This window comes from Homalodisca vitripennis, chromosome 2, assembly GCF_021130785.1.
Source record: "Homalodisca vitripennis isolate AUS2020 chromosome 2, UT_GWSS_2.1, whole genome shotgun sequence".
In the NCBI taxonomy this organism is placed as follows: domain Eukaryota; kingdom Metazoa; phylum Arthropoda; class Insecta; order Hemiptera; family Cicadellidae; genus Homalodisca; species Homalodisca vitripennis.
This window is the reverse complement of record NC_060208.1, coordinates 9,339,360-9,452,988: the sequence shown is the minus strand read 5'-3', so window position 1 is coordinate 9,452,988 and position 113,629 is coordinate 9,339,360. Positions and strand designations below refer to the sequence as shown.

The following is a 113,629-nucleotide window of genomic DNA, read 5'->3' as shown; positions in this document are numbered from 1 at the left end:
AGAAAAAAATCACTCGGTCGGTAAATACCGAAGAAAAGCTCTCTACAGATTTAAGTTTTGACGATTTTGGATTTCAATAACAATACCAAAAATAGAAATAGAAAACAATAATAGACCATTTTTTGTAAGGAATAAGTATATAAATAATTTTCAGGCTTCCGTTTTTGATCAGGGTATAACTAATCATTGCTTATTAGCTGTAAATTTTAAAATTGCGCCTACACAAGCTGTAAACCCATCTGTAAATTCTGTACAAATTTCTGATTTATTGAAAGTAGCTATAGATTTTAATCTTGTTAAGAATAAGTTACAGACAGTCAATTGGAATGATGTATACTTGGATAGTGGTGGAAATAATTCCTTTTGTAAGTTTTATGAAATTATAAATACATTTATAATTTAGAATGCGTCAAACTCTTAATCTTATTGGCCTAGAAATATTCCCTAAATTTTCTACTCACAATGCGTTCGCTCTACTGTACTTACAGATTATGTCAAAAACATCGTAGTGTATTCAATTGTGCACCTGATGAGACATTGAGACTAACACTTCACCTAGATTACACTATACAGGGTGAGGCAGACCACCCGTACAGTACGTATAGCGACCAAACCAAACGAGGTAGATTATTCGTAACAATTTAAACCCCCCTATTTCCACCCCAAAAAATTTGGAGAAATTGTTTTGAAATCTCTAAAACTCCCCAAAAGGGTAGTTTTTGGGGGATAGGGGTGGTTTTTGGAAAATTTTCAAAATATGTAAAGGAATGTTGAGTTATACCTAATTTTAAAGGTATTTCTTCACTGATTATTTTGATGCAAAAGGTTTGAACCTATCTTGCCGCTTATGTACAGGGTACACTAAAACGTTAAAAAATCAGGGGTTTGTGGGTAAATTTATTGCAACTATCTGCACAAATATAGAGAGACGATATTCAAAACTAATGATGAGACGGCTTATCGAAAAATATCATCAAATGCCACCCTACCCAAAAATTTATACATTTAAAAATACATAGAATTTTGAAATACTTAACACCCCCAATCTAAAAAAAATCAAATAGCAACCTAGGTTGTGTTGTACACAATTAGAAAGGTCTTTACAAAATTAACATTTTCTACATTTAAAGTTTGTCTCTATCTCCAATGGTTTCAAAACTGTAGTACAAAAATAGATTTTTTAATCATTTTACTCAATGTATTTATTATAAAAGTCAGTGCAATGTGCAAGTAAAAACAAGTTCCAACATTAAACTCGACTCTTATGTTTATGATTGAAAAACAAAATACTGTACCCAGTGTTTAAAAGAGTCTTTTAAAATTTAAAAATGTATTGGAACACTGTAAACTACAATGTCTTACGATAAGTGCTGAGTTCTCTCATGGAACAGGAAAAATTACCCAGTTATTAAATTAGTACATTTTTAATTATAAAAAGTTTTTACACTTAAATTACACAAAATGTATAGGAGAAAACCTGTTGTTATTTAATCATTGATGTGAATGCCAAGGAAGGAAGGATTATCATGTCATTATTAAAAAAGATAAACACTTCAAACTGGTTTTGAAAATAAATCTACCATGTTACAGCAGCATCGTGGTAAATTATCAATATGACAATTATAATTTATCAAACTAAAACCAACAATAACCTAGTAACTGACCTCATGAAGAGTTAAAACCGGTGCTTAAACTGCAACCCATTGTTTTCCAGACAGAGTTCAATCCTCTGTAATAGCTTATTTCTATTTAGTAACAGAATTACCTTTACTTGTTTTGTTACATCAATGTCAAATCTACGAAAAGGCGTGAATATTTATCAACATCATTTATTAACTTTCATAATCGAAAACGTGTTTGAATTGCTTTTGTGCAAACTATTATAAAATAAAATACGAAATTAATTGAGTTGACAAAATGAAATTATTCCTGTGTTCCTGTTATTTCTGTTTACAATCATTTTGAGTATTTAAGAAAGAATTGGGTATTTTGAGTTTTTTAAATGTCGCGCTTTCAAAATTGTTGTTGATACCTTGCGTTGCTTTATATAGTGTATTTATTACATACGCTACATATATAAAATACCATGCTTCATAATCAGATAACACTGTTATATTACTTTAATCATTTTTAAATGTACTGGATTTGTCAGGTTTTGCATCTGCAAATCCAACAGTCAAGCAAAAACAAACACTGCCAAACTTCTTAATATAGCTGATACCCCCATATTTCTGATTAGCCACACGGACGGCTTAGGAAACTATCTATGAAGCCTTAAGGTACACTGTTTATTGGTTTTTTGTTGTTAATTAATTAGAAAGTGTTACAGTATACTTATAATGCTCTTAAAACAATTCAAACAATTAGACATTTTAATGTCCGATAGTAATTTTGTTTATTTCTTAAATATTTCAATATCAATTTGACTCAGCAAATCAATAAGTCTTTTTAGACTGCTAGGCAATAGAGTGATGCACTAATTCGATTAGCTAAAAACATAACAATAATTACCAAAGAGGTAAACATGTCTCTTCAAGGTTTAACAGAGCAGTACAATAAAAATTAACGCCTTTCTAGTACATTCTGCTGTAGACCATAATAATTCAGCAGTTTTTCATCTGTTCTAACAAAAGAGTCATCTTGGACGTACGAATTTAATGTGTTTTGACACTGCAATATGGCGGATGACTTTAAATTGTCTTGGTTGTAGAACTGTAAGGGAATTGACTAGTTTTGGGAATTTATACACTTTTCAAAGTAAACGTTCACGTATTTTAAAACGTTTAGATAATTTTTTGGTACTCGGAGTGAACTGAAGACTAAAGATTAAAGGCTAAAGTTGTCAAAGCTACTGATTTTTAAAAGTTTGGATTTAACCAGTTTTTTGAAGTAATTGGTCTGTTTAATTACACGATTTTCTTGTCAATACCGATTTCAGTAATATAAATAATTAGAAAGAATAATATCCACACTGCACCTTAATATTGGTATGTCGCCCTACCCCGCCATCTAGCTGGATAGATACGTCCCTGACGGCTGCGCGCGCACACGACACCGAAATCAATCCGCTACCGCTAGATTCGTGACGGTTCTGTGCCGTACCGTGACGGTGCCGCGCCGTGCCGTGACGTCCAACACTCGACGTACCAGACACAGTGTGAGCCCAACTGTTGAATACTAGTGCGCGTACCGTGGGTTGTATGTCTGGAGTCGGTGAAATTTAGGCAACTGGGCATGATTGAAGACGAGTTGTTGATTGAGCTGGTGAAGGCTCACCCCTTCCTGTACGACCCGAACGATCCCGACTACCACGACAATAGGCGGAGGGAGAGAACATGGTATGAGATATCAGAAAACTTGGAGTCCTTCACAGGTAAGACAATACCGAGAAACCTCTACTGTATTCTATTATAAACAGTCTTTAAACATGACTGATGACGGCTGAAAGGCGTATTCTGTGTTTCAAAATGTATGCAAATAAAGATATGTACTTGTAGAAACGTATACGAAGTGCCAGTACAGAGTCCAAAACATTTCCACAACCAGCCATCCTCCCGGTGAACCTGATGGTGCAGTAGTGGTAGGACTGGGAGTGAAGGAAGTTGGAGATGGAGGTAATGTTTGAATTGAACTGTCACGTCGCACAGCTTCGTATTTTGCGCGTGACAACCTGTCAGCTACTTGCATCTCACATTGTTCTCGACTTTCATCCTATCAGCTTGTTTAGGGGCAAAGCTTTAAATCATCATAGGTCTTTCTATATACAAAGTTCGTGAAACTGGTCAGAAGATTTATTTACATTACTGCATTTTGACGTATTTACAACAATTTTGACATTATCTTATTAGAATTATACGATTGAACGTCGTACTTTTCATCTTACTTAATTATGTCACATTAATTACGTGATCTATAAACCCAAAGATAACCTTATAATCAAGATAACCTAGATTATCTTTACAAACAAGATAAGATTTTCAATATCTTTGTAAATCCAGTAATCTTTTGTTTTCACTCTGGCAATTTTGCTAGCCCGCAACCAAAACCATTCCCATTTTTCTGTAGGTTTATATACTTTCTAATATTTGATTGCTCTCCCTCACGCACTTGTGATCAGACTCTCTAGAATGTTACTCTGTTACGTTATACGCACTATTTTGAGGGATGCTTATCAGTGTGAGGCAGCGCCAGATGAGAATGTTATTCTGTTACGGGATACGCACTATTTTGAGAGATGCTTATCAGTGTGAGGCAGCACCAGATGAGAATGTTATTCTGTTACGTGATACGCACTATTTTGAGAGATGCTTGTCAGTTTGAGGCAGCGCCAGATAAGAATGTTATTCTATTACGTGATACGCACTATTTTAAGGGATGCTTATCAGTGTGAGGCAGTACCAGATGAGAATGTTATTCTGTTACGGGATACGCACTATTTTGAGAGATGCTTATCAGTGTGAGGCAGCGCCAGATGAGAATGTTATTCTGTTACGTGATACGCACTATTTTGAGAGATGCTTATCAGTTTGAGGCAGCGCCAGATGAGAATGTTATTCTGTTACGTGATACGCACTATTTTGAGGGATGCTTATCAGTGTGAGGTAGCGCCAGATGAGAATGTTATTCTGTTACGGGATACGCACTATTTTGAGAGATGCTTATCAGTGTGAGGCAGATGGATGCCGGATACCGCCTTGATGGCCGGATGCATTAAGATAAGATAATGTACGGTACAAGATCCCCGTTCTAGTAAAACTAAATTTATACTTCCGCAGAAAATAAAACCTCATCGATTACAGAGTGATGGTTTCGTATACAATACTCTGCAGCATTTTGTATGGGCTAACAAAATAGACCCTAATATTTTAACAATAGTTCCCAATGTTCGTCGTATTTAAACTTTCATGAGTAATTATCCAAATGTGTAATTTATTTTAACAATTTACACATGTAAAACTCTTGTAGTTAAAAAATGTATTAACAAACCCATTTATAAAAATAAACTCAGATGTATTATAATTTTTATATTTATTAAAATTACCCGTAGTTATAAACTTTTCATTTATAATATTAAATTACAGTGTTATAAATGGAGTAAGAATGAAGTATTCTACTGCCATTATTAATACAGAGGTTTCAGAAAACCCATCTCAAATAGATATTTGTTTCAAACGGCTAACTCCTAAAATTTTGTTTGAACAGATTCTCCACCAAATTGACCGTAAAGTATTATTTTTATTTAAATTAATTCCAACTCTGTAAAAATGCAGGATATCCACAAACCAATTTCTTGCCTGCTACATTCTTCAGTAACTGATAGCGATAGAGTCGCGGTTGTTATTCAAGACCACTGCTGACTCACCAGGTACAGCGATTTCTTATCTGCTACATCGTTCAGTACTTGATATTGATGGAGTGGCGGTTGCGATTCACGATCCCTGCTGACTCATCAGGTACAGCGATTTCTTATCTGCTAGATCCTTCAGTAACTGATATTGAAGGAGTGGCGGTTGCGATTCACGATCCCTGATGACTCATCAGGTACAGCGTTTCTTATCTGCTGACTCACCGCTATACTGCGATTTCTTATCTGTTGATATTGATGCGGTTGCGATTCACGATCCCTGCTGACTCATCAGGTACAGCGATTTCTTATCTGTTACATCTTCAGTAACTGATATTGAAGGAGTCGCGGTTGCGATTCACGATCCCTGCTGACTCATCAGGTACAGCGATTTCTTATCTGCTACATCCTTCAGTAACTGATATTGATGGAGTGGCGGTTGCGATTCACGATCCCTGCTGACTCACCAGGTACAGCGATTTCTTATCTGTTACATCCTTCAGTAACTGATATTGAAGGAGTCGCGGTTGCGGATTCACGATCCCTGCTGACTCATCAGGTACAGCGATTTCTTATCTGTTACATCCTTCAGTAACTGATATTGAAGGAGTCGCGGTTGCGATTCACGATCCCTGCTGACTCATCAGGTACAGCGATTTCTTATCTGTTACATCCTTCAGTAACTGATATTGAAGGAGTCGCGGTTGCGATTCACGATCCCTGCTGACTCATCAGGTACAGTGATTTCTTATCTGTTACATCCTTCAGTAACTGATATTGAAGGAGTCGCGGTTGCGATTCACGATCCCTGCTGACTCATCAGGTACAGTGATTTCTTATCTGTTTACATCCTTCAGTAACTGATATTGAAGGAGTCGCGGTTGCGATTCACGATCCCTGCTGACTCATCAGGTACAGCGATTTCTTATCTGTTACATCCTTCAGTAACTGATATTGAAGGAGTTGCGGTTGCGATTCATGATCCCTGATGACTCATCAGGTACAGCGATTTCTTATCTGCTAGATCCTTCAGTAACTGATATTGAAGGAGTCGCGGTTTGCGATTAACGATTACTGCCGACTCACCAGGTACAGCGATTTCTTATCTGCTAGATCCTTCAGTAACTGATATTGATGGAGACGTGGTTGCGGATTACGATTATTGCTGACTCACCAGGTACAGCGGTTTTGTACAAGCTACTTATGTTCAGTTAGCGATTACTGTGTTTTGAAAATCGCGTGAAGAAGTAGCAGGTACGCCTAAAAGTAACATAGGAAAACGCACGCCTACTCGGTGACTATCCTCGCTTTTTTATGTTTTCATAGGGAACATTTCTCCACCGATTATAAGAAAACTCAAATTATGTAATTAATTAGCCTACATGTGACTATTTGGTTCTTGGACTATCTAGGATTGGATTATCTTTTCAACACGCGCATTGACTAATAACACAAAATGTAATGGGCGACAATATTTTTCAGTAACGTTAATGTCAATTATTGTAATGTAATAAGAAATTTCTATTTCTATGTAATATCGTTGCCTGCATATTTGCCGATGTAATTAAATGTTGTAGAAGCGGTTACTTCTTTCGTATTTCTTTTATTGTAATTAAATTAGCGAAAGGCTATATAGACAAATTGGCCGGTTTACTTTACCCATTCCGGTACAAATCTGATCAGGGCATTCCGATGAGATCCCGGAGAATGTTTTATTGTAATTCAATTAGCGCTTAGGCCATATACTAATTGGCCGGTTTACTCTACCTATTCCGGTACTAAACCTGATCGGATCACTTCGACGAGAACCCGGAGAATGTTTTATTGTAATTCAATTAGCGCTAGGCCCATAGACTAATTGGCCGGTTTACTCTATCCATTCCGGTACAAATCTGATCGAGGCACTTCGATGAGAACCCGGAGAATGTTTTATTGTAATTCAATTAGCGCTAGGCCATAGACTAATTGGCCGGTTTACTCTACCCATTCCGGTACAAATCTGATCGAGGCACTTCGATGAGAACCCGGAGAATGTTTTATTGTAATTCAATTAGCGCTAGGCCATAGACTAATTGGCCGGTTTACTCTACCCATTCCGGTACAAACCTGATCGAGGCATTTCGATGAGAACCCGGAGAATGTTTTATTGTAATTCAATTAGCGCTAGGCCATAGACTAATTGGCCGGTTTACTCTACCCATTCCGGTACAAACCTGATCGAGGCACTTCGATGAGAACCCGGAGAATGTTTTATTGTAATTCAATTAGCGCTAGGCCATAGACTAATTGGCCGGTTTACTCTACCCATTCCGGTACAAATCTGATCGAGGCACTTCGATGAGAACCCGGAGAATGTTTTATTGTAATTCAATTAGCGCTAGGCCATAGACTAATTGGCCGGTTTACTCTGCCCATTCCGGTACAAATCTGATCGAGGCACTTCGATGAGAACCCGGAGAATGTTTTATTGTAATTCAATTAGCGCTAGGCCATAGACTAATTGGCCGGTTTACTCTACCCATTCCGGTACAAATCTGATCGAGGCACTTCGATGAGAACCCGGAGAATGTTTTATTGTAATTCAATTAGCGCTAGGCCATAGACTAATTGGCCGGTTTACTCTGCCCATTCCGGTACAAATCTGATCGAGGCACTTCGATGAAAAACCCGGAGAATGTTTTATTGTAATTCAATTAGCGCTAGGCCATAGACTAATTGGCCGGTTTACTCTACTCTACCCATTCCGGTACAAATCTGATCGAGGCACTTCGATGAGAACCCGGAGAATGTTTTATTGTAATTCAATTAGCGCTAGGCCATAGACTAATTGGCCGGTTTACTCTACCCATTCCGGTACAAATCTGATCGAGGCACTTCGATGAGAACCCGGAGAATGTTTTATTGTAATTCAATTAGCGCTAGGCCATAGACTAATTGGCCGGTTTACTCTACCCATTCCGGCACAAACCTGATTGGGGCACTCCGTCAAGAACCCGGAGATTTTCGATTTGTTTTACATGTTTTATTGATTTCACCACTTGTATTACAATTAATTGTATTGGTCACGCCCCGCCGGAACTAACTGGTTTGGCAGGTACCTTAATCAACTGGATAATTCAAGGGCGCATATTTCTAAATATAATTTGTAGTTCTAATGGGTTAAAATGTATCGAAATTGGAGAATAAATACTCAATAACAAATCATGTAAACATATAGATGTTTTAAAATATATTTGAATGAATTACCAAAAGTAAGGCATTTCATTTTCTTTATGGGTATGGAAATGTGGTCAATATTGGTGATTATCAACATCCAACGTTGTAATAAAATATGAGCATTATTTTCAAAGTATTTGAACTTGGGTATAAATGAGGTAACTAATCTTATTTAAGTCTGCATTATATTTGAAAAATTCTAAACCTTTTATCGCCATATATTCAAAACGTCACAAATACGCTTTCAATTTACGAAACATTTTCAATGGTTCCATTAAACGTGAATATATATATAGATACTTTCTATATCTGCTAAATATTTTTCAGTAGACTACGTTAGAAGAAAGCTACATAACGAATTAATCACAATCTATATACATAAAACAAAGTCGGGTTAATTACACCGTTTATAACTTAAGAATAACTATAACGTTTAAAATGGTTTTTGCTAGACTGGCTACGTTTTCGCCTCGACTAGCAGAACAACGATTAAAATATTTTTTTTCTTCTCTAATTGTTAGCTCTAGGCTAGTAGGCTTCGGGAAATCCCATGCCACCTCAATGTACTACTGTATTTGTTTCTTGACGTAGGAGTCCTGTAAGGATCTAGGTTATCTTCTCGCTATGGGTCCATCAGGTTTCCTAGGTTGAAGCACCTTATCCAGGTTACATTAAAGTTACCAATATGCAGATAGTTACTTTGTTTTAAATAAATTTCTTAGTTGAGGTCAAAAATTGAAGTAATTCTTTAAAAATCTCTAAATCGTTTGACTGGAGAATTTTAGTTAAGTTTTGAACATTCATCCCACACTTATTCTTTATTAATTTAAACCTTGGCTTCTAGCATGGTCATATGCAGGGCACGTAAAAAAGATATGTTCCAAAGTTTCACTATGACCTAAAGTACATCTCAGACATAGTGGAGTGAAATACTGACCAATAGTATATAGGTTTTTATTTATATTGGCGTGACCAAATCTTAGTGTTAGAATGTTGATAATTTCCCATCTTTTCATTTCAACATTTTTGAACCATGTATATTTTTGGTATCGTTACAACAACCTCTTTATACCAACGGGCTTTATCTACTCCTATAAACAGATCGTTACTTTTTGAGAAGTATAATTGTTTTTGGTACGCTGTGAAATCGTCTATGGATATATGTAATTAATTGTTCTATTTTAGCGCCATCTTTGATTGCCTCTTTTGCTAATTTGTCAGCTTTTTCATTACCTGAAATACCTATGTGACTTGGAATCCACTGCAGGAAAATATTTTTCTTCGATTCTAATATTTTGAATATTATTGAGAAGATTAGATTTTGTTTCGATAAACCTTCGAAGCTGTTTTCTATAGCGCCTGCGAGTCTGTTAATATAACACTATCATTAAAGTCTAAATTATTTATATATTCAATACATTTTAAAATTGCTATTAGCTCGCCTGTCTAACTATATGAATACGGGTTTAAAGAGTATTGACCTGATATATTGAGCAGCGGAAAATTAAAATCGGACCCCGTACCATCTTTTGTTTTTGAACCATCTGTGAAAACACAGATAGTTTTTTGTATGTTGTGTTAAGTTTTTGTCTTATTGCCTGTAAAAATATAACTTTTTCATTTTGAAGATGCTTATTAATTGTACACTCATTGTAATCTGTTATATTTATACTGGTGCTAGGTTTTTCATTACTGCCAATCACAAAAAGAGGTTCTTTAAAATCCCATTGATTTTTAGGTTCTTCATTAATATAGAAATTAGGGTTCAACTGAGAAATATTTTTAAATGATTGTAAAAATAAAGGTATCTTCTTCTTTTCCCAATACTGCATATCCATATATTTGGAGTGCATCAAACCGAAATAAGCAGGATGTTTACATTGAGTAATAATCTTGTAGATTAATCTTTCAGTTAACATATTTCTTCTTAGACTTAAAGGTATTATTGCTGCTTCTGCATGCAAAGCTATAATGGGGGTAGAACTGAATGCTCCAAGTGCAACTCTTAATGCTTGATTTTGAACATTGTCTAGTTTATTTAATTCAACTTTGGCAATGTATCCATAAAGAAAGCAACCATAATCTAACTTACTGATAAGACTTTTGTAAATCTGCAGAACAATTCTGGATGCGCTCCACTTGTTCTGCAACTAATTGATTTCAATATATTTAAATCTTTTAGACATTGTTGCAATATTTTATTAATATGAGTCTTGAAAGTAAGCTTATTATCTATAAACATACCCAGAATTTTCATTGAATCAACTAGAGGTAATCGGTGTTCCTTTATAAAGTATTGTGGGTCAGGATCAACAACTCTTTTTCTGGAAAAGATAATTATACTACTTTTCTGGGCATTGAATTCCATGTGTAACATTTCAAAATATGTAACTAGATTGCGTATGGCTTGCTGCATTTGCGTGTGTACTAAATCATAACGTTTATTTGAAGAATATAGCAGAATATCGTCAGCATAGCCTACTGTAGAGATTTAATATGTGTCGGCAAAAACGAATTTATGTCTGATATGTATAAGGAGAATAACAAAGGACTAAGAACACAACCTTGAGGTAAACCACTGTTACTAACTCTAGTGCAGGTAAACCTAGAATCAATGAAGCTTAAGTGCCTGTTGATAAGCCAGTTGTGGCAATAAACCAATTAAAATATCGTTAAAGTGCACGGAAAAAAGTCAGGTAATCGGAACAAGATTGTTATGTACTAGTATAGATTGAATGAGCCTGTTAACTTTAGTCAACTGTTCTTTGTAAACATTGTTTTATGACAGCATAATCATATGTGTAACTAATTTAACGACTATTTCCAATTTGTTTACATTTGGTCTTGAAAGCATAGAGTAAGCTTGAAAATAACAACACTTCTTATTTCAATCTTTTCTGCAACCATTATTGAGCATGGAGTAAGGCAAATTTTCAGATAAGGAAATTAAAAGGTTTAGTTAAAATCTACTTTACTACAAAATGTACACTTTAGCAAATATTGAGTATGCAGTGCTTGGTGAGTACTGTAATGCATATATAAAAATTTGACCATATAACTTTTACTAGAAATTTAAAGACTGTTATAAAACGCATCTTAGTTGACTTTTGACAGAAGTAGGCTTTTCAGACATTTGTGTTTATACATATTTCATTGCTCGAGGAAACAAGGCACAAAATATATTAAGCCTGGAATAAATTACAATGGCCATAAATATACACTTTAAGACATATTTTCTTGATCGTAGGAACAATCAAATCTCAACATTGGCTTCGGATACTGACTCGAACCAGAAGTGCTCATACGAAAGCCTAGGAATTGTGTGTGAAATCGCGGAGAACTACTAGTTTTAACATTAATTGTAATCGTACCTTATAGCATTTGTTTTTTTTATTTAAAAAAATTTTAGAACGGTTAACGATTTATTTTGAAGGTAGATAAAACTAATAGGGTTTAAAAATATATTTAAGAATTTGTTGCGTTCGGAGTCGCTGGTAATTGCTAGTACCTAAACATATCACCTGTAGTTTCTGGATCACTATTTCAATTCAACTTTACACTTTTTCGCAGCGTGATGAATAGCAATTGAAAGTTTGAATGAAACTAGAAAATCTCTTGTATCCGGTTTTCATCGAACTGAAGTTTGAGTAGTATTTTCAACCTATCGTTAGCGGCACATGGTCGCTATTAAGTAAGCTAGTATGTCTCTGTAGGCAGATATGTTTTGTTTACTATTTATACTATATATTACTATTTAATGTAATAAAATATTTCCATATAGTTTTCGTATAGTTATCTATTTAACGTAGGCCTAAGTTTGATAAAACAATAAATATGATATATTAGATATGAACTAAATGGTCGTTTTAATTATTAAGAGTATTAATAAATCGATTAACTGTCAATTTCATTTAACGTATACTATGTGTGACGTGTCTACCGGCATGTACAGAATTATACTAACGATGAACCAAGAGAAGAAATCATTGATACCAACTTACTATAGATGTTTATGAATCATTAGGAAATTCCGAATTACTCAGATAGTAATATAATGTTGTGTGGAATTTGTTTAAATGTAATTCTAATCAGTAATCCACTTCATATGTGATAGCTTGAGTTTTGGTTTGAGTAAACTGTTGTTAATGTTAACTGCCTTAGCAGTACGCTGTGCGAGTGTAGTGGAAGCATCACTGATCAGAATGAGTGTTGGTAGAAAATCTATGCACGGCCAGGTCAGTTTTGAAAAGTAGGACAGTTAGTCCACTGGTGTCGGCGTGGACTAACTGTCCTACCCTGCAGAAAAGTGACGTCAGCCAACTTCGTTAAAACTAGGCGTGGACCTACAGTCCTACAATCGATAATATTTGATGTTGAGTTAACTCTGGCGAATGTACGTATTACGTAGTCTAGAGAATACTTGTACTTTTGAAGTCTCACAGATGCTCAACTGTGTCAAGGTTTACAAGATAAGAGTCTGAGGAGGCTTGGAAAAATACAAAATTGAACTAGTTTTGGGACTACAAAAACATTCAGAATCATAGTGAAATTAAGTTTCATCGAGCTGTCCAGTGATATTTTCAGGAAGCTTGGGTTTCTTACTTATTCTTGTCGCTCTTTTTTGGAGGTGATCATGTGCTGTCATTTTAAATATGATTCAAGGCAGCACATTCATAATTACGAGACAAGAGGTAGGGACAACTACCAGATTTAAAGTTGCTGCCTGACAGTTTCCGAACATTTGCCAAGACGGGTTGCAGCCTTATCAATAAATAGGTTTCCTGAGACCGTAAAACAGTTGAATGATTCTAAACAATTCCAATCTTGTGATACATGCCATCTGGTGCTAAATGCCTTCTCTTCTGTTGATGATTCGCCATATCTGGAAGTTAAAAAGGAATGGTTTCAAAATAGTTATAAAATATCAGAGTAATCCACCTCAGATCATATTTTTAGCATGGAAAACATAAAATCAGATACGCAAATAATAGTCATATCACCGTGATATAAAGGTGATAAACATACAGAAAGTCGCCATTTCCTGTTAAGTAGTCAGTATTTGTATGATTGACTGACGCTGATTTATCTTTTATTTACGTGCCTGTCGATTTTTTAAAGTGCTTACAGTTAAAATAATCACATATGAAAAATGTATCATTTGGTAATTTTTAAACTGTATCGATAACTTCCATTTCAATCTCTACCGAAACCAACGCGGCTGGTGTAATTTTTTCATGGGAAAAAGTAACCAATATCAATGTCACAAAAAACTAGGTTGTACACTCATTATATAATGTAAATTGGCTCTCAATTCCAGGACATTAATAGGTAAGTTAGAGCAACTCTAACTCCCATATCTAATGGCAATCTTGTTTCGTCTACAAAATTTATAACAGCTGTTTATAAGAAGAACCTCAGTCGTGGTGAAGTCTACACTTATTAACTGTGAATCAAGGCGTATTGAACGAATCACTTTTATAAAAATTATAAACACAGATAAACACAATTAATAATAAAATAACATTTGTATTATAATATTATCATTCGCTCCCCCATTCACTCAACAGGTAACTACGACTCCCTATTAATTCCACACACAACTACTAAGCATTAAACCCAATATCACAATTCCTCAGCAACAGAGTTAGTATAACATTTACTGATCCTAGCGGTTTACCATGAATTCATCAACAAATTAAAAGAGTCTCGACACTAGAAGATCTCTTTAGTAGAGCCTCAAGATGATTCTTACTTGCTAATTCTTTAACAATATTAAAAAGTCCTCAGCAACAGAGTTGAAGTACAAGTTACTGATAAAAACCTAGCGGTTTTATCAGGAAGATCTCTCTTACGTTAGAGCCTTAACTGATTCTTACTTGCTAATTCTTTAACAAATCAAAATTCGAACCAGAGGCTCTAGCGGTTTATCATGAGTTCAGCAACGCATACAAAGGCTCTCGACTCATAGTCTCTTAGAGCCTTAACATGATTTCTTAACTTGCTAATTCTTTAACAATATCATAAATCCTCTGAAACAGAGTTCCTAGCGGTTTAGAGTTCAGCAACATTCAAAAGGCTCTCGACACTAGTCTGTAGAGGCCTTAACATGATTCTTAACTTGCTATTTCTTTTAATTCAAAATTCTCAGCAATCAGAAGTTAGAGTTCTGATCCTGCGCCGGGTTTATCATGAGTTCAGCAAACACATTTCAAAAGGCTCTTCGACACTAGAAGATCTCCTAGTAGAGCCTTAACATGATTCTTTCTTGCTAATTCTTTAACAAATATCAAAATTTCCTCAGCACACAGAGTTAGAGTAATATGTACTGGATTCCTAGCGGTTTATCAATGAGTTCAGCAACACATTTCAACAAGTGGCTCTCGGACACTAAAAGTTCTGATCTCAGTAGTAGAGCCTTAACATGATTCTTAACTTGCTAATTCTTTAACAATATCAAAATTCCTCAGCAACAGAGTTAGAGTAATATGTACTGATTCCTAGCGGTTTATCATGAGTTCAGCAACACATTCAAAGGCTCTCGACACTAGAAGATCTTCTTAGTAAGAGCCTTAAAATGGATTCTTACTTGCTAATTCTTTAACAATATCAAAATTCCTCAGCAAACAGAGTTAGAGTAACTATGTACTGATCCTAGCGGGTTTATCATGAGTTTCAGCAACACATTCAAAGGCCGCTCGGCACTAGAAGATTCTCTTAGTAGAGCCTTAACATGATTCTTACTTGCTAATTCTTTAACAATATCAAAAATTCCTCAGCAACAGAGTTAGAGTAATATGTACTGATCCATAGCGGTTTATCATGCAGTTCAGCAACACATTCAAAGGGCTCTCGACACTAGAAGATCTCCTTTAGTAGAGCTTTAAAATGATTCTTACTTGCTAATTCTTTTTTTTTTCTTAACAATATCAAAAATTCCTCAGCAACAGAGTTAGAGTAATTGTACTGATCCTAGCGGTTTGTCTATCATGAGGTTCAGCAACACATTTCAAAGGCTCTCGACACTAGAAGATCTCTTTAGTAGAGTGCCTTAAAAATGATTCTTACTTGCTAATTCTTTAACAATATCAAAAATTTCCTCAGCAACAGAGTTAGAGTAATATGTACTGATCCTAGCGGTTTATCATGAGTTCAGCAACACATTCAAAGGCTCTCGACACTAGAAGATCTCCTAGTAGAGTCTTAAAATGATTCTTACTTGCTAATTCTTTAACAATATCAAAATTCCTCAGCAACAGAGTTAGAGTAATATGTACTGATCCTAGCGGTTTACCATGAGTTCAGCAACAAATTAAAAGGCTCTCGACACTAGAAGATCTCTTTAGTAGAGCCTTAAGATGATTCTTACTTGCTAATTCTTTAACAATCAAAATTCCTCAGCAACAGAGTTAGAGTACAAGTTACTGATCCTAGCAGTTTACCCGTTTACCGTGAATTCATCAATAAAATAAAAGGCTCTCGAAACTAGAAGATCTCTTAGTAGAGTCTTAAAATGATTCTTACTTGCTAATTCTTTAACAATATCAAAATTCCTCAGCAACAGAGTTAGAGTAATATGTACTGATCCTAGCGGTTTACCATGAGTTCAGCAACACATTCAAAGGCTCTCGACACTAGAAGATCTCTTAGTAGAGCCTTAACATTATTCTTACTTGCTAATTGTTTAACAATATTACAATTACTCAGCAACATAGTTAGAGTAAAGTTTACTGATCCTAGCGGTTTACCATGAATTCATCAAAAGAATAAAAGATCTAGAAGATCTCTTAATATAGCCTTAAAATTCTTACTTGCTGATTCTTTAACACAGTCCGGGAGTTTATTGATTAACTTGACACCAACACAAGATGGAAGTTGCTTGAAAGTAGAAGTTCTGTGGGATTGAGAGTTTTCAGGTCGTCCTTGTCCTTAGTATTTTATCCGTGGTGATCACTCCAGGTCACCCCTCTATCACGGTGAATTCCCAGGAATGTGGTAGAATCAACTTCCTCCAGTAGAGAGTTTTCCAACATTACTGCAAAGGAATCCCACGTTGTTCCTGCCGCAAACTAAAGTTGATGGTTTTGTGTTACAATGTATTCCATCACAATGTATGTATGTTCTTCTTTTTAATCAAGTTTTACTTAGAAGGAAAATTAAACGTATTTTTGATTAGAGCTAATCTTGTAAACTCGTAAGGAAGTGTTTACATAGTTACATTTTATTTCTTGCTATCTCAATACTTATATAATTAATTAATTTTATCTTAATAGTTTAAGTATAGTCTAAAAGTCGATTGTAGAATTAGTATTGAAGTTAATTTCAAGATTATTAGGATTTTTTTGCATAGGTACCTATAGCAATCTTAGTTACACAAGTTTAAAAAAAAGAAAAGTTTTTTTTCTGGTGCTTTATGTATATATATATATATATATATATATATATATATATGTGTGTGTGTGTGTGTGTGTGTGTGTGTGTGTATGTATATATGTATATGTAATTAGTATATACATAGTATATACGGGTTGCTGTATAGAGCGCAACTTCTGTAAGTTAGAATCAGTGTTTGTACTGAACGATTAATAAATAAGTCTTGGGATTATTTATTTTATTAGTATTTTTCTAAACTTCTAAAAATAAACTGGTAAATTGGTAGTATAGCTATGATTCTATTTATTTATAACTGTACAAAATGAAATACATATATACATATAAAATAATAGTGTAAAATCTTAAGCCAGGCTTAGATCAATGTTACATTCAAATAATAAAAAAGTAGCGGGATATTTGGTAGTTTTTCTATTGTATGGGTGGGATAGGCAGCTCATTCGCTATCAAACAGTTTAAGTCCTCTTTACTTTTTCTTATTCTTGTTTGAGTTATTCTTTATTTTTATATAAATTTAATTTTTTTTCCACAATAGAGTTTTTAGAAGAGTTAGCGGAGTACAGGAATATTAGCATTTTTGAATATGAAGATTTAAATCAGTTTTATTTGTCTAACGGTATCAATCAGTCCAATGGTAACTTATCGATCCTGCATGTGAATATTAGAAGCTATAATAAACATATAGACGAGTTTTTAACTATTTTAAACAGTTTTAATGTGACATTTGATATCATAGTGTTAACGGAAACTTGGTTGGATGAAAGTGGTGTGATTGTTGGTGTGGATGGGTATGACGCCATAGTTAATAAAGTAAGCAGAAATCAAAATGATGGTGTGATTGTCTATGTACGAAAGTGTTTCAGTATTACGCATGAGGAAGTCAGAATGCATGGGGCCACAAGTATAAAGATAAACTTATCTGTAGGTAATGAGCGGCTTTGTTTACTCGCAGTGTATCGTAGTCCGTCCCCTGACCTTGACCTACAATTGTTTATTCAAGACCTGGAGGTATATTGTAATGATAGGCCCAGGGATCGCATGCACTGGATAGTTGGTGATATTAACTGTTGCATACTACAGGAAACACAAAATCTCCTCTCACAACAATACCTAGATGTTTTGTACGGGTCCGGTTTTATTGGTTGTATTACTGTTCCCACAAGAGTTACGAGCGTAAGCAAAAGTTGTATTGATCATATCTTTACAGACTGTAAGGAAATTAATAAGTTAACAAGCTCAGTTATTCAATCCGAACTGACGGATCATTTTTTTATTATTACAGAATTAAAAAACTGGATAGAAAAAACAAAATCGAAAAATAAAAAGTTTATACATTTTGTTGACGATACAGCGGTGGGGCATCTTATATCCGAGTTAGATTGGTCTCCGGTCGTAGAAACGGATGATGTCAATGTTAGTGCGGGTTTACTTGTTACAAATTTACAAAATATCATTAAAAAATGTACCAAAGAAAAAACTATCCTTGCAAAATACAAAGCAATCAAACCTTGGATCACAAACAATTTAATTAAAGAAATCAGGAATAGGGACAAACTCAGTAAACAATTAAAAAAACAACCTTTTAACCCATTAGCATTAATGGCTTTTAAAAATTGTCGTAATCGGGTAAATTCATTAGTAAAAAGTGCTAAGGAAAATTACTATAGAAATAAAATTATATTGGCAAAAGGTAACGCAAGGGAACTTTGGAAGAACTTGGGAGAATTTATGGGAACTTCTAAATCCAAAGAAACGTTTCCTGTTGAACATTTTTTGTCTGGAAACACTAGAAGTGAAACTGATAATATTTTAGAAGCTGCTGATCAGTTTAATGAGTACTACGCCAATGTGGGTAGTAATTTGGCGAATGCAATCCCTCCTGTCACGGAGGTGGTTGTCAATGACGAGGATTATCAGATAGACTCCGTATTCCAATTTTCTCCAGTTTCTCTTGAACAATTAGAGAAAAGTGTTTTAGAACTGAAAGGGGGATCAGCTCCAGGCGTCGATGGGATCCATACAAAAGTTATTAAAAGTAATTTTCAAAATTTAAAAATGCCTATTACTCATGTTATTAATGTTAGTTTGTCTCAGGGAAGATATCCAGATATTTTTAAGATTGGTAAAGTAATTCCAATTTATAAAAGTGGCAAAAAAAATTTGATCATTAACTATTACTCTCGCTTGTGTCCTGGCAAAACTCATTGATAAGTGTGTTAAATTACAGCTTGTTGATTATTTAACCCGGAACAATTTCTTGTTTTCAAATCAATTTGGTTTTAGAAGAGATAAAAATATTAATGATAATTTATTTATGGTTACAAAAGAAATTCATGAAACAATTGGCCCTAATAATAATAAATGTATTATGGTGTTTATTGACTTGGCGAAAGCTTTTGATTCTGTTGATCGTGGTATTTTATTAACAAAATTGGTTAATGCTGGTATAAGGGACTTAGCACTTGATTGGTTTAAAAGCTAGTTAAGTGATAGGCGTCAGTTGGTGTTGATAATGGGTATTAGTAGTAGATTAGCAGAAATTGATTACGGGGTTATACAAGGGAGTACCCTTGGTCCAATTCTATTTTTAATATATATGAACAATCTAGGTAGGGTTAGTTTAGATAATGGCAAGATATTTCTTTATGCTGACGATACTGCTCTTATATTCGAGGGTTCGACCTGGGTTGAAGCTTATGATTATGCTGAACAGGGTCTCCGTACGGTTAAGGGGTGGTTTGACCAAAATAAGCTTACTGTCAATTCGCAAAAAACTAAGTACATGGCCATCTCTCTTAGATCTTCTTCTGATCCTGTGGGATTACAACTCAGGTTACATACTTGTGGCAGAATGAATGGTTGCACAACGTGTGAGTGTGTTGAGAGTGTGGACGAATATAAGTATTTAGGAGTGACATTTGATAAGAGAATGAGTTGGGCCCCTCACATCATTACAATAAGGAACAAGCTTAGGAAATTCATATTTGTTTTAGCTAATTTACGCCGGGTGGTTAATCTGAACGTTGTTAAATGTGTGTATTATGCTTATGTTCAATCGGTTTTACAGTTTGGAATAATCGCCTGGGGTGGAGCAAATAAAAATGTAATTAATCCATTAGAAATAGTACAGAAGGCTATTATTAAATCTATCTTACAGAAAGACAGAAGATACCCGACAAACTTAATTTTCGATGAATTTAAAGTTTTCAATATAAATCAACTCTATGTAAGAACCCTTATTTTATATATTTTTGTCAACAAGTCTACCCTTTTCACACCTATAGGCCACCACTACCTTACTCGTTCAGTGGAAAATATTGGAATTGTGATTCCTAGATTATCGAAATCTATTAACAAAACCTGTTCGTTTTACATAATTAACATGTTGTATTCAAATTTACCAGCTTACCTTAAAGTTAACGATGTCCTAAGAATAAATAGTTACAAAAAATTAGTAAACAAATGGTTAGTTGAAGTTGGGAGAGAAGGTGTTGAACGGTTTATGGTTTCTATATATTCCTAACGAGTGGTGTGGTGTGTGGGGGTGTGTGTTTGTGTGTGTGTGTGTGTGTGTGTGTGTGTGTGTGTGTGTGTGTGTGTGTGTGTGTGTGTGTGTGTGTGTGTGTGTGTGTGTGTGTGTGTGTGTGTGTGTACGAAAGCGGCTGGGTGTGTGTGAGAGAGAATGAGTGAGAAATTGGGAGGAGAGTGTGAGTGAATGTAAAAGATAGTGAGAGGGAGATTGACTGAGTGAGAAAGATATAGAGAGAGACATTGCTGATTTGTCTTGTATTTGTTGATAGTTTCACATGCAGGACGAAAGGATGCCGAAATTTTATAGTGTTACATAATTTTACAAATTAGGCCATTGTAATTAGCTTATCAAATAAGTAGTCTCAAATTCTATTACCTTTCTTTTCTCATCTATCTCTAATTCGCTAATTTAAGTTATATTAAACCTAGTCATAAATTGATTACAAGAGTTAATTTTTTGTTTCTTAGAATTAATTCAGCTATCTTATATTTTTATTTATACTTTATGTTTGCTATATTTGTTTAGTAGACTTTTAGAGCTCGTTCCCAGCACACAGGCATATGCCTTTGCTGGGAACATATTTCACTTACAAACATGTATATATTTAATGATTTCTGTGTGAAATAAAGTTTCTCATTTCTCTCTTTTCTCATTCTGATGGAAATTGTTTTGTTGCAGCCGCTGATTGCCGCAGACGCTGGATTCAACTGAGGGACAGTTACCGAAAGACCTTACAGAAGAAGATCAGAACCCCGGGAGAAGGAAGTAAACGCCCATGGAAGTACGAAACAATCATGAAATTCATCCTGCCTCACATGATAGAAAGAAAGCGATTGCCCAATCCGGACCATGAGTCTGATGAGAGCGTCGATTCAGCCAGCCAACAGCAAATCCTGGAGGATGGCGTCCTGTTGGTGGAGGAGAGTTTGGAGGAATCACAGGATGTAAAGTACCAACCTGAAGTTCCTCTCCACGATGACACCAGAACTCCCCGACTGAAGGTGGATCTTTCCAGAGATCGTTCCCGATCGCCTGTGGAAGGTTCTAAGGCTAAGAACTCGACAAAACCCGCCAAACGAAATTCCTTATCAACCATTCTACAAAGATACGTACATTCCAAAACGAACAGAAGAGATGAATCGGACCTGGTGGATGATGATGCCTTATCGAGTTTCTTCAAAGCAATGGAAAAAACAGTTCGCAATTTTTCTGCCCCGATGCAGATTGAAGTGAAGGGGAAAATTGCAAACCTTGTTAATGAGTACGAACTGAAGGATTATAACACTAAAGATAAAACACCTTCAACTTCAACTCCCAGTCATCCAACTCAATAGTTTTTCATTGTTTTGCTAACAGTCATAAACTATATTGAGAAGACGATCTCAAAAACTATATCTATTACTAAGGCGTGGCAAAACCTCGATTTTCGCGCTGCAACCCGTTGAGTGTTTGGAGTCCCTTAAGTCCTTACGAAAATGTGTGATATTTATTTAAACTCATTCATAATGTAAATTTGTATAAATAAAACTTGTAATTCTTGTTAATGGTATGCTTTACTGTTATTATCATACCATTTCAACAAATATACATTGTAAAAAATTAGTTTAACAAATCCATCTGCATTATGTTTTTGAACTAGTAAAAATAAATCTAAACCACAAAATTTAAATATTGAACTATGAAGATATACTTTTTTTCTCTTAGAACAAGAAGCTTATACATTGCCCTTAGTCCTATAAGAACCTTTGCGCTGCTTCCGGAGTGACAGGATATTCAGGATGGGTAAGTTTAGGGAATAGGGGCCGCCTCCTATCGAGATCCATGAGGAAGAATTAGGGCACTACATCTCAAAGTCATGTCTCCCCGGAAGAAGGGGAGGCCAGCTCTGAACCAGCCTTTCCAGTCAAAGTAGGCAGGGGGTGGCACACCCTTATCGAGGCTAACAAGAACCCCTGAGGTTAGGGAGCAAGTCCCACCAACTCCAACAGTCATCTCCCACAGTAGACTAGACCTATTGAATTGCCCATGAACCCCATAATCTAGACATTTGCGATTAGTGATGTGCTGCTCCTGGCCATCCATAAGTTTGCCCAGATTTAAGTGACACATCGGTATTTGCTGTGTCCAGTGGTAGGTTCAACTGGAAGGTATAAACCAGCCAGAAGTGATCCCTGCCGGGTAAAAGTTATAATTATTCTGAATAACTCCCACGATCCCACCCTATTAATGGGGTTGAAAGGGGAGGGTGGTTCTGAGAGGTTGAATACTCGTAGTTATCTAAAGATGTGCATTCTCTTCGTAATTTAATGAATCAAACATACTATTTCAGATATAAATTGTAAGTTTTGTAAATAGCTTCACGGACTTCATGTCTAAAGTGGTAGCTGTTCAGCATATTTCAAATTCAAATTTTACATTTTCTCCTGAAACGTTTTGAACAAATCAGGCAGAACAGAATGAAATTTGTATTCCTTTCGTATTAGTATATGTTACACCTGAGTAATAAAATACCCAAGGGGATTTTGTGTTTTTTATCAAGTAAACAAATTGGTTGAATAAAAATAAGAAGATATAAGAAAAATAAGAATTAGCTGTTATTAACATTATTATGAACACCAATAAATGTTGAATGATATTGCGTAACGAGAAACTTGTATAGTTAAAACTGTTGTACTAAGTTTAAAATTTAGATTATCTATTTACGATGAAATAGTTCATGTTTAATAATTTGATTAATCCTTTAATTATGTTAGTTAAATTAATGCGGACTGTTTAACTGGATAAGTTTAAATCTTTACATTAACTTCCAACTAAGTGAAGTGTGGAACGTTTATCTTCAAAACGGAAATGGTTAGGTGACTTAATAACATTAAACGAATGTTATTTATAGGTATTTAAATAAGTTTGGGAAGAGAACACCTTTCAATAACACCGCTATTTGTATATTGCGTCGGTACAAACTTCAATTGGATAGAACTATTATCATTTACAATTTAACAGATTATTTCTACGAATCTCTCAAATGTTTAGTATATTTTACATTCAATAATAACATAAATTTGACAATGGAAGGATTGTGAAGGAAACAGGATTTTTTCCGGAGGACATAAAGAACCTATCCTAGGATAGGTTTACTTTAACCTAGGATGTAGTCATGCATTAGTTTATTAATTTACCTGAAGAAGAGATCAGATTGCAGATCTCGAAATGTAATGATACTGATTGTATTGTACCACTGAACGATGGCAAATGTCCGAAAAAATCTTGTTTCCTTCACAATAGCGTAAGGTGAACAAAAAGGTTTTCTTTTATAAGCTATCAAGGAATAGAATCACTAAGTGCAGCCTTAGGTTTATTATAAGAGTGGTTTTCAATTTGTATTGAAATGATCACACTAAATGCATCTTATTTGATACAGTTTATGTTACTTTACGTGGTAGAGTTCTCCCAGACCTCACCTGGAGTTGGGTTGACCAGGAGGTTATGTTGTCTAGGAGGTAAGGTAACAATGGATGTAATCAGGAGGTTAAGATTGTTTTCAGCTAAGTAACCACTAGAGTTGCAAGTCATGGGATTATGCTGATCAGTGAATATTAGCTAAACGTGAATTAAATGCCGTTGTGTATTAATTAGGGGGTTAAGTTAACAGGTTAATTTGATTAGGGGCTAAAGTTCTCCGGGAGGTTAAGTGGGTAAGTGTTCGGCAAGTTGTTGGATGCTTTGTTTGTGGAATGGTTAAGTAGATAGACGTTAGGTTGATTAGGGGCTAGAGGTTAAGTGGGTAAGTGTTCAGCAAGTAGGGTTAAGTAGATAGACGTTAGTTGATTAGGGGCTAAAGTTCTCCGGGAGGTTAAGTGGGTAAGTGTTCAGCAAGTTGTTGGATGCTTTGTTTGTGGAATGGTTAAGTAGATAGACGTTAGGTTGATTAGGGGCTAAAGTTCTCCGGGAGGTTAAGTGGGTAAGTGTTCACCAAGTTGTTCGATGCTTTGTTTGTGGAATGGTTAAGTAGATAGACGTTAGGTTGATTAGGGGCTAAAGTTCTCCGGGAGAGGTTAAGTGGGTAAGTGTTCAGCAAGTTGTTGTATGCTTTGTTTGTGGAATGGTTAAGTAGACAGACGTTAACGTTGATTAGGGGCTAAAGTTCTCCGGGAGGTTAAGTGGGTAAGTGTTCAGCAAGTTGTTGGATGATTTGTTTGTGGAATGGTTAAGTAGACAGACGTTAGGTTGACTAGGGGCTAAAGTTCTCCGGGGGGTTAAGTGGGTAAGTGTTCGGCAAGTTGTTGGATGATTTTGTTTGTGGAATGGTTAAGTAGACAGACGTTAACTTGACTAGGGGCTAAAGTTCTCCGGGGGGTTAAGTGGGTAAGTGTTCAGCAAGTTGTTGGATGCTTTGTTTGTGGAATGGTTAAGTAGACAGACGTTAGGTTGACTCCTTGGTTAAAGTCTCTTTTATACAGCGTAATTGTAAATTTTTGTTACGTGGTTAAGTTATGTGGGACATGTTTATGGTACTTGAGGTGCGTCTCGTTGATCCAGAATACATTACATAACGATTATGGGCGACTATGCATTCAAAAATATTTTTTACTATAAATTTGTTTCTCTACTCTTCCAAGTAGTTTAAAATATGGACAAAACAGAAAAACCAGTGTTCATGTTTTAATTTTCGAGTTCCCAGAACCCTTCATCAGAAACACAATGATTTAATAAAACATAGAAACAGAACCCAAACCAAGAATTAAAAACATAACCAAAAAAGAATTTAACAAATAAATACCATAAACAAGATTCCAATCAGCTGTATGTAGAATATTTGTAAATGTTCACATAGAACTAAAAATGTACATAACAAGGAAAAGAGAATCACCTTAGGTTCAACCCATCTGGTTGCCTTGATTTTAAAATTAATTGAACTGCGATTTCAACATTTCTTAAATTTATCAGGTTAGTATTTTGATTGGGATTTGGCTCTAAATGGTAAATTCATTTTAGGCCGAAGCACTTTTCTAATTTATTTTGATTGTGTTGAATCGCATGAGCAGATAATGGTCTCTCATAATTTTGATGAACAACATCAAACCGATGATTGGTCATTCTCATTCTTAATGGAGTGCTGGTTTTCCAATATAATCTTTGGGAAAGCATTTACAGGTTAGTTGATAAATTACGTTTTTGTGGTGCAATCAATGTTACCTTTAGTTGGATCTTCAAGAAATGTACAAAAATGTCTTGAGGATTTTTTTCCTCTTGGCTCCGAAGACGCTTGCAATCATTCATTCACCCTAAATGTTCCATAAAACGTCTATAAGAAATTCACTCACAATGGATTCATTCATAAGTTATGTAGAAACCGTTTTTGGTCATAGAGGCAATCCTCGGGCCACATTCAATTCACAGAACGTTCAAGACAACTTTGGTTAAGAGCCACGGATAAGTGTGATGTCCAAAGCTGTTATTTCGCAATGATTTTGGCAGAGACGTTCTACTACCTACTTGGCTCCAAAACCACCTAAGAGCTTAGTTAAAAATTTCCGACAGATGATTCATTAGAAATTGGATTAAGCCCTCTCTACGACAAAGAATCTAGGTCAGTTGTGTATAAAAACAAGCCCTAAGACCTTCAAAGCTAACGATTTTTGTCATAGCTAATGAATTTTATAATATGAACGAGGGTCTGAAATCTGATTCTGGCTTAGTAATGACTAAGAAAAGGCGAATGTTTATAAGTTAGTTATTACTAAGTCTGTTTTAGTGTCAATAACAAACTTTGATTTTAATTTGTTATTATGAAAATAAATATCTCTTATTTTATAATGTGGTAATAAATTGTATTTACTATATTTAATTGAAAACGAGTTAATAGTACTAATAAAACGTGTAAATTAAGAAATTATGAACCAATGATACACGTGACGGAGTACGGTAGCGTGGATAGCGTATTATTTGTGATTTCATGTTGTACGTTGTACTCTACCAGACCGCTATCACACTAGCCACGCTACGCTAATTTACATGCCTTACTGAAATAGCGACCACTAGAAAACCGCTGATTGGTTTGATAAGATGCTACTGGCCGGTTTAATGTTAGGATTTATAGTAGAAGTTACCGAGTAAGCGGCTGGGCATTATTACCTGTGTCGAGCATACGCACTATATAGTTGATTCATCCTTCTCTGCATCTCTGTCAGTTTCTTTACTTACCTCATCACCAGTTCGTGTTGTAATAGAGGCACATTTTTTTATCGTCATTCACTTTTAACAGAATAAATTTTAAGAAAACAGCAATATAGATTTTTCTGTTTAAGCAGCGAAGTCTTAAATTTGACTCGATATGTTATAAAAGTGTAGTGTGAAATTTCGGAATAAGAAATCTGAAATAAGCCGTCAACAAGCTTTATATATATATATATATACGTTGTACTCTACCAGACCGCTATCACATATGTGATATGTGACCGCTATGTATATATATATATATATATATATATATATATATATATATATATATATATATATATATATATATAATTTATATTAGTCGTTAACATACAAGTAGTTATGTTTGATAAGTACCGAGATAAGTTAATATTTCTATTAGCGCATCTTCAAAACTTAAATTTACCAGACAATCTGGATTTTGACAATAATGTCATTTTGAAAATTACCAAACTAATCAAATAAATATGTGAAATATAAACATTTTTAAGATTGTTATATAACATTTTTGAAACAGTATTTAAATGACGCTTTAGTAATCCACGATACGTATATCATTATACCTAACCTCAAAGGATTTAGTGTACTAAAAAGCACAAACATTAATCTACAAACACTCAACACCGTGGTCAGATACATTACTTGCCGTATCTTTCCCAGTGTGGAGAATGTGTCGGATACATACTCGTAGGTTCGTGTGGGCTGGCTGAGGTATTAAACAAGTTTTTACACATTACACAGTACTGGATGACTTTTACAAACGCAGTAATTTCGCGAATCAGGAAAACAAGTGGTGGAGTTGATAACCTTCATACGACCTTGTCCAGTCCTGCCTGCGGAATGGCCAAGGTACGCGAGTTCCTATAGCAAGTGCCTTACAACCACTCCAGTTCCAGCTGTTTGGCCGCCACTTCTACAATTGAATCAGCTGAGAATCAGCTGACGCTTTCTTGGCATCTTTTCAATCCCTGTAGTAACTGGGATAGGTCAGAGATCTCAATGTTATGTACCGTTCCGTGCACTGGACTCAGTGATACAACTATGCTAGATAGAAACATGAATCTGAATCGATGTTTTAAGTTAATAGTGCCTACTTTTTAATTAATACAAATTTCATGGCATTGCTTCCTTGAAAGCTCAGAAGTTTCAAATTGTATCACCTGTTTTGTAATTAATTTTCGGGGATGTGATACAAAAACCAGGACTTTGGTACAATCCTAATTTTTATATCTTTTATGCCATATTTTAGAATCAAATAAACATTGAGCTTGTTTACTAAAACTCATTAGTCTAATTTAAAAAGTCTAATAAAATAATGCTGGTGAATTCTCATCTTTGTAATAACTTTAACGTAAAAATACAAAACAAACCAATCAAAGTCGATCTAAAAAGTTATCTAGTCAATTTCCACGTATTTGTGCAATTTTTGAAAGAGAGCAAAAAATCTTTCAAGATGTAAATTTTATTTCTGAAGTTGTCATCCAAATATTTTAATGCTATAAAATATGGTGGTTAATGGCACTCTATGGAATTTAAAATAATGTAGTAACACTTAGAAAGAACAGATTCTTGGATTTTAATACGATTAAAATTAGGTTTGAAGTTTCGGATTAGGAACAACCGTTTTAAGATTGGATGAAAATATATTCCTGGCGTGTTGAAAAACTGAACATGCCACAAGGAGACTCACTTGTTTTTATCTATTGGCAGAAAACTACCTCTTTGTAATTAATAAGTTTATTTTTACGTTGCAAACCTGAACATTAGCATAAACATTTAATATTTTCTTCTTTAAACAGGAAATATTGTTTTTTAATCGATAAAATTTAAATTTGATTTTAAATATCCAAATTATACATTAATATAATCATTAAACAAAGTAAAATGGATCGCACTTGTGTTTCACAATAACGAAAAGGAATAGAGCATTCCTTCTGGAAACAACGGCCGAAAATATTTGTCAATAGTAGGAATAATTGATCCACAAACATCTCTAAATGTCATATTTATATTTATCTGCAACAGTTATAATAATTAGTAGGCGGCGACTTTATTATCCCTTAATAGAGATATATGGGACAGGTTGTCAAATCATCCACTGTCAACAAATCTTGGATTGTTTCAATGTTCGACTTACTAACTGTGTTCCAATAACTCAAATTTAACAAATTTAATGTTACTATTGAAATTGAGTGCACTACGATCTCTAACTAAGCACGGTGGAGCAACGAGTTTTCTACACATAATGTTCGGTTGGCTTTAACGATGCAGTAAAATCGACGTACTCTATAATAACTATCTGATTCCCCTGTTACATAACATGAGGCTACAACAATTGTCTGGCTTCCTCAACTCATTATAGTATTAAAGAGCCGACCGCAAAAGGTTAAAAATGACTTACTCAGTGCAACTCTTATGATGATTTCTCAGATCATTAGAGAGGTATTTTTCTGTATGTAACTCCCGCATTCATGATATATTTAACTTTAACTTGGCGCAGTCAGTTTTCAGTTGGAACAATGTTTTTCAATAAAAAACACTTTTTAATAGGATTTTGGACGTTTGCCATCGTTGTAAGTTACAAAAGGTATAACACAACGTTTCGAGGATTAGAATCTATCCTCTTCGTCAGGTCACTGTACAGGACAACGCCTGGACGGGACTCCAAGCAGCTTTTGGGTATGTTTAAACCCTTTGATTTCCCTTCTTTTTTCTGTTCTTTATGTTTGTGTATACCTTGTGTATTAATACCTTCCTTACCTGACGAAGAGGATAGATTTCAATCCTCAAAACGTTGTGCTATATTTTTTGTAATTTATAACAATGTCAAATGTCCGAAATCCTATTATCCTTTCAAACTTTCCATCGCCAAAAACAAACTTTAAACAAAGGATTTTTAATAGCTGTTTTACATTTTCTGTAAAATATTGCAATTTAATTTCAGAAATGGTTTTAGGTATTTGAAGCACAATAATTATGAGCATCTTATAGTCAGACCCTAAGACTATTGAAGAATAAGAGTTTTGCAGTTTTTAGTCTATATCATGTATTGTTAGATAGAATTATAGTTTTTTTTTATTTTATGAAGAGGTTAATTTCCTCAACAACGAAAATTTAAGTAAAAACATTTAAATTTCTTTAATTGAATTTCATTAGAACATGTAATTTTTTAGTTAATAAATCATTAAGAATGCCGTAATCGTGTGTCATTATGCAACACTGTAAACATTCACATTTTTATATTCCGCCTTTTTGTTTTGGACGAAGGTGGCCAACATTCCTACTTTAAAACCTGAAATTCTTCATGGAGTGGTCAAGAAATTCTTTGTCTACTTTTTTTCTTGAGAAACATCGCAGAGGGATGTAATTCATTAAATGAAATAGTTATTATCCCGACCATAAAAGATTGCACCACTTCATTGACCGAGCAAGGTTAAAATAGGCAAATATTTCATAAAGACAGATAAAGCGTAATAAAATAGCTGTTAAGCCATTTTTATTAAGGAAACATTTTTATAAAGTTATATAAATGTGATCAGATGTGAAAATCCACGTGCAAAACTGATGTGAAATCAAATAGGGAAATAATAGGAAATTAAACAACCTAATAAATAGAAATATATTTGATAATTATCTTGGAATACAATGAAAACTATCGAATAAGTGTTGCTGTTGAGGTTATGTTCGTTTCCTTTCTTGATATCACAGCAGAGTAAACTATATAAAGCTTAAATCAAAGGCAAATCTTAACATTTTCGTGATTTTTGTTCACAAGGAATGTAATCGTGATGTTTTATTCAGTTCTAGATACTAAAATGGTTCAGTAATGTCAGTAAGACCTGTAGATAAGATAACATCTCCCTGTACACCGATGGGCGATGATATCGTCAGTAATGTCAGTAACATCAGTAGATAAGATAACATCTCCCTGTACACCGATGGGCGATGATATCGTCAGTAATGTCAGTAACATCAGTAGATAAGATAACATCTCCCTGTACACCGATGGGCGATGATATCGTCAGTAATGTCAGTAACATCAGTAGATAAGATAACATCTCCCTGTACACCGATGGGCGATGATATCGTCAGTAATGTCAGTAACATCAGTAGAAATAGATAAATGAGTACCTTGACACCGATGGGCGATGATATCGTCAGTAATGATGTCAGTAGTAGAGATAGTCATCAATAGATTCATAACATCTCTGTACACCGATGGTCGATGATATCGTCAGTAATGTCAGTAACATCAGTAGATAAGATAACATCTCCCTGTACACCGATGGGCGATGATATCGTTAGTAATGTCAGTAACATCAGTAGATAAGATAACATCTCCCTGTACACCGATGGGCGATGATATCGTCAGTAATGTCAGTAACATCAGTAGATAAGATAACATCTCCCTGTACACCGATGGGCGATGATATCGACAGTAATGTCAGTAACATCAGTAGATAAGATAACATCTCCCTGTACACCGATGGGCGATGATATCGTCAGTAATGTCAGTAACATCAGTAGATAAGATAACATCTCCCTGTACACCGATGGTCGATGATATCGTCAGTAATGTCAGTAACATCAGTAGATAAGATAACATCTCCCTGTACACCGATGGGCGATGATATCGTCAGTAATGTCAGTAACATCAGTAGATAAGATAACATCTCCCTGTACACCGATGGGCGATGATATCGTCAGTAATGTCAGTAACATCAGTAGATAAGATAACATCTCCCTGTACACCGATGGTCGATGATATCGTCAGTAATGTCAGTAACATCAGTAGATAAGATAACATCTCCCTGTACACCGATGGGCGATGATATCGTCAGTAATGTCAGTAACATCAGTAGATAAGATAACATCTCCCTGTACACCGATGGGCGATGATATCGTCAGTAATGTCAGTAACATCAGTAGATAAGATAACATCTCCCTGTACACCGATGGGCGATGATATCGTCAGTAATGTCAGTAACATCAGTAGATAAGATAACATCTCCCTGTACACCGATGGGCGATGATATCGTCAGTAATGTCAGTAACATCAGTAGATAAGATAACATCTCCCTGTACACCGATGGGCGATGATATCGTCAGTAATGTCAGTAACATCAGTAGATAAGATAACATCTCCCTGTACACCGATGGGCGATGATATCGTTAGTTTTGTTCAATCAAATAGTAACATAACTATGACTCACCAATACAAAGGCTGTAGGATATGTGAACAGGTTTCGTTTCCTGACCGGAACCTTGACCTCCTTAATTGTATGTCTCAACAGTCAACATATCCAAATTTCTGAATCATTATTATAGGTTATGTTCAGATAAGAACGAGGAACACGACCTCGGGCTAGACAAGGAAAGAAGGAACAAACTGTCAGCAAGGCGTGCAGGTTTATAAACTAGACTATACTAATTATGTATGGATACATACAAAACTAGTTTATCACCATGTGACGTTTATAATCTATAAATAACAATGTAAAACTAACTACTATCAATCTAAAGCAACTCTGGGAGCAATATGTTTGTTTAATAAAGTGGAATATGACGGAACAAAGGCAATTTAAACCTTTGTTTCAGCGTGATTAACTTTATAACAAGATATGTTTATACTGAATATACGATGTGGTTATCTGTTATTTTTAATACATACATTTTAATCTCACCTTAATAATATAGTAATGGAGAACCTCCTGAAACACTGATTAAGTGAACCGCATTGTAAACAGCACATTTGAATCTTAAATGTAAAACAACATTGATCATGAAACATGTCGATTCTAAAATACATGTATATTAGATATACGGACAGTCATAAAAGTTTTTTTAGACATTAAAAAAATGCAAAATTACTTTTTTGGTCGTATTGACAAAGTTCACCGACGAAAAGTAATCACTGCTATGGGATATTTTAAGATAAAATAAAATTTTTAAAACGTCCAGAGAATATACAGTATTAAGCCAACACATTTATATTTTTAGATAAATAATTTGTATTTAGCTTACATTGTTTTTATTATATTTAACAGGTTTAAAGGGCAGTGCGTTCCTTACAAGCCACCTTCTTGAAAGAAAGTATGAGCGTTTCGAAGCCAGGGTATACGGACGTCCGTCTCTCTATGTGGAAAAGGGGCGAGGTTTTAGTACCATGACCTGGGGTTCAGCAATTTACCAAACCAGCAGTTTATTTAAAACCGTAGAATTCCCTTGACAACTATTTAGAATATCATATAGTGACTCTACTAAGGAATAGGATGACGTTAGCCAGGCAAATGCTATATCTCATGTGAATATATGAATTTTGAATTTAGCTCCAGTTCACCTTCCTCTTGGTGTAGCGAGTGGAATCTGGCGCTGTCACAGACTTGACTCCTGGAATCTGGAGTCACGGTCGCTAGAAAACGATCGGCGACGAATAAGCTAAAAATGAATTCCTTATATCGTTTCGCCATCAGAGTCACATATACTACAAAATATAGTGTAATGTAGGTTAAGAAGTATACTCATTATCTCATCAGGAGCACAATTGAGTGCACTACGATGTGATGGACACGATCTCTAAGCACGGTGGAGCAACGAGTTCTCTACACAGAACGAAGCTGTGGTGGGAAGGGTCGATTCAACGTGAATGTTGAGTTTTGTTCCAGTTCACCTTCCTCTTGGTGTAGCGTCTGTGACAGCGTCAGGCTACGTTACGTATAAGTGAAGACATTTATAGTTCAGTATATTACTCGAAGGAGGCTATCAACAGTGTTGCAAAAGGTGCTGACAACGGTAACACTGAACCTGGCCGTAGAATCGCGCTGTAATTTATGTTATTCCACTGGGTTTTCTGCGTTGTATAGTTTGTGTGCTACGGTTCCAAGCTGTAAAAAAGGTACATTGAGCTGATATTTCTGTGGGAACATTAATGCCACCTGAATGCAAGCAGTCAAGATCGTTTCTGTGCTACGGTTCCAAGCGGTTATCAATGGTAAACATTGAACTGATGCTACCTGATTGCAAGCTGTCAAGATCGTTTCTGTGCTTTGGTTCCAAGCGGTTATCAATGTTAAACATTGAACTACCGCTACCTGATTGCAAGCTGTCAAGATCGTTTCTGTGCTTCGGTTCCAAGCGGTTATCAATGGTAAACATTGAACTAATGCTACCTGATTGCAAGCTGTCAAGATCGTTTCTGTGCTTTGGTTCCAAGCGGTTATCAATGTTAAACATTGAACTACCGCTACCTGATTGCAAGCTGTCAAGATCGTTTCTGTGCTTCGGTTCCAAGCGGTTATCAATGGTAAACATTGAACTAATGCTACCTGATTGCAAGCTGTCAAGATCGTTTCTGTGCTTCGGTTCCAAGCGGTTATCATTGTTAAACATTGAACTAATGCTACCTGATTGCAAGCTGTCAAGGTCGTTTCTATGCTTCGGTTCCAGGCGGTTATAAGTGGTACACATTGAGCTGATATTTCTTTAGGAACATTAACGCCACCTGATTGCAGGCAGTCAAGGTCGTTAATAATTAAATCCTGTTTTGTTCTTCGTTGTTAAGCGACGCATGACGGACACCTCACTCCGAAGGCCTTCTTGTGTGAGTTTGTTCCTCATTTAGGTATTCATGGCACTTTAGTCTCGATGATTGCAATGTAAACAAAGCACGGTCGCGGCGTTGACTATGGATCAGTGAGCAGATATTGCACCCAGTGTTAAATCTGTTACCACTTTTGACTTGGTGGTTGCGCTCGATCTAGCGGCAAACAAGAGAAACAGTGATCATAACTGTATAAGTGTATCGAACTAATAAAATACAGGTTATTACTTGAAGATTTATATTACAACTCTAAAAAAATATTTAGAATTACAGTACTACCTGAACGTCATCGCATGGAACCAGTGGTGTACCGAGAAATCTTCTCTGGGGGGGGGAGTTCCTGAAACACCGACTTGTCGGTGGTTTAGACAATCTCCCCATACTCTATGGTGGGGGGAGGGGGAGGGTCTGGGGACTCTTCCTCGGAAACTTTTGGAAATGCTAGGTCCTAAAATTATGAAATATAATACTTCTGAACTAATAAAAGGAGGGCAAAAATTAGGTCAAGGTGTATAAAGCTTACAGTAAAACCACTCTACTACCAATCACCTGGAGAAATGTGGTCCACAAAATTCGGAATTGGTTACACTATGGATTTTAGTCATTATCTTGAGTAATTTTGTAAATTTATAATTAAAAAGTTTAATTTTTAACACATTAAATTGAGTAAGTGTTGTTAATTCACCGTAACCGGTAACTGTTCGTTTTAACGCACAATCGCCAGACTGCCCAGGGCGGTGTTGACTCTTAGGCCTCTTTCACACACATCGAATTTGGACGTCCGATAAAATAACGGGCGATATTTTATCGTTTGGGTGCCGCTTGCACACACATCGATTTTTTTACCGTTCAGAAAGTTATTCGAGTATATGGTGTGCTGTAGTGAGTGTTTTATTGCTTCTCTCTAATGAATAAAAAACGTGTTGTGGCTATGTGGTTCCTATACCGTCGTATAATGCGTCGTAGGATTAAGTGGAAGTGCTGGATACATCCGATTAATAAAACAAGGGAACAGGTGGGAACCTTTCACACCGTTTTTGAAGAACTTCAACGTGATGGAAATAAGTGTTTTAATTTCTTTAGAATGTCTACGGTTTCGTTTGATGAACTTCACGAGAAGTCAAAAGATGTCATCAAACACGAAAACACTAAAATGAGGAATTGTATTCCCACACAGGAAAGGCTTGCTATTACGTTAAGGTAAGTAACAAATTATTAAAAATTCTAACTAACACGTTTTAGAGCTAAAACTTTAATTAATAATGATAATACAAATGTTTGTTTAAATTTATTTATTTGAAAAGAGAAAGGTTTTCGACATGAAACAATCTTGTTTTATGTGATACGTCAAACTCAAATAATTTAAAATCTGGTATTAAAAAAAAACTTTGGTTGTGAGCTACAAGCTCTTTATACTGTACTTCAAGGGCTGAAGTTTCATCGATATTACAATATAACACTTCAGAGTTAATTTAATTCATGTGTACAATTTATAAATTAACTTGATTAGTCCTAAAGATGTGCACTGCACAGGGAGAAGGCGTAGTGAGAAGTGAGGACGGACGGTAAAATATCGATATGTCTGGAAGCGCACGAATGGACACGTACGCCACTGTAAGGACGGCAACGGCACGGTGCCGTTGGTCTGCAGTGGCAGTGGACGGCTGCTACACGGCATTTTATCGTTGCCGTTCAGAGATCTTCTAGTCTGAATGTTCCCGTTTACTGCTATGCGCCACTATTGGAATTTGGACGGTCGATAAAATATCGGACGTCCAAATTCGATGTGTGTGAAAGAAGCCTTAGTGACAACGAATGGCAACAAACTAATACATCACAGAACTGCTCAGAGCTCGGTAATTCACGCACTACTGTGAAAACTGATCACTTCCGGACTACTCCCAAATATACTTTCTGTACCGGTTACTCGTCTGTACAAAGAGTACAAGTCATCGCATACCTAAAGTAACCGGTACAGGTTACAAATACTTTTACGATACAGATACTTTACACGCTTACCGCCGTTCCTGGTACAAAGTACTCGGGCTCCTGTAGCAGTAACAGGAACTGGAACTTGTAATATTTTAGGAGCACTCGATAACATATGAGTTATAATCAGTATGAGTATATTTTGTACTCAGTTACTGAAGTACCGAGTACAGGTAGAAGCCAGTAGAAATAGTATGAAGTAACCTCACTTTCGTGATTGCTGCGTGACGGCGAAATTCAAATATTGAAAAAATGTCATGAAAAAATTAATTGTTATATGTGCAGTGCCGTGTATTTATTAAATTAAAATTGTTATAGGGTTTAAATTTATATATTTTATTGTGATTTATTTCAAAGTTCCAACATGAATGTTATATTTAGTCAAAAACAAACAGACTATTAAGCGATCGATTATTTTGAAATAAAATGTTTCTTAGAGGGGATAGGTCACGTTCGTTCTCCACGTTAGTACGCCCCTGCACGGAATTAGCTTTACCAAACAAAACTCCTACCTCATGAACCCCAAGATGGATGCAAGGTATATTCTCCTTTAAAAGCTAGAATCCGTATGCATCTTTATACTGTTCCTCACATATACCCATGGACATTTTATCTTTATTTTTCACTATTTGGAAATAGAACCAACAAAACAGGTACTTTTAATGTTGTTTTTGAGTACTTAAAACATTAATGTATATTTGGTCTATTTTCAGCAATTTGGTACTTTAAGGGCATTTAGCGAAATTCCTTTTGTTTGCCCTTGAGTTATACTGTATGTTAAGTACCAGTAGGTAAACTCTAGTCTACAGACAGCTTCATTTATTGGAAAAAATCATTGAGGAACAATGTCTTGATAAGAACTTATTTGTTTTGCTATTCGTGCCGGATACACTTTAGTTATGATACCCGTTATCAGCAAGCATGTTTGCTAGGAACTACTGTGGTGTTTGTTTGAGCCCAAGTCCTCATTTACCGAATGGTCAGAGGCCAACCAGTAGTTACTAGACAGTATGGAGCCTGCCGTACTTAGCCTGTTTTAATTGCTCATCAATGTTGATGCCTTTTAGGATTTCAGCGTAGACGAGTATTATTGTTTTCTAAAGATAAAAAAACACATGTTGATTTATTAGTCTACCATATTGTGTACGTTTATTAAATTGAATATGCATATTAATTTAAATACTATACATACTTGTAATGCTTACGTATAACATTTAACAGATACCGATTCGATTGTGATTTATCTTGTTATGACGTTTATATGGTTCACGATTAAGTGGTACTTGTAAAACCACTACCTATTATAGATAAACCGCTCGCAAAGAAAACTGCGCAGAAGCAAATATCTGAGTAGTTACGCGGAATGGGACAATCATCTCCTCGTCTGTTTTATCAGCTGTGTGGATCGTGCCTAGCTCGCGCCATTTTGTTTATACTACAGTTACTTACCTATACTATAAGTATATTAAGAATAGGTAAAATATTAATTGAACATACTAATGTAGCCATAGACGTATCCAGGGAGTTTGCGTTTTGGTGAGAGGTTAGCCGCTAAGTGGTCAGGGGATAGAGCGAGCGGGCGAGTGCCGAGCAGTGGTGGGGATACTGGGAGAGGGCGGCTTCACAGCGGCGGAGGGGTATTTACCACACCCTGCGTGAACTAAAATCGCCCAGTGTCTTTTTTAACGGTTTACCTATAATTGCTAATTCAATTAAAACACATTACTTTCCGAACACATAGAGGATGGTTTATACACTAAAAAACCTCTTATACGATGATTATCATAATTAAATGTTGATAATCGGTATTTTATACAAATTTGAAGAAGTTTATTAAGCTGAACATAAATTCAATATATATGATAGCAACTGTTGGCGTTAGTCAAGTAAAAATACTACATTTGTAATCGTTATATAATAGGTTAGGTTCCTTCTTTGAAAATAAACGGCCACTGCTTTGGGAGCACACTGTTTCCTGTTAATTGAATTGAGATAAAAAAGCAAAACAATGACATCAACGATGAATACGCTTATAAGAAACGAATACAATTTTATTACTGAACGTCAATCAATACAGTCTAGGAACCCAAAGACAATTTTCCCTAAAAAAGTCGACGCTATTTTGGTGGCTCAAGTTGTACAGACTGACTGACTACCGACCCCCGTGTCGTTGATGCCTTACTCAGTGTTGCCATTTATTGTTGCCACTGTTGCTAGGCTTTTATGTAGTAAAAAGTTGATTATTTCGTTATAAAATGGACTTTGGTTGGCCAGGAAAATGCAACACACAACCCAAATGGCATGGGTGATACCAATAATTTGCGTTGTCTGCATTTTTAGGGAAGAGGAAGAGACCCGACTCTAGTGAAAAAGATTTATTAAGTAGTTATCAAACCTTCTTTGTACTGCCAATAAGTTTATATATGTTTTATATTTTTGCCCACTCTAAAACTGTGGTAGATTTTGTACATTTGAAATATCTTACTATCTCAAGTTATGTAAAAACCATAATGAGTGAAACTTGGAAAAAGAAAAACCAAAATTAAACATTTTAAATTTATATAAAAATAAAAATGCCATGGTAAGTATATATTTTAACTGTGTTTACAATTTATCTGCTATTTATAAATACATATTCCTCACGATTCAGCATATTTTCAAATACCTGGTCAAATTAGACATTCTTTGACTTTTGTGTATACGATAATCTAGATTCTCATAACATTCATATTTTGCGCTAAAAGATTTCATACATTCAATAAGGCAAGAAGAGCAGCATAAATGTCATTTGTATTCCAATAATAGGTTTATAGGTATTGTACCTGCATCAATTCACATGATATTATGCCTTTGAAGACAGAAACAACTCATGGTTATTTGCTTATGTGTTGTTTGTTATAAAATAATCATGACTATAATAGTTTAACACAAAAAAAAAAAAAACAACTATAATTTATGCAACTGCAAGGCTTCATTACATAAAACGAAATCCTTGATGTCTGAAAAGAAATATAACAGGCATTAGTTCTGTTCTCATTGATATGTTTTCTTTTTACTCTATGACCTTAAGTAAGTACATAGAGTGGTTTGTTGTAATTGGTTTTTTGCCATTCACACAGTGTAGTGGGTACAGCGGTTATCGCAAGATAACCGGATCAAGCAACGTCGAGCGTGGCTGCTGCTTGGATGGTTGACAGCTGAACGATCCTATCCTTGCAAGCAGCTCGCCTGCCCCGCCGCCGTTGGTGGTGGTTCGGAAGTCACCTTTAACTGCTATTGGTTTTACAAGCATTTAACAAGCCGTTGGTCCCCAGGTTAAGTGTTAGAGAGGGCTTCTTAGCCCTAATTTCGCCTGGTAAAATGAGACATTCTTTACTTTTGACCATTGAATGAAAATCGTTGTGTGAGGGCTAATTAGATAATTCAGCATATAAGCCCAAAAATATTAATTATTTTATAACCATTGCATTACGTTAGGCTTAAACATATAACTTGCCTATATATAGTAAATAAAATACATATTTAGTTTATTACTCCAAAGTGTAATTATTAGGAACAGCATTTCTCAAATATTACTCTCCCATGTAAACTCTGGATCTGCTAACAACAAAGAAATTGGTCTAAAGGCAAGAATTAGTTTTTGCAACATAATTTTAGTCTAGTTTTGCGACAACTTTCATAGGAACGCACAAACAAGAATGTTTAACCCTTCTCATTCCGATTGAAATAGTAAAGTAGGGGTGTATTACGTAGAGAAACATCTTCGCTTCGTTATTCATATATCTTTCCACAAACTAAATACAATAATTATAAAACCTTAACTTGAAGCGTCATTAGTTTTTATTTACTCTTCTGCCCCTTTAAAACTCCCTCATCCTCAATGAAAAAAATCACACACATATGAAATTAACACAAATACGAATAAATTCAAATTTTAATAAGGTATTTTACCTTTCACCCAGTGGGCTAAGGCACAAAGACATTAAAATATTAGAAATGTTTATAAATGGATGAATATATAAAAATACATTTTAATTAAAAAAAATTAAATTTAAAAATTGACTTAATGTATTATTTTACATGAAAAGCCTGAGATATTTTTATAAATATCAAAGTTTTTAACTGTTTGCTATCTAAGGCTCTGTTTTAGAAATGCTCTACATGTTAATATCTCTAATCAGACAATAGAGTATGGATCTAGAGGTGTTAATACCTCACTAAGTGCTGATAACCAAATCTACAAGCACCTCACTGTAAACTGGTAATGTTTATTTGCTCTGCGGCCACATAATACTAAATTTAGATCCTTCCGTTATAAAATACAACGAAGGAATTTCGCTGAGGTTCAATGCAAAATTTCAAGTCTACAGATAGTTTCATTATTGACAGATAGAACAACATACAAATACAATAATACTTGAAAGAACCTTTTACACCCCCCCCCCCCGGGAAAAAATTGTGTCAGCCTACTAAATGATGGGTTTCAAAGACGCTTAGCCAAATTCCATGGTTTGACCTGCACCATTAGGCCATTCTTGTCTATGTAGAAATGAAGTTCATGCAAAATTTCAACTCTACAGATGAAGGTCAAGTTCCGTTATTTCACCCCATGTTTTTAAATCGCTACTATAGCCACGGAATTGATTGTTTGAGGTAAACTAATCATTTCAATTTATATTTCTGATCAGCCCCTCTAGAATTTTATATTTTACTGATAGGTACTATCTCGAGGGATGTTTTTCTTTTATTGACATCAGCGCGGGGCAGTGCTGCCGAAGCCCGCGCTGATGGCCGGAGGCACTCGTCTCATTTCGATAACAAGAACAGTCTGGGCATGCCTGATGCTGATAAGATAAGACGTCGTCAAGGAAAACAAACAGTGTCTATCTAGTTTAGTACCTCCGTACTCATCTATGATCATAAATAGTTAAAACAATCAATTCCGTGGCTATAGTAGCGATTTAAAAACATGGGGTGAAATAACGGAACCTGACCCAGATGAAATCTTTCTCGACATGTATTACCATATGATACATTCAAATTTTTGTTCATTAAATTGGGTTTAATATCGGTGTTAAAATAATAAAGTTCTAGACATCAGGACACCATACAATGATGAATGATTAGGATAGTTAGGCTACCTGTGTCAATGTGTCACTTGCCAAAATCTCTTCTTAATGCACGTGGCCTTTTTTACAAATCTATTTATTCTGCAATGTTCTTATTGCCATCGTGGTTACCCATTAGAGAATGTAAAAATATGTACTAACGCTCAGCCAAATCACATGGAGTGACATGTGCCACTATTGAACTTAGTGTCCCTCATATTGGAATGAAGCTTCATGGACAATTTCAAATCTATAAGTCAGTTCGTATTCGAGATATCGTGCGGACAGATATACAAATGGACAAAAATAAATTTCCAGCTCCACGAGTGTTAGGCTTCGCTAAAGCTCAGCCAATAAATCACAACATTATGTACCGTACTTTAAATTCTGTAATAATACAAATTTGAAACGTCTCACCGAAATTTTGTTAGCATTTAATTGAGATTTAAAGCAGTATGGAAATAAGCGTGTGAAATTTAGTTGTTAACAAATATGGTCAGTCCATACAGAAGGAATTAAATAGGAGTTTATATACTTCAATGATAGGAAATCAAGGTGGTGTACACATGCTTTGAAAGCCATTTATTAAATTGGAAACATTACGTATCAGTCAAGGTGTAGTAGAAAAAAATGGATAATGGAATTATTCAGGGAAGTAAACTCTGCCCCATTTTGTTTTATAATGATAATTATATGAGTAAAGGAAATTTGATTTTTTTCGTACACTTGTCATCGTTCAGTGATACGAAAAATTTACTGGGTACTGAACGGTTATCAGTCGTTGGTCGTTTAATACATACATATTTGTAACCTGTATATTTAAAGGTTCGGTTTTTATAATTAGAGTTTTTTTTATTAAGAGTTAATCATTTTTATTTCAGAGTTAATATGTATGAAGATAACACATAATACGTTTGTTGTGAATCTAACTATTGCTTGTCACAACGCTCTGGTATGATTTGTTTATGTTAACCCAGATTGTAGTTATGCGTTACGCTAGTTACCCACCTGAGGAAGAGATCAGATTGTGGATCTCGAAACTTAGTGTTACTGATTTCTTATATCATTGAGCAATGGCAAATCTCCGAAAAAATACTGTTTTCTTCACTATCCGCCCATCGTTCAAAACCCGAATTTAAGGGAGGTATAAATTAAGACGCGGTTACCACTACATGTGCACTGTTCATTCCTATAGACATATTTTATGTAAATGATTCTTTCAACCCCAAAGATATTCTCATATTCAATAAGTTTTAAGGATTTGTTGTGAGATTAAGTATTGTCTAGAATGAAATAGCGGTTGATATACTTGTAATTATATGTCAACATGTACTATATAAATGTATATATGCAGTTCAAGAATTGTACTAATACTATTATGTGTGTTTGTTTAGTTTGTAACTGTTATGTATGTTTATTTTTATTCTTCTGTATGAACTGTAACATTTTAGATTGGTAAGGAGACAATTAGCCTATCTGATATTTCTTCCCGGAATGTTGGGCTTTGCTCTAAACTGGTTTCTTATCTTCTGAAGCTCCCAAACACAGTCCTTATCTGTGTTATCTGGCTGCTACAACTTCTGCACAGTTGTCGAGGGCTGGGATTTCCTGACCGGTGAACTATACAGAGAGACCTGAACAAGCTATCTGACCTAGTGATGGGAGAATCGAATACTTAAAAGTATCGAATACAATGTATTCAAAACCACCCTTGTTTTCGAATACTTTTTGTAAGAGACAAGTCTAGACTTGTCTTACTTCCTTCCCGTAATCCATTGTTTCTTGGGTATTTGGAATTGCCCTGCCAAAAAGGTGGGAAAATCCTTTTCCTTTTTGTGCCTCTTGCAAACATGACATACCCATGATTTATGCACTCCAGAAAAAAAATATTTGTTTACCTGTTACTTCAGTCCCGCCTGAAAGATTCTTTTCTACTGCAGGTTTTGTCACCTATGATCGTAGAAATAGATTGAAGCCAAAAACCTAAATAATATTTTGTTTTCACACAACAGACGTGAAATAAACATTAATTTTTGTCTTTATTGTTTACAAATGTATTTATTAATTGATTATTTGTACAATTATACATATTGTCAAGTTTGAACATTTTTAATGACATTCCAAATTATGAATCTCTACTTAATTATTCTTTTCATAGTCCATATATATATATATATATATATATATATATATATATACAAAACACATTCATATATTCATCTAAATCCTCCAACGAGTGCATGTATTTGAATACGAATACAGCTCTTGAATACTTTATTTGAATAGTCTACTATTAGTCTAAACGAATTAATACTGTCGGTTTGAATTCGATTCTTCCAGAGAAATTGTATATTTTATTTCAAAAGTATTCGAATTCATTTTATGGTATTCGAATGAATATGTGAATACCCGAGCTTTATTCGAATACTATTCGATTCTCACATCACTGAACTTGTGCAGCACCTTCTGCTCTGGCGACCATTTTCTATCTGATATTTTGCTTCGATTCATCATAGAAGAGTATTTCTCCGAAGAGATTCCAAGACTAAAGACGTAAACGGTTGAAAAACTATGTGCTCTGCTACGATCACACCCAAGTAAATGACCGTGTACGTCGTAAAGAGGAAGTAATTGCTACAAAATTGTACTTCTACGACAAGTTCACATTGCGTAGATGACTAATTACACATATGTCATTGTGGAGCACTCAAGAAGTAATTCCACTCACTACTTCTACATATTATCTAGTATTTTAAATGCCATATATGGTTACGGCGTACTTCATCAGTGATGAACAGCTGATTCTACGGATTAAAGTCCCACCATAGCCCTTCAGCATCACAGCTGTCAAGTGGTATACAGGGCATCCATGTAACGAATGCAAGGACTTCTACCAGTTCACATTAAACTTCTGGTGATCAAATCACTTGTGTTTCCCTACTTTAACTACTGCAACTCTGTAATCAATGACATGACAAACTGCAAAGAGCACAAAATTACTGCATTCGCTTTCTGTTTGATTTACGTCGAAGGGATCATGTTACGCCATATTTTATTCAGCCATCAATTCTAAAATTAGCTGATTCAAGATCGATTCGAATTTTGCCATTGTTATACTCTATTATTAATACGGATTCAACAAAATATTTATCTGAAAACTTTCAGTTTATGGCGGGGAGTGGCGCAAGAAAAGCTCGGACTGGTGCACTAAGTCTCAGAATTCCAATACACAGAACCACAACCTATAACCGATCTTTCACCGTTACCCGCCTGTAGATTATGGAACTTCTTACCAGATTCTTTCGAACAAATTGAGAGCCGGGAACGGTTTGTGGCGGAGCTGAGACGAAGATACCTGGACCGGATGATCGTGGCGGGCGGCGGGGCTACTCTTTGGATCGTGACTGTGTGAATGGAAGAGTGAATGGAATACCGTAAGTGTAAGTTATAGTTAATAAGCCTTATTATTTTCCACTATTAAGATTAATTTTGTTTGAGAGGTTAAATGTAAGAAAGGACCATAATTAATTATGGTCCTAATTTTGCCTTAATAAAGAAGCGTTTCTTTCTTTCCCGCCTACTTTGTAATCACCATGCGTTCTGTGGTAACTTTGCATTAAATGACAATAATTCGAGGAGAATTGAATATACAGTATAAGAGCCTACAACCAATTTGCATGGTACAAGCACAAAATCTGGTTTTCTTGAAATCAATAGAGGAAATTCTCCCAAGTAAGTATTCGATTGTTTCTTTTGGTGGAGGTCAAAATTGGAGGGCATCGAAACGAATAAAAATATCAGATGATATAAAAAAGAAGAAAAATTGTTTCTAAGCTTGGCAGACCAATCGTAACAATACTTATATTATCGTCTGCAATCATATTAAGTGCTTCAACCAACTTTCACCCAAGAGTCGGTTTGTATGTGGTTAGATGACGTTAATTTAATATTATGTACGTCTCCGACGGGCGGATTTTATGTGCTTCAAGCTGAGAAATGTATGAAATTAAACAAATATATCGTTTCTTATCCTATCGATGCCCTACTATTTCGACTTCCACTAAAACTATCGATCGGCAGCATCGATGTTTTCAAGAACAACTAGTTTATGTGTTTATAGTCTGTAAATTGTGTTCTCGGCTCCTGTACTATTAGATCACTTAGTTCGTTGGTTTACACGGCCGGTGGTAAAAGGTAAACACAGTTAAAGTCTTGAGATATTCGTCCTAAATGTGGAGATCCATCTTTAGTCAACAAGTGTTACAGTGACTGGAGAAAGTCCCTTCCCGAAATATCTCAAGATTTTCAGTATTGTGAACAATGTCTCGATTTGGTGTTAGCCGGAAAACGTGACACCGATGATTTAAGCCCAAGGACAATATTGTTCACTTTCAGATTCTGAAGTATTGCAGCACACGACTTCAGACCATTTCTCTGAAATCTGCGTTGAACCATTTTTAGACGCATTGACACAAATCAATGTCAGTCAGTATACACCCTTTAATTCGTGAATTACCCCAAAGGTTCGAGATGTCAAAAGTACAAAAAATTCTGTTTCCAAACAACGTCAACTAAATCGCTGACAGAACCCCACCGAGGATTTCCTTTCCCTTCCGAATCCCCGCCGCTAGGAACAGGAACAAGACCGTTGCCGCTCCAGCCGAGCTAGGAGCCTGACGATTGGTCGGTTGAATCGCGTGACACCCGGTCACAGCTGGCTAGCTCGATGCGGTGCAGTCTGCAGCCAGACAGAGAGGAGCCGGTGCGATCACCTGATGGAAACACTGCCAACCTTGACACACGAAAATACTCGACTCGTCACACTCGATTGTTGAGTAACACCAGCTGATCGCTGATCACTGCCGTCGCACTACTCAGCGAGCGCTCTTATCAGCTGATAACGGGCCCTGCCGCTCCTCGAGTGCGTGTAGCGAGTTATTTAACCAAGTTTTATCGATGTACTGACCTCAGTAGCTCTTGACACAGTTGTGCAAGTGACGTCTGTGCGTCTCCGAGATTTGGATATACTTCCACTAAAAGGTAAGTGCGATTTTTAAATTTCTGGAATAAGTTCTAATACATTTAACTCGCTTCTGAACTAAAATATTTTCAATAGTGCGTGCTATTGACATAAAAAATGTTTTAAACATATAATATTTATAGTTTATTTCTTGATTTATTTATAAAAATGCATTGAGTCAGGTTCGATGTAGGAAGATTTCATGAAATTAGATGGCGTGTTAAAGCAAAAAATAATGTAAATCCAGAAAGTAGGGTAAAGCATTTTACTAAATGAAATAGAGTAATTGCAATACATGAAGATTCTTGGAGCATCGGAAATATTTTAATTTAATACCACTAGTAAATTGCAATGCATATTCCAATAATTAATTTAAATTTGTAAAATTAAATTAATTACTGGGATATGTGTTGTAATTCGCTAGTGGTAATTAAATTGGAATACAGTTGAATTTACTAAGTAATTGCCTTTTTGTCCACACAAAAATGGAAAAATACTCTACTAAACACTATAAAAAATATGGCACTGATTTATGCATTATTAGTCTGTGTAAAAAATAAATCGGTGTGTGTAGAACACAATTTCAATGCAACAAAGGAGTTTTTAAAAATTAATTTATGAAAATCAAATTTCCAACTTGATATTACCGAGTACGCATCACAATTTAAATCCGCGACGCTATGATGCGATGTTCTCATCACGTGGTCTGTGGGAGGAGGCTGTGATTGGTTGAAGTAGCGCAGTGTATTTTTTACCGTCGTCCCAGCGAGACGTTGACAGTTCGCGTGGTGACAAACTCGCGCATGACTACAACTACACACCTAGACTGTGTCTCCAGATACCAGACACCAGATACCTCGCTTCTTATCATTCCAATATGGTCCTCTTGGCCGATGGGTAAGTTAGCTGTAATATTTTGCGGTTCTGGCGGTTTTAATCTGTGATACATTTACCGGAAGTTGATCACCGACTGAGGTCTGTGTCGCAAATGGGGAAAACACAATTGCGGCTGCGAAATGGACGATATCTGGGAACTGTCAACTATTGAAATGTCAGCTAAATCGAGATAAATGTCGTACCCATATCTGAATTCTAGTTTTGTAAACATCGCGTGTTAATTTATAACTGCGAGATTATTGTCAACATCCCGATGAGATGAAAATAGATTATAAACGGTTTATTTCGATTAACTGTACCACTCATTACATTTAGACTATCGAAAAAAGAGTGTAATTAATAAAAAATTATATATTTAGTGATTTAAATCGTCACAAACTTCATATTGGTTTATATATAGCACAACCGTTTCCATTTTGGAACAATTTGTAAACAACGACATGTTTGATTTTAATTAAATTAATTTTTGCAATTAAATCTAATTGGGAATAAAACAGTTTCTTTACATATTGATACTTATCCGTATTTTTATAGAAGTCATTTAGAATAGTTATTTATAGTTTAAAAACTACCGTTATTTACTATTTTATCGAAATTTTCTCACGCACATCCATGTTTTTACCTCATCAAATCTTTATACATGCATACTTTACTCGCTTACAGTATCTCAAAAGGAAGTCTTATAACGCCCTAATTCGGTACCATTTACGATATATTTGGTACTTTTTGCTGTCCTAACCTTGCATTATTTTCGCTCTAAAATATTACCTATGGTACATGAAAAGGTCGGTTACTTTTTTGTCTATAAATGAGTCTGTTTAAAGGTCAAATTCGTTTATATGCGCTCTTTATGCACAGCCCAAATATGTACGTTATATTTCTTCACGCCATACTACAAAGGGGTTGTTACAATGGAAGCCACAAAGCAAAGTAGATGTTTAGTTTACAATGGCTACTTTAAGTTAGGAGCAAGACTAGGATCTCGTCTAGGTATGGATTTTCCTAATCGTGTTTGTTTTAATTACATTACTATCCAACATGCATCCTTTAATCGTAACTGCAACAGAACATTAGCTCCCAAAACATGAAAAAGCGTTGTCTGACAATTTCATTGCATTGAAATGATAGCTCAACTTTGTGATTAGATATGTGTTTATGTTTATACCGTAGAAGCGTACGACGCTGTAACCAAACAAATCCCTCTCGCGGGGCGTCGCGGGGACAGAAATTTCCCTCTTAACCTCGACATTCCCGCGGAACAGTGCTAGTTGCGCGGGTCGGCGTGCGACAATGTACTGAGGAGTGGAGGGGAGGGGAGGGAGAGACGCCGGCCTCTGATTGGCGGAGCTCACATGGCCTGACCGCCTGACATCAGAGTAAGATAAGGACCGCAATAAAGGTTTCTGCTATGCTTGCGATCGGTCCTTTGGCAAGTTTATTGTGTGTGCGCTAATTTACCGGGTGTGTGTGTCTGTTTCACCGGTCCTCAATCGCAAACGCTACATTTCAGCGGTTTGTTTGTAGGTCATCAACGGTAAGTGAAGTTGTCATTTATTGTAACTAACCTAGAAATCTAACCATCATAATTACTGCATACCAGGTTTAGGATTGGTATCTTTATAGTTTACAATTTCTAAATGAATTAATTCACTAAAAATGTATTATTTAACACAAATATATATTTTATATAGTTACATATATTTCCACGATGAATCTCGAATTACTGACAACATTTACGAATTTTGTTATAAGATACCACAAGCCTAAGAATAATGCAAATATTCGTACTTTATAACATAATAGCCAAATTTGGTTGTAATAAAATTAATTATATAAGTATGTAATGATACTACAATTTAAATTTATGTTTAACGTCGGTAGTAATAATTTGTGACCTAATTAATTTATGTTACTCTCCAATAACAAGTGTATATGTAAACATTGCATGAAAGGAGATTATGTATTAATAATGAACACTTGAAATATGGTTGTTTAGTTTTGTTGGTTACTATCTCAAACTTTATTTTCACGAACATCCAGTTTGATTACCGGAATTCCTGAATTAGTCTATAAGAGATCGTAATTAGTCTAATGGGATGGTTACTAGCAGTGACATTCCAATGTACCATTCCTGAATAACTAATTCGTTACGTTTCCTTATATGAATCAATTTGAATTCTTAATTGAATCAGGAAATAAGGTCATTAGTACCAACCTTGAAACATTTATACAAGGAACGTGCAGTCGAGTAGACGAGACTACAGACGCGATGTAACAAAGATATGTTAATGTTATATGAGTCATTATATCCAAGGTCAGTTTTATGGTGTCTACAGGCCCGGTCGCGTATGTAGGTCACGCCACTGTCACCTGATCCGTTTGTTTTGTTTTCATTGCTGCGACGCGAGACGTGGACCCTCAGTCCGCCACAGCTCGCGGACTGTGGTGCATTGTATTTGTGAACTGCAATAAATCCTTTCATTATGAACATAGGAACATCGTAATAGAAAAAAAGTACACCTATTGTGTAAATAAATCCAAAACGTGTGCACGGCCATTTGCAATCAAAATTAGGTCCGAAATATAAATAAATGTATGACTCAACCCTCCCTAGGATAATAAACAGGAATCTTCTTAATCAACAAAAAGTCGTACTCTATACTGTGTATAGACGTATAGTCATTTCGTATTCCAATAAAATGTACCAAACTAAAAGTATTTTTTTACTTAAGTGACATTTAAAAACAAAACGTATAGATTTATTTCATACCAGAAATTGCGTTTCATACATATGTTATTTAATTACTAATTGTATCGATAATTGCCTCTTATCACAAAGAATGAGGTGATCGCTGGTAATAAATGTGTCGACATGTAGCTTACAGGTATTTTTATTGGCAATCGTAAGGCACTATTTACTGAATCAAACGCACGTTATTGGGGTTGCGCCAATTGCTGCCGAATTTAACAGACTATCGTTTCGGAATTTATAAGATCGAGAATCCATACAAATCTTGTTGTAATCTGTCATGTATGAGTGTGTAACAAATCTGCCCTTGAGCCAACAAGCTATCTTCTTGAGGTCCACGTGAAAATGTTTGAAGTTTACTCTATCACACATAATCTTGACCTGCTTTTCATATATTTTCTATTATAGAATTATACATAGGTGGTAAAAAATTTAATTTGTGGTCCTTAAAATACTACCTCACATTTTCGTATTCTTTGGCATACATGGATTGGAAAGTTCTATTTTATTTTAACAAAAATCTCGATTAAAAAATCAAATTTGCAGGATCGTGTGTCCCACAATTTTGCATTTTTTGTTCATTATGAGTCAATGGAATTGGTGAATGAGAAATTTTTGGATTTTAGAAAAAAAATAAACAAATTTTTAACTTTTGTGTGCGGCATTTCTAGTGTCCAAAACTATTATTCTCAATACACATTTTATATCAATCAAAACTCAATAAACACCTAATATGTGCCTTTTAAGAACTGGAAATATTTCCGAATAGGCCTACTGTATGGACTCTGCCTTACGCGTTTTCCGAATTTCCAAAGTTAGTGCGGGTAATTTTATTTAGTACTTAAACACAGTAATTACTAAAGCACTGCTCCCCTTCGAGTACCTACATAATTACTGCGTTACCCAAATTTTGGATTGTGTACTTCTTACAGGGGTTCGTGAATGTTATTTGCATCTTAAGGAACACTTTAGGCTATTTGTTACGTGAATATGGTAACCTAAATGGAAATAAAGTTCATGAGAAAATTGTATGAGCACCTCATGTCGCACAAATTTTACAGTCATGTATGGATTCGTAAACTTTTTTTAATTTTTAGAACATTTTTGGAATAATTTTCCATATAGTGAGGATTATACGGATGTATAATAAATTTGCTACCAACAGGCACAAATTACTTTCTCCTTCAAGAAGCATTTGTCCCACAATTTTGAATTTTTGGGCCTATGAATTCATAATTCTTTTACGGTTGTTTTCTGTATTATTCGATCTCAATTATACTGCACATCATTTACGACCAAAACTGGAGTGTGCTAACCAGTGTTAAAAATAAATATATGTATTTATATGTGATATAATTTGACCTTTAAACACTTTGTGATCAACAGCTCAGTATTTTTCACCCATAAAGTGGTGTAAGCATTTTTGGATTTTCAGTAGAATATGTTTGATTATTTATTAATCGGTTATACTATGGTATATGGAAATTCAATCTTTGTTAGCACAATCTTCTCTTTTTATTTGTACCCAGTTTCGTGAAAGGATACTTTCTTTTAAAAGTTAAGTGTACTTTTTAGTCGCCAGTCGTAAAATAATTCTTTTGACACAATTCAGTTGCTGACATTCTTATTCTTCTCCACAATACGAGTTTAGAATTACTTTTCAATCAACGAAAGTACGTTATCTTACTCTTTGACTTCAAATTTTCGACATTAATAATTTTCGGACTCACGCCTAACTCGTAATTCTTGTTCTTCGAATCTGAGTGCGTATAACCCATGAAAGCAAACTCGGACCTTCCTCGTTTGGGTTTTATAAAAAAAGTAAAGCGTCTTGGTTATTGGGCAAATAGAGAAGAAGAAGCGGTTGACCTTTGACTCAACATCCTGCCTACACCCGTCCATCGTCCTGCACACTCAGCTCTTCGTACACAATCCGCAGAATGTGGGACTGCTATAGAAACAATCCCCCCTCCAGAGATAACGAAACTGGACCAGGAATGATATTAGAAGTAAGAGACTACTAGTACAGGTCAAGGTCATCAGTGTGAAGAGCCTTGTTACAGAAATCAACTCTCTTCAACGACCAACAAGCGCTCGAATCAAGCAGTGACGTCAGAACCTCTGAGCCTGAACAGTGTGGCTCTCATTTTGAAGGTCGAAACTTCTGCATAGTTTTCGCAGTGAAGATTTTAGCCAAAACTTTCTCTGAGTTCCATCAATTTTGATTTTGAAAAACTGTGAATTTTTTGGTGTCACACGCTCGAATTCCAGAACTCGAGTGATACCAGGTTTTTATATCCTAATAATATTATAAATGCGAAAGTGCCTTTGTTTATTTGTTTTGCTTTTAGTATAAACTATTCAACCTGGTATAAATATAGGCCTATTCTTATTTCGAAAATCCCTCCGGGCTACGCCCCACTTGTCTCTAAAAAAATGCCATCTTAGTCTCTAAAGTTGTGAAATATTAACTGAAAGAGCTTCTTAAATGTAATCAAATGTTCGGTGTAAACATTATGTTGTGGCAGCACAACCATATGTAATGGGTTTACCACTATTTTCAAATTGTTTACATTTATAGTGGGAAAGCATAGAGTAAACGTGATTGTAACAATATTTCATATTTCAACTTTTTCTGCAACCGCTGTTGAGCACAGAGTAACAAAATATCCAGATAAGAAAATAAAAGTTTTACTAAAAATATAGTTTTGACTGTACATTTTTAGGAAATACACAGTATTGGACATAAAATAAAAAGTTGGTATCTAACTTGTTAAGTTTAAAGACTTATAAACCTATCTCAGTTGTCTTATGACGGAAGTAGGCTTCTCATACCTGTGTTTGTATACATATATTCTTGATCGGAAAACAAGGCAAAATCAACTATCGAACAAAAAACACCAAGACCGAAATAAATCAAAATTGCCATAGATATACACTTTTGACATATTTTCTTGATCATTGGCACATTCAACATTTGGGGTCGGAAATATAATTCACTAAACCAGAAGGGAATTATCAACAAGTGAACTTTCCTTATCAACGCCCCCCATCCAACCCTTCATACTCACTCCAATACCTGAAGGTTCAACGGTTTAGGTGATTCATCACGAATGGTTCGTAGCATATGTTACTTTCCTTGGCTTAACCAATCGTAAGGTTTCATTAGGACTAAGGTGGAAGTTCGTCACACAGCACGTCGCGTAACAGGCTTCACTTAGGTTGCTTACGAAGTTTCAAACCTATAGCTCAGTCCACTCTCGGAATTAAAGCAACTTTTGAAAGACAACCATAAAAATTGCTCCCCGTTGTTTGTTTTAAGCTAGAAAACATTTATGAGGTCTTAAAGCTCAAAACTTTTCAATTGGAAGATTTCTGAACCTCTATTTCTTGTGAGTATTTAATACATCCTAAACAACCAAATATGTGAGCCCCCCAAAATGATTTTCTATAGACGCCACTGTTCTGGTATGGATAGTGTTTCGTTGGATACTACTTGTCAGATTGACTACTGTCCACTTGGATAAAGGTTTTTGCCTTTCATGCAAAATTCAGGTCTTAGAATGGTAAATGTTTTGTTTTCGTCTTCGCTAAATTCATAAAATCGCAAATGCCCACACATAGATTATCGTATATGATGTATATATGTCTCAGTCCAGGAGAGTTTGCAAATCGTCTCTGGGGATTATCACTGACTCATCGTTTGTAGACGACTAAAGTCAAACACTGTTAATGCATTTACGTACCGTTTACTCCAAAGACGTCCAAGGTTAGAAAATACCATATTTGCCGAAGCAGGTTCACTCATCTTATTTCTCTTGTAACTTTGTTCTTGATAGACTTTCTTGTCTATCTTGTTGGTCGAACGATTTAAATTCGGATTAAGATTAATGTCGTACACGGTTGTTCACTGAACCTTATGTTGATTATTGCTCCCAAATATAAACTATCACATCCTTGCGTAACCCCAAGAGGGGTTTATTGAAAATAGGTTGGCCCAAGATAGTTGGATTTAAGATTAATGTCGTACACGGTTGTTTACTGAACCTCGATGTTGATTATTGCTCCCAAATAAAAACTATCCCGTCCTTGCGTAACCCCAGAAGGGGATTATTGAAAATAGGTTGGCCCAAGATAATTGGATTAAGATTAATGTCTTACACGGTTGTTCACTGAACCTTAGTGTTGATTATAGCTCCCAAATATAAACTATCACGTCCTTGCGTAATCCCAGGAGGGGTTTGTTGAAACCAGTTGGCCCGAGATAATTGTATGACCCGACTATCTCGTCTGCCCGGTCCGAGGTCGGAGGTCAAGGTCACTTGATGGACGTACAATAGCACTCGTTATCCATTTGACGGGGTCTCGCAATTTCACATGCTTTTCTTCATTGGCTCGTCACTTCATTTTTTGCGACTACAACAGTTTCCAGTCGGCTTTTTACACACGGGAGTGATAGTAATTCCCATTCCAGGTACCGTTTTCCCATTCCTATTACGGGACAAAGTGCAAGTGGTAGGCGAATCACTCTCGGCGGTCGGAGTGTTACACCACAGACTGAATACTCACGCGTCAGAGAGGCCCGCGCGCGCTGGAGGAAATGGCCGAAGAAACCTGAAGACCCTGAGTGAGAAGTGAGTGAGCGACCACAACCGCAGAATTGTCGCCAACTGGACCCTGGTTGTTACAAAAGTGGCGAGAGATTTCTCTTCCTACGTCGTCTATGGCCGTACTGAGCGCTAGGACAGATGTGTCTTCTGGTGACCCCTGGAGGGTTGTGAAGCTGTCCAGGTCGAGAAGGAAACAGCCTTTTATACGATTCATTTACGAAAATAAACAACGACTATGTGATAAAATGCAGCACACGACAAAACACGAAATAATATCGTGGATCTGCAGGCGCACTCCATGCTTCACAGGCATTTCCGTTATAAAATGGGAGATTTTGTATATTATTTCGTATAGGCTAGCACGCGTTTTCATTTAAACTCCCTCAAACGAAATTCTAATATATTTTATGTAATGTATATTCACGTTGGACGAGCCAAATAATGCTTAATCGTTTTTTTAATAACCATGTAAATGGAAATATTCATGTTTATCTAGAAAAACAAAACACGGTTATCGATAATGTGGATTATAGCATTTATCGGTGTTCAATTTTGTCTAAGTTGATACAATAAACAAGTCCAAGTAGCCTACTAGTACGGTCTAAGGGGTCCATTAGTATTGGGTGGAATCCGAGCCTTGGAGAAACCAGTCTTAGTCTGCAATCAACTTCCGATGCTGAATTCTATATTTTCACCGACCAAAGATAACCTGGGTTGAAGAAGAAGTTCTTTGTTTGAAGTTTGTTTTTGACGATGGAAGGATTGTGAATGAAACAGGATTTTCCGGATATTTGCCATCGTCCAGTGATACAAATAAAAATCATTAACACCAAGTTTCGAGATCTGCAATCTGATCTCTTCTTCAGGTAAATAACTGACCCAACACATAGGTTAAAATAAACAAATCATACCAGAGCGTTGTGACACGCGTAAGTCAGGAAATATAACCACCAGTAGATAAAGGCAGATCTGTTGTGACCTGTATTCTGTAGTTCAGTTTTAATAATTAGTGTTGTGTTTTGTTTTTTCTTAAATGCATGTTTTAGAGTTAGTGAAGTTGACACAAACATGGTGGCTGTGATTCCTGACTTGTGCGTGTCACAACGCTCTGATATTATTAGTTTATTTTAACCTAGTCTGTAATTATGTGTTAGGTCATTTATTTACCTGAAGAAGAAATCAGATTGCAGATCTCGAAACGTAGTGTTACTTTTTTTATCACTGAACGATGGCAAATATCCGTACAAGTCCTGGTTCCTTCCATTGTCAAAAATAAACTTCAAACAGAGAACTGTCCAGGTTATCTTTGGCTGGTGGAAATATATAATTCAGCATCGGGAGTTGATTGCAGTCCAAGACCGAATTCTCCATGGTTCGGTTTCCACCCAATACTAATTGATCCCTTTGACCGTACTAGTACTTGGACTTGTTTGTTGTCTCAACTTAGACACGTTCGAGCATCGATAAGTGCTATCTATAATCCACTTTATCGATAACCGTGTTTTGTTTTTCTAGATAAACATGAATATTTCCATTTACATGAGTATTTAAAATAGATTGATTAGACATTATTTTGTTTGTCCAAAGTGAATATAGATTACATAAATACAGTAGAATTTCGTCTGAGGGAATTTGAACGAAAACGCGGGGTTGCCTATACGGAATAATATACAAAATCTCCCATTTTATAACGGAAATGCCTGTGAAGCTTGTAGTGCACCTGAAGATCCACGATACTATATCGTGTTTTGTTGTGTGCTTCATTTTATCATAGAGTCGTTATTCATTTATGTAAATGAATCATATAAATGGCTTAGAATCGATTCGGTTAACTCGGAAATTCGGTTACCCCGTGTTAATTATTCGATACTCGCGTCTATATTTAGTAATATAGGCACAATATGTTGTAATATTAGTACAATTTCTCGTGTATTTTTCAAGTTTCAGTTCTGGGACAACCTCTACACAATCATAGGCAGTTTGATTCTCTTGTACTGTTTCACGTAATCGTGTGAACTACGTCCGAGAGTTTACCAGCAGATTGATAAACCACAACGTTATCAAATAAGCAGCCATTTATCTCACCTTAAGGTAACTTAGGGTCAAAGGACACTTTTGTCGGACTGATAGCGGTTGTGAAACCTTCACATTGAACTTATGATAATCTTCATGACACCTCAATGTCAATACAATTGAAGATAAACCCCTTTGATAGGTTGGTATAAGAATAACGGGGGATTCGCAAATAATTGTAAGCACCATAAATTACTCTGGCATTGCACAAGAACAACGCTAAAAATGCTCAGTCTTAAAAAAAAACTCATCCATTTTCTTCCTTTTCGGCTATATTTATTTTTTATTATTTATTTCCTGCCGTGCCGTATAGTGAAATCGAAACCAGCGAACAAATTAGATTACATGATAGCCTACTGTTTATGCATTTAAGAGCCGGATTTAGTTAAACGACTTTGAGTTTTTTCCCATAAAAACAATGTTAAACCTCGTGCTGTTTTACACCCTTATTTTTAGTAGTATAATTATGGATCATGTCTCATTTTAAAGATATCATAATAATAATATAAATGTGAAAGTGCTTTAGTTTTTTTTCCACGCGTAAACTACTGAACCGATTGTACTGAAATTTTACATGGACATTCTTACGGTTCCTGGGATTAATATAGGCTTATTCTTATTTTGAAAATACCTCCGGGCTACGCCCCACTCGTCTTTAAAGTAACGAAAAATCCCATCTTGGTCTCTAAAGGCGTGTAATATTAATTGAATGTAATCAATTGTTCTTTGTAAACAATGTTTATCATTTTAAATTTATCTTATTTATAAAAATTAGTAAATTGTCTAAATATTAACCCAAGTTTTTACGCTGTTTTCGACTTCAGTGATTATGTAAGTTGTAATATACTATAGAAAATGTCCTAAACATAAGATGTGAATTTGACTGCGAAAACTGCTTTTGAAGCAGTCCTCAAGAACTGTGCTAGATGGAATTCATCTGGAATGTTCTTTTTGAACTAATGTACCAGTTTTAGCACTAAATGTTCTCAAACATGTTAAAAAAAATTACTATAAATTTAATTAAAGACTTACGTAAAACCCATCTTAGTTCTCCTTTGACAGAAGTAAGCTTCTCTTATCTCAGATATATATTTTCTTGACCGGGAAACAAAAAAATCAACTATGGAACAAAACATACCAAGAACGAAGCAAATTGCAATGGCCATAATTATAAACTTTTTGACGTATTTCCTTGATCGCGGCAATGAGGCAAACTAAATATTTGTATCGGAAATATAATTCACTTTAACCAGGAGTGGTCATAACCGTGCAATGCCTATTAAATTGCGTTCAAAGCAGCGGGCATCGGTTAGCAATGCAGATTGTAGTCTAAATTTTACTATAGATTTAAAGACTGATATGAAACATACATTATTTGACAAAAATAGGCTTCTCAGAGCTGTGCATGTAATATCTATTTTCTTAATCAGAAGAGAGGAAAAATCAGTTTTGGTACAAAAAAACACACTTTAACATACTTTCTTGATCGTAAGACTAAGGCAAAGTCAAAATTGGCGTCAGAAATATAATTCTCTCGAACTAGAAGTGCTCATTCAAGTGAAATACCTTCGAAATTGCGTGCAAAGCCGCGGGTAACTGCTAGTAATCATCGTTAAAAAAATGTAAAAAGCATAAACTTTACATACAAATTTGCAAATTAGACATCTCCCATAACTTTACAATCACAAGGCCATCACGCTGTATGGGGATTTAAATTGTTCTCATGGAGAAAAACTCAAGAACGATTTACTCAAGCCAGCTACTACATACAGCTTTTACATAAGCATATTGTTAAAGAATTATTCGTGTTTATTGCCATGTCTAAAAGCCTACAACACTCGGTTCCAGCATATCATTCAGTGTGAAGGCCAAGGCCCCCCTCCCCCCAGCCTCCCTGGAGAAACTATAAAGTCCTCTAATAGGGTAATATTTGTACTATCACTTCAGTATTAAATCAGACTTGGAATGCGGTACCGAGATAATGCGGTTAGTTCGACAGCGGAATGGTGTGGCAGGTCCGCTAGTCGAGTCCTGACCTGGTGCTTTGAACAATGTCTAGAAGTCGCGTTTTAGACTCATGGATTTGATTAAGGATTAGATCCGACTCCTTTAAAAAAAAAAATATAAACCATTAATACAAACTTAAAAATTAGATGCTCATTGAAATCTGGCGTTGGATCAAGTAACACATTTTAGGCCTCGCAAAATTAAATTTATTATTAGAATATGTGTTGTAATTCACTAGTGGTATTAAATTCAAATATTTCCAATACTCCAAGAATCTTCAAGTAGCCCATTGCCTTTAATGATGTAACAGTCTATGAGAAGATCAAATCTTTTGTCACATGAAAGAAAGAAAAAGTGATTATAAATACATTACAAAGAAGAATTATTGATTACTTATAAAGTTGGCTTTCCTGAGAATAGACCTATGTTCAATATAACTAGTTCTTTCCTTAAAACTAGATAGTTCTATATCAAATCTTCGGTTTAGAGTTGTTATCTATTTAATCTTATTGTAATTACCTCATTTTTATGAATTCGATTAAAAATGGTGGATATTTGTATAAGTTTTACATGCGTTTTATAGTTTTCTGTAATGTATTTATAATCGGTGTTTCCCTCTATTTACGCCAGGTAGGAAACAACCATGATGTTACAATTGGAACAGGTTTTAGCATTGAATGCGATGTCTTCTCATGGACTGATACACAATCGAAGGTTATAATTGAGTGGACTGTGACAATAATACGAAATAATCATAGTGAAATTAATTCATAAAGGTCTGCTCATCACTAGAGCATTGCAATAGATTATAATTATTTAAAGAATGTAATATAGCGGTTTCTATACGTCACTGAACAGAACTACTAGCTTTACCGTACAAAATTTCTGCTGTACAGACTTCATTAGTCTGCTTAGATATCTAAGTTTTAAAAGCTGAAGCCCAATTCGGAATTGTTACCCAGAGAGAAACTCGCCTAAAATATAATAATAGAAAGTAAATCGCGGTGGTTATGTTATTTCTGATGAAATTAAGTGCGTTTCTAAGTGCATAACGGATGAAACATAATTAAAGTTTACAAACGCATGTTTCTTTATATCCAATGTAATCATAATTTTTAATCTGGATAAAATGTTTACGGAAATCAATTTACCCTCTTTACCTCCGTGAAATATGGGGTAATAGCGTAATTGTAAAAGCATACGTATAAAATACCCAATGTTAAAAAACAAATATACTTATTTTTACCGAACAAATAAAACTATGAACGCTTGAAGAAAAGTGTTTTCAAACTCTACTGAGAGTCCAGAGTAAACTTGTACAGTTTATCGGTTTGCGAATTATGTCGCGTCCAATTTGTGACAAAGGCCATTGTTATTTATGACATAAATCGCTTATCACTCGAGATCCTGTTAAGTTGATACGATTGTGCAAACAATGGGATTTCACGTGAAAGATCGATTACAGTGTCCGCTATCGGTTGAGACGCAATCTATAGATAAGATAGGCGGACTCTCACAGCACTGTAAACAGCACTCAGCTCTCGAGATGTGTCATAGACCACTAAATTACGATCATATGCTGAGCGTCCCAACCCCGTTTGGCGGGTTATCTCGCGACTAGTCTTGTACTAAACGACAGTATCGAATATCTTAATGTGTGTTAATGAACATTAGACGTGAACTTCCGTTGTTCATTTCCGTCGGCATTAGTTTGAACAATTACGAACGTTTGGGAAATGTTTGCTTAATAAATTCACATTTCTGCGACCAAACAAGTGTTTCATTATTTTTTATGTAATTTATCTATGTATTTCGGGTGGTGAAACTGTAAAATTCCAGGACGACAGGTTATGTAACAACGTAGTTCATTTTAATTTTAAAAGCTGTAATTTTTTGCATTTTTTATTTTGCGCTAAGAATAAAATATTGTTTTTGTTACGATTCTTTCCTGCAAAATGTCTACTGCAATTAAGAAATGTACATATATGTATTTTTGGTTTACGTACAGCCAAGAATTATATCCGCTCATTGTGTTATATCCGCTCATGACGTGTTTAATTTGTAGGCCTACGTCACACTTCAAAATGTTAAGAGACAACATTCGATAACAATAGGCTATATGTAGATAAACATTCGATGTTACTTTTTAAGAAAAGAAAATCTAATCGTTCTTGTTTTGATTAAGGCGGTGAATTCGATGTTTCTTTTGGTTCCGGATATAATCGGAGGTTTTATCACGTAGAACTAAATATTTGCCCCTAACGCATTGCACTGTAAATGCATTAATTCCTCGTCAGTGTTTGTACAATATAAATGTTAATTAAGGGCATGCAGAAAAAGTAGTCTATGACGTAGTCGTATAAAACACAAACAAGCAGAGCACAGGTACAGTTTAATTTCCTTGTGATTTCGTTGTTCCCGCGTCACAGAAGCTGTCTGGCCAGCCGCGCGCGTCAGGGGACAAAAACGGGATTGATATATGTTACCTTGACCTTGGACTGAAACTGAACTGAGGAGAAATGGAACTGGACAAGGAACGAGCGTCACGGACCTGCGACATCCGGGCATAACTTCGCGTAGCCAGCCTGCTCTGCACTTGTTGAGCTAGGACTGTGCTACTGTAATTAGTAAATTTGGAACAGTTTTAATCTGCGGTTTTTTTCGAATCAAGTTAATCCAAATCCTCTAAAACACCAATCATGTCCTGGTCAACGTTACTGGTAACTTGATAAAAGCTTCGTTCATTTTTGATCAGTCCTATAAATTTTGAACAGACGTGAATCACGTCTAAATCAACTCTCGGATGGATATATTTGTTTCATCCTAATGGCATCTTGTTATGCTAGGATATGCTCAAGGACTAGAAATTCTGAATAATATTGTTTTATACATACTTTTTAATCTTGACATAACTTACTTTGTCTATATTTATTAAGTATTTCACCGTGAAAATGTGAACTAAAATCAAATTCATCATGCCATTGTTGATCAAGAAGGAATTCGTGTTGTCAATAATTCAATTAAATATAAATTTCCGGAATATTTTAAATATTTGTCTCAAATTATGTATTTTTTTATTTCGCAAAGATTTTATTAGTACGATGTGAAATTTTAAAGTCATGTGATTGTAACCTACATAGTAGGATGTGTTTCCCGAGTCTCATGTTATTGGACGTGAAAAAACACAATATTACTGAAATTCAGTATTATCAACTTATCACTCAAGAGAGAGAGAGAGATTAAGATTACGTAAATTTTCATTCCAAACATCGATTTCACAAATTTTCGTAAAGAAAATAATAAAACCCTTATATTACACACAGTATCGTCTGAAATGGCTTTAATCTAAATGTTAAAAAGACCTCTAGCCAACTTAAATGGCGTCGATTTTGTACTAAAAATAACGTTAGAAGACATGCTCACGCGTCTTACTCGCAATGATGCACATTTCACAAACCATGTTACAGTTGACTGTTTCAGGACGGCACTGGTACAAATTCCGTAAAATTTATGTTATTATTGGGCGGCGAATTTGATCGTTATCGTCTAATTTCTTAAGGAAAAAGGTTGGTTTAATTTTCGTATTGTTGTTGATTACGTCATACATATCCGGTTATCTTCATTTTGTGTACATCCGTTTTAGTCCACCACGCCATTATCGCTTCTATCCGAGCATGCCGTTGTTGCCTGTGCTGGTGCGACGCAAATTGCACGCGGGGCTTCACCGGAAGCAGCGCTGCGGATCCTGTTGGTTGCCACGGCAACGGTGGCACGTCCGTTTCGTTGATCAATGCCGTGCCGATGTCGAGATAATTTCTTCTGCGACGTAGCAACTTGTTACGCTGATTGTATAGGCCGATAAAAATTCGTCTTTTAGGCCACTAAATTTCGGACCATATCAGTATACCAGGTAGAAATAGCAACTGTGAGGACAACTCAAGGTCAACGAAACATAATGTTTGCTGCATAAAGAATTTTGAGGTTATGTTCCAAGGTGACATGACCTCGTACGTTTCGGTACTCAATATTTACAAGGACATTCACTCTTTGTGATGTGTCTTTTTAACAAAAGACCAAATATTTTCCGCACAAACCGTTGATCATGTTCAGTCTTTTCAAGATTCATATCTTTTGATGGTGGGGTGCGGAGGGGGGGGTTTGTCGTGTAGCTCTGCTGAACATTATTTTAAGTATTTGGCTGTTTGTCCATTTTGTGTATGTCAAATGAAGTTTAAATTATGAATAGCTAGAAAACAGAAGTACAAATTGCGTTGAAAAATCTTCTCCCTCCCCCGAGGGGAATATCGGGGCCAAAAGTAGTTCTTATTAACGTTGAATTATACCCCGAATTTCCCTTTTCTATCAGTTTTGATTCAACAGATAGTAGGAGCGAACGCCACATTTCTATTTCAAGCTTTCAGAACTGCTTTACAACAACAAAAATATTCACTATGTATTTTAAGTTAGTTGACTCAGATTTGCAAGTTATCTAACTCAAATTAGTCCAAGTATGCAATAGTTTTTCATGCGAAGAAGCATGAAATGTTCTAAATTCACGAAAATTCATTGTAACGAATAAGAAAGTTTTCACAGTATTGTTTCAGTTTTGTTTACAAATTCAAAATTCATGTGACGAAATACGTTTCGAAGCAATGTTAAAACAATTATGGTAAATAATTATATTAAGAAACAATGCTACTTCTTGAGTTTACGCGGACATAACATTTACGATTTCCGGTTTTCAAAGCTTCGACAGATTGCGGCGTATTTTGAAATATTTTTGTTTCTCTCTTTATTGCGGTTACTGTTATCAACTACTATTGGTGTTATTTAATTTAGTTTTTAATAATAAGTTTGTTTAGCTGTAGTTGAAGTTGGCATTCGTATGTTATCATGTGTCCAAGACAGCGGTATTATCAGTAGTAAAGTGATCACGTGGAGCAGAAATGGAAGTTCGCGAAATGCAACAGAGAACAAAATGACGGCCGTCTGATGTTTAGTTGATGGAGAGTTAGGCTACATGCAGCATTTTCGAAACCTGCCGACCTATCAGGTGAAACTAACCTTGCTCCAAAACTGAGGGCAGGTTTCACGTTCGTGCGGTTAATTGTTGGTCCGTGTCAGTACAAAGTCCTCAAAGTCAAAGATAACTAAACCGAAGATACAAACTTGACCTTGCAATGTCGTTGAGACCGATGGATCAAACGTTATCGACAGTGTCAAGGACCATGGGCCATAAACCGCGCCTGTGTTTGTTTTCTTGTAACAACTTGCTGATAATGACGATCGGCTGCTATACTTGATGTTACATTGTAATGGTAGAAGCGCTTGAACTAACCATGAACTGTAATAATGTTTTTTTTATTTGTTGTAAAGAATTAAAGTATAAATAAACTAGGCTTTATGTAATAGGAAGTCAAAATAAAGTTTTTTGGTTTAACAAAATTATTATAACTGGTATTAAAAGGATCCATCTTTCAATCATAATTGTATTGAGCCTCTTCCTCTCTACTATCTTTTCTAGAGAATACTATCTGTTCATTTAAAGCATGTTCAACCACTGAAGACTCTTGGAGCAATTGGACAAATTTTTTAAATAGTAGTAAATGTTAATAAAACAATACTTTTCCCATATTGTTTATTTTTTGGACGAGGCCTTTGAAACCAAAGGTTTCATGATCAGGTTTCATCATCTCCACAAATAAAGATTTACATTATTGTTATTAGGTATACATATTACAAATCATATATTATATAATAAATATTATATCATATATATTATTATAATATATTTATAATAATAATAATGATATAATATTATTATTATAAATAATTATTATATTAAATATTATAATATCATATATTACAAAAATTTTGGAAATATTTCAGCCAGTATGAAAAATTAGATATGACTACAGTTTAATTTTTGAATAAATTGAGAAGAAAGAAGACTGGAATGTTCAATAGGGCCTTCTTCATTGTTTATGAGTTTTTCTTTATTTCTGTTTATTTGTAGTGGTTGCCATTCAAATAAGTTCATTGAATTTTGTACTTCTTTTATTAATTTTAGATTTTTAATTGATGTTGTGTCCTGATTCAATGCGATGCTTGGCTACAGCAGATTTTTCTAGTCATATATTATAATGTTTCATACTGGCTGAAATGTTTCCAAAATCTTTGTGTTTGCATGTTTACACTAAATGGTATAATTTAATACTAAGTTAATTGTTATAAAAATAATGTATATAATTATTTATTTGTGAAGTCGCCTAATGATGAAACCTTTGATTTCGAAAGGCCTGGTCCAAAAAATAAACTATATTGGAAAAGTATTGTTTTATTAACTTTTACTACGTGATTGTGTTGAGACTCTTCCTCCTCTGACATACAGTACTTACTCATAGGGAAAACTGCAACTTCTACATGCTTACCAAATGCATTTTTCACTCACTATTAGAAATTTCTTAGATATCGCAAATCACAACGACTAATTCTGGTATTTTCTCACTCTATTTTCAACTGGTACAATCTAAGTAATAAAGAGGCAAATTTCACAAAAATGTTTTGTTTCAGAGTACTGAAACAGAGGATGCCGGCACGATTCCCAGAGGTGCAACACCAACGGCAGGAGGTGGGAAGCCCACTGAGCAACGGCTCATACAACGGACAGCCGTACAGTCTGGACGATGAGGTGGTCATCACAGGACTCTCCGGGCGGCTCCCGGAGAGCAGTAACATCCAGGAGTTCAAGGATCAGCTATTTGCTGGAGTGGACCTCATCACAGACGACGAAAGGAGGTGGCCCTCCGGTAAGTCTGCGGAGAAGTTTGGTGGTAGACTAAAGATGAGACTTGGTGAAGAATCGGTTTGGCTAATTTTCAAATGAAACGGATTATTATCGTCATAATGCAATATACATGCAGCACAAACATCATAATCAATTTTTAGATTTTAGGGAAGCAGACCCCTCTTAAGGGGTTAAACCAGGGGTACATTCAGATTCTTGAGTATCATCTCTTCCTTTGAAATAAAATCTTTACAAATTACTAGTATTAAGTATTATTTTGCTCAGGATGTGTTTGGTCTTACATTTCACTGCTCAGTACATTACTGGTAATTGGCAACTCCTGACAAAAACTGGCATAACTGCCTTAATTTAAAAATGATAATGTCTTCCAGGACTTAAAACATCTGAGAAAAGGTTCACCTAATAAAGCAATTACTTTTTATGAATATAGATACACATGTTATGGATGTAAATAATATCAATGGCTAAAACTGCTGCTCATGGAAAAATATACATTGAAGCATAATTTTATTTTTACCAGCCATTATGCCACTGTTTGGAACTAGTTTTTAGGAGTTTTATAAAACAAAAATATATATTTAAAAGCGATATGTTAGAAGTTAAAAGATGTGATTGATCGGTGTTTATTAAGGAAGAACAGTGTATCAACAGCAATCAATAAAAGTTTTAATTTCAGCTAAATCACAAAAAAATATAGAATTTCTTTGCATTATATCATGAAGATTAACAATAAAAATGTATTTGATCTTAAGACATTTAATTATTAGTATAATCATTTTCTGATATATGTAGATGCAATAAAATATTTAAAATATGTACTCAAGTAAATGGAAAATTTAGTAGAATGTATATTAATTTTGTTTAGAAAATTACAAAGATTTGAATAGAATTTGTTCTGCACAGTTTCATTTTAATTGTAACATCATGCAATAATTTATTTGTAGCAATTTAAAGAGGTAATTGTCAAAGCTACGACCTGTGTCCTCAAGGCATTAACTGACCAGGATAAGGTGTCTGCTACAAACTCTGCAGATATAGGCTGGTGTAATGTTTGTCGTTTAAAAGTGCTTTGCAGAGAGTTCCAGGAATGTTGAGCCATGGTCGGTGACATAATGGCTGACCAAGGCTAGCATGATATGCTAAAATGGTTATTTTCTGTTGTCCACATTTCTGCTTGACATGTTCGAGTGACGTCAAAACCTCTTTCGTCATTAGAAATAATGAGTTTCAAATTTTTATTTAGTAAAGTACAGCCTACAGTGTGTGGAGATTTTTCCTGGTAACCTTATTATAGCTTATAAATTGTTTTGGTGAAGCAAGCCATACAACACAAATCTATCCAATTTATAGGATATCCATTGGTATCCATAAAATATACACAGGATATCGAAATGTCCCGATTCTGTATATCCACCATGTATATCCTGTAGCTTTTCTGTGTAAATTTATTAAATCAAGCAGATGTACACTGTAATATATATTTTAGATAATTCATGGTAATTTGAATTGAATTGCATTATGGACTTCCTGTATTCAACTATACATTGACTGGAATAAATTTTAAAGTGTTCTTTTTCTAATTTCTAGAAAAAAGTGATGCCTAGAAAAAATTTTAAGAAACCAAAAAAATTGAATTGTTAATATTTATTGTGGCCTTGTTCAAGCAAACCATTTTATGAAAAGATTAGTGTTAAATATTATTCAAAATAATAGCATTATTAATGATTTGATTCTCAAAATTTAAATTAACCAATAAACTATTTTAAATCTCTTTACTTCTTCAAAGTATTGAAGCTTCATTGTAAGATTTTATAAGAAATCAGGTTGAATTAAGTAATGCAATCATCATTAATAACAGCTAGTTTAAAAAATGCAGTAAATTTTTAAGCATGACTGCCAGATTCTTGGAAAGAACAAATTGTGTTACAGATGGTTTTGTTTCAATTTTGGAAATATGTTCTGGAGGTATCAAAAATGCTTTTCCTCAAAAAATAAATGGAGAAAGAAAACGTATTTTAGTAATAGTGTAAGATATATACTTATAGTAACTAAAATTAACGTTTACCAACCATGATGCAGGTATGTACGGGCTGCCGACACGCACTGGCAAGCTCAAAGATCTGAAGCACTTTGACGCCACGTTCTTCGGTGTTCACGCCAAGCAAGCCCACGTCATGGACCCTCAACTCCGCATGCTTCTGGAGCTTACTCACGAAGCCATCATAGACGCCGGTCAGTCATAGTTTAGTACCATAAAAGCTTGAGATCGTAATTAAAACTCATCTCAATTTTTTATAACACCCAAAACGTGGTGAAATGCCCTTAGGGAGTCTGTTTTTATGGTTCAAGCACTTATTTTTTGTGATGTGTTTAAAAGTTAGGCAGTAAACTTGTGTTAGATGATATTTTTGAGTAGTTAATCAGCTTTGATTTACTATTAAATAATTGTATATAGTTGCACAGTGTCAGGTATTGATAGGAAAATATTAATTTTCATCACACAAAAGAAAAGTGGTTCGAGATCAAAGAATTGGACCAAATTGCCAACCCTAAGTTTGGAAAACATAGCATGACGAGAATTTTCAGTGGACATTTATGAGTAATATAAGAAAATATTTCCACTACAAATCATTGAATTTGTCCAATAAAAAGGGAAAAATATACTGAAATATTATAAATTTAACTGAACAGTAAGTAAATAAATAATACATTTTATCTTCAGTATGATTTTACTGCAGAGAAACTTTAAAACGTTTTTATAAAAGTATATACCATACCTAAAATCTATTAGAATTTAAATCTGATAGGATTAAATAAATCTATGTTACAGAGTGGGGTTTAAATATTGGTTTAAACTATTAAAACTATTTAAACTTATTAAATTAAAAACTACCTTATTAAATTGATATTTTTTCCCTATTTTACTGTCAAAATTTGTTAGCCTGGGTTTTGAATGGCTACTGAAAGAAATGATTTTCTATTTTATTATAAAAAAAACATTTATTTTATCCTAGGGAAATAGCATTTTTTTATCACTCAAAATTAACATGTCAACCTGGAAAAAATACAATTTGTGCTTGCTTAGAGGTCTTACTAAAGTTGGTAAGTAGTATTTGATAACTGAATTATCAAATCTTGAGTTAGCTAGAGAAGAGTTAGTGGTAGAGCTGCACTTGGTTCATTCAATATTACTAGGACTGGCCATCAGACAGTGCTGTATTTTTTATCTCCGATTTGTTTGAACCAGGTATCAACCCCCAGTCTGTGCGGGGATCTAAGACTGGAGTGTTCATCGGAGTGTCAGCATCAGAGTCTGACGAGTTCTGGACCGCAGATCCGGAGCTGGTGAACGGTTACGGACTCACCGGCTGCTGCAGAGCGATGTTCCCCAACAGAATTTCCTTCACCTTCGACTTCACAGGTAACCGGACAAATCTCTGAAGATTGTTGAATATATTTTGATTCAAAAGCATTCTTGATAGTATTGTTGCCATAATGTAGAATAAAAAAGTTTAAAGTAGATTAAGTTTTTATTTTTATTTGATTTACATTCGCAACAGTATTTAATTTGAGGAGAAACACAAAACATGTCAATAAAAAAGGCTTTTTTATTTATTTAATTTTTTACTTGATCGCCCCTCAAAGTAGTCTCCTTTATTTGCAGTATGCCATTTCCAACATTTCTCCCATTTACGAGAAGCCTTCTAGGATGGTTTACAGGTCTTTTGTCACTTTGGTTTAAATTTCCTCTTCGATTTGGGAACATCGACTTTGGAAATGATTCAGTAATGTGTTTAAAGCTCTTATGAGAAAGCTCTTGAGAGCATCGCTTTCAAGAGGGACGTGAAGAAGTGGTTGCTGAAGCACCCGTTTTACACAATTGATGAGTTAACAAAATGGATCAATAGGATTTGAACGCTTGAACATCTTGGTGAATTTGTCCTGTACTTTTCTTGACTCAATTCCATAAAATTTTGATACCATTGTAATTCTCAAAGAATGTACAAGCAAATATATTGTCTTATTGTCTTACAAAAACATCTTGTCCCCATTGATTGCAAAATTCTACCATATTTTCGTTAAACGTTCATTATTTGAAGCTAAGAGAAAAATGTTAGAGGTTGAAGAGAAACTGCACAGTAAACAAGAGGAAGAGAAGAAGAGGGATGTGTAAATTTCAAATCGTGGATTTCATTATAATGGACAAACAATAAACTTATATTGGTGCTTCAGGTCCCAGCTACGCCATCGACACAGCGTGTTCCAGTTCGCTGTTTGCGCTCCAACAGGCGGTGGCAGCCATGCGCAGTGGTCAGTGTGACGCAGCCATCGTCGGCGGTGTCAACCTCTTGCTCAAGCCTACCTGCTCCCTCCAGTTCCATCGCCTCAGCATGTTGTCCCCGCAGGGCATGTGCAAGGCTTTTGATGCCTCAGGTGATTAGACTATCTCTAGTCTTGTTTTATAGTAGCTACTATTAATGTAGTCTTTATTATGTAAAGCTTATTAAATATTCTAGATGAACAAAGATTGTGTACGGATTTTGTGTACGTTTTGTACGTTTAACATTTTCCTCCCAGATTTTATTGGATTTAAATTTGTATATTTTATTATCTTATCTTTTTTCATTTGTTAAGCAATCAAGTACTTATTTGACTTTGATAAAAAATTCTAGAATGCATCAATGTCATCTATAGCATACTGAAAAGACAATATTTAATAGTGTATACCTACTTTAATATTGTGCTTAAAATTCTACAGATATTGTGTGATGTGCAAATATAGTAAAAGGGGGCTATTAGGTTTTTCAAGTGTCAGATCCAGGGTTAAAATGACTAAGTTAAACATTGTAAAAACTGAAGAAGCTTATAAAATATGTAAAATCGCTCAAGTCTCGAAGATGATATTACATTGTTACTAAGTTTTATAATTTATCCACATCAGAAACTTTTTTCAGCCGTGATAAATTTCTGGGAACCGTGTCTTTGACATTAATGATAGAGTGGATCGTTTTACCAAAAGAAAAATCTGAAGCCTTTTAAAATAATCAGGATTAACAGTTCCGACTTACAGCTAACAGCTCAGAATAAGGATTTTCTAGCTGAAAGAGATAATGTCCTTTACAAAGGTCACATGTAGAATTTTAATTTTAAACTTTGACCAATCAAAACACTACACAAAAATATTAAAAAAATTTTTTTACAAAAACTACTATGTGGTGTTCAAAGAAATGGATAATTCATTTTTATAGACTGTTTTTTGAAGTTTAAAATTCTTTTCAGTTCAAGTTGGAAGAAAGTATACCACAGTTGTTAAAATGTAAGAGCAAAACAGGCACTTGGATCTTAAGTAGTTGACCACCTTAGTAAACTCCGGAATTTTGAAACAAAGATTAAATCCGAATTTAAATGACTTTTTCACCAGACAACTGTTGGTAGGTAATGGCTACGTGAGGAGTGAGGCCGCAGTGGTAGTTTACCTCCAGAAGGCGAGTGACGCCAAGCGTGTCTACGCTACCATCGTAAATGCAAAGACCAACACAGACGGCTACAAGAGCCAGGGCATCACATTCCCCATCGGAGCGATGCAGAACCGGCTAATCCGTGAGGTCTACGACGAGTGTGGTGTTAACCCTCACGACGTCGTGTACGTGGAGGCTCACGGTACTGGCACCAAGGTAAGGCCATTAGAAATTTTGAATGGTCACGCAAATTTAGAATAGTTAGAACTGGTAGGCTGACAATGATGGTGTGTTTCCAATGATTCTTTATAATTGTGAGTGACTACTTTCCATTTTTAACCCCTTTACGGTTTTTGATATAATATTAGGTTCATATCGATCACATAAAACAGTTTTACTGACGTAATATTACGCATCATTATATTGTTCCTGTATTATTATCTACCATAATATTGTGCAAAAAGCATTTATGACAACCTTGTATTGCACAATTAGTTCTGGCGATTACTACTAGGTGTCAGCACTTCTTGGTCCCCTGTCATGAGTTTTTACACCTCGCTGTAGTCACACAATGCAGACAGTTAACACGTGTTGTTGTGGCATGTCATCCGTCCCGGAGTATTTTATGGTTTTATTTTAATTGTTTATTGTGCCATGGAAATATTCTATGCAAAAACAGATGCCTTTGTTTGCATCATGATGACTCATATATGGACAATGAAAATGACTTAGCAGACAATATATAAAAAAATATTACAAATTAAAAAATTGACGCTAAAAATAACTTTGCATAAAAAAGTATATAAATTCTACTACATGCCTGTCTCTGTAAAAATCAGCAAAACAACATAGTTTATGGATTCACTGAATATCAATCTCATTATTTGGCTATACATGTACTTGTATGTTTTTAGATGGAGCTTATATTGGTTACTGATAACTTAATTACATTAAAACATAAAACCAATATTTAATACTTTTATTTTTGTGAGGCCTTTCGATAGCAAGGTAATTAAATGTACTTGTATGTCAATTAGTAATGTAATGTTAGACTGCATGGTTTAATTAACATAACTTTCCTCGCAAGGTTGGAGACCCTCAGGAAGTCAATTCAATCGCTGACTTCTTCTGCAAGGACAGACCGACTCCTCTGCTGATCGGTTCGGTCAAGTCCAACATGGGTCACTCGGAGCCAGCTTCTGGTCTCTGCTCCATCGCCAAGATCCTCATCGCCATGGAGGCTGGCGTCATCCCCCAGAACCTACACTTCCAGAGTCCCAACACCGACATTCCAGCTCTCAGCGACGGCAGGCTTCAGGTCAGTGTTACCAACTACTAACAAATTTTATAGAAATTATCTAGTATGTAGTAATTAAAATTTAGTAAAAAATACTAAAATTTAATAATAGTAATACTTCGAAAGGAAACAAGAATAAAAGAAATAAGAATATTCAGTTGTAATTGCTTAAATTATCAGCAGATTTTATATCAATAGATAGAGCAGATTAATTCAAAATTTCAACATAGTGTTTGCACAATGAATCTAGAAATAATATATGTTTACGTGGTTAAACGCATGGCAATTAAATACTTACACGTACCAATATTTTTTGTGCAGATTATTTTCATATTAGTAAGCCTGCAGTGCAGTGCCCGTATTATTCACTTGGTTACAATTGACAGTCCTAATAGATAGAGCGATGTGTTCATCGACCGATGTGGACCTTTTCAAAGCAATGTTGATTTTTGTGTGGATTAGAAAATAAAATATACATTACTTATGGTTAGAGTACTACAAGAATGTAAGATTTATATAGTTAAATTTTTATTCACTCTAAAAATATTTAATATTAATTGTAAATAATTACAAATATTTATATTACAATTTTAAAATTTTATTTAGAAAAAATATACCTTCTTTTGTAACGCTAAATTAGTTTTAATTTTTTTCATAATTAATTAAACAAGTTAATGTCAAGAGTTAAAATTAATCGGGTACAAACAAATTTATTTACAATATGCTGTATAAACCCGACAGGTGGTCAACAAGAACTGGCCCTGGAACGGAGGATTGGTGGCCATCAACTCGTTTGGCTTCGGTGGCGCCAACGCTCACATACTGCTGCGCTCCAACAACAAGCCCAAGGCTCCCGCGATACAGGACAGCATCCCTCGCGTGGTGGCTGTCAGCGGCCGCACGGAGCAGGCCGTCAACAACTGGCTGGACAAGGTACTGTAGTGTTACACGTTCCGTAGGAGTTTTGCAAGCATTACGATGAAAGTAAATAATAAGTATATAAAATTAACAAAGTGTAACATGTTATGTATATAGTTTTTTTCAGCCAAAGCTAGGGAATAAAAAAAATAATAATTACAATTAGTTACCGTTCCATGTTGAAAATTATTAACTGTTTTTTTGAAAAAAAATGTTTTTACTTTTTCCACATCTAGTACAGCGTAGCATTCTGCTAAACACACTCAGATAACAATAAAAAAAATGTTAAATTAAAGACAAGTTTATTAAAAACAACAAAATACAACTTGAGCATTTAAATGAGTAAATGACCAACAATGGAGATAGAAAAAAAAACAAAGGAACAATTAATGTGTTGTTTTTTTTTTTCGAAAAGGTCTAAACCTTTTTTTACTGTTACATTTACTGATTGTAAATTATTTTGGTAATTTTATGTGTCATTGTTTTTGCCAATAATGAGTCTGAATTCAGATCGAGCAAAACCCGAGAGATGACGAGTTGAACGCTCTGCTTCACAACATTCACAGTTCCAACATCCCGGGACATCTGTACCGAGGCTTCACTCTGCTCGGTGCCAATCAGCCGGTCAAGGAGGTCTCGGTAAGTCTCGGCTCTGATTTGATTCGGTAGTCAGTGTCATCAAATTTCTCTTTAGCTCTCCAACTGACACCTTCAAATATGGAACAGTATTGTTTTACCAGCAAGAGCTCCTAGTAAACTACATATTAGCCGTCATTTGAAAAAATGAATTATTTATATTGTACACCGTTGTTTGCATTCTGCAACATTAATATCCAAATGTTTGAAATGGAAAACTTTTATTAGTTGGTTGAAAAAGTGAATAAACTTGTTTTATAGACACAACACGAGAGATGTTTGGGAACAATTTAAAGATATTTTTGACACAGTTGTTTTCATTACTTTACCATATGTGATTATAGTAATTTAGTTTAATTTATTATTAATTACCAGTTTAGCAATTAATAAAAATCATTTTACAGGAGCTCAATTTTAGTGATTGTATTTATATACTCATTACTTTTATTGCACAGCATGGTGCTGTAAAAATTAAAGAACTACTGTCACGTTGAAATATAGACACATGCATACAAGAGAATCCGAAAAGTACTTATTTAAATCACTCATAATAAATATATTAATGCACAACATTGTTCAGTATTAATATATATGATATGTACAAATTATCAAATAAGATAAACATTAAAATATAACTTACTAGCTGTTTCCCGCGGCTTCGCACGCGTCTCTTAAGCTTTGCCCGTATATTTCTTTGCCTTCAAATAGTGTTTAGCTATTTAATAAACGTAACTGTGTCGTAATTGCAGTTCATAATGTGCAGGCGCTTTGATAACTGTTATATCTTGCAGTACAGCCTGGTGGTGAGTTACATCAATGGGCATTGCATATAAACCTTCTACATAGAAAAATACAAATTTTCATAGTGATCGGTCCAATAGTTTCTGAGTATATAAAGGACAAACACACAAACATTCATTTTTATATATTACTATAAGTGTAAAGAAATTTAAAATAGTAATTAAATTATATATAAATATATTTTTTGTCGCATTATATATGTTTACAAAGAACAGCTGATTAAAAATTTGAAAAGACTCTTTCACTTAATAACATATGTTTGCTGCAATGCATTTCTTACGGGTATTTCTGTAACCAGTGGGGCGGAATCCTGAATCGGGAAAGGGATAAAAAGTATCCTATAACCTTCTACAGATCAAGACGAACAAATTTAAAAAAAAATTAGGCAAATCCGTCCAGCCGTTTGTGAGTGATGCTGTTACACACGAACAGTTTCATTTTTATATTATAGATGTGAATAATTTTATTTTAAAGTTTACACGAGTTGTAACAACTCCAATGTAGTAGTGAAATTCTAAGTTTAAAGATTGTGGTTGATCACTTTTTAAACCCTATCATCATGTGCATCAAACCGGTATGTTGACAGCAAGTGCCAGCCGAGAAGCGGCCGGTCTGGTTCGTGTTCTCCGGTATGGGCAGCCAGTGGGCGGGCATGGCCAAGGATCTGATGCGCCTGGAGCCGTTTGCCGCCACCATGAACAAGTGCGCGGAGGCTCTCCGTCCTGAGGGTGTCGACCTTCTCTCCATCGTGCTCAGTCCCGACCAGTCCACCTTCGACAACGTCCTCAACTCCTTCGTCTCCATCACTTCGTGCCAAGTAAGTCTGTGGTGTAAGTCGTATGCTTTGATCACCGGTTTCCGATGTAAGACAAAGGGGGTGTGGAAAATAGTAAGATGGAGGTCATTTCATACAATCGCCCACTTCATAGTGTCTTATTAGAATTTTAATGTTGTCTGCAAATATATTTACTTCATTTAATTTGAATCTTACGAAGGGATCAAAGAGTATTTGAAATAAAGATTGAACGCAAAGTTGATAACTGTTTGCTTAACTTGATAATTTAATTAACTTTAATTTTGCTTAGTTGATAATTGTATACTTGTTGTTTCTGTTTAGTTTTAGTTTAGTCACATCTGAGTTCTTCTTTTGCGTTAGATCTAAAAATATTGTGTGTTTCTATTCAATTTTGATTGAGTTGCAAGGTATAAAAGACACATGAATGTATCTAAGCTTCTTGGGGGATTTAGGTTTTAATCTTTGGGAATGCAATCATAATGGAGAATTATAGATGTTTGATTGCAAATGTAAAAAGCACCTCTGACAATTTTTATTTGTTTTATCCAGCACAAATAATTTCGTTAAGGTATTGTACAGGAACAAAACACACATGCATGCAGCATTAGTACAGTCATACGCTTACCATAGTACTGGTTGTTTTGCATGTCACTTTTACATGTTATTGCAAAATTTTATATGAAAATATAGGGCTGGGGGTCCACACCTCCTTGTTTCTCCGTACATCTGAAATGATCTGATAATTATAGAAATGTTAGTTTAAATATTTAAATTAAATATTTCAGTTTTATTTACTTTTCTTCGTGTGCATTAAGTCAAAATTTTATTAAATTACAATCAATTAAATTAAATTTTTGATGACAAATAATTTTACCTTTTAAATGGCTCTGTAAGTAAAATTATAAATAAAAATTAAATTTTACAGTAATGATAAATTATTTTAGGACTGTTACTCATTTGTGTACGTATCACCTTAGATAAATTGGATACAAAAATTAATTTTTCCCATAAATTCTGTTTTGTGCCAATTTGATTAAGTGTTTCCTGTCCACAGGTTGCTCTGGTTGATGTCCTCACTTCTGTCGGTATCGTACCAGACGGTATCGTGGGACACTCAGTAGGAGAGCTGGGCTGCGCTTACGCAGACGGCACACTGACAGCACAACAGACAGTCCTCGCCGCTTACTCACGAGGCCGAGCTATCCTCGACTCCAAGCTGCCCCCTGGCTCCATGGCAGCTGTTGGTAAGTATCACTCAATTTTGTTCCTGTTTTGTAAACGTGGAGACGCCGTCATGTAGGACTGTACTGACAGGACTGTTGTGTCCAGGCCTTTCCTGGGAGGAGGTCAAGGCCAAAGCACCCCCAGAGATCCAGCCAGCCTGTCACAACAGCGAGGACTCTGTGACGGTCTCGGGACCTCCGGAGGCTCTCACCAAGTTCGTCAAGAGTCTCCAAGCCGACAACATCTTCGCCAAGGAAGTGGCCAGCTCCGGAGTCGCCTTCCACTCCAAGTACATCGAGGCTGCAGCACCTAAACTGCGCAAATGCCTGGAAGAGGTAAGAGCTGCAACAGGGAATATCATTAGTATACCATAAAACAGTAGATCCGGCCTTTTTATAATATGATAATATAATTATCAGTTCAAGCCAACTGATGATACACCATTTAATTCCGACTCCATCAAGAAATAAATCCAACTTTATACTTGGATTCCCAGTTGACAGAGCCCATCAGTATTGTCAGATGAACTTTCAATTCTAAGAATTGACCGATCTGTTTCTTAAATTTAAAGCTAAATGTCCTGAAGAGCAAAAGCAACCAAGTATGGTTATTAGAAAATTTGATTTCACAATTTAAATGTAATGGTCTATTTCTTACAAGATAAATTCAAAAGGTTTCTGGAGTTGTTATCTATATTGAACCAGGAGAAATTTCTTTTTCTGCTATTAGCAGCACTGCTGGTTAAAGGACTGAATCATCAGGAATTATTTTGGTTACTGTCATATAAAGGTGCGGTGTTTTGACAAAGGTTGGTGTTTCTTTTTAAGATTTTCAATTGCAACCTTTAAAACAGCATTAAACCCTACATTTTGCTCAAGAAATTTTCTGAAGATACTGATGAAAGCACGAAGAGAAGATGTGATGAAAATAGTAGTGTACAAGTGGCATAAACCAGAATTTTGCACACGTACAGTTGAATAAAATACTGTTGGTTTTTTCTCTAACTTGAATATCATATATGAGAGTTTACACTACTATACAAGATGACATGAATTTGAATGATATTTTGTGTGTGAGCTTGCTAAAATGTTATCTCTTGAATAAAACCAATTGGTTAAGACATGTCAAGGGACACAGTTGTGGTTGGTGTAGTTGGCACTTCCTGGAAGGAAATAACAGCTACCATGAGGCATAATGCTTTTTTTACCCTTAGGCAAAACTTAAGTCATCTGAGTGAAAACCAAAAATAACCAATAATCTGATTACAAACAAGCTATTCAATGACAGACATGCGAGCTTTCTATGGCAATAATTGAAAGAGTATCAGATGATTCAGGATTTCACCATAATTTCTTTTGAATTTCAATGTTTGAGATTTGTGGTGATCTCTAACTATGTATGCTAATGATATTTAAAAGAAAATGTTTGCTGAGGTAAACACTGCATATGTCAACGTCAACAAATTTTGATTTCAGATATTATGTGCAGATTGTCCAACTAATGTGGAACTTTTTAAGAACCACCAGTTTTAACCACTTGTCGATGCTGTTGCAGATCATCCCTAGGCCCAAGCCCCGCACACCGCGCTGGGTGAGCTCCAGTATCCCCGAGGCGGCGTGGGGCTCAGCTCTTGCGCAGCAGTCATCCGCTGCGTACCATGTCAACAACCTGCTCTCTCCCGTGCTGTTCCACGAGGCTCTGCAGCACGTGCCGGACGGTGCTATAGTCCTGGAGGTGGCACCTCACTGCCTACTGCAGGCCATCCTCAAGCGTTCCCTCGGCCCCAACTGCACCAATATCGGACTCGTCAAGCGTCTCCATCCCGACAACCTCACCTTCATCCTCACCAACCTCGGAAAGTAAGTTGTCAGTAATTTCTTAGAGCAAATTATTTAGTTGAAACAGTGAAGATAAAGTAATTGAGAAGCCAACATCAAACAGTTTAGAAGCACCAAAACTTCCATGCTGCCATGACTAATGTTTGAATGTGTCCAGGGCTTTCAATGCTGGAGCGCAGCCCAAGTTCCAGAACCTCTATCCTTCGGTCAAGTTCCCCGTGGCTCGCACCACTCCAATGCTCGCCTCCATGATAGAGTGGGATCACTCCAATGAGTGGAGCGTCGCTGACTTCTCTGGCAAGGTACGGATCTTCATCTTTTAAATGTTTATTTTAGGCTTTTAGGCAAAAATAATGCTTCAGATTGAACATGACTGAAATTAGTGTTCAGGACAAGAACAGGTACCATTGGTTTGAGTGTAAAAAAAACATCAGGACCATCTGAGGCACTGATTAATGATTGTAGATTGTTTCAGACAATTCACATAATTTAAGGTCTGACATATAAAAAGGAGTGCAGAACAGATTTTCCACACTATTGATATTGATGCTTGCTGTTTTATAGGGAGGCGGCCGTTCCGGTGAGAGTGTGATAGAAATCGATCTAAGTAAGGAAGCTGATGCCTTCTTGGCTGGCCATGCCATCGATGGAAGGGTTCTTTTCCCAGCCACGGGCTATTTAGTAAGTTCAGAAAATTCTTACCTTCCTCTATGTGGTTTTAGTTGTGTAATGGTTCTGTTAGAAAAATACAGCTGTTGATAACGTAGCTTTTTCCTCCCTTGACAGACACTGGTGTGGAAGACCTTTGCAAAACTGCAAGGAAAAGACTTTGAAGACATGCCTGTAATACTGGAGAACGTGCAGTTCCATAGAGCTACCATCATGCCCAAGGATGGTAAGTAGAGTATTCAGTTACATCTTGAAGTCAATCAGCAAAGGCTCTTGGGGGTTAACCCAAACATTTACTGCAAAATACAGTACTTTTAATGTATATAAAATTTTAAGGAATTAAAAAAAAATATTGATGTAAACACACATTCATTCCACAGGTTCTGTAAAGTTCCTGATCAACATCTTCGACAACTCTGGAGACTTTGAGCTGGTCGAGGGTGGCTCTGTGGCCGTGTCCGGGCGGGTCCGCCTGCCCGAGGATGTGGAGAAGGAGCAGCTGGATCTGCCACCCCCTGCTGTCCCCCGTGGAGACTTCCTGGATCTGGAGAAGGCTGATGTGTACAAAGACCTGCGTCTCCGTGGCTATGACTATACCGGAGTCTTCCGAGGAGTCAAGCAGGCTGACAACAAAGGTGGGTTTTTGCTGGAGAAATGAAACTTAATGGAAGATATGCATATGTGTCTATTTACCAATAATTAACACTACTTTTCCAGATCTGCAAGCGTTGTGACAAGCGTAAGTCAGGAATCACAACCACCATGTTGTGTGTCAACTTCACTAACTCTAAAACATGCACTTAATAAAAAACTAAACACAACACTAATTATTAAAACTGAACTACAGGATACAGGTCTTAATTATAGTCTGCATTCGTCGACCAACCACCTACGACTGACCAGAGGCTAATAACAAATGGCAATATTCACGGTAGACATATAACAAGATGGCAGCTAAAATGAGGAAAGGAGTGGACCATTTTTATTGTTGGTTCATGTTAGATCAACTTCTTAAAACCATACTGTGACTCCACATTGGTTTTTTTTACAAATATCTAATCTGTTTGATACTTTTGGTTTTCTTCTTAGTTCATTTTTCAGAATTGGCAACCAAAGCGGCGTAATCTCGACTGATGGTTGACTGATTGGTAGGTCTGACAATTTAATGTATGAAGCCTTGATTAATCTCCTTTTGAAGAAATGAGGTTCCCGATGTATTATTTTGGCTTCATCCCAATTCATATGATGGTCTTCAATGTCCGGAAAAATTCTGTTTCCTTCACAATCCTTCCATAGACAAAAACAAACTTCAAACAAAGTACCAATAATTGTTAAATGTCAAAAATTATTCATTTGATACAAGTCTAAAGTAGTATAAGATATAACACTAACAATTCAGAACAATTCATTCCGGAAACACTGAACAATGATAATTCTCATTTCAGGTGTAACTGGAAAACTGGAATGGATCGGCAACTGGATCTCTTACATTGATACCATGCTGCAATTCTCCATTTTGGGCCTAAACACGCGGGAACTGTACCTGCCCACGCGCATGCAGCGTGTATGCATCGACCCCCGCAAGCACAAGCAGTTGGTCGCACAATTGGGTGAGGAGGCCACAGTGCCAGTGTACATGTACCGTGACATCGACGTCATCAAGTCCGGTGGTGTGGAATTGCGCGGGATGAAGGCTTCCCTTGCGCCACGCAGGCAGCAGACACAAGCCCCGCCCAAGCTGGAGCAGTACACCTTCGTACCTTACATCAATGATAAGGTATATAATAAATTCATCTTATATAAGACTCTTCCAAATCAAATATCTTACATTGATATTTTAATAACTTTCATCGGTATTATCAGAAGAATAGTTGCTACAAGGATGATGTAACGGTATGACTAAATAAATGTTCCGTGCAGGTTATGCCAGTTCAGCAAGCCCTGACATCGCTGGTGCAGCTGGCACTTGAAAACTCCAGTGGCGCTCTGAAGATGAAGGTGGTGGAACTTGGAACCGACCGCATGCCTGAGAACTTGCTGGCCCCCACCATCATTGATATCCTGGAGTCAGAACCCATGCTCAGTGTAAGTTAGCTCCTCAAATTATCTTTCTCTCTTTCTATAAAAACCCTTAAAACTGACAAAAACTGCTGTATGTTAAATCTGTGAACTAAGAAAAAAATTCTTAAAAAATTAAGATTAAGATTAAAATTCACCAAATTTCTTATCAGTTTTTGATCAATGTTGAAATAACTTGAAAGCTCCTAACTACTAATCTGAATAAAATGTGTATACAGTTTTTAAACATTTTATTTATTATTTATAAAATGTATATAAAACAATAATTATTTTAAAATTTTTTTGATGGCAAGTTTTGTTGTTATACACAAAGTAAAATAAATTTATTGTTAAAAATATATAACAGAAGATACCATTTTTCACACAGTTTTTGAAAAATTGTCTTTTTGTAATGACAAATCTGAAAATCCACTGTCTTTAGGGCTTAGACTATAGTAAGTTATTGTATTAGTTCAAAGATATTCTGAAAATGGTAAGGCTTAAAATGGTCCTTGAACAGAATTAATGAATGGAGGTCCATTTTCTGTCACGAGATGTCAACTTAACAATTGGTGACCGAGAAATTTCAGCTGAATTATATGAGCCGGAATAAAGAGTGGATTTGTTGTGTGGACAGGTTGAGTACACTGTGGCGTCCAATGCCCCTGAATTGTATGCCGCCTTGACGGAACCGCTGGGAGCCAAGTCCACCAAGAAAGACGCAGCGGCGGGAGCCCTGGAAGCCAACTGTCACCTGGCGGTGGGAGCCGATGTGGCTCAGAGCCCTGCCGTGGCCAGCCTGGTCGAGAGTGTCAAGGCTGGAGGCTTCGTGCTCCTGGAGGAGAGTCCCGACATTCCAGACGCTGCCCTCAAGGCCACAGGACTCGAAGTTGTTGCCAAGGTCAAGGCTGAACGCCGAGCTTACGTACTCCTGCGTAAGGTGAGTTGTTCAAGTTTGACTATTTGAGGGTTTTAGAACAACCAGACTGATTTCATAATTGTTACCTAATTTGTCACAAAAACTTCATTTTTTATTTTATTACTTGACTGTTTAGAAGTTTTGTCAATACGTTATCATTTGTGAGACAACTGAATACCTTACAAAGGAATCGTTAGTAATTTTCTTTTTTATTCTTGCTCTCAATTCCTTTCCATATACCTTTCATTTATAAATTCTGCTTTTTCTTGAATTACTCATCTTGTACTTGGTTTTGCTTCTTAAATTTAATTTTGCTACCTTCCTTAACAATCTACTGTCTGCCTCACCACTGAATTTACCATCCCTACTTTGGTTCTGTCACTGCTCCTTAAATTTATCAACACATTCTTGAATTTGTCATTTCATCTTTGACTTTTCCTACCCATCACTGATTTTCTGTGGACATTGTGTTCGGTTGCTCTACATTCTCATCTTACGACAAATAGTTGAGATGATATAGTCAACTGTGCTCGGTAGGTGGTGGACCAGCCAACACCAGTGGTCATCAGTGTGACGGAGAAGAACTTCAGTTGGGTGGAGACGTTGAAGGAGGCTCTCAAACAGTCCGAAGCTGAGGGAAAACACGTGTTGCTGGTCAGCCAAGGTGAAGAGACGCTCGGACTTGTGGGCATGATGAACTGTATCAAGCAAGAACCTGGTGGCAACAATGTCAGGTGAGCAGTGATATACTTCAACTCTTCGATTTATATTTTAACCCTGTTATTTTGTTGAGATCATTGTAAAGTTATTCATTATTAAATTATAAACAAGAGGAAAGTCTGTGTACTCACTTTTTCACTCCTGTGATTTTTTTCGCTCAGGGCGGTGTTCATCCAAGATGCAAAGGCACCTGCCTTCTCACCCACTTCTGCGCAGTACGCAGCACAGCTCCGCAAGGGGCTGGTACACAACGTGTTGCGCGGCGGTGTATGGGGCTCCATGCGCCACTTAAAGCTAGAGGCCACTGACGCGAGCCTGCAGGTGGAACACGCTTACATCAACGCCATCACGCGCGGTGACCTTGCCAGTCTCAAGTGGATCGAGGGTCCACTAACTTTCTACAAGTGAGTCAAATTGTGAAATTAACTGATTAAATCGAAGACGAGTTCTGTCAGAAAGAATGATGATATTTTTAACATTTGTAGAGAGAATGCAGTATAAATTGTTCACTATAACATTTATTTATTTTAAGACCTATAATTTAAAAGTGGACATATAATTGCAAGTTTTTTAATGGATGGAGTTTTGGATTCAATCGAGTTTGCAATCAAGCGTTACAATCACCACTAGGCCACAAGCATTTTTAGTAGTATGAGCTGGCTGTGCCATGTTCTCCAAGGATTAAGGGAAATTAAAACAAGATGAGTTAAATATTTGCACAATTTCCAGGCCAGAGGACTACCCCAACAGTGAACTCTGCACAGTTTACTACGCTCCTCTCAACTTCCGTGATATCATGTTGGCCACTGGAAAACTGCCACCAGATGCCCTTCCTGGAGACCTGGCTGGACAGGTAAAATCGTGTTATGTTATATAATGTTATGCATAGTTATCAAAATTAATTTTGAGGTTATACTGTAACAAAGAAATTAATTTGAAATAAGGATCCTTTTTTAAATCCCGCATGAAGGTCTTGCCAAGATTCTGAGAGCTCAGTTCTTGTGTTTACTTCAATGGGTAAAAAATTTGTCGATTTCCTGAATAACCTCTCTGTAATCGCAATAAAGATTTTGGTTAGAATACCAGATGATATGCATGACTGTCTGTGATCTGCAGGACTGTATCCTGGGTCTTGAATTTACCGGACGAGACTCCATCGGTCGCAGGGTCATGGGCATGGTAGCAGCCCGTGGTCTCGCCTCCACCGTCCTAGCTGATCCTGGCTTCCTCTGGGAGGTACCGGAGAAGTGGACCCTGGAGCAGGCCTCAACTATCCCTGTCGTCTACGCCACTGTGAGTATCCAGACTTTGCTCAAAAGGTTTATTTTTTAAAGAACCATCAATATCACCCACTGTTTCCTACGTAGCAAGCATACCACAAGGGTGTTAGCTAATTTAAATCAGAAAACAGAAATTCAGATCCAATTAGAGCTGTTCTAACAATATTGCTGCATTGGAAAGTAAAGTATTGATGCATCTTATTGTATGAGATCTTTGTAAATTTTTAACAGTCCAGTATTTGAACCAAATCTGATGACACATCATATGGAAAGAAAAAAATGTTAAGGGAAGGGGGGCAACAAATGTGACACGGTGCGTTCGAGCTAATAAATAATGCGGAACAGTGTGACACGTCACAAATGATCACTGGACAAAATGCAGTGGCACAAAATAAGTGTAGTAATGAAAATTTCATTATGTACGTTCAATCGAAAATGTGGTTTGTTTTAGTTTGTCATGCAGAAGAGACAATTGTGACACAAACAAGCCCAAACTTGTCCTGAACGATAAATGGCTATAACTGAAGAACAGACACCTTGCATCGCTTCCAGTTCCAGTTCTTTTCACAAGAATTGAAAACTAGAAACTAACAACACATTAGCAGTGTAGAACTTTCGCATGTATGGCAGAACCATAATGTGGAAGCCATATAAATATTTGAAATCTGAACTAAACATTTTTATACACTTATGAAATGAAAAAAAATAAAATTTCTTTATTTATACAGGGAAAATTAGGGTTACATGGTTCTTTCTAGGACTTAACCTGTGAAAACAAGAAATTAACAAATTAAATATTACCTTATGAATACATAATCAAACAAATAATTACGTTTATATAACATGCAGAAATTAATATATTTTCACACGTAAATGAAAAATTTGCAAATTAATACAACTTACATTTACACAAAAGCTAAACTAATTATTCCTACTAAATCCCCATATTCTTACATTCACGCCTACAGCAGGATTACACGCATCTCAGACTGGACCTGTCTCGGTTCACTGCTTAAGATACATAACTTTCAATGTTGCCACAAACCGGGAACGGCTATTGATGGAAGTAATTGTTTGTGGAAGGGCATTCCACAGCCTACAAGCCATTACATGGAATGACTTATCAAATACTTCAGTCCTGTGCTGAGGCATTCTCAAAACGAAAAAATACGAATCAGAACGAGTGTTTCTCACAACTCCATCAGATAGATTTAAAATATTCAGAAACATATTTGGGAAACCGACATTGTAATATTGAATGAACTAGGTTTAAAATTGTAATAGATCTTTGCTGTTTTAATTTTAAAATATTTGACTGAATATAGTACAGTGTGATGTGCTGCTCCCAACTCACATTGTAAACGTAATGTAATATGTAATTTATCTTAAACTTAATGTAATATGTAACTTATCCATTATTATAAATGAAAAATCAATTGCAAGCTCTCAAGGTCTTTGATTTGTTTACTGGTTCCGGGTCCGTACCGAGAATCAATTCTTTGTTTTAAGGTTATTTTTGACGATGGAAGGATTGTGAAGGAAACAGGATTTTTCCGGACATTCACTGAACGATGGCAAATGAATGATGGAAAAATACTGTTTACTTCACAATCCTTCCATCGTCAAAAATAACCTTCAAACAAAGAATTGAAAAATCAAATTTAGCATCGAGAGTGTAGTAAACGAATTTTGGAATTACCTCATCTATGAAAATACACACATTAAGATGTAATGTGCTATGATAGTTATCATGATATCACGTATAGTTGAAGTACTGACGGTTGGATGTTTGTTGCAGAGCTACTACGCGCTGGTAGTACGAGGCAAGATGAAGCCCGGAGACAGTCTGCTGGTTCACGCTGGCACAGGAGGTGTGGGTCAAGCTGCTATCGCCATCGCACTCCACATGGGCTGCGAGGTCTTCACGACAGTCGGAAGCAAGGAGAAACGTGAATTCCTGAAGAAGACCTTCCCTCAGGTGTGTAAATCTTGGCTTTCTACCACGATACTCCTCCAACACAGTCTGTTTCTAAATTCTTTCCAACCCTATATCTCTGCACATTTTACACCAGAATGTTTTCCACCTACCTGTAAAGACATTTATACAACAAATGTTTAGAATTGTGTATCAGTGAAGAACGTGGTCCAAGATGAAAAAGTCAGTTTCAAAATTCCCTTCAAAGTTCCCAATAAGGTTGGACTGAAATTATTACTAAAGAATTTACAATATAACGAATAATGTAGCTATGGTGGGAAGGATTGATTCAGTGCGAATGTTGAATTTAGCTCTATTTCACCTTCCAATTAGTGCAGTGTATGGAATCTGACACTGTCACAGACTTGACTCCTGGAATCTGGAGTTCACCTCTGTCTGATGAGTTCAAAATGAATCTCTGCATCGTTTTTATCATCTTGAACAAAAAGAAGTTCATCTGGTTTATCCAGCAGCTGTTCAGTGTAATCTAGATGAAGGGGTGTTCTCTCTCTCTCTCTCTCATCAGTGTCAGATTTCAGATGCCACATTAAGCAGAAGATGAAAAGGATCTAAACTCAACATTTGAAATATATAATGGTGTTGGATCTAATGTTTTGAGTTGGAACTGAAAAAGATTAGCCATTTTCTTACATTTTTGTGGAATTTGTTATGAATAAAAAGTTAACACATTTGTTAATATAACATTTGTACTCTTTGTATTAAACTATGGCACATATCTAGTTACAGAATACGTTATTAATACTTTGGCTATTAAGCAACGCAGTGTCTAACATTCAGACAGGCTACGTACTCAACTTACGTACCCACTTTTAGTTGTAGTGTTTAAAAAACAAAACTGATATTGGATGATGTTATTTACAGCTGACTGACAGAAACATCGCCAACTCCAGAGACACCAGTTTTGAGCAGCATGTTCTGCGAGAGACGGGCGGCAGAGGAGTCGACTTGGTGCTCAACTCTCTGGCCCACGAAATGTTGCAAGCTTCCGTACGCTGTCTAGCCAAGGACGGACGATTCCTCGAGATCGGAAAGCTGGATCTTTCCAACAACACTGCTCTTGGTGAGTGCAGAGAAATTTCACTGGTTTTACTCAATTATACAAATTCTGTCTATTCTGACTACAAAATGTAGTCTGATGGCGGAGAACGAACTTATCTTCACCGGTATCAGGATTGAGTCATCGGTGGGTTGCAGTGTTTAAACACAACTAATGCGATTTAATCTTTCGGAGAGAGAATCATTAAATGAAAAACGATTAATTAAATAATAATTTAGGTTAGTAAATGAAGAATCTTGGAGCGTTGATAAAAAGTTATACTATCACTGGTAAATAAATACAAATTTTCCAATATTTATTTCTTTATATTTGTGAAGTGCCTGATGATGGAATCATTGATTCCGAAAGGCCTTGCAATAATAGAAATAAATATTGGAAAATTTGTATTTATTTACCAGTGATGTCAGTAAGAATTATTTAATGATTAAGTTAAGATCTTATCCCTTTGCACGTTAAGTTTTACACTGTACAATAATTAATAATTTACTATGTTAACATTGCCAATTTTTATACGATTTTGCAAAATAAGATCCTATAGAAATCAGACAGTATGAATGATTCAACTGCATTGAAATTGTTTTTCTCAAGAACCTAATTGCTTTATTCCTTTAAATATCACGTATGTAATAATTTTTAATTGACTTAATGAGTTTTGAAACTGTGAATATTTCAATATTCTTTTCTTTTTTCAAGGTATGGCTTTCTTCCTGAAGAACACAACCTTCCACGGCATCTTGTTGGATGCCCTCTTTGACGCAGGCAGTGACAACGCGGACAAGAAGGAGGTGGTGAGACTGGTGACCGAGGGCATCAAGAACGGCGCAGTCAGGCCTCTACCTGCCACAGTGTTCGCAGAGAACCAGGTGGAGCAAGGGTTCCGATTCATGGCGTCCGGAAAACACATCGGTAAAGTTGTCTTGAAGATCAGAGATGAAGAACCACAGAAGAAGTTGATCCCCAAGGTGAAGCCTGTATCTGCCATCCCTCGCACCTACATGAACCCGGAGAAATCTTACATCCTAGCCGGTGAGCTAAATTGTATCTGAAGTAGGCCTACTTACCACTTACTATTAAGGATTACAATGAAAGTGAATAGTTGGCCATGTAACAGATCAAACCTTGTTAAATTAAATTAGGAAGATGCGTAAAAACGTTGGTACATAAAAAGTTCTCATACCTTTACATTTTAAATAGTAGTGATTGTTTTCTTCTTCTATAATGGAAATATCTTATATATTTTAATATTTTCTCACTCTTTACTATAGCAAAACTTATGTTATTTTAGTTTTACACCTTCACAGCGACTCTACTTATGTACTGACTTAGGACAGCCGGGATAGTAGTAAGGTGCATCCACCGCAGTCAATGTGATAAAATTGAAAAGATGTATTTGTTGTTACAAAGATTATTTAATTAATATTTTTGTAGAAAATTATTTATAAAAGTTATTTTTATATTTACAGTATAGTAAATTGTTCCCCTTACAAAGCAAAATAATCTGGGTAGAATATAGAAACAATTTTTCTAAACTGAATTTTACTCAATGGCATCAGTTTACTAGTATGGAACTAAAAGGGAATAAACAAATGATTTAAATATGTTTTAAGTGTGAGTATTTTATATGCCTTTTAGATAAAATGGTCTTGTGGTAACACTCATAGTAGTAAAGTCAGCATTAGTGCTAATTTTTGCTATCGTTGATCACCAAAAGAAAGACAAAAAGAGGAGATGAGGAAGGGACTGCCCGGAGTGAAAGGCAACCAACACCGGTTGCTTGAGATCATTAATTGCCTTTATCCCTTCCAAGGTAGCATGGATGAAAAGTTTACTTCTTACATGAACGCAGCATATGTATAGGTTCTTCCATGTTTTTGAAAACCTAGCTTCCAGATTTCTTGACTAAGAAAGATCTCTGTTGCAGGTGGTTTGGGTGGATTTGGTCTCGAATTGGCCAACTGGATGATCACCCGAGGAGCCAAGAAGATCGTGTTGACATCTCGCAGTGGAGTGAAGACCGGCTACCAGTCACTGTGTGTAAGGCGGTGGCGTGAGCAGAACATCCAAGTGTTCGTGTCCACTGCTGACGTTACCAACCCCAAGGGAGCCGAGCAGCTGATCAAGGAGGCAACGAAACTGGGCCCAGTCGGCGGCATCTTCAACCTGGCTGTGGTATGTTTCCCTCATTGTCATTTTTTAAGAAGTTTTTCATAGAGCAATGGTACAGACATGTAGTATAACTAGTACTAACTGTGATTCCAAAATATCAATCTAGTAGTCAAAATCTATTGTCTGTTTAGTGGTTAAAAATACAAAGAGTGATGGAACCGCAGGGAAGTGGCTAGGTTCTAAGAAGGATGGACAAATGTCCTCAACGAAATTCAAAATGGAGGCCTTCTGTTTTGAGTGAATGTGATTGGGAAAATGACAGAACAGACACCTCACAATGACAATGCTTTGGATGAATTTCCTCAAGTTTTGAGAGTTATGTTATCACAAACTGTGGTCCTGTCAAGGATTTGTCATTGAGGAAGGTTTAGATACGAAGGTCACTCATTATGACAAGTGCCTCAACTATAATGATATTGTAGAGCCGATGGCCTAACAGTCTAAAGGCATTGGAGTTTGGTTCTGAGTTAGGGAAAGTGAAGGTTTAAATCCTGTCTGACCGTAGGTCTTTTTATCAGTATAATCGATCTTGTACTGTATCGACTTTCCTCCTTTATTATCTTTGATAAGATCTTCCTCACTGGTGACCCATAAGGATGGGCAGAATAAGGCTTAAAAAATATTGGAAACAATGCTATAAAGTAGGTGAAGGTGAAAAATGAAATATTCTTAAAAAATTATTTTAAAATTTCTTAATGGTACTTACTTTTTAGACACACCTAATTTATTATGAAAGGTTCATTAAATTATATTAAATGTAACATTTGGATTCAAAAGGAAAACTGTACAATTTATGATGCATAAAAAGAATTAAAATTTAAAAACTGAATACTATTTAATTACTTTGTTGTTTTGGTTATAAATTTAATTTTAATCAAATCTGACATATTTTTAGGACGATTTCTTCAGCAATCCATAGCATTGTCCCTTGATCTCTCTTCTATTGGTTTATTGCTTTCAAGGAGTGCCGCACACTTGTGTTGGCCAAAAATGAAAAACACGCAACTGTACACTGTTTCCATGCGTGTTTTTGCAACAAGTTGGGTCCATGTAACTAAGCTTTTGTAATCCAACAGGTTCTGAGGGACGCTTTCATGGAGAACCAGAGCGCCGCAGACTTCGCGACAGTGTGCCGGCCCAAGGTGGAAGGCACCAAGCAACTGGACGCCATTTCCCGCAAGTTGTGTCCCGAACTGGACTACTTTGTGGCCTTCTCATCGGTGTCTTGTGGCCGAGGTAACGCCGGGCAGGTGAACTATGGCCTGGCCAACAGTGCCATGGAGCGCATCTGTGAGGCACGCCAGGCCGCCGGACTGCCGGGAGTAAGTATTCTGGCTTTAGACTTGTACTTTGCTTCTGAACCTCAGTTTATCCAATCAACTCTGTTTACACATTTCAATTTTTGTTAATAATCCAAGAGTTTTAGAAAGATACACAGAAAAATAATAATATTTTAGAGCTAATAAATAGTATTTTAGAGTTAACAAATTTACCTGTTGTAATAACAAGAAACATTGTGTTATCAAATAAATTACTAATTTGTTTCTCACAGAACTGCCAACTAAAAAAAAAAAAAACAACAAAATACAGAAAAAAAATTGTTGGCAGATGTCTGTGTATCCAACTGTCTATCAATGAATAAAAGAACTGTCTACATTGAAAAACATTTAAGAAGTTTTACTGCTCTATTTCAGCAGATTTCTCTTAAGACATTTAATTGACTAATGAAAACATACTATTTTAGTTGATGGTCATATTGAGAAACCAACTGTACGTTTTATTTCTTGATTAATGAAGTTTTCATATGATTAAAACTATCATGCTTTTTTATCTGTTAGACTTGTTTTGTAAGTGTATTGCTCTGAAATGTAAAACCGGTCTAATAGAGATTTTTACCACAGTTATACCTCATGGAGGAATTATTTGTAAACTTTATTAAATCAAATTCAAGGAGGTTATCCTAGAAGTTATGTTGTCAAATTTGTGTTTTGAGATTTGGTTATCAAAGTGTTACTTTGTCTATATGTGCTTGTTACTGTAATAAAGCCAATCACGAGTTGATTAAGTACTCGGGACTAGTCATTCCTGTTGTCTGGTGTTCTCCCGAGAACACTGATGGTGAAAAAGGTCAGTTCTTAAATCCGGAAATTCAGTTATTGTTAAATACAGTTATTCAATTTTTCAAGCTCATTTACTATTGTCAATTTTGTCATTGCTCGAACTCGGAAGTTGTCTGTAAACAAGCACGATAAGTAAAACCTTCCATAACTTCCACTTTTAAAGATCATAATATTTTCAAAATGATTAAATAGTAAATCGTGTACAGGTGGCCATCCAATGGGGTGCTATCGGAGATGTAGGTCTGATCCTGGAAACGATGGGAGACAACGAGACCGTGGTGGGGGGAACTCTCCCGCAGCGCATGTCCTCCTGCCTGGCCACCATGGACAAGTTCCTGCAACAACCCCACGCTGTTCTGGCCTCCATGGTGTTGGCGGAGAAGAGGAAGAGCGGAGGTGAAGCGAACCAAGTTGGGTTGCTGGAAGCTGTCGGCAACATTCTCGGTAAGTCCACAAAACATATACACATACATTAATGTATAAGGTGAAGATACTTTCCGACTCCTACAGCCAATAAATAATTTCTTAACTAATTAAAATAGTTTTACCACTTTTTTTACTTAACTGTAAAAATTGTTTGTCTTCACAATAACTTCAGTTTTCAAGTATTGTTTCATAAACCATGAAGACAATCCGTGAATAATTACCAATTATAATTGTTGATGTTGATTTCAAAAGTTTAGAAAAGAAAGTTAGAAAAAGTTGGAGGAAGCTAATTCATGTTTTGGAAGTCCTTTTAACCCTTTCAGTGCCAGACATTTTTCTAGGAAGCATTGCAAAAAGTACCAAGGTATAAGTCCTATGCTGTAGCATACATACAGAGCAAAGCCAAAATTCAATGTTTTACAGCTGCCCACATTAAATGCTATAACTTTGTTCATTTTAGACTGAAACACTTTATTTTTTATTTATTTCATGGTAATATAGTTTAAACTAATGAGGAACTTATTTTACTGTGTGTGCATGCATTAATAAAATATATGTTAGTAATAAAATTTGACACGTTTGAATTATTTTTTAAAATTATTTTACTCCAATAAATATGCAGTTAAAATTTCTTTAATTGCAACATAGCAGATGGTGTTACAGTTCTCACCCATAGTTATTATGGTACATAACTTCAATGAGTTATCTTATTAAACAACTTGTTAAACTTGGTTATATGAAAAGATCTAATTTCAATATTTCATGATTTGGTTATAATTCATAAATAAAGAAAATATACACATATAAACTCTTTAATGCAAAAGTTAAGCACTTATACCCTAAAAAACAATGTTGCAAACATTAGACTTTATTTTGATGTTTACAATATTTTATAGACATCTGATTAAATGGACGCTGGCTCTTCTTTTACATATTACCAACATCTGTGAAAACGGATGTTGACACTGAAACGGTTAAAAGTATAAATATTTAGATTGGTTTGGTACTTAAAATATTCTTTAAGAATAAAGGGAATTAAAACACTTTTTTGTCCTTTAGTTAACGCTCAAATTAAGGAAATCAGAAAGTAGGAAAAAATAAAATATTTGTAACAAAATAAATTTAGTTGTCTATTTACTTAAGTCCAACTCGTTATTGTATAGGTATAAAGGACGTGAAGACGGTAAACCCAGCCAACACTCTGGCCGACCTGGGGATGGACTCTCTGATGGGTGCGGAGATCAAGCAGACTCTGGAGCGGAACTACGACCTGGTTCTGAGTGCTCAGGAGATCAGAGGCCTGACATTCGGCAAGTTGTCGGAGCTGTCCTCTGGAGGAGACGGTGGTGAGGCTGCCCCAACTCAGGCTCCGACTGCAACAGATGCTGCTCCTGTCAAAGACACAACTCAGGTATGTGTTCATTCAAGGAAGACCAAAACTTCGTTAACTAAGGATGATTAGAAAGCTCAAATAAGCATATCTTCATAGCAGGACTTCATAAAGCCACCTTGGATATGAAACTGAATCTAATTTGTAAACAATTAGAAATGTTACTTCTGAAAAGGATAGGAAATTATGACAGATCCAAAAATACTTGATAAAGAGGAAGCGTGGAATTCTGGTAATGCTGGATATCCTTTTGATGTCCTTTCCTGCTTGTGATATATCTGATCTGTTGATTTATAGTCTTCAAAACCACAGGCAAGGAATGTCAAAGTCATCTTCGTGTCAAAGTCCTAAGACCTCTGGAATCTTCACTCAACAAAGATGGATAGTATTCCAATCTCTGCCGGATATGTGAGGTGGGAATCAGGGTCGAGAATGGATGTAGTTATCTGTGGATAAAATCAGATCAAACTTTTACTTAATGGTAATCTAACATCTTTAAATGTAACTTCCTATCCATAAATTTAAAAGCCATCGATGGTAAAGTATGGAAAATCAGACTACTTCACCAACACGTTCAGCAAATGTGTCGGACGAGCATGTTTGACCATGTAAGAGAGGAGGGATTTAAAAATTAATTCTTTTTTCGTACTAGTTTATTTAAAATCCATGAAAATCACATCGGAAGAATGACTAAAATATTATTGTTTTTCAGGTACAATTCCAAGCTGCCGAGCTGGTACCCAAGGAGACTCTCAAACAACTGCCGTCCAAGTCTAATAGTGGAACCCCCATCTTCATCGTCCACCCTATTGAAGGTGTAGTGACTGCTCTGCAGGCTCTGGCTGCCCAGCTGCCTTGTCCTGTGTACGGTCTGCAGTGCACCACCCAGGCTCCACTAGAGTCCATCCAGAAACTTGCCGCCTTCTACATACAGGTTTGTCTTGCAGCAAGTTCTTCCAAATACGTTGCTGAGGAGTTCTTTTATGATGCCTGAAGCTTTTGCTTGATAGATTTTAGATTTGCCTCAATTTGCTTACTCTACCAGACAGACTGTATAGCAGCTCCTCTTTATAAGTCATGCAGAGCCATTAGTTTATTGCTCTAAGTATATAAAATATTGCAGATTTGAGACAAAATAAATCTTTTTTGTTGAGACCTGCCATCTCTGGAAAAAATCCTTGCTAACATGTAATGTTTTTCAACAGTTACTTGATAAATAAAAGTTATATGTATGGATATGTTCATTTATATCGTGTTATACACTATAACACTTTTTTTCATAATGCTTTAATTTCATCAAACATTGATACAATTAAATATTTTATTGTTAAGTACAAAGAATTGAGAGAAATATTCTAATGAAAATGTTTTATGTATCTTTGGTGTTTTGTTTTTTATATAAATAACTGGCATCCATTTTAACATTCAAAAAGTAATGTATGATTTCATACCTCTGCTAGAGTTTCGAGAATTCCAAGACAGGATTAAATTCATTAGAATCACTTAAAACAGGTCTGAAAGAATCCTGGCATGAATTTGGTGTAAGACTTTGAGACTACTTCTTTGAATTAAAATATATAATTAAGTAGATTTAAAACATTATTGGTAATTTTAATAACAATCCCTATTAAAAATCTTTTTGTATGACAGCAAGTGAAGACTGTCCAGAAGTCAGGACCCTACGTCCTGTCGGGCTACTCATTTGGCGCCTGTGTGGCCTTCGAGATGGCCCTCTTACTAGAGAAGAGCAAGGAGAAGGTAACACTGGTGCTGCTTGACGGCTCGCCCACTTACGTAGCCTCCCACACCGGTAACTACAAGGCACGACAGAAACCAGACAACAAGAACGCAGACGCTGACGCCCTCACGTATTTCATCTCACTGTTCAAGGACGACGTCGACTTCATCAAGGTAGGCTAGAAGCGTCATTCTTGAATTGTAGAATATAACAACTTTTTTTACCTTATCGTTTGATTTTGTTAGCTTCGGGGATGTTTGCCCAAAAAGCCACGAAGAGTGGGAAGCTGTGATCTGATTATTTTTGTGCTGTGACAGATCCAGAAGGACATGCAAGCGCTGACAGGATGGGAGAAGCGGCTGTCGCTTGCCACGCAGCTTTTGTCTGGCTCTACACCATTCCCAGAGTCCGAACTGGCTGCAGCCGCCGAGTCCTTCTACAAGAAGTTGGTAGCTGCCGATGCCTACAAGCCCTCAGGGACCTACACTGGCCCTGTCACCCTTATCAAGGCCACGGACAACTACGTCTCGCTCGGCAAAGACTACGGACTAGCCCCGGTCAGTCACTACTCATATTGACCTTTATCCTTGTAAATATGTAACAATCTCCAGTATACTTAGGTAGAGGAAAAACTAAATATGATTTGGCACAAAATATCTTCTCTATTTATTTTCAAAGTTGAAGATCTTGGTGTATGTACACAAAGTGAAAGCCAATCTCATTTCCAAGAAACTAATAATTTTAAAGATAGTTTCAGGGGAAACTATCCATTATTTCCATTATCCATAAAACAATAAGCAATAGGAAATAGGCCCATTATTTTGCTAGGAAAAAGCAATAAACTTTTCTTTAGGGAACCAACAAACTTTTTTGAGTTGATTTCTGGTCTCTGAATGTACACAACTTTGCCAGCATAACCTCTACGATCCCTCGGCTGCCAGGATCATCCAGCTATAAATTACCTAGCCTCTGGTCATAGGATTTTCCATAGATCAGGGGGTATCTTAGCCTCGAAGCTCTTATAGGCCAGATCTTCCTGATGTTGGAGTCTAATTTTATCAATCAATCAATCATACTGGATATCAAATTGTAATATATATAGGAGTACATTAAGAGATGTCATTTCGATAAATGCTTCACAAATTTACTCATTAGTCAAATTTTGACTACTTTACTTCTAAGGGTTGGAAGAGAAAGCTTACTTACCAGACTGGAAAGTTATCTTAAAGCTTCTGGGCTATTGGAATCCATTGGAATCCTGGAAGGCATTAATATGATTGATCCACTTGAATGTCTAAAATCCCAGCCTTTAGAACAAACCATCTGGTCTCTCCTATCTTTAGAACCAACCATCTGATATTTCGGAACCCACACTTTGCCGCACCATCAGGAAAATCACAATCCTTATATAAATTGAGGAACCCACTGTCAATTAACCCTACTGTCATTAAACTAAATGACAGTGAGTACTTACTGTCCACTAAAAAGCTTAGTTTCATATTGATTCTGAATATCATTTCTTCTTCTCAGGTTCTTGTAAGGTTTTCACTACCTTCTTCATTATATACCATGCTCTTCTAAATACTCTTGTACTCTGGTATGTTTTGGTATCAGAGTTTTAAGCTATATTATCTTCAATTTTTCATAATGCTTTTATTTAGTCTTACATACTGTATTGATAATTTTGTAAAAACATATATTAAAAGCTTGTTATTAATTATCAACATCGTCTTCCCACAGATTTGCAGTCAGCCAGTCAACATTCAGTCAGTGAAGGGCAACCACAGAGAGATCCTGGCCGGAGATAGCGCTCTCAAGATTGCAGAAATCATCTCGCAAACCTTGAAACTTTAAGCGTCCAAACGTTTATAGCTTTTACTTGTTGACAAGTAGTCAAATAACATTGTGATTTCAGCTTTAAGACTGGTATAGGTTTAAAAATCTACAATCCAAACAGAAATTAGGAATATATTTATTTATTGACAGTTCAGTTTATTTTTCGTTTTAGAAAGTCTCGCCTACTTAAGGATATACTTAAAACTTTCTCTTGCCGTTTCAAAATTATCCAGGAATCTCATCAACATTTCAAAGAACACGATCATTCCTGAAAGTCAATATGTTATTGATTTTGTCGTCTTTGTAAATAACTGCGAATAACAATGCATTTGTGTGAAAACATTCTCGGCTGTCCAGTGTGGTACTCCCAGCTGTACTCTGCGTTATCGTTGTACATTATCGCGTAGCTTTGTGTCAAGAGTGAGATTATTTTTTTAATCCTATCTAGACTAGATTTTTTAGTTATTGAGGTATTATTATAAATATAAAACTTACAAAAAAATGACCAAAGTAAATACATACCATAAGGGCCTTGTTCTTTACGTTTAATTAGCCTTTTATTATTTTTTTTAACAAATGTGATATTAAAAGCACTTTATTTTTTTAACATCACTTTTAATGTTTTTTGTTATGTTTATACTTGATGTTATAGCTGCAGTTGTTGTATATAGGTACTATAAATGGCAGGTTTGTTTTGTTAAGCTTTATCGCACCTGTAAACTAAATTCTGTAATTTATTTAGAATTAAAAGACAAAGCTCTAAACATTTCCTATTTTATTGATCCCTTCTTCAGACTCATGAGTTGTACTCTGATAGTGATATTGTGGACTATTTACAACAAAATAGAATAGAAGATGACGCAATATCAATTTTATTCTCAACCCTGTTCAGTGATGTGGGCTAAGAATGGAATTCATACTGGAGAATGGAGCTGGAAAATTGTAATATTCCAGAGGCCATATTAGCTTTACAATAATGGAAAATTAAGAAAAAAGTGTTTTATGGAGTTTTAACCAACCTCTTAACATGAAAACCTTTTTTTAAAAATTGAAGTTCCACTCACCGCTGTAAAATAGATAGAAATACATATAAAAATATAAATAAATATTAAAAAAAGAAAAATAGCTTGGTTATATCAATCTACACAATGGCTATTGATATTGGTTGAGTAAAAGTAGAATAATCAATCATACAAAAAAGCCTTGAAGCACAAGCTTTCAATGCTTGAGAATAATCGGTTCATAGGCACAGGCTAAGTGTGAGAACAATGTCGCTCTGGAAAAAACCAAACCATGACAGAAAAATTTTAATTTAACATGTTTACGAGCCAGTAAATGTAATTTACTGGGTCACGTACACCAAAACAAGGATAAACAAATAGCATTTTCATGTGAAAGTTCTCACACAGAACTTTTATTTCTATATTTTCTTCTGATAGATCCAGGCTAGAGAAAGCTCTGTAGTACAGTACAATGAGATGAACCTCAAAACCACCAGAGCAGAAGTCAAACCTCCTTTCGTACATGTACTGTAAACACCTTAGGAGACTTCCAGACTATCCTCTAAAGGATTTATGCATCCTTGGTTGTTGCATCTGTGTATCTTCAGATACAAGTGGTGTACCAAAAATGGCTTCAGACCAAGTATCTGTAAAGCATCAGGCAGGAAATTTGTCATTGAAAAATCAGATGATGCACATAATAAGACCCAAGTTCTTCCTGGCTTTCAAAAAGCTCTACTCACATATTGAGTTAAGCTCTATTCACCTTCCATCTAGTGCAGATTGACTCCTGGAATCTGGAGTTCACACCTGTCTGAAAAGATCCATATAAAGTCAGTGACAAAGATATACAGAATAAACTCCTTGCTTCGTTTAGACAACAGACACCAAGGCTACAAAGGAACTGTGTTTTTCTACCCAGCAGCTGTTCAGTCTAGTCTAGTTGAAGAGATTTTCTCAGTATGAATATCGAGCTCCAATCACTTTCTGCGTAGTAAAGTGCCTTTAGATTTTTTTTTTTTTTTTCCTTGGGGCGGCCTACTGCCATGCACTTAAGCCTCAAGGGCCTTTTGCGCACCCCGGAAACACCGTGAGGCCTACCAGTCTACAACTTCAGCAGTTCAACAAACCGCCGAAAACAACCTATCAAGTCCTCCTGGGAAAACTCACCACCCCTGTTCAAGCTACCAAAGATGGCATACCGCTCTCTTGCTATTGCAGGACAATCAAAGAGCAGGTGCTCAGCAGTCTCCTCCTGCTCATTACACCTTCCACAGAGCGGATCCTCCTGAAGGATGCCAACTCTGTGTAGATGCTTCCTTCAGGTGACCATGCCCCGTAATGAGACCAGTGACCTTAGAAGACATTGATCTGTTTAATGAGAGAAGGTCCGAAGCCACCTTGGGGGAAGGTGACTGTAATACCATTCTACTCACTCTCAAACCCGGATGCAACCTCCACCTTCTCCCATGCTCCGCGCGAATCCATTTCGAGACAACCCTAGAGGATTCACACCTTGGAACACCGCAGAATGGTTGAGGGCCCGTCATAATTGTTGCTGAGCCCTGGTTGGCCAGGGCATCAGCTCTTTCGTTCCCAGGAATCCCCTCATGACCAGGAACCCAACAAATGGTTACATTGTTGATTTTGGCAAGGGAGGAAACGGTCTGATAGCAATCCCAAACCAGTTTTGATTTGATTGCGCAAGAATCCAGCGCCATCAGCGCTGCCTGACTGTCCGTGAAAATGTTAATCGTCTTGCCCCTATATCGCAGACGAAGATTCTCATGAGCACATTCCATAAAGATTAATTCAATTTGTTTTTTGTTAAAAATAGTATCAAACACCGTTAATTTTGAAGTATTGAAAAAAGTGTATTTTGCTTTTTTTCATAGATAGGTATAGGGATCTGCGGAGGAACAACTTTAGTAAGTTTTAACAGAATATTCTTAATAAAAAAGAGCTGTAAAAATTATTAATAAAAAAAAAAAAACTCCACTGATCCTTGCAGGAAGCTTTTTCAGATGAAATAAACTTTTATACTGTAAGTTGTTGGCTGAGCTGTAGCGAGCTCTATCACTCAAGAGGGAGGAAAAATGTCAATTTTGTCTGTCTGTATGTCTATATGGATGTCCACACGATATCTCAAAAACGAATTGACCTATAGACTTTAAATATTGCATTAAGCTTCATTTCTATGTAAGCACTGAGTTCGATTGGTGCATGTTACTCCATGGGTTTTGGCTGAGCGTTAGCAAATATTTTAACATTGGTTTTATGGATAACCATGATAGCAACAAGAAAATTAGAAGGATAAATAAATTTGTAAACAAACTGAGTACAATGGTAACATAAGTTTTACCACTCAACTTAGTAACACCTTTTTACTTTTTTTTTTGCTCTCTCAGGACAAGAAGCTTATAATTTGCACTTAGTCCTATAAGGACCTTAGCACTGCTTCCAGAGTGACAGGACATTCAGGATGGGTTAAGTCTAGTGGGTAGGGGCTGCGTCCTATCGAGATCCATGAGGAAGAATTAGGGTACTAAACTCAAAGTCATATCCCCCCGGAAGAAGGGGAGGCCAGCTCTAAACCAGCCTCTCCAGTCGAAGCTGGCAGGGGGTGGCACACCCTTGTTGAGGCTAGCAAGAACCTCTAATACTTAGGGCACGAACCCCACCAACTCCAACAGTCATCTCCCGCAGTAGACTAGACCTATCGAATTGTCCTTGCACCCCAGAATCTCGACATTTGCGGTTAGTGATGTGCTGCTCCTGGACATCCATAAGGTTGCACATCACATGGACATGCATATCTGTCTATCTTCCTGCAGGACATCTCGAAATTTCCAAAAAATCCCAGGGAACAAATACGTTAAAAACTCTAATATTTTACTGGAATTAATGTCACTTGCAATATAAGAGGATGATTAGGTTGAAATACAAAACCTGTTTTAGAACAAAATTGATTATCAAACAGTAGAGATATTTTTGATGTCTTGATAAATAATCTTAAACGTTATTAATCATGAAAGTTACAATTTGCTATTCCCTAGATGCAAATTATAGATATAACGTGCTTATTGTATTTCCAATAAATATTTTAAAACTGCTAGTCTAAAATGATCTTCTAAATCACCATTGATATCACTGGTAAACACATGATATGGTCTCCCAGAATAAATAAAAGAAATAAACTCGTGGAGGTAAGATTCAGTTGAGTCTGAATGTCAATTCTCAGCTCTCGTGGGGAATTTCAAGAAACATTTCAGGGAGATATTCGACATATTGTGAAGTACCACCAGAGAGGGGATGTAACATTGTGGAGGGGGTATCGAGGAAACAGATTTGAGGAAGAGAGTCACAAAAGTGTTTTAGCCCTTAGGAGTTGTACTTGGCACATTTAAGTTGAGGTATTGAGTGTAGTCCCTCCGGGGCTGTGTCTTGAGCTTCATGTCTTAAGTGTGATTAATTCTTGAAGTTACAAATACATTCATAGTAAGAAATATTCTAATTAATTAATCTTCATGGTGAAGAATTTGAGAATATTATGATCTTTTCTGTATAGCTGCTGTGACTAAGAGTTAAGTTGGACTTTTAATTAAGTTTTATTAATGTACAGAAGGTTAGTGAAATTCAGTTTATACTCTTTTTTGTATGAATTTGATTTTACACTGTTAAAACACCTTCAATTAAGTTATAACCAGTAGAATCTAATACAATTAATAGTTTATGAATTTCATGATTGAGTCTTTGTTATAAATTTTTGATCCTAAAAAAATTAACCATCGTTTCTTTTATTCTAGTCAGAATCTGCTTTGCAATACTGACAAAGGCGTCTTGGTTGTCATAGGGCGTGAATTAAGTATTATTTGTAATTAGTGAAAGAAATTCTCATAATTTTTGTATTGTACTAATCAATTCATGTTGTAAAAAATAGCTTGTCTGTCTCTATCCACTGACCACACAAAATGTCTCAATAATGGACGTGCTAGAACCTTTACGTTCCATGTATATTTAGGAACATTTAAATAAAGGTCCTAAATTGATGTCAACACGACTTATTTTACATTTTTGTATACCTAAGTTTTTTCATTAAATTCTCACGAACTGGTTCCCTGAAAATTTGTAAATCAATGGGTATACTACTGTGGTAAAAACATACTTTTATACTAACGTTTTGTATTCTTTCCAAAACTGTTCTCGAGATATAGTGCATCAGACAGATAGACAGACAATCAAACACAATTTCCTTCGAACTGCCCAGAATCAATGCTTTTAATAATGCTCAGGCAACAATTTTTTAAATGTGGTTGCTTTTGATTCTATTTATGTTTAACTAATGTACATTTTAAATTGTTTGTTATTGATTTAAATTAACTAAATTTTTTGCCCTTTTAATACATTAAACTTATTTTACGCAATACAAAATTAGGAAGTATGAATTTGTCAATGCACACAAGTTTTCATTCTAAACGACAAAGTGGTACTGCTCGAATCCGAGGAAGTGAAATCCTCAGTTTCCCCATTGGTGCAATTTCGAATATTAATCATTCTTAGCTTTCGTGAAACCCAAGGGGATTATACTCCAACCTGTGACAAGTAGAACTCTCTTGTCTCACGACTTCTCAGATCTGCTCTGGATACTTCTGATTGTGATTCGCTCCATCGGGAATGACAACAAAGGATAAGATTTCTTACAGAATTTGCAGTTGCTGTGTTATCTTATTCTGTTTCGTTCTAATATAAAGATTTGTTAGAAAGGTTTAACAGTATCACTGGTGTATATATTTGTTGGAAAATTCTGTTTTGTAATTCAAAATTAAAATTTTACTCCAGGCACAATTGGAAGGTAAGTAAATTTAAGGGTGCCACTACTTAGTTGACATTCCAGAATGAGGACACATTAAATTAATTTCAATGGCTTATAAGTTAATTAATTAAAATAAATATATTTTACTACATATAAATTAGTTCGAAATTATATTAATTTCTGAACAAATTTAGTTAATGACTACCACTTTGAATCCTGAAAAATTACAAGGTAGGAGTACACCAGATCTGGTTATAAACAAGCTTCGCTGAAGTTGCATGCAAAATTTGAGGTCATTTGCTCATTTCATTCTCGAGATATCCTGCAATAAATAACATTTTTACAGTCTGCAGGCAGACAAAAGTGAGATTGTGCCAATCTCTCTAGAGATTTGGGCTTAGCCAAAACAAGTGTAAGTTATCACAAATCATTAAAAGTTTCTAAAACATTTCACTTCCGCTTTATACCAAATTATAGCCATGATATAAGTTTTATAATAACAATAACCATCTTGGTGGTCAAAGCTGACTTACAAAATCATTCAAGGTATATATAAAGTAGTACAATAAAATATATACTCAATACATACCATATACTCAACATAATATACACTATAATAACCATACCTAGTCACACTAAAATCTTAGTAAACCTAAAAAATGAATAACTGACTTTCAAGGATGAACCAATCCGATTCTAAGAAAAGATTGAATGTTTCACTTTTAATAAATAACGGGCGTATTAATAAAAACAGTAACATAACAGTAACAGTATTACATTATTTTTAAAGTAATATCATGAATCTGCAGATGTATGAGATTTCGGCTACAATACAAGCGATGAGCGAGTAGCGATTGGCAATATGGGTTGAAATTGCTAAGTGATTCGGGTTGCTACAAATACAAGCAATAAAAATTAATGATACGCATCTAAAAAACGCAGTTTCATAGGTGTCAGATGAAAAGATTGTGTAACCATGTTGCTTAATTAAAATTCAAATTTCTATGGAAAGTTTTGCCAAAAAATACTCAGAAGAAGATGGGATGTCCATCCTATAAACAAAAAATGGAAAAATGATTTAGCAAATTCTTGTAGTCAACGTGAATGTAATTCCAGCCCAAAACTGGTTATATTTTATTACTAATTAAAATTTCTGTCTGTGTATCTGTGAGTTTAAAAGTAAAAAGTCAAATAATGTCTTTATTTTACAAGGCGAAGTTAGAGATAATAAGCCCTTTCTAACACTTAACCTAGGGACCAACGGCTTAAAGGTGACTTCCGAACCACCACCAACGGCCGGACAGGCGGGCTGCTTGCAAGGACAGGATCGCTCAGCGGCTCAGCGGTCACCCATCCAAGCAGCAGCCACGCTCGACGTTGCTTGGTTCGGTTATCTCGCGATAACCGCCGTAACTGATACACTGCGCCATTGACTCGATGAGTTTATGTTCTCATCTAGCTTTATATGTTTGTAACACTAGATCTATCCACCTCGTGAGAATAATGCATTAGACAGAAGGCGGAATGTTGAATCAGTATATAAAAGATTGTAGATCAAGAAAAGTGGACCTAAAACGCTGACTTCTCAAAGAGAAAGTTTTGTACTAGAAACCTCTACCTAAAATCCAATGCATATAAAGAGGAGACTTATCGATAAAGAGGAAACTTGCAGATAAAGAAGAGACCTGCTGATAAAGAGAAGACTTGCAGATAAAGAGAAGACTTGCAGATAAAGAGAAGACTTGCAGATAAAGAAGAGACCTGCTGATAAAGAGAAGACTTGCAGATAAAGAAGAGACCTGCTGATAAAGAGAAGACTTGCAGATAAAGAGAAGACTTGCAGATAAAGAGAAGACTTGCAGATAAAGAAGAGACCTGCTGATAAAGAGAAGACTTGCAGATAAAGAGAAGACTTGCAGATAAAGAGAAGACTTGCAGATAAAGAAGAGACCTGCTGATAAAGAGAAGACTTGCAGATAAAGAGAAGACTTGCAGATAAAGAAGAGACCTGCTGATAAAGAGAAGACTTGCAGATAAAAAGAAGACTTGCAGATAAAAGAGGAGACTTACAGATAAAGAGGAAACTTGGGCGCAGGGAACACTTGCCGGCAAAAAGGAAACATAAAAACAGAGACATTTGAAAGTATGTTGGTGTCAGACTGAAGCCTATGTGTCCTCTTTATACCTCGGCAAACAATTGTTAGGTATCGTTCGTATTAAACTAGTTTACTCTTTCAGTTTCACTTTTCTGAGCCCTTGTACCCCAACCCCACACTCCTGCATCCTATCCCACCCACTTTTTAACTATGCCCTTAGCTCTGTGGATAATTTTCCACTCTTGCTATACTTCTTTATTTATCCACTCTACTATGTTATTTAAGCTAATTCACTCTTTTTAACTAAAATACTACAATTTATTTTCTCGTTTGACCTCTTGACGGCACTTTTGTACATTAAACACTGAAGTACCTACTCATATCCTCACTGATACCGAATACTGAAATAATGATCTCAGGCTGACAAGTACAAAATAAATACCGCGATCGTAACGCTCCAACTGGGAAATATTGTTACTTCGCAATGTAAATCACTCACCAACCCCGATGTCAGTGTGATTAATTTGAATTAGTTATTGAATTATAAATATATTGTTTCAGAGAAAACTAAACAGTTTATACAATACATTGAGTTAAAATTGTTTAATCATGTGAACTACGATTAGAGATTTTATGTTTTTACTTCAAATGAGAGCTAATTTAAATTTTTTCTTAATACAAAACTGTGTCAATGTACCAAAAATGCAGCAAACAAAATTAAAATTACTTATAAAATAGAAATTTATTTTCATATCCTTAAAGAATACCCAATGTAACAGCCCATTGGACTCTTTAAAGAAGCAGAAGTTAAACTTTTCGTACAATTCATTAATTAGGTACATCTAAAAATGTATAAACTTCTAATAATAATAAATTATGTTTTATATTTTTTACGTAACTGCGTTTTACATTTGAATACTACTAATTACATCAAAGCATTTACAAAACTGTGTTTTATTAGGGAAAATACTCAGTATTGTAAGCGTTAATGGTACGGAAATACTAATTTAAAGTCTTTTAGTATTTAAAACGTTAAAAAATACTGAGATACCGATTTAGAGTATATAGTATATAAAACGTTAGCAGTACGGAAATACTGATTTCAAGTAACCAGTATTTGTACTCAGTATCGCCGAGTAACGATATCAGAAGTAACGGTTACAGGTACGTACTGGTTTAGCCCATCTCTGGTGAGTCAGAGGACAGGTAGCAAATACATTGGAAGGTAACAATCAGAGTTACCTAGCGCTGAATCTGAGAACTAACTGAAATAATCTTCCGGACTTCAGCAGTCACGTCCATATGAACGATCTCCTGTGTAGCTAATACAATCAACATTACAGCTCTGCCATTCTATGTATAACCTTTCCTTTCCACTCAATTCAATACATCCTTTATCCGATGAAAATATTCAACCTATCTACCATATCTATTAGTTTATGTATAATGTCAAATTATTTAATTGTCCTCTTTAATTATATCCTTCCTCTTGAAATACTCTTCTCTGGCCTTGACGCTTCAGCTACTTCAATAAGTATTACTCAATAGTAATACTCCGTTCTTTGAGCTATTTATTTTCTTACACTCCAAATTATGGGTTTTTCCTCCTCCTCACTCTCGATTCCCTCTGAGCAAGAAGGGTTGCAAATTTTCATCCCAATTTATAAATAAATCAGACCGTGTTTTTCCCAACAAGGTTCTTGGAGAGAATTCATCACACTCTCTTTTCAATTTATGTTCTCTTAGGAAAATAGGCTGAGAAATTGCAGGTAAGCCTAAAAACACCTTTGCGCTGCTTCCGGAATGACAGGATATTTTGGATGGGTAAGGTTGAGGGTAGAGGCAAGATCCACAAGGAAGAATTTTGAACATTAATCTCAGTCTCCTTGGAAGAAGGGGACACCAGCTCTGTACCAGCCTCTCCAGTAAAAACAGGCAGGGAGTGACACACCCTTATGTCTAGGCTAGCAACAGCCCTTAACACTTAGGAAGCCCCAACTCCAACAGTCATCGCCCACAGTAGACTAAACCTGTAGATTTACCCTTTCACCGCAATATCTCTACATTGTGCTGTTCCTGGACATCTATAAGGTTACACAGATTTAAGTTACACATCGGTTTTTGCTGTACCCAGTAGCAGGTTCAACTGGAAGGTATAAACCAGCCAGAAGCGAACTCCCCTGGGAGTTTTCAATACATAGACGATTCATTTAATAAATACTACACAGTAATTACACTTAAAAATAAATGACTCTCTCCACAGAGTAAACATAGGCCAACATTTAAAAACAATGCTTACAGAAATTATTTGTAAACTTGATCGATAATTTCTATGCACATGGACATTTAACCTTACTATTTTTCAGAGGCTGTGTATTACTTGTGTAATTCTTTGATAAACCTACTGAACTACTTTTAAATGACACGATGGTAAAAGTATATATGCTTTGTCCGTGCTGCAATTATAGCGCACCCCACGTAGAGCTTTGATCAATAACTCACTCTATTATGTTTGTTCACTGTTTGTTAGGCAGTCACTACGTGGATAACCAGCATTGTGTGGTTACAAGAGTTTAAACAAGGTAACTTATATCAAATCAAAACTAGTTTATTCCCAAAAAGACATACAGGTTATATACACAGAATACGAAGAAGAAGAATATTTCCCAACGACTTGTGTGTGGGACAGAGCTATAATTATTATTGCTGGATAACATATCAAAATTCTCCTGTTATAGCCTAAACTAAGCATGTCATGTTACATGTTACATGTTGGAAAATTAACCAGTACAATCAACTAATATAACATTTTCAAAGTATTAACGTGCTAAGCTCAGAATAAACATTTATTACAGTCTATGACCATTCGTCAAATAGTAAATTACCGAATAACATTAATAAAATGGATAACTCGGTTAATTTATCAAACCACAGCGACGACGGTGTAATGTCAGTTGTGTTATTATGTGAAAATTAAGCAAGGGTGTTAGTAAAAGTACCGATATCATAAAACAGTAGAAGTACGCCACACCACGTGGCGCGTAACTAGCTACGCTTACGTTGAGTAGAAAATCTCAAGTCTACAGCTCATTTAACTTTTTACAAGTAGAACGACGACAAAGCAATTTTTACATCTATGACAAAACAAAAGAGAATTTGTGTCTTTTCACTGTGTGATAGACTTCAACGACGCTCAGCCAAATTCCGTGGTTGGACATGCAATATCATGTAACCCATTCTTGTCTATATAGAAATAAAATTTCATGCAAAAGTTCTAGCCTGAATCTGAAATCTTTCTCTAGATACATTGACACATTTTACATTCACATTTTTGTTCACTAAATTGCGTATCATATCAGTGTTTATATAATAAAAGTCTACACACCAAGTCAGCATAAAATGATGATGGGCTACATGTGTTAATATTTTTCTCCTTTTACTCAAAAATAAAAATCACATGTAAAAATCTCTTTCGAGTATACTGAATTTGTTGACACATTCAATTATTCTGATATTTTCTCGTAGCCGTCATGGTTATCCATAATACTAACCCAAAAATCTTCGCTAACGCTCAGCCACATTGTGGCATGCACCCTAATCGAACTCAGTGTTCCTCATATAGAAATGAAGCTTCATACATAATTTCAAGTGTAAAGGTCGGTTCGCTTTCGAGGTTTTGTGCGGACACACAGAAAGATAGACAGTACTGTAGATTGTCAGCCCCACGAGTGATAGGCTTCGCTAACGTTCAGCCAATAAATAATGAATTATATGACGGTTTTATTAATACCTCCGTCTATACGAGAACAAGTCTGAGAAGTAACTGACAAGACTATTGCACACTTTTGGCTTGTAAAATATTTTGTGGTACATTTCTATAAGGGATGCTATAAATTTGCTATAGAATGCGTTGCTACTACTCCGTAAATTATTGTTAAGCCACACCTCCAACCGTACTGGATTCCTGTTCTAGTACCACTGTTGTGTTGCTGTTGTGCAAAAATTAGTTCTTTGTATTTTTAATATAATTGAGAGGATGTTTAATACCAAATTGTCTTACAGTCAGTATTGGAAATATAGATTACAGTTGATGTTAGAAAAGCGTGGGTTCTTTTGGAGATTTCTTCTTTGCGAGAGGAAAGTCAATATAATCTATCGAAATGTTTATGTTTCGCAATTTACTATATTTTCCCAACAAAGTACGTCCGAGTGGTATCATTCAACCCAATGAGCACCCCCTCAAAATGGCGTTTCATTTAAAATTGACTCTGAAATCAAAGTCGAATGATGTGGTTTTTGCATAAAAGACAGTTCAGCCCAATGAAATACACTGGCAGCAGACAGACAGACAGACCTGATGATCGCAACTGCTCTAGAGCGTTGATGAAAATCTGGTTTGTTTGTGAGACCCTGGCAGCGTTTTGATCAAGTTGTATCCCTTTCAACCCTTCCCCCGCCCTTCTCATCCCCTCTTCCACCCGTCTCACCTTTACTCCATCATCATTTTCCCTAGGGGGAAGGGAAACAATGCAACAACAGGCCCATGTGTACGCTGAATAAAAAGCAGCTTAAAGATATAAAAATGGGCGGAGTGTATGAATTTATTTCGAGATAGCTTTTTGTGATTTATTTGTACAAATGTGTAATCGTATGTTTATAACTACTACTATTTACAAAACTGCTAATTTGATAATTTTATAGTATTTTAAGTACAATAAAAATATAAATTACCCGATAGGGCATCCGAAAATAGTGTCATTGTCCATCTTTCATGCTATAACTTTTGAAAGGCACTACAGACCTAAAACGGTATATAGATTCCTCTTGATCTAAGAAATATTTTATTGGTTTTGAGGTAAAAAGGTAAACATTCAATATCAATATTTCTACATTTTTAAGTTGGTATTATGGGTGATAATGAGAAAATTACAAAATAAACCAGTTTTTAAACACATTAGGTAAAATCTTAATATTATATAATAATATATAACGTGTAAAATAGTAACACGTTTGATGAAATTAATTTGCGAAATTATTTGGTAAGACTTTTTTAAGTTGATCTTTAGATACTACTTTGTATCGCCTGGTTTTGTTTGCAAAACGCAACCATCTGGAAAACTAATCATAATGGAAAGACTGATCCTCACAATAATCTGACAGTTTCCAATTGGTACTAATTCTCCTGGTTCTTCCAATCACTAGCCTTACTACTATTTTTGAATCCTTATTTAACTTAATCAATTAAAGAATAAAGCAAGGTCTTCAATCCTTACTCATCATTATCTTTTAAATATGCCACCCTTGATCGATGAACTACATGTCGCATGTCTCCTACGCCTGCCCTTGTTCTGTGTTTCTCCTTATCAGAACCATCGCCAGTCTCATACAGCTCTCGAAACATCCTCAGTAGCCAACCAACCAACACCTTTCTTCTCTCACACTTTGCCTGTTATCGACAATTCTAGATATCTTCTCTCTTCTCCCTCACACTTTGCCTGTTATCGACAATTCTAGATATCTTCTCTCTTCTCCCTCACACACTTTGCGTGTTATTGACAATTCTAGATATCTTCTCTCTTCTCCTCACACACTTTGCGTGTTATTGACAATTCTAGATATCTTCTCTCTTCTCTCTCACACACTTTGCGTGTTATCGACAATTCTAGATATCTTCTCTCTTCTCCCTCACACACTTTGCGTGTTATCGACAATTCTAGATATCTAATTCTAGATATCTTCTCTCTTCTCCCTCACACACTTTGCGTGTTATCGACAATTCTAGATATCTTCTCTCTTCTCCCACACACACACTTTGCGTGTTATCGACAATTCTAGATATCTTCTCTCTTCTCCCTCACACACTTTGCGTGTTATCGACAATTCTAGATATCTTCTCTCTTCTCTCACACAGATATTGCGCGTGTTATCGACAATTATAGTATCTCTCTCTTCTCCCCTCACACACTTTGGTGTTTTCGACAATTCTAGATATGCGTGTTATCGACAATTCTAGATATCTTCTATTTGCGTGTTATCGACAATTCTAGCTTCTCTCTTCTCCCTCACACACTTTGCGTGTTATCGACAACTAGATATCTTCTCTCTTCTCCACTCACTCACGTATCGACAATTCTAGATATCTTCTCTCTACACACACTTTGCGTGTATCGACAATTCTAGTATCTTCTCTCTTCTCCCTCACACACTTTGCGTGTTATCGACAATTCTAGATATCTTCTCTCTTCTCCCTCACACACTTTGCGTGTTATCGACAATTCTAGATATCTTCTCTCTTCTCTCACACACTTTGCGTGTTATCGACAATTCTAGATATCTCTCTCTTCTCCCTCACACTTTGCGTGTTATCGACAATTCTAGATATCTTCTCTCTTCTCACACACACACTTTGCGTGTTATCGACAATTCTAGATATCTTCTCTCTTCTCCCTCACACACTTTGCGTGTTATCGACAATTCTAGATATCTCTCTCTTCTCCCTCACACACTTTGCGTGTTATCGACAATTCTAGATATCTTCTCTCTTCTCCCTCACACACTTTGCGTGTTATCGGACAATTCTAGATATCTTCTCTCTTCTCCCTCACACACTTTGCGTGTTATCGACAATTCTAGATATCTTCTCTCTTCTCCCTCACACACTTTGCGTGTTATCGACAATTCTAGATATCTTCTCTCTTCTCCTCACACACTTTGCGTGTTATCGACAATTCTAGATATCTTCTCTCTTCTCCCTCACACACTTTGCGTGTTATCGACAATTCTAGATATCTTCTCTCTTCTCCCTCACCACACTTTGCGTGTTATCGGACAATTCTAGATATCTTCTCTCTTCTCCCTCACACACTTTGCGTGTTATCGACAATTCTAGATATCTTCTCTCTTCTCCCTCACACACTTTGCGTGTTATCGACAATTCTAGATATCTTCTCTCTTCTCCCTCACACACTTTGCGTGTTATCGACAATTCTAGATATCTTCTCTCTTCTCCCTCACACACTTTGCGTGTTATCGACAATTCTAGATATCTTCTCTCTTCTCCCTCACCACACTTTGCGTGTTATCGACAATTCTAGATATCTTCTCTCTTCTCCCTCACACACTTTGCGTGTTATCGACAATTCTAGATATCTTCTCTCTTCTCCCTCACACACTTTGCGTGTTATCGACAATTCTAGATATCTTCTCTCTTCTCCCTCACACACTTTGCGTGTTATCGACAATTCTAGATATCTTCTCTCTTCTCCCTCACACACTTTGCGTGTTATCGACAATTCTAGATATCTTCTCTCTTCTCCCTCACACACTTTGCGTGTTATCGACAATTCTAGATATCTTCTCTCTTCTCCCTCACACACTTTGCGTGTTATCGACAATTCTAGATATCTTCTCTCTTCTCCCTCACACACTTTGCGTGTTATCGACAATTCTAGATATCTTCTCTCTTCTCCCACACACACTTTGCGTGTTATCGACAATTCTAGATATCTTCTCTCTTCTCCCTCACACACTTTGCGTGTTATCGACAATTCTAGATATCTTCTCTCTTCTCCCTCACACACTTTGCGTGTTATCGACAATTCTAGATATCTTCTCTCTTCTCCCTCACACACTTTGCGTGTTATCGACAATTCTAGATATCTTCTCTCTTCTCCCTCACACACTTTGCGTGTTATCGACAATTCTAGATATCTTCTCTCTTCTCCCTCACACACTTTGCGTGTTATCGACAATTCTAGATATCTTCTCTCTTCTCTCTCACACACTTTGCGTGTTATCGACAATTCTAGATATCTTCTCTCTTCTCCCTCACACACTTTTGCGTGTTATCGACAATTCTAGATATCTTCTCTCTTCTCCCTCACACACTTTGCGTGTTATCGACAATTCTAGATATCTTCTCTCTTCTCCCTCACACACTTTGCGTGTTATCGACAATTCCAGATATCTTCTCTCTTCTCTCTAACACACTTCACGTGTTATCAACTATTGAATGGTGGACTTCGGATCCCGTGGCCAGATTATGTATAGTTTGCTAACGTTCCCAACAAAAATCTAATTCTTTTCGTGGCAAGAGGAAGGAGGGATTTGGAAATCCAGAGGAGACCTGATTCCAATGTCAGAGGCAGCCGCTCAGGTGAGTGCCACCGAAATTATGACAGAGTAATATATTGTACAATTGTATTGTATATATTACCGTACTATGTGCTCATGATGTCGAATGCTATCTGCAGCTTTATCTGTGCTGGTTGGATTGTGGCACGGAATAAAGTCGTTCGGTACTGAAGCTTGCGTCCTGATACGGTGTAGTAAAGTGATGATCTCACTTTGAAGTTGGTGAGAGAAAAAGGAAGAGATCGGGAATTGTTGATGGCACGCGAAGTGTGTGAGGGAGAAGAGACAAGAGATATGGAATTAAAAAACATCAGTAGCAATAAAAATTACATATCAAGTGTTGCTGACACTTTGAAGGAACCGGTCAAGATCCAAGAGAAAGTCTCCATCGGTATCTTTACCAATCCACGTTTAATTTACATTTAATTAAATATAGGACGACATAACCTCAAAGTGTACTTATCGCTTTCACTGACAGTACCTTTGTTAGCATAAATGAGCTAACAAAATAATGTAACTAATGGGGAAAAGGATGGCTGCTATATATATATATATATATATATATATATATATATATATATATATATATATACACTTTTCGATTGGGGTACAAAGGTAAGCCTAAATTATAATTGTTACCTAATTCAGGATGCTAACTTTAGGTTACCGTAAAGTGCTTAAAATC

General features: G+C 35.9%; 2 protein-coding genes across 4 annotated transcripts; both read left to right on the top strand.

Annotated features, from left to right (window-relative positions):
• The first annotated feature begins 3,092 nt into the window (after positions 1–3,092).
• Positions 3,093–22,024, top strand: LOC124353517 (transcription factor Adf-1-like). Its single transcript, XM_046803389.1, has 2 exons — positions 3,093–3,373; positions 21,159–22,024. Exons 1-2 carry the CDS (start codon positions 3,235–3,237, stop codon positions 21,812–21,814), a joined length of 795 nt encoding a protein of 264 aa, XP_046659345.1. The 5' UTR covers positions 3,093–3,234; the 3' UTR covers positions 21,815–22,024.
• Positions 22,025–46,411: 24,387 nt separating this feature from the next.
• Positions 46,412–97,665, top strand: LOC124353516 (fatty acid synthase). Of its 3 annotated transcripts, none has more exons than XM_046803387.1 (35): positions 46,412–46,433; positions 65,323–65,558; positions 67,637–67,789; positions 68,805–68,978; positions 69,791–69,991; positions 70,994–71,232; positions 72,104–72,334; positions 73,055–73,246; positions 73,742–73,870; positions 75,255–75,485; positions 76,519–76,708; positions 76,794–77,023; positions 78,243–78,547; positions 78,684–78,828; positions 79,091–79,207; positions 79,313–79,421; positions 79,576–79,830; positions 80,641–80,972; positions 81,116–81,280; positions 81,891–82,193; positions 82,710–82,906; positions 83,054–83,296; positions 83,622–83,745; positions 84,009–84,185; positions 85,971–86,150; positions 87,030–87,228; positions 87,919–88,251; positions 89,147–89,394; positions 90,468–90,713; positions 91,718–91,955; positions 93,101–93,348; positions 94,040–94,261; positions 94,978–95,238; positions 95,383–95,622; positions 96,806–97,665. In XM_046803387.1, exons 2-35 carry the CDS (start codon positions 65,339–65,341, stop codon positions 96,917–96,919), a joined length of 7,191 nt encoding a protein of 2,396 aa, XP_046659343.1. In that variant the 5' UTR covers positions 46,412–46,433; positions 65,323–65,338; the 3' UTR covers positions 96,920–97,665. The 3 variants fall into 3 exon arrangements, with proteins under 3 accessions (XP_046659343.1, XP_046659341.1, XP_046659342.1); XM_046803385.1 differs by lacking the exon at positions 46,412–46,433 and adding an exon at positions 47,276–47,310; XM_046803386.1 differs by lacking the exon at positions 46,412–46,433 and adding an exon at positions 48,692–48,844.
• The last annotated feature ends 15,964 nt before the right edge of the window (positions 97,666–113,629 follow it).

What these genes read in the sequence shown, in the direction of transcription:
- LOC124353517 (XM_046803389.1), top strand. Translation starts at nt 3,235, where the DNA reads ATGATTGAAGACGAGTTGTTGATTGAGCTGGTGAAGGCTCACCCCTTC. An exon ending in AAACTTGGAGTCCTTCACAG is followed by an intron (nt 3,374 to 21,158) that starts GTAAGACAATAC and finishes GTTTTGTTGCAG; the next exon opens with CCGCTGATTGCCGCAGACGC.
- LOC124353516 (XM_046803385.1), top strand. Translation starts at nt 47,291, where the DNA reads ATGGTCCTCTTGGCCGATGG. An exon ending in ATGGTCCTCTTGGCCGATGG is followed by an intron (nt 47,311 to 65,322) that starts GTAAGTTAGCTG and finishes GTTTTGTTTCAG; the next exon opens with AGTACTGAAACAGAGGATGC. An exon ending in CGAAGCCATCATAGACGCCG is followed by an intron (nt 67,790 to 68,804) that starts GTCAGTCATAGT and finishes TGTTTGAACCAG; the next exon opens with GTATCAACCCCCAGTCTGTG.